This window comes from Lolium perenne, chromosome 3 (genome assembly GCF_019359855.2).
Source record: "Lolium perenne isolate Kyuss_39 chromosome 3, Kyuss_2.0, whole genome shotgun sequence".
Classification (NCBI taxonomy): domain Eukaryota; kingdom Viridiplantae; phylum Streptophyta; class Magnoliopsida; order Poales; family Poaceae; genus Lolium; species Lolium perenne.
The window spans coordinates 296596713-296740891 of NC_067246.2; the positions used below are offsets into that span (position 1 = coordinate 296596713).

A 144179-nucleotide genomic window follows, 5' to 3' on the forward strand; every position below is an offset into this window, starting at 1 on the left:
ATCATACTATTGTAAACACATGTAATGAATGCAGCGATCAAAACAATGGTAATGACATGAGTAAACAACTGAATCATAAAGCAAAGACTTTTCATGAATAGTACTTTCAAGACAAGCATCAATAAGTCTTGCATAAGAGTTAACTCATAAAGCAATAAATTCAAAGTAAAGGCATTGAAGCAACACAAAGGAAGATTAAGTTTCAGCGGTTGCTTTCAACTTATAACATGTATATCTCATGGATATTGTCAATGTAAAGTAATATAACAAGTGCAATATGCAAGTATGTAGGAATCAATGCACAGTTCACACAATTGTTTGCTTCTTGAGGTGGAGAGAGATAGGTGAACTGACTCAACATAAAAGTAAAAAGATAGGCCCTTCGCAGAGGGAAGCATTGATTACTATATTTGTGCTAGAGCTTTTCATTTTTAAAACAAGAAACAATTTTGTCAACGGTAGTAATAAAGCATATGAGTTATGTATAAGACATCTTATAAGTTGCAAGCCTCATGCATAGTATACTAATAGTGCTCGCACCTTGTCCTAATTAGCTTGGGTTAACACTGATTATCATTGCATAGCATATGTTTCAACCAAGTGTCACAAAGGGGTACCTCTATGCCGCCTGTACAAAGGTCTAAGGAGAAAGCTCGCATTGGATTTCTCGCTTTTGATTATTCTCAACTTAGACATCCATACCGGGACAACATAGACAACAGATAATGGACTCCTCTTTAATGCATAAGCATTTAACAACAGTTATTATTCTCATAAGAGATTGAGGATTAGCTGTCCAACCTGAAACTTCCACCATGAATCATGGCTTTAGTTAGCGGCCCAATGTTCTTCTCTAACAGTATGCATACTCAAACCATTTGATTGTGAAAACCGCCCTTACTTCAGACAAGACGAACATGCATAGCAACTCACATGATATTCAACAAAGGTAAAAGAGTTGATGGCGTCCCCAGAAAACATGGTTACCGCTCAACAAGCAACTTACTAAGAAATTAGACACATAAGTACATATTCTTCACCACGATAGTTTTTAAGCTATTTTGTCCCATGAGCTATATATTGCAAAGGAAAAGAATGGAAATTTTAAAGGTAGCACTCAAGTAATTTACTTTGGAATGGCGGAGAAATACCATGTAGTAGGTAGGTATGGTGGACACAAATGGCATAGTGGTTGGCTCAAGGATTTGGATGCACGAGAAGAATTCCACTCAATACAAGGCTAGGCTAGCAAGGTTATTTGAAACAAACACAAGGATGAACCGGTGCAGCAAAACTCACATAAAAGACATATTGTAAACATTATAAGACTTTACATCGTCTTCCTTGTTGTTCAAACACCTTAACCAGAAAATATCTAGACTCTAGGGAAACTAATCATGCAAACCAAATTTTAACAAGCTCTACTTAGTTCTTCATTAATAGGTACAAAGTACATGATGCAAGAGCTTAAACATGATCTATATGAGCACAACAATTGCCAAGTATCACATTATTCAAGACATTATACCAATTACCACATGCAGCATTTTCTGTTTCCAACCATATAACAATTAACGAAGCAGTTTCAACCTTCGCCATGAACATTAAAAATAAAGCTAAGAACGCATGTGTTCATATGAACCAGCGGAGCGTGTCTCTCTCCCACACAAGCATTTATTCAGAGAATGAAAATAACAAAACAAAAATAAAAGCACACAGACGCTCCAAGTAAAGTACATAAGATGTGACCGAATAAAAATATAGTTTCAAGAGAAGAAACCTGATAATTTGTCGATGAAGAAGGGGATGCCTTGGGCATCCCCAAGCTTAGATGCTTGAGTCTTCTTGAAATATGCAGGGATGAACCACGGGGGCATCCCCAAGCTTAGACTCTTCACTCTTCTTGATCATAGTATATCATCCTCCTCTCTTGACCCTTGAAAACTTCCTCCACACCAAACTCGAAACAAACTCATTAGAGGGTTAGTGCATAATAGAAAATTCACATGTTCAGAGGTGACACAATCATTCTTAACACTTCTGGACATTGCTCAAAGCTACTGGAAGGTAATGGAACAAAGAAATCCACCCAACACAGCGAAAGAGGCAATGCGAAATAAAAGGCAGAATCTGTCAAAACAGAACAGTCCGTAAAGACGAATTTTATTGAGGCACCAGACTTGCTCAAATGAAAATTCTCAAATTTAATGAAAGTTGCGTACATATCTGAGGATCACTCACGTAAATTGGCATAATTTTCTTAGTTACCTACAGAGAATTAGGCCCAGATTCGTGACAGCAAGAAATCTGTTTCTGCGCAGTAATCCAAATCTAGTATGAACCTTACTATCAACGACTTTACTTGGCACAACAAATGCAATAAAATAAGATAAGGAGAGGTTGCTACAGTAGTAACAACTTCCAAGACACAAATATAAAACAAAATAACTGTAGTAAAATAAACACATGGGTTATCTCCCAAGAAGTGCTTTCTTTATAGCCATTAAGATGGGCTCAGCAGTTTTAATGATGCTCACAAGAAATAAGAGTTGAAACAAAAGAGAGCATCAAGAAGCAAATTCAAAACAAATTTAAGCCTAACATGCTTCCTATGCATAGGAATCTTGTAAATAAACAAATTCATGAAGCATAATGCAACAAGCATAGAAAGATAAAACAAGTGCAGCTTCAAGATTTTCAGCAAAAAGAGAGGTGTTTTAGTAACATGAAAATTTCTACAACCATATTTTCCTCTCTCATAATAACTTTCAGTAGCATCATGAGCAAACTCAACAATATAACTATCACATAAAGCATTCTTATCATGAGTCTCATGCATAAAATTATTACTACTCCCAACATAAGCATAATCAATTTTATTAGTAATAGTGGGGGCAAATTCAACAAAGTAGCTATCATTATTATTTTCATCATCAAATATAGGAGGCATATTGTAATCATAATCAAATTTATCCTCCATAACAGGCGGTACTAAAAGACTACTATCATTATAATCATCATAAATAGGAGGCAAAGTATCATCAAAGTAAATTTTCTCCTCAATGCTTGGGGGACTAAAAAGATCATGCTCATCAAAACCAGCTTCCCCAAGCTTAGAACTTTCTATATCATTAGTAACAATGGTATTCAAAGTGTTCATACTAATATGTTCCATGGGTTTTTTAATTTTCGCATCAAACCATCCATGTCTTAAATCAGGAAATAGAATAAGAAGCTCATTGTTGTCCATTATGCCAAACTAGTGTAAACAAGAAACAAAAAGATGCAATTGCAGGATCTAAAGGAAATAGCTTCGAGCACTCACACAATGGCGCCAGAAAAGTACTCTTACCTGGGACCGGAGTATGAGTGCCTTTTACCTTTCCTCCCCGGCAACGGCGCCAGAAAAGTGCTTGATGTCTACGGGTGCTTCTATTCTTGTAGACAGTGTTGGGCCTCCAAGAGCAGAGGTTTGTAGAACAGCAGCAAGTTTCCCTTAAGTGGATCACCCAAGGTTTATCGAACTCAGGGAGGAAGAGGTCAAAGATATCCCTCTCATGCAACCCTGCAACCACAAAGCAAGAAGTCTCTTGTGTCCCCAACACACCTAATAGGTGCACTAGTTTGGCGAAGTGATAGTGAAATACAAGTGGTATGAATGAATATGAGCAGTAGTAACGGCGCCAGAAAAGTGCTTACTGGCGTGCAGTTGATGGTAGTAATATTGCAGGAAGTAAAGATGCAGTAAAACAGTAAACAAGCAGCGATAGCAGTATTTAGGAACAAGGCCTAGGGATCATACTTTCACTAGTGGACACTCTCAACATTGATCACATAACAGAATAAATAGATAGATGCTAGACTCTACACCCTCTTGTTGGATGATGAACACCACTAACTGTGTAGGATTACACGAACCCTCAATGCCGGAGTTAACAAGCTCCACAATATTCGATGTTCATGTTTAAATAACCTTAGAGTGCATGACAGATCAACATAACCAAACCAAGTACTAACATAGCATGCACACTGTCACCTTCACGCTACGAAAGGAGGAATAGATCACATCAACACTATCATAGCAATAGTTAACTTCATAATCTACAAGAGATCACAACCATAGCCCACGCCAAGTACTACACGATGCACACACTGTCACCATTACACCGTGCAGGAGGAATAAACTACTTTAATAACATCACTAGAGTAGCACACAGATATATTGTGATACAAAACACATTGCAATCATAAAGAGATATAAATAAGCACTTCACTATGCCATTCATAACAGTGAATAAGTATTCTGTGAAATATAGCCTAAGAGACCCACACGGTGCACACACTGTCACCTTTACACACGTGGGACAAGGAGTCTCCGGAGATCACATAAGTAAAATCCACTTGACTAGCTAGCATAATGACATCTAGATTACAAGCATCATCATATGAATCTCAATCATGTAAGGCAGCTCATGAGATTATTGTATTGAAGCACATAGGAGAGAGATTAACCACATAGCTACTGGTACAGCCCCGAGCCTCGATGGAGAACTACTCCCTCCTCATGGGAGACAGCAGCGTTGATGGAGATGGCGGTGGTGTCGATGGAGGAGCCTTCCGGGGGCACTTCCCCGTCCCGGCGGTGTGCCGGAACAGAGACTCCTGTCCCCCAGATCTTGGCTTCGCGATGGCGGCGGCTCTGGAAGGTTTCTCGTACCGTGGCTTTTTTCGTATCGATGTTTTAGGTCAGGGACCTTTATAGAGGCGAAGAGGCGGCGTCAGAAGGTCAACGAGGCAACGACACAACAGGGGGGCGCGGGCCCCCCTTGGCCGCGCCGGCCTACTGTTTGGTGGGCCTGTGGCCCCCCTCTGGCGGCTCTCGGGTGTTCTGGAAGCTTCATGCAATCCTAAGATGTTGGGCGTTGATTTCGTCCGATTCTGAGAATATTTCCTTACTAGGATTTCTGAAACCAAAAACAGCGGAAAACAGCAACTGGCCCTTCGGCATCTCGTCAATAGGTTAGTTCCGGAAAACGCATAAATATGACATCAACTATGCATAAAACATGTAGATATCATCAATAATGTGGCATGGAACATAAGAAATTATCGATACGTCGGAGACGTATCATGACTCAAGGCAATGATCTATAGTTGCTAACAAATAGATAACATATAGCAAAACTTTTCATGAAGAGTACTTTCAAGACAAGCATCAGAAGCCTTGCACAAGAGTTAACTCATAAAGCAATAGATTCAAAGTAAAAGCATCGAAGCAACACAGAGGAAGATTAAGTTTCAGCAATTGCTTTCAACTTTCAACATGCATATCTCATGGATAATGGTCAACACAAAGTAATATGATGAATGCAAATAAGCAAGTATGTAAGAATCAATGCACAGTTGACACAAGTGTTTTCTTCTAAGATGGAAGGAAATAGGTAAATTGACTCAACATAAAGTAAAAGAAAGGCCCTTCGCAGAGGGAAGCAGGGATTAAATCATGTGCTAGAGCTTTTTAAGTTTTGAAATCATATAGAGAGCATAAAAGTAAAGTTTTGAGAGGTGTTTGTTGTTGTCAACGAATGGTAGTGGGCACTCTAACTACCTCATCAACCAGACTTTCAAGAGCGGCTCCCATGAAGGACGTTATCTCTACCAGCAAGGTAGATCATCCCTCTTCTCTTTTGTTTACACATGTACTTTAGTTTTATTATTTATGGATGACACTCCTCCCAACCTTTTGCTTACACAAGCCATGGCTAACCGAATCCTCGGGTGCCTTCCAACATTCACATACCATGAAGGAGTGTCTATTTGCAAAATTAAGTTGCTTACTGATGAATCAGAGCAAAACATGTGAAGAGAATTATTAATGAAGGTTAATTAATTGGGGCTGGGAACCCCATTGCCAGCTCTTTTTGCAAAATTATTGGATAAGCGGATGAAGCCACTAGTCCATTGGTGAGAGTCTGTCAAGAGTAAATGACAAGGTTGAAAGATAAACACCACATACTTCCTCATGAGCTATAAAACATTAACACAAATTGAGAAGCATTTTGAAGGTTTAAAGGTAGCACATGAAGTATTTACTTGGAATGGCAGGAAATACCACATAGTAGGTAGATATGGTGGACACAAATGGCATAGGTTTTGGCTCAAGGTTTTGGATGCACGAGAAGCATTTCCTCTCAGTACAAGGCTTTGGGCTAGCAAAGTTATTTGAAGCAAACACAAGTATGAACCGGTACAGCAAAACTTACATAAGAACATATTGCAAGCATTATAATACTCTACACTGTCTTCCTTGTTGCTCAAACACTTTTACCAGAAAATATCTAAACCTTAAGAGAGACCAATCATGTAAACCAATTTTAACAAGCTCTACGGTAGTTCTCCACTAATAGGTTTAAACTACATGAAAAAACTTAATCATGATCTACTTGAGAGCTCAAAACAATTGCCAAGTGTCAAATTATTCAAGACAATATGAGGCATTTTCTGTTTCCAACCAAATAACCATAAGTGATGTAGCTTCCAACTTTTATCATTGAACATTAAAAGTAAAACGAAGAACAAGTGTTCATATGAAAAAGCGGAGCGTGTCTCTCTCCCAAACAAGGATTGCTAGGATCCGAATTTATTCAAACATGAATAAAAATAAAAACACACAGACGCTCCAAGTAAAGCACATAAGATGTGACCGAATAAAAATATAGTTTCAAGAGAAGAAACCTGATAAGTTGTCGATGAAGAAGGGGATGCCTTGGGCATCCTCAAGCTTAGACGCTTGAGTCTTCTTGAAATATGCAGGGTTGAACCATCGGGGCATCCCCAAGCTTAGAGCTTTCACTCTTCTTGATCATAGTATATCATCCTCCTCTCTTGACCCTTGAAAACTTCCTCCACACCAAACTCAAAACAAACTCATTAGAGGGTTAGTGCATAATCAAAAATTCACATGTTCAGAGGTGACACAATCATTCTTAACACTTCTGGATATTGCCCAAAGCTACTGGAAGGTAATGGAACAAAGAAATCCACCCAACACAGCGAAAGAAGCAATGCGAAATAAAAGGCAGAATCTGTCAAAACAGAACAGTCCGTAAAGGCGAATTTTATTGAGGCACCAGACTTGCTCTGATGAAAATGCCCAAATTGAATGAAAGTTGCGTACATATCTGTGGATCACTCACGTAAATTTGCATAATTTTCTGAGTTACCTACAGAGAATTAGGTCCAGATTCGTGACAGCAAGAAATCTGTTTCTGCGCAGTAATCCAAATATAGTATGAACCTTACTATTGTTGACTGTCAAAACCCACCGGCGGGCAGCGACGATCAACACGGTAGAGCCGGGAACAACCTAGAGCTGCGGCTGGCTGAGGTCCCTCCGAGCGACGGCCCGCAAAGCCTTTCTGGTCACACGTCCGATGCTGATTGCAAGGGCGTGCCACCTGACCTATACCTGGTCAGGAAGGTGATGGAGATGCCTCGCTTAGTTTCCTGCATGGCATACACGTAAACATTAAATACGAGCCTCGATCGGCTCTCAGGTTATCCTGTGAATCGGCTCAAGGAGCCGATCCACCCATGATTCGTACGGGGTGCACGAATATATGGTGGTCCTGCTTGATCAAGATAAAGCTAATTAGATCTACGACGATTTAGGGTTTTCACCGCAAAATCGGATCATCCTACTCCAGGTTGGGCCTCGCGGCCACGCACGGTGATCGTAAGCCGATCCTAAACAAGGCCTAAAAACCAACACGAAGTTGATCCCCGGAACATCCTGTTTAGGACTAGCAAACGACACCCTACGTGCCGCTGGATCCTCCCCCCCTTTGTAAGGCCTAACTATTGCAGATATTAAACTAATCCTTGTAGAACAAGGAGCAATCGTAACGGACCAGATCTACTAAATAATGATCAAGCGGGGTGCCGCCCCCACACCTAAGATAGGTGTGAGGGCGGCTAGACATGCAAGGGTTGCACTACGATAGCATGTTACGCGAAGAACTATGCTAACCCTAACACATCTATGATAACTACGTTGCTCGCCATCAACAAGGCTTCAGTACGAGCAACGCATGAACAACGTGGAGCTTGTGCTGCCTAGATCGCAAGATGCGATCTAGGCAGCATGTCGCTTACCGGTAGAAACCCTCGAGTTGAAGGAGTTGGCGATGCGCCGAGATTGATTTGTTGGTTGAACGTGTGTTGTTGTTTATTCCATAAACCCTAGATACATATTTATAGTCCAAGGGACTTTCTAACGTGGGAATAATCCCCACCGTGCACGATACAAACTCTAACTTTTAATCTAAAATACAATCTACCATAATTAAAGATACACGGGCAATCCAGCCCAAACTCCTCGTGCAAGGCCGCTTCAGAGATCTTTCACGTGTAATCTTTCAAGCCCATCTCCCTTACGGCCCACCTCCTGATTTGGCCAAAATCTGGTGATAACACATGCCCCCCTGGTTTTGGCAATGATAATTCCAAAACCACTCTGTTTTTCCTTCGAAGGGTCATGTCGTAGCAGAGCAGAGCCGTTGCAGTATTCCTCATCATGATGACCTGTCTTTCAGCTTCTCTGCCAAATTCGATAACTTTGGCATCACTTCCTCGGAAACTGCAATGGCATTAAATTCCCACCAGGCTTCTCATTATTTAACTATGCCGATTGATTAGCTCTCTTTATCCCCTTCCTCTGTTCCAGCCATCGGCACCAAAAAACCCCCTCCTCCTGTAGCAATGTCTTCCTCTTCCTCTTCCCTCTCAGGCCTCCCCCTCCAATCCTCGCCGAAGAGGAAGAACGAGGACAACCTTCACTCCGAGGTGAACCCCCTCTCCTCCGACAATGAGAAGAAAGAAGGAGAAGTAGCGAAGGCCAAGGCCTCCCCCTCCGCCAAGCTCCCGCCGAAGAAGCGCTCCCGTGTGCAGGCGGACAGCGAGGACGAAGATGATGACGAGGAGGAAGAGGAGGAGGATGAATCCTCCTCCTCCATCGGGTATCCGCCGACCAAGCGCTTCCGCTCCTGGGCGGACAGCGAGGATGATGATGATGACGAGGAGGACGAGGCTCCAGCCAAGGGCTGGGGCAGCAGCGACGAGGAGCTTCCTGGGAGCAGCGCCGACGACATCGACGGCGGCGATGACGAGGACAGCGACGACTAGTAGAATAGGACTAGTAGTAGCAGTGCACTAGGCACCAGATCCCTCTTTTGAGAGCCATCGGCTCTTTCTTGTAAAGCCGCTCCTTTGAATCAATGAAATTGTTCTTTCAATTCATCCTTCAATCACTCCAATTTCATTCCTTCCGCCTGTCATGCCAAGACCGATTGCAACGTATCGGATTTCTTTTCTTTTGGACGCCCGTGAAGCCGGACTCACATGCCGATTAGCCCGTCGGTCAGGCACTTCTCAATTTCAGACTGCGATTTGATACCTGACCATAATTTTTCGCAATCCCTTAGCCGATGACTACTCATCGGCTATTTTGAGAATCCAGTCCCTTTCCTTCTCTTGCAGCGACAGGACGGTCCAAAACCTGTAGAAAGCCGACGGCCTCCTTTTCCGATTCCTCTCCATAGCTTCAGCAGTCTTCTTTTGCAACACCTTACTGCTTCAGAGAAGATCACAATGTAGGGTCAGTCGATGCGACTCCAATCGGCTCCCAAATCAGAGCCTCTACCAAGTTAACTGCCCCCCGAGCCTTAATCAAGGCGAGGATACCGGCGAGGATGCACAGGTCATTGATCAGCTTTCTTCCGCTGAACGACGATGTTGTAAATGAAATCCCAAGCCGAAAACCATCTTGGCGGCAATGTGATCCCTGAGCATATAAACGGTAGGCCTTGATCTTTGTGTAACTGTACTAGAGTCGATGTCTACGCATCGGCTGCTCCTCAATTCTAAAGTCGATGCCCCTTGCATCGGCTGTCTATTATGTAAATTTTTTTTTTACTGGCCGATTTTTTCTAATCGGCCCCTAATGCTTCACTGCACATGTGTTTACACATGTTCATCTTACACATGTTCATCTGCACATGTTTATCCGACTATATGCCCCCCGAGCCGAATCTGCCAGGTGACTGTAGATATCGGCTCTGTGGTTAGCCAAAGCACTGTACTTGCACGTCGGCTCCGCGAGGATTCGTGCTAATTTTCATCCGCCGACGTGGCCGTTGCCCAGTAGATCAATGTTGAACACAGGCAGAACATGTGGTGAAGATAATTTTTGGCCGATTGCTGGGATCGGCCTTCACATTGATTGAAGCGCTGACTGAAAGTTCTGTAATGTTCCTTCGTAATTTTTGGGGCCGATCACAAGGATCAGCCTCGCCCCTTTTGCTCGTCGGTTCGTCCTTGCTACTCGGTCAGGCTGGTGGATAAAACCAGCCCAACCTCTGACTTGATGCGCCTGCTGTCATCCACCTTGAGTGCATCGTAGAATCGTGGGGCACTAAGTTCCGTCGGAAGGACGAGCACCATGTTTGTACCAGCCGATGTTTCATCATCGGTTTTCCTTTGTTTGGGGCGCCACTCCATTTTCCGTGGACGACCCCCTTCGTCCAGGGTTCGCTGAACTTTCGCGGCTAGATCAGGTCGTGCCTTCCTTAACGTATGCAGGTATAACCTTTCGGCTTCCTCCAGGCCGCGCAATCGCTGAACCCTGCGCTTTTGTGAACGGCTGAGTCCATCAGGGCACCACCTTGGACGGTGGTACCTGTCTTCTTCTTCTTCTTCCTCGTCTTCTGAATCCTCGAGATCTGCCCAACGAGGTGACTCAGCGCGTTTGCTTTGTGGCGGGAGAGGCCCTAGGCGCTTGAACACAGACACGTTGGCTGCCTCCTTCTTCTTCTGGTTGCATTCTGGGCAATTGCCGATTGTGGGCAATCGGCTCATTCCTGAATCCCAGCAGTGTCTGAAGAAGGGGCAGTTCCAATGCCTGTCGTTGTCGTCTTGCTCCCTTGATTTTTCTGTGGCGCGGCGCTCGTGCTCCTCCTCATCGCGATTATGCCGACGATGTCTTCTGGCTTCTCTAGCCAGACGATCTCTTTCCTCATCATCGCTGGATCGTCGGCGTTGGTCATACTGACTCACATACTTGTTGAGGAGGTGATCAGAGAGGGGTCGCTGATATCTGATGTTCTTCACTTCTCCCTCTGTGACGTAGCGCTTGCCATCGTGATAGAGCCGATCGCGTGGAGCGGCTTCCTCTGTATCCTTGCTACGAGAGCAGCTGCCCTCGTCTCCATCTTTGCCAGCGTGTTTCCCGGGTCCTACCATGTTGATGCTGAACGAGGATCCTGGCTGGCAACCTTCAGGGTAAGTGCACTCCACCATGTTAACGGCGGGAAAGGGCTGGGTGTCGACCTTCATGGCGTACTGGTTGAAAATTAGACGCCCTTTTTCTATCGCCGCTTGGATGTGCTGACGCCATACCCTGCAGTCGTTGGTGGCATGGGAGAGCGAGTTGTGCCATTTGCAGTATGGCTTTCCGTTCAGCTCTTGCACCGTGGGGAATTTGAGACCTTCAGGAATCGTCAACTGTTTCTCCTTGAGCAGGAGGTCGAAGATTTGTTCAGTCTTGGTCACGTCAAAATCAAATCCCCTGGGCGGGCCTGGTGGCTTTACCCATTTGCAGGACACGGGGGTTCCTCCCCGAGTCCATTCAGCCACTGCTACCTCTTGGTCTCCCGCAGGAACTTTGTCTTCCTCTGCATCGACCAGGACTATCGCACGCTTGAACTTGTCTTGGTACAGGTCCGGTGGCGCTGTTCATATGCCAATAGTTTCTGAACCATGTGCGCCAAGTGAGGGATAATCTGCTTGGGAGGCCATGTCCTTGAGCTGTGTTGCAAGGCCTCGCTATCGCCAACTCGATCGCTTCTTTTTCAGTTATACGAACCGAATAACATCGGTTCCTAAGATTCCTGAAGCGCTGGATGTATTCTGTGACAGTTTCTCCACGCTTCTGACGTAGTTGTGCTAGATCGGCAATGCCGGACTCGGAAGCCTCTGAATGGTACTGCATATGGAACTGTTCTTCCAACTGCTTCCACGTCCGGATGGAGTCCGGTGGCAATGAGGTGTACCATCCGAAAGCCGATCCCGTGAGGGACTGTGAAAAGAGCCTCACGCGTAGTTGATCCGACACTGAAGCCGGTCCTAGTTGCGCCAAATATCGGCCTATGTGCTCGATGGAGCTGGAGCCATCTGATCCACTGAATTTGGAGAAATCAGGGAGCCGATATTTGGGTGGTAGCGGGATCAATTCGTACTCGTCGGGGTACGGCTTGGAATAGCCGATTGCCCTTCTTTTCGGCACCATGCCGAACTGGTCTCTCAGTATGGTACTGATTTGGTCCGCTGTGCTGGCTGCAGGAGTTGAACTCTGAATATTCGCCGGGGTGGCGTACTTAGCCAGCCATGTTTGCTTTTCCAGCTCTGAGCCAACTGCAGGAGCTGAGCTCTGGAGGTTCGTCGGGGTGGCGTACTTAGTTAGCCACGTCTGCTTCTCAAGATCTGTTGCTGACGTTCCTCCTATTTTCCCAGGAGTCCCTGATGTTGTGGCCTGGTTCGTGAGTGCCCAGTTACCGCAATCCGGCACATACGTGCATGTGTACCCGTGAGGGATCTCCTTAGGCGCCTCGGGCAAGAACTGGTAGTCACTAGGGTCACCACCGATCTTGTAGACGACGAATGCCGGTGTAGCCGGCACTTCTGGTGCTGCCAACGCAAATGGTAGCGGCGGACGGGACTGGAGTGGCAACTCTCCTTGATGCGTCCCAAGAGCTGGTCCTGACGGCGAGTACTGGTGCCTCATGATCTCCTGGATCACGCGAAGAGCGACACGCTCCAACGTGTTGACCAGGTTCTCAGAGTGGCGGTGTAGCGAGTGAGCCACCAGGTAGTTGATCTCCTGCCGCAGGGACCTGGTGCGTTCTTCTGACGGGGCAGAGAGGTCTATCCCATCGAGTGCACCTTCAGGTGAGAACCCTTTCCATCTGACGCCATGGGAACGGGTTCTGTGAAAAGAGCCGATGAGGTCGGCTTCGAGGATGACTTTGATCTCGTCATACTTTTTCTTGAGCTCGTCCGTCAGATCCTCGTACGTGACTGGCGTGCCGTCCGCCATCTCAGATGTAGATGGCGATGTGGTTGATGTAGAAGCTCGTCCCACCGGGCGTGCCAGAATGTGTTGACTGTCAAAACCCACCGGCGGGCAGCGACGATCAACACGGTAGAGCCGGGAACAACCTAGAGCTACGGCTGGCTGAGGTCCCTCCGAGCGACGGCCCGCAAAGCCTTTCTGGTCACACGTCCGATGCTGATTGCAAGGGCGTGCCACCTGACCTATACCTGGTCAGGAAGGTGATGGAGATGCCTCGCTTAGTTTCCTGCATGGCATACACGTAAACATTAAATACGAGCCTCGATCGGCTCTCAGCTTATCCTGTGAATCGGCTCAAGGAGCCGATCCACCCATGATTCGTACGGGGTGCACGAATATATGGTGGTCCTGCTTGATCAAGATAAAGCTAATTAGATCTACGACGATTTAGGGTTTTCACCGCATAATCGGATCATCCTACTCCAGGTTGGGCCTCGCGGCCACGCACGGTGATCGTAAGCCAATCCTAAACAAGGCCTAAAAACCAACACGAAGTTGATCCCCGGAACATCCTGTTTAGGACTAGCAAACGACACCCTACATGCCGCTGGATCCTCCCCCCCTTTGTAAGGCCTAACTATTGCAGATATTAAACTAATCCTTGTAGAACAAGGAGCAATCGTAACGGACCAGATCTACTAAATAATGATCAAGCGGGGTGCCGCCCCCACACCTAAGATAGGTGTGAGGGCGGCTAGACATGCAAGGGTTGCACTACGATAGCATGTTACGCGAAGAACTATGCTAACCCTAACACATCTATGATAACTACGTTGCTCGCCATCAACAAGGCTTCAGTACGAGCAACGCATGAACAACGTGGAGCTTGTGCTGCCTAGATCGCAAGATGCGATCTAGGCAGCATGTCGCTTACCGGTAGAAACCCTCGAGTTGAAGGAGTTGGCGATGCGCCGAGATTGATTTGTTGGTTGAACGTGTGTTGTTGTTTATTCCATAAACCCTAGATACATATTTATAGTCCAAGGGACTTTCTAACGTGGGAATAATCCCCACCGTGCACGATACAAACTCTAACTTTTAATCTAAAATACAATCTACCATAATTAAAGATACACGGGCAATCCAGCCCAAACTCCTCGTGCAAGGCCGCTTCAGAGATCTTTCACGTGTAATCTTTCAAGCCCATCTCCCTTACGGCCCACCTCCTGATTTGGCCAAAATCTGGTGATAACAACTATCAAAGACTTTACTTGGCACAACAATGCAACAAAATTAAGATAAGGAGAGGTTGCTACAGTAGTAACAACTTCCAAGACACAAATACAAGATAAAAGTACTGTAGCAAAATAAACACATGGGTTATCTTCCAAGAAGTTCTTTCTTTATAGCCATTAAGATGGGCTCAGCAGTTTTAATGATGCACTCGCAAGAAATAAGAGTTGAAGCAAAAGAGAGCATCAAGAGGCAAATTCAAAACACATTTAAATCTAACATGTTTCCTATGCATAGGAATCTTGTACACAAATATATTAATGAAGAACAAAGTGACAAGCATAAGAAGATAAAACAAGAGTAACTTCAAAATTTTAAGCATATAGAGAGGTGTTTTAGTACCATGCAAATTTCTACAACCATATTTTCCTCTCTCATAATAATTTTCAGTAGCTTCATTAACAAACTCAACAACATAACTATCACATACAACATGCTTTTCATGATTCACAAACACATAATTTTTATCAAGCTCAGAAATAATAGGATTAAAACTTTCAAACCCACTTTTATCAATAATATAACAAGATGATTGATCAATCTCAAAGGGTATGGGACTCATAGATAAAGTCAAGAACTCTCCAATCCCATTTTCATTAGTAGTACAATTAATAGTATCAAGTAACATAGGACCATCATCTAGAGATTTATCATAAACATTTGCCAAGCAAAACTCTTTAGTACCATGCATATCGACATCAGGCACAAACAAAGCATTATCATAAAATTTATCAAAATAGCATGGATTATCATAAATAACAGTAGCATAATTATTCTCATAAGTTTTACTCATAGGTACTATTTCAAGAGAATCCACAGGAACATAACATTCAACCTCTTTCGGTAAGCATGGAGGACAACCAAATAGTGTAAGAGATAAAGAGTTACTCTCATTAGAAGGTTGGCATGGGTAGCTAATCCATTCTTCCTCCTTTTGTTCATCACTCTCCTCTTCTTTTTCATCCAATGAGCTTTCAGGTTCATCAATTTCCTCCTCTTTTTCATCCAATGAGCTTTCAGGTTCATCAATTTCTTCTTCCACAGGTCTCTGCAAATTGTGAGTGCATTCTTGTGCATTAATGAGTCTCTCTTTATAATCAATGATATAAGGATTATCAGTGTAACTTTCATTGCAAAAATTAAGGATAGAAGAGACATAATCTTTAAGGTCCTTACAAACAACACAAGTTTCATAATTTTTAACCATGAAGGATTCTATCTCAGAGGCTCCCATAAATATGACAAATTGTTCTACCTCTTCAAACCCAAAATGAATATAGCTATTCCGATTATAGTTCTTAATTAAATTCCTCACTAAAGCCACATTGAAATTTAAGATGTTTAGTGTCCTGTTGAGAGCAACAGTTTATATCATGGCATTTAAGCAAGATTTTAGCAATTGTATTCAATTTTTCTATCACAACACTCATCACTTTTCCCGCTCTTGATTCTCTATAATTATTATAATATTCTATAAGCTCCAAGTAGGTTATGGGTTCTCCCATAACAGCAGTTTTTAATTTTTAGGTTTTTCAAATTTTTATGGATTTTTGGGTATATGAGAAAAGTAAAACAAGACAAAAAGAAACTAGACAAAAGTAAACTAAGAAAAATAATACTAGACAGAAATAAACTAATCACAAATAAACTAGGCAAAAGTAAACTAAGCAAAAAAAAATAGAGAGAGAGGTGGAGTGTACTCCCCAGGTGAACTTATGAGTAGAGCTATGCCTCCCTGGCAACGGCGCCAGAAAACAGTCTTGATAACCCACAAGTATAGGAGATCGCAGCAGTCTTCGAGGGAAGTAAAATCCAAATTTATTGATTCGACACAAGGGGAGGTAAAGAATACTTATAAGCCTTAACAACTGAGTTGTCAATTCAGCTGCACCTGGAAAAGCACTAGTAACAGGGGTGATGTGAAAGTAGCAGTGATATGAGAGCAGTAGTAATAGTAACACAGCAGCAGTAATAGTAATGTGAGAGCAATGGCACCAGAAAATAGTTGATACTACTTCTAATGACATGTAGAACGAGTATATGATGATGAAAGATGGACTGGGGTTCCCAGCTATCTACACTAGTGGCAACTCTCCAATAACAAGTGTTGGGTGAACAAATTATAGTCGGGCAATTGATAGGATTGAAATAGCATTAAGACAGAACATCAAGATCATTAATCATGTAAGCATGTTTTCCATATATAGTCATACGTGCTCGCAATGAGAAACTTGTACAACATCTTTTGTCCTACCAGCCGGTGGCAGCCGGGCCTCTAGGGAATCTACTGGAAATTAAGGTACTCCTTTTAATAGAGCACCGGAGCAAAGCATTAACACTCGGTGAAAACATGTGATCCTCATATCTAAGCCTTTCCCTCCAGTTGTCCCAATTTCTGTCACTTTGGGGCCTTTGGTTCCGGACATAGACATGTGCATACAACTTGTAGATACAATCTAAGCAATAAGTATAGAGCTCAAATCTAAGATCATGCCACTCGGGCCCTAGTGACAAGCATTAAACACAACAAGATTGTAGCAACAATAACTTCACAAACTTTATAGATAGACAATCATAACGTAACAATCCATCGGATCCCGACAAACACAACACCGATTACATCAGATGAATCTCAATCATGTAAGGCAGCTCATGAGATCATTGTATTGAAGTGCATGGGGGAGAGAATACCAACTAGCTACAGCTAGAACCCGTAGTCCATGGGGGAACTACTCACGGAGCATGATGGAGGCGATGGCGTTGATGGAGATGGCTTCCGGGGGCACTTCCCCGTCCCGGCAGGGTGCCGGAACAGAGACTTCTGTCCCCCGAATTGGAGTTTCGCGATGGTGGCGGCGCCCCTGGAGTCTTTCTGGAGTTTCGTCAATTGGTACTGCGTTTTTAGGTCGAAAGGGCTTAAATAGGCGAAGAGGCGGCGCAGGAGGGGCGACAGGGTGGCCCCACACCAGGCTGGCGCGGCCAGGGTGTAGGCCGCGCGGCCCACCTGTGTGGTGGCCCCCTGGCTCTCCTCCGACTCTCCTTTCGGTGTTCTAGATGCTTCTGGGAAAAATAGGATGTTTGGCGTTGATTTCGTCCAATTCCGAGAATATTGCCCGAACAGCCTTTCTGGAACCAAAAACAGCAGAATACAGGAACTGGCACCGTGGCATCTTGTTAATAGGTTAGTTCCGGAAAACGCATAAAATCATCATAAAGTGCAAGCAAAACATGTAAGTATTGTCATAAAACAAGCATGGAACATCAGAAATTATGGATACGTTGGAGACGTATCAGGCGGCTCACCTGAGCTCCGGCGAGGCTGGGCGTTGACGCTGCTGGACGTTGTCGACGACGGCGAGGCGAACGATGGTCGAGGGGAAGTGGTAGACGAAATCGTCGCCTCAATCTGGCCACGGGAGCGGCGGTCTCCAGCTAAATTCTGGCGGCTGAGTGGGCAATAGGAGAGGGGAAGTGGTCGAGGAGGGTCAGAGAAGAAAGGGAGCGAGCTGGTGTGAGGAATTGCAGTGGGGACGCCCTCCTTTTATAGCGGCGAGGGGTGCTGCGGGCGTACGGCCATGGCGTTGGCGTCGACGATGCTACAGAGGATCAGGGGTCAGCGGGGTGGTTGCGTACTGTTGGCGACGTCGAGGCGGTCCTAACGCACGTCACAGTGCAGCAGGGGGTGGTCAGGGTTGGTGGCATCGTGTGCGTATACCGTGGTACAGTGGCGGCGGTCGGAAACGAAGTCGTCGGCTACTGGGCTGGCGCGGGCCAGAGAGCTTGTCTATGAGGTAGCTGACGTCGAGGGGAGTGAGTGGGTGAGAGGAGAGGGCAGGGGGTCATCAGCAGCGAGGGGACGAGGCGGTGCTCTGGCGCGCTCTGGGACGTCATCGTGCGCGTCCTGGCACGTTCTGGGCGTCCTGGGCGCGTCACATTCTGGCCAATTCCAGCTTCTCCTGGGGTCAGAGCATGCACGATCATGATCAGCAAGGTCAGGGCAAGCTCAAGGACATGGGGTGGTCATCCAGAAGTGAGAGGAGAGGAGGTGAGCATGTGTGTGTCATGTGGCCGGCATGGTGTTGATTTCTGTCAACATTGCACTGGGTACAGTGGTGCAAAGTGCTAGGTTTTGTCCAGGGGACTAAGGAGAGTAGGAAAGATGACCTGAGCAAGATGGTTGAGGCTAAAACCCGGCAGTTTATAGCATGTCTCACATTTGGCAATTTCAGCTCACAAGGTGTTTGATGAAATGCCCGCAAGAAACTTGTTTTCGAATTTTGCCAAAACCTTGTATGGGAGTGGTTCAAATAATGTTTGGGATCTAATGGTGGTGTTGGTTTGCAAAGGAGAGTTGATTTGTGAAAAACCAAAAAGTGTATGATCTAGAATCTCATTCAACATTGCCACTTTGCATCCTTGTAATAAGCAATAAAAAAGGAACTAGTCAAAGGGGTCAACATCAAAAGTGTTTAGCTTCATGAGGTATTGGATGAGGTGCAAAGAGTTGGGAGAGTTTGGTTTAGAAAATTCTTAATACAGGGGCTCAAAATGGGTATCATGATATAAATGGCAGTTTTGACCATTATCATATGTGAGTAGGTTTTGCATTTTATTTTGATTTGATTTGAGTTTCCTTGATTCAAAAGTGTTTCTGAAGTGTTTAGTAACCTTTCCCAACCATTGGCACAAGTCAAATTGGCCTAGGTTAAGATTTGGCAAAAATGGCCATAAGTACATATGTGCATTTCATGTTTTTATTTTATTTTCTTTTTCTTTGACCAAAGGTCACCAATTTGGGTTCCTTGTGTGTTAGTTTAAGTTTATTAATGGTTTCAAACCATTTGGGCAAAGTAAATAGGGCATAGGCCATAATTTGTGAAATGGCCATAAGCCCACATATGCCTCACCCTTATTTTGTTTTCTTTTTATTTGTTCCTCTTTGGTTTTGAGAAGGGTAGGGTTTAGGGTTTAGAAACATTGTCAAGGATTGCAAGGACACATCATGGCAATAACACAAGGATCAAGCATGAGCACTATGCACACACATCAATTTTATAAAAGTTTTTGTTGGTTCCAAATTTTGGAAATATGGAAATTCATTTTCTCTTTGTTTTAAAATTTGGGATGTTACAACGAGTAAGTAATTGGACGAGATATAAGGGTAGTTAGAGACTAAACTTGTGAAATAACTAAAATATTGGAAATTCTGAAGAAGAAAAAGGAAAAAAGAGGGAGTCGAAAATAATTCGAAAAAATAATTACGGTAGTGTGGTTCTACTGCGGCAGCGCTCCTCTCGCTCGGGCGCCCGATAGTCGCCACGTGGTGCCCCCTTTAGCACCGGTTCACAACTAAACCGGTGCAAAAGGGGGAGGGGGCTTTTGCACCAGATGCGTTGCACCGGTTGGTGCTAGTGCGGGACGGAAAGGAACTTGGAAGTTAAGTGTGCTAGTGCTAGAGTAGTGGGAGGATGTGTGACCGAGCGTGAAGTTTGAGCACGAGTAAGTAATTGGACTATAGATAAGGGTAGTTAGAGACTAAACTTGTGAAATAACTAAAATATTGGAAATTCTGAAAAAAAGAAAAAAAGAGGGAGTGGAAAATAATTCGATTTTTTTACAGGGCTCTACCCCGGCAGCGTTTTGGGGCGTTTTACTAATGCGGCAGACCCTTTAGCACCGGTTCGTATTACGAACCGGTGCTAAAGATCCTCTCGCTCGGGCGTCCGACAGTCGCCATGTGGTGCCCCCTTTAGCCCCGGTTCGCAACTGAACCGGTGCGAAAGGAGGGGGGCCTTTTGCACCGGATGCGTTGCACCGGTTGGGCATTCGGTGCATATGGCCCTTACCAACCGGTGCAAAAGCCCCATTTTCTACTAGTGTGTGTTCAGTTTTGTATCGAGAGAGTTGGAGAAAAATAGAAAACAATAAAGAGAGGAAATATTTAGAGGGTGCGACACGCACCCTTGGCGATATATTTTATCTCCACGTGTGTTCGTCTAGTTTGATGTGATTGATCCGTGGGAGAATTCCAATAAGAGCTTCGTCCACTAGTGGAAAACAGGCCTAATGTCGCGGGTCGTATGACCCTTTTGTCGCGGGCGGCAAGCCGCGACAAGGGAGGCGCGACAAAAGGTCCCCCTTTTGTTGCGGGTCGCTTACGACCCGCGACATAAGGTCCACCACGTGGCAGCCGCGGGGCGCGCAGGGGACAGGCCCTACGTGGCGGGCGCACAACGCTGCTGCTTTAGGGTTTGAGAGGTGCAGCACCCCCCCCCCCCCCGCCACCGACCGCCTGTTATTTCATTTTTTTCATTCGAAAATAAAAGTTGGATATATTTGTACGCTACTAGAAGTGGTACACGTTCATTCATTATATATATAGATCGATCAAACAAATATTGGAAGCAAAAGTCGATTCCCCTTACATGTATATTCCCCTTACATATATATATACATTTAGCTCACGATCGACAAGCGGTACTAACGACCGTCTATTTGGAGGTAGAGCATCTATTTGGACTAAACAAGCCTTTGTTGTTTAGTACTTCTCTAACCAAAAGTCCCGCCAGTTCCTCCGCAATTCCTAGTAGGTGTTCCTTTGGTTGGAGTCTGTCCCGCATGTAGTCGACCTAGATACGAAAATGAGATGAGTATGACTATATCAATCTTGATAACGAAATATTGACGATAATAAATAAAGTTGTGAGTGTTATTGCTTACGTTGAATTTATTGTTGTTCTACCTCTCAGTGGTTAACATGCGAATGGACTCGCAAACGTAGTATCCACATAGATTCGTCCCTTGTGGCTGCTGAGGGCACGGTATGGGAGTAAATGTTAGCTTCTCTGCCCAGGTACTCTGCTTATGATGGTTCTTGAAAGCTGTCCAAGCCCTGCCAGGCAAAAGAATGATTGAATGAGTGGATAATTACTTGATATCTCACGAAAGATATAACGCGGCGATGAAGGAAATTACACTTGGAGCAACTTCTGCAAGTCGCTGAACCCGTCCACGCCTCTACTCAGTGGGTCTCTTACTTCAACTATTCCCTTATCAGGTTGAATGTCTAGTAGAATCCACTGGAAGCTGCACATGTTATATACGTTAGGAATTACACTTAACATCGAGTAAGAAAAATTGGATGTGCATAAAAGATCATTAAGACTCTCACTCGTAGTTGTAAGGAAACAATATTGAATCACAGAAATATTGCTCCCCCAAAAACCTTAGTAGGTTTCCCCCCGTATCTTCGCGGTTATGCTTTACCGTTTCAACATGTATTTTATCTGGGTCCATAAACCCAATATTGATAATATTATTACTTTTGCATTCACTGATCTTCAGTCTGCATAATAGAGAACACATAAGATATAATGAGTATATGCAATGAGAACGAACATGAACTGAATGAAAATGAACTTATATGTAGTTAAAAACTTACAAGCAATAGCAACTCATGAGAGATTTGTCGAGGGCTTCTAAATTGAATAACTGCCAGAGTTCATTCATCTCAATATGGATCTCCTCCTTTCGGTAGTAATATTCCCATGGTATAGTCGCCACGATGTACATTATGTTCTCCTTGCATGCATCAAGGTACCACTGATGCAAATTCCGCATATGTGTTGGCAGTTTATGCAGCTGCTCTGTGCTGACCAAGTCGGCCCCGTAGACAAATTTAGGAGCTATATCAGCAGTGGGTAGTGCAACATCTGCTGCATACATCAATTCCTCCACGGTAACGTCACAGGCAGCCGCTAGCTTTGCAGCTTCTTCCATATAAAAACCACCCTGTTCCTGGTACAGCTTGGGAGCATTAAACACTTTGAGTGCTGGGATCGATTGTTTGGGCTGATCTCCGAGGAGGGGACTTCCTTTCTCTTTTTTCCTTTTGTCGTTTGCTTGGCCTTGAGGGGTGCAGTTGTTGAACTTGACTTCTTCTCGGCTGCACTTCTAGCTGATGATTTGCTCGTGGTAGCAATATCCTTCTTCTTACCCTTGTCATCCTTGTTCTTCTTAGCCTTTTCATTCTCGCTCTTGTCATCAATTACCCTCGCAAGGTGGCTTGTATAGTCATCCTTCTTCTCGTGTAAGTCATATTGCGATGGTGTGTTCAGAAAAGAAGTAGCATATGCTATTTGCTTCTCGGTGTATGGCTCTGGCGCTGGAGGTTTTGGCTTATGGAAATGATCATAGTTGTGTTTCGCAACAGCGGCCGCATTTTCCTCGACAGTAAGATCCCAAGGACGGGGGGGAGGAACCTTTGGTACTTTTGGGAGGGGCGACATCTTGCGGATAGGACTCTTGAAACGCTTTCGGGGTGCATTTCGAGTCTTAGTGGGCGGAGGCGGCGGCGCTGGAGATGGAGATGGACTACAGATGTCGTGGTCGACGTCGTACCCATGGGGTGATGGTGGCGACATGTGATCAGTAGGAGGAGGTGATGGTGGCCTGCGATCATCTGGAGGAGGTGATGGTGACCTGCTCGGACGACTGGTACTAGGGGCTACCCAGCCTGGCAGCCTGATGTTCTTCTTTTCCCAGAGAATGATTTCTCCCAGCACCTCTCTGAGTGTAAGCCCCCCATCACCTCCAGGGATTTCGAGCTCCAATGTCTCCCACGACGGTACAACTGAATCCACCCCGACACGAGCATAGCCAGCTGGAATCTCATTGCCATGCCATGTTGCCGGCTCACCTTCAGGTCCAAATGCAGGTAAGACATAGCCAACCGCCACCTTAACAGACATGTTCCTGAACACCACATGGAGATCACAAGGTGTTTGCTCCTTGATTCCATCCACGGGGTCGCCAGGACCACCATCTATCATCCGTGTAGTAGGGGCCTCCGAGTCGGCCACGCTGCTGTCTCATTGCTGAGATATGCCAGCGGTATTATCTGGCTGGCGCTGTCCTTTTAGTTCATTTATCTCCCGCTGCTGCTGGTCAAGTTGGCGTTGGAACTCGGCCATCCGGTCATTCTGCACCTCCAGCTCGCGTTTTTTAGCTCTCGCTCGGCTTCTATAAGTCTCCGCGTCGGCCGGAAACCCAAGCGACCACGGAACACTAGGGCCGAAGCCTCTTGTTCGTCCTCCCTTCTCAGGATTACCGAGGACAAGCGTCAGTAAGTCTTTCTCTCTATCGGGAGCAAACTTTAGTTTTCCCGCCTTTATTTCTGTCGTCACTTTAATCCATTCTTCCCTGGGTACCCTAACCCTGCTGTCACTTTCAACAATGTTCCCTGTCTTCATATCATACTCACAGCCATGCGCGAGGAACCAATTTCGAGCCCTAATGTCCCATCCTTCTCGCGTGGGTTCTGGAGTGATCCCCTTCCGCTCCATCTCAGCCTCTTGTGCATCCCACTTAGGCATGGCTACTTCGTAGCCCCCTCGCCCCGTATGATGGTGATATTTCTTCTCGCTTGCATTCTTCTTGTTTTTCTTGGACAGGTTCACAGCCTCCTCTGATTCTTTGTACTTCACAAAATCTTCCCAATTATGCTCCTGCTTCGCTAGGTAGTTTTCGAATACTGGAGGCTTCTTCTCGGCCTTATAAGCTTTCCATAACCGGTTCTTATACGCTCGGAAAAGTTCCCCCATCTTCTTAAGAGCCCATTTCTTCACTAGTGCCCTCTGCTTGGCATTCTCAGAGTCCGATCCCAAATTTGGCAAAGTGAAATGTGACATGAGGTCGTCAAAAAGTGTGTTCTTGTACCTATCGGCAACCTGATCTTCGGACACATTCTTGGTCTTGTTCCATTCTCTAACAGTGATCGGGATATGATCTCTAACCACAACTCCGCACTGATTCTTAAATGTCACTCTGACACTCGCGGGTGCCACAGGTTGGCCTTCCGGTGATATAGCTTCAATGTTGAAGTGGTCTTTTTTGCCCAGTCTCTTTGCCGGGCCTCGTTTGTCCAACTTATCTTCGGAGGCCTAAGAGAATAAAAATCAGTTAATTTATATACATATGTACATATAGAATTCCATTAATGCCTCAACTGATCGTATACCTCGTCATTACCGGAGCCGTCGGCTTCTCCATCACCGGAGCCGTCGGCTTCTCCATCACCGGAGCCGCCGACTTCTCCATGATCACCGGAGCCGTCGGCTTCTCCATCACCGGAGCCGCCGGCTTCTCCATCACCATCGCGGATTATGTTCTCGAAAATGTCTTCCTGTTCCAAGTCCCGTTCGAATCGATCCATTGTTTCTGCAAAAAATTAAATCGATTAGTACATGTTCTAACCCTAACCCTAATCAAACACTAAGCAAACCCTAACCCTAACCAGAGATGGGGTAGGCTCAAGGAGGGGAAGTCTCAGCGTGGAGCAGGGAGAAGAGGGCGCGTCAGGTAGAGGATCTCGACAATGCTCACGTGTTTGCGAGAGGGAGAGGGTGTCGGCGACGCGTGTTTGCGAGAGGGAGAGGGTCTCGGCGGTGCGTGTTTGCGAGAGGGAGAGGGGTGTCGGCGCGTGTTTGCGAGAGGGAGAGTGCGCGTGTTTGCGAGAGGGAGAGGGGTGTCGGCGCGTGTTTGCGAGAGGGAGAGTGTGCGTGTTTGCGAGAGGGAGAGGGGTGTCGGCGCGTGTTTGCGAGAGGGAAAGGGCGCGTGTTTGCGAGAGGGGGAGGGTGTCGGCGACGGGTTTTTTCCAGGGGGGAGGGAGTTGACGTCGGTTGTTTGCGAGAGGGGTCTCGCGGGTGTTTGCGAGAGGGATGTCGGCGGTTACAACAAAATTTAAACTACAAATTTTTTACAAAAAAATTAAACTAACTAATTACAACAAAATTTGAACTAACTAATTATCTAACTACAAAATTTGTACAACAAAATTTAAACTAACATACTAAAATGTCTATATACTAAAATACTTACAAAAAAATTAAACTACTAATTATCTAACTACAAAATTTATACAACAAAATTTATACAACAAAATTTATACTAACTAACTAACACTAAATTTAAACTAGCAATTTACTAATACAAATTTTGACTAATACATAGAAAACTTACAAAAAACTAATACAAAATTTAAAATAACTAACTATACATATACTAAATTTAAACTAGCTAACTTAATTAACTAATTAACTAACAATATTACAAAAAAGTAAAAAAAAAAATGGCAAGGGGAGCCCGACGGCGGCTACCTCGCAGATGGCCGGGCAGCGGCGCGGCCGAGGGCGGCACGCGCGGCAGAGGGAGGTGGCGCGGCCGAGGGAGGCGGCGCGGCGGCGCGGCGGATCGAGGACGGCGCGGCCGAGGAGGCGGCGCGCGCGGCAGAGGGAGGTGGCGCGGCCGAGGGCTACCGCGAAGGCGCGCGGCAGAGGGAGGCGCGCGCGACGGCGGCGCGCGCAGAGGACTACCGCGGAGGCGCGCGGCGCAGAGGGAGGCGAAGAGGCGGCGGCCGGAGGCGAGGAAGATGGCCGGCGGCGGCGGTGAAATTGGGCAGCCTGGCGGCGCAATTTCGCTAAGGGAAATGGCCTCCGGGTGTCGCGGGTGGGGGCTCCGCCCGCGGGGTTAGGTATTTATACCTAACCCCTTTTGTCGCGGGTGGTGGCACGACCCGTGATAAAAGGCCCCCCTTTTATCGCGGGTCGTGCCACCACCCGCGATAAAAGGGGGGGCCTTTTATCGCGGGCCGTGGCTCGACCCGCGACAAAAGGGGGTAGGAGCTGATCCGTGGCACAGCCCATCCAACGGCTCTGGCCGTTTGAATCCAACGGCCTAGAGCCGTTGGATGGTCTGTGCCACGGATCAGCTCATCTCACCCTCTTCACCCCTTTTCTTTTTTCTATTTTAAATTAATAAAACTATTATTTCAATAACTTTTGAATGGTAACTCAAATACAAATGTTTTATATATGAATATTGATCAGAAAAAGCTAATGAACATGAATATGACATCCATATACCTATTCCACGTGCCGCCGTGCCACACATGTCGCGTCCCCGTGCCACGTGTCGCGTCCCGTCGACGCCGTCGTGCGACGTGTCGCCACCGCTTCCACGTGCCTCGCCCCGCCGATGCCGGCGTGCGACGTGTAGCCACCGCTAACACGTGCCATGCCACGCATGCGCTATATAGAGCGACGAGTGCGGGCGCAACCACACGTCGCCATCGCCTCCGCTCATTCATCTCCGGGATGCCTCCACGTCGTCGAGGGGCGTCCGGTTTCCGTGGCGTTCGAGTGCGTCCGAGCGGTAGGTTCACCACCGAGATACGCGCCGGTGGCTTCCGCCTCACCCTCGGCACGTACAACACGCCGGAGCTGGCGGCGCGCGCTTACGACGCGGCGGCGTGGCGCTTTCGGCGGCCAGGGCACGACATGAACTTCCCGGATGTTGAATCGCTAGAGGAGGCGGAGTTCCTCGCGCCACCGCCAGCCGGTCGGGACGCGGTAGCCGGGCGGGCAGGGGTAGTTCGAGGCGCAAAGCGCCTCCGCCTCCCGGGGTGTTAGACATACGATGGAAGCCATGGGAGAGAGTGCTGAGGTTTGCAGATATGAGTCCAAGCCTACATATATATATAGTGGAAAAATGGCGGGAATGCGGGAAGAAAATAGGCGGGAACGAAGTGGCGCGCGAAACTTTCATCCCGGGTGGAGGCTCAAACCGGGACAAAAGACTGGGGGAGGCTTATCTAGGATGGCCTTATCCGGGGGGATGATGTGCGGGTAACCTTTTGTCACGGTTGGTGGCTGCAACCGGGACTAAAGCTGTCGGTAGGATAAGGACGCGTGGGTGGACGCACTGCTCGATGAGATAAAGCATGTAGCGCACAACGTCCTGTCGAAGGAACAAGACAAAGTAGAAGCGGTGCCGTGCCTATAAAAGGAGCATCGATACGCCTTGCCAAGCAGATCAACAAGCCAAGCACAGTTTCATTCCCATGGATGAAGGAAAGGGTTGGGAAATCTCCCGTGGCGCAGCTTCTCGAAGATGTCGTTGGTGCACACGCCCTACGGCATCTTCGGAAGCTGCTCCTCGGAAAAATTTCCCTGCAAGCCCGTGAAAGACTCCCATGAACCTCTCGAAGGGGAAAGGGTTCTCATTATTACATAAATGTAGAGATTGTGTCTTGCGAACTATATATGAAGAATACATTATTACATCGCCATCTAGTGTTGTGATCTTCTATGCCGTAGCCATGGAGAATCTTCATCATTTAGTAAGATGCTTGGGTCAATTTTCACCGTGAAGGGCGGAATTTCTTTAAACTTATTATAATCTTCTGACATGTCTGTCTTGTCATCCACTCCCACGATGTTTCTTTTCCCCGAAAGAACTATGTGGCGCTTTGGCTCCTCGGTTGATGTATTCTTTTGTTGATTTCTTTTTCTTGATTTGCTAGACATGTCCTTCACGTAGAAAACTTGAGCCACCTCGCTGGCTAGGACAAATGGCTCGTCCAGGTAAGCAAGATTGTTGGGATCCACTGTTATCATACCGTACTTATCGTCAATATGTATACCGCTGAGCTTCACCCATTTGCACCGAAACAAAGGGACCTTAAAAGTGGGACCATAGTCAAGTTCCCATATCTCCTCTATGTATCCATAATATGTGGTGGTCTGCCCATTCTCGTCTTTTGCATCGAAGCAGACACCGCTGTTTCGGTTGGTGCTCTTTTTATCTTGGTCGATCGTGTAAAATGTATTCCCATTTATCTCGTACCCTTGGAATGTACATATGTTTGAAGATGGTAACCTGGCCAACAAGAACAGCTGCTCCACAACAGATGGGTCATTAATGAGATGTCTTTGCAACCAACTGCCGAAGGTATTCATGTGTTGACGTGTAATCAAGGACTCGGGCTGGCCCGGGTTTATTTCTCGTAAAGCATTCTTATGTTTCTCGATGTACGGAGCCACCAAGATGGAATTGTATAGAGCTGTGTAGTGTGCTTGATTGAAAGAAATCTTGTCCCTGCACACCGTTGCTTTCCTTCCTAGTGTGCCTTTTCCAGTCAGCCTCCCCTCATACCGAGATTCAGGAACACCAATCGGCTTAAGGTCAGGAAGAAAGTCAACACAAAACTCAATGACCTCCTCAGTTCCGTAGCCCTTTGAGATACTTCCTTCCGGCCTAGCTCGGTTATGAACATATTTCTTTAAGACTCCCATGAACCTCTCGAAGGGGAACATATTGTGTAGAAATACAGGACCGAGAATTCTAATCTGTTCAACTAGGTGAACGAGGAGGTGCGTCATAATATTGAAGAATGATGGTGGGAACAACAACTCGAAGCTGACAAGACATTTGACCACATCTTCCTGTAATCCTGACAAAGTTTCTGGATCCATTACCTTCTGAGAAATTGCGTTGAGGAATGCACATATCTTCACAATGGCTAGTCGAACATTTTCTGGTAGAAGTCCCCTCAATGCAACCGGAAGCAATTGTGTCATAAGCACGTGACAGTCATGGGACTTCAGGTTCTGGAATTTTTTCTCCTTCATATTTACTATCCCCTTTATATTCGACGAGAAACCAGACGGAACCTTGATACTAAATAGGGCTTCAAAAAAGATCTCCTTCTCTTGTTTGGTAAGAGCGTAGCTGGCAGGCCCTATAAACTGCCCTGGATGATTGCCGTTTCGTCCTTTATGACGTTCCTGGTCCTCCTGTGCTTCTGGTGTATCTTTTGTCTTTCCATACACGCCCAGAAAACCTAGAATATTCACACAAAGATTCTTGGTCAGGTGCATCACGTCAATTGCAGAGCGGACTTCCAGGACTTTCCAATATTCTAGCTCCCAAAAAATTGATTTTTTCTTCCACATGGGCGCGTGTCCGTCAGCGTCTTTCGGAACAGGTCGACTGCCTGGACCCTTTCCAAAGATAACATTTAAATCCTTGACCATGTCAAATATATCAGCACTACTACGGGGGATAGGCTTCGGACGGCGGTCTGCCTCGCCATCGAAATGCTTGCCTTTTTTCCTTAAGGGATGCTTGCGCGGAAGGAAACGACGATTGAACGGGTACACAACTTTTCTGCTTTTTTCCAAATATTTACTTTCAGTCTCATCTAAACAGTGTGTGCATGCATTGTATCCTTTGTTCGTCTGTCCTGAAATGTTACTAAGAGCGGGCCAATCATTGATGGTTACGAATAGCAATGCTCGTAGGTCAAATTCTTGCTCGGTGTGCTCATCCCACACACGTACACCTGGTTTGGCCCACAACTCCAAAAGTTAATCGACTAATGGCCTTAGGTACACATCAATGTCGTTGCCCGGTTGCTTTGGACCTTGGATAAGCACTGGCATCATAATGAACTTCCGCTTCATGCACAACCAAGGAGGAAGGTTGTAGATACATAGAGTCACGGGCCAGGTGCTGTGACTGCAGCTCTGCTCCCCAAAGGGATTCATGCCATCTGTACTTAGACCAAAGTATAAGTTCCTTGCCTCACCTACAAAATCCGGGAACTCTCTCCCGATGTTTCTCCACTTCCGACCATCAGCGGGGTGCCTCAACATCGCGTCTTTCTTACGTTCTTCCATGTGCCATCGCAACAACTTGGCATGCTCTTTGTTTCTGAACAAACATTTTAACAGTGGTATTATGGGAGCATACCACATCACCTTCGCAGGAACCCTCTTCCTGGGTGGCTCGCCCTCAACATCACCAGGGTCATCTTTTCTGATCTTATACCGCAATGCACCGCATATCGGACATTTATTCAAATTCTCGTACTTCTCACCGCGGTAGAGGATACAGTCATTAATGCATGCATGTATCTTCTGCACATCTAATCCTAGAGGGCAGACAAGCTTCTTTGCTTCATATGTACTGACGGGCAATTCGTTATTTCTTGGAAACAGCTTCTTTAATATTATCATCAATTTCTCAAATCCCGAGTCAGTCACACCGACCTCTGCCTTCCATTTCAGCAATTCCAATATGCTACCCAGCTTTCTATGTCCATCTTCACAACCTGGGTACAACAATTTGTGGTGGTCCTCTAACATCTTGTCGAACTGCAACCTCTCCTTATCCGTGGCACAGTCTCTTCTTGCATCAGAAATGGCCCAACGAAGATCATCATCAACAGGATCATCTGATGCCTGTTCTTCACCTCCTTCTTCTTCATTGTCGTCCATTGCGGTATCATCGCATTCAGAGAACATAGATCGGTACTGGTCATCGTTATCTTCTTCTTCATCGCCGTCTTCCATCATAACCCCTTCTTCTTCGTGCTTGGTCCAAACATTATAGCTGGACATGAATCCAAACCGAAGCAGGTGGCTCTTAATGTCTCTTGAGCAAGAGTAATCCTTCTCATTCTTACATTTCAGACATGGACAACACATAAAACCTTGCTTCGACTTGTTGGCCTCGGCCACAAGCAGGAAAGAATTCACGCCCTCTCTGAAAGCGGGAGCACATCGGTTACCGTACATCCATGGATGACTCATCTGCATCATAAGTGTATCAGATGCAATCACCTTGCTAAAATTAGTATTGTACGGACTATGTATATACGAGAAAATAGTTGCTAACCTTTTAGGATCAAAAAGAGGAGAAATATTATCAAATAAAATCAAGTGGCATCCCTCACAAGCATTCCATCAAACACCTCTTGTGCACATCAAGAAAAAATGAGCTAGCGTACACCTCCACCTTTCACCACCAAGGAAAAAAATGTAGGGGGAGGTGGGGGGGGCTGGCTGCGTGTATATATAGAAATGGACCTTTTGTCGCGGGCCGTATTACGACCCGCGACAAAAGGGGTGCTGGCGGGAGGCGCCAGAGCACAGACCCCTTTTGTCGCGGGTTGTGATACGGCCCACGACAAAAGGGCACGATAAAAGGCCCGGCTCGCTCCAAATGGTTTCGGGGCGACGTGGCCAGGCCATTTGTCGCGGGTGCAGGCACGCCCGCGACAAAAGGCTCCCACGAAAGCCCTGTTTTCCACTAGTGGTCGCTCGACTACATCAAGGCTCGATCCCTCAAGAAGAAGAGCACTGCTTTGATCTGGGTCTAGCTAAGTGGGCCGAGAATCCCAGCGCCACCTCCAAGATTAAGAGGGTCACCCTGCCTGCCCACAATGTCATGGTCGAAGGTGGTCGCGGGCAGGTTCCGTGGACTGCGCTACCACATCATCATCCATCTCTCTCAGGCTAAGGACTTCTTCTCCGTCGACATCAATGACAATCCTCCGCTCTGTACACGCTCCCCTACGAGCGTGGCGTAGTAGATGGCTCGGAGCAGCAAGCTAGGAGGCGTGAGTGCGTGACTCGCTGCGGCGCAAGCGCAAAGACGACGATTGTGCGATGACAATGACCGTGACGAGCGCGGAGGTAGAGACATGTCCCTGGGTTGACGCGAGACGTTGCGCCATAGCATCTCACGGAACTCGCGGCGTGCGCCGCACGATGACAATTGTGGTGGGCGCGGCGATCGCGAGCGCTACAACAGCTGTGATGGTGGTCGGCACCGTGATGGAATCACCGAGGCGCCGCAGGAAGATGCATAATATGGTGTGATGGCTCCCACACAAAACATGGAAGTCGCTTCCGGGGCGAGCTCGTATGTTGCCGCCTCCAAAGCTGCACTGGAGGCCGTCGCCTTCAAAATTCATAGTGATTGCGTCCAAGTGTCAATTCAAAAGAGAAGAGGATTCATCCAACTTTAAAGCATCTCTAGCAGATCCCCTATCCGACCCCCATCCGCATAATAACCGCCGATTTTCGGTTCGGAGGGCAAAAAAGGTACCATTATCGGACCCCATTTCCACAAAAAAAAAAACCCGAGCCGCCCCGATTCGCGCCACGCGACACCCAAGTTCCCGGATCGAAGGGGATGTGTGAGGTCGGCCTCCATCCGTCTCCCCCTTGGCGCGAAGGAAGTTTCAGCTCCTCCCTTTCCCGCTTCCGCTCCACCCGCCGCTCCCGATTCCGCCGCCCCACCCATCTCGGGCCACCGGAGCCCTCGCGTCCGCCCCGACAAGGACGCAGTCGTCCCTCCCCCGCTCCGGGCCAGCTGCAGCGACCGTATCTGGATCCAGCGCCGCCGCGGAAGCCACCACCGAAGGCGCCTTGGTCGCCGCACCTCTTGCTGCTGCAGCTGCCGAAAAGCGGAAGCGAATGGGGTAGCACGTCGTCCCCGCGCCTCCCGCTGGCCCGGCGCTCCCCGCTGCAGTTGCCTCTGCCGTCCCGGCCAAGCGGGTGAAGCGGCCGAGCAGCAAGGTGGCGGTCGCGGCGCCGGCACCGAAGAAGGCGGCTCCAAAGAAGGCTACGAAAAGCCTCTGTCGGCAAAGATGGCGTCGCTGACTGCCTTGACAGCGGCGTTGGTGCCTACACCGACGGAGCCGACCGATGTGCGCAAGGTGGTCGATGAAAGTCCCGCGGTTGATGACGCGCCGGAGTCGTTTGTTGACATGCTCAACGATGCTGCCGTGGACATCGACATGCCACCGCTTGCGGACTACGGTGACTACAACGACGGATTGTAGGAGGGGCTCGACGGGGAGGAGTTTGAGGAAGAAGACGCCGGCGGCGAGGAAGAAGATGACTTGGAAGAGATCGAGGAGGGGGCGTTCGATGGGGCGGTGGCCAAGGCTAAGGGGAGAGCGATCTGAACCGGCAACTACTCCGAATTCGAAGACCTAACCTTGATGTGATGTTCGATCTTCTTCTGGTGTCGTGTTTCATGTACGATTCAGTACTTTGAACAATCTATTTTGCATTATTATGTTGCTGCATTTGAGAATTATCGAATAATTTGGATAAATCCCACGTTTGCGGTTTTGGTTGTGGGCCGAAAAAAGGGATGCGCAGTCCAGATGCCGCAAACGCGGCTCGCATAATAGCAACTGCGCGGCCGTTTTTCACCTCCAAAACGTGTTTGGGGTGATCTAGATAAGCGGATTTAAGGTTTACGGTTTGAAGAATCTGTTAGAGATGCTCTTGGACCAACAAATTTTGCGGTGCGATTGAACATGTCCTTCAACGCGAGCATTTCTCCTATAAATGTTCAAAGACCACTCGGTCAACCAGGCCATCTGAGAGGGGCACATTGATCCTGGTCGCACGTTTGTGAAGCCCACCTCCCACTTTCTTCCTCAGCCGTCCGATGTGGTGAATTTTTTCTCACCAGTTGCTTCTTTGGATGAGTCTATGACGGTTGGGCCCTCTTGTGAATGGGGTCCCGTGGCTAAGAGAAGAGGGCAAATGATTCGCGTTGCTCGTTTTTTCCGATACAGTGAAAACCTAGACTACCACGATTGGTTCCAGACCACCTCTCGTCCCCCAATCCGCCTACTCCCCCAATCAGCCGCCGCCTCCTCTCCTCCTCCCCCCGCCGCCTCCTCTCGTTTCTCTCCCACTTTGCTGGTCGCGGAGGGTGAGCGGCGGGCGCGGGCGGCTTCCCGGAGGAGGCTAGCGGCGCGGGCGGCGAGGAGACCGGCTCAGAGGTCGAGCTCGCGCCGTCTCACTCTCCCGGCCGCGTATGCGGGCACAACGGCAGCGGCTGCCTCAGGAGAGGAGGATGCGTCGGCGGTCCTTGGTGCGGGACATCCGCTCGAACTGGCGCGGGGGAGACCGGATGAAGCAACGGCGGCGAGGCTCGCGATCTCCGGTCGCCACCACCTCCACGCCTGGCGGGGATCGAGATCCCCACCTCATCCTTCCATGCCTCTGCACCCGACGATGACGGCCCAGCCATGTTGTTTGGGCGAGGAGGCAACAGATCGGGAGGCAGCGAGATGAAGCCTTCAATCCTTCTTCCATGGCGCCACCTCGACCTCACGGATCTTGCTCGTCGTCAGTCAGGATCCGGTCGGCCGAAGCAGTCGAAGAGGAGCGGAAGCTGCGGGTCGTCGGCCAGGGCGAGTATTCTGGCACCTCCTCAGCGTGGTACGATTTGTTGACATGTGCCTTCCTATACTGCTATACTGCGAAGTTTCTTATGTTTCTTGCTTGGAGGTTCAGCAGCACAGAGGTCATGGCGAGCAGCACCACGAGGGAGAAGAGAGTGGAAAAGTGCAAACGCCTGGGGGAGGAAGAGCAGTGCGGCCGGCCGGAAACGATTCAATTGATTGCAATTCTGGTGCTCCACATCGCCTAGGTATATAGTCTGTCAAAAACTGCCCCTTCTTTCTCTTCTGATCTCGTGTTTACACTCGTCTTGCTTGGTATTCTTTTCCTTTATCCTCATCTATATTTCTGATTTCATAATAAATCATGCAGATGGATGCTACTAATCAGGGAGTAGGTTTATATACGTTTGAAGGTGGTAACCTTCTGTAATTTTATTCAGAGAAGAACAATAATAGTTATACCATCATATTGGCTTATCAACTTGGAGACAACTTTGTTGGCTGAAATTCTGCAAATGTACCAATTTTCTTGGTCGTGCAAACTTTATTCTTGATTCTTGTGTACTGATGTTTCAAGTTCATTTATACAATTATAGGAAAAAGGAATACAATATTGCATTTCTAAAGAAATGATAATGTAAATATCAATAGCGGTGAATTAAGGGTAATCTATAATTACCTTGATAATGTATCTCAACTCCTATGTTCCTAACAATTCATTTTATAGGAATCTGAGAAGATTTGCGCAGAGGGCCTCTTCATGGTTTCATGGTCGAGCTCTCAACAGCTGCTGCTCCTAATCCTTAATGACCACATTGCCACCCCGTGTCGTCGTTGTCGCTGCGTTATGCAGCACTGCCATCACCTCTCTACTCCGCCATGCCCTGTACGGAGTCGTCGGCTGCCTCTCATTCCCTCCAGTTTACCCGCTTCCACATTGCCTTCAATCTCAGGGAACTTCAAGAACAATATGTGTTTGGTTTCTTTGTAATCTCTGCAGGTAATTAAAGACTTTGACTTTAGCTAATAGTTTTGGCAATCATCTGGAACCAATTTTTATGTGGTGGCTTGTTGGTGCTAATTAATTCATTTGATCTTACCAGTAGGAACCATGTTTTGCTACATCATATCTTGCTTGATGGGACTCTGCATGCACACTGACCATGGAACTCACTCATGGTAAGTGGGAACTGGATACCTAGCATTCAAAAGGTTATTGTGTGGTTATATATATATATATATATATATATATATATATAGTTTATAAATTTCATGTTGGCTTGTGCTAATATGTATTATATTGTGTTATTGCCATATATATATATATATATATATATATATATATAGTTTATAAATTTCCTGTTGGCTTGTGCTAATATGTATTATATTGTGTTATTGCCATTCTAATACGATTTTCAGATATTTTGAGTCATGCTAATATGCTAATTGGATCTTTGGTTGTATTCAGTATGGTCGTTGACTTGTTACAATATTTCAGAGATCTAGCAGTGTAAAATAAAGTATATGGAAATCTGAACTCGCAGATTTTTGGTAGTTGCACTGCGGATATTTGGAGACCTCCTGATTTGTGTTGTGAACCCACAATTATGTGGTGTACAATATCTCGAAAAAAATTATGAAATATGGTGCTTAAAATTAAATAGTTTTCAGTTATCTATTTTTATGTTCTATGATAAAAAAAAATCTGTGGTTCTGCTGCTGCAGGACGATGATGGCCTCCTTCACCGTCTCAGGTCCTTGCATTCCCGTCTTCTTCCTGTCCCCTGGTGAGCTTTTGCTTGCTCTTGGCAAACATGATAATTTAGTCTGGTTATTGCTTATTCAGCTATTGTTAGGTTGTTGAATGCCTCATCGTACAATCAAAAGTGCAATTAGTTCCAGAGGTTACTTTGTTTTTTAATATACTCCAATAATCAAGGTGATGCCTGATTGTGTATAGACCAGATATTGGAGAACGTATGGGCAAGCCCATAATCCAGCAGCTGGAAGCAGAGACGAGTCAATTGCGCCGCGAGCAGACGCCAATGCAGTCATTACAAGAAATAGGAGATCCTAAACAAGGTGTTGATTCCAACTCTGTATTTGCATCATTTGTTATATAAATTTTTGGCATAGACAGAAGATGTCAATTTTTCCATTCTCCTTTTATGTTATGCAGCTGAAGAAGGTGACTGCAGACCAGAGACCACGAGCTTGTACGGATAATTGGTTAGAAATTCTTCATCTTTGAGGTCCTACTGGTTGTTGCCAAGACCACATCGCGAAATCATCGCCTCGTGTCAAGGTCCATTTTGTTGGTGAGGTTTGTGAACTACAATCATACTTAACTCTGTATTCCGACTTTCCGAACTCATCTATTCGCATGTTCTGCTAGGTACAAACTTTGTATTTTTCGAGCATGTTCCAGACCAGATAAGATACATCTTCTAATTTATAGTGGCATGATACTTTTTATACTCATGGAAGTTTTTTTTCAATTTTAGAGAATGGATGATACCTGCTTAATGTTTATACAAAACCCAGAATGCATACTTTTGCATAGGCTGGTACTTTATCATTCTTTTAATTCTTTGCCAGCTTTGATTTGTTCTCTCCATGGAAAAACTAATTGTTCCTCCATCAAAATGTGTTTGATTCTAACTATATGTTAACCTAAACTTGTTTTAATGGGGACTCCATGCAATTAAACAGAAGATTGTTTAATAACTAAATAGTTTGCATGATTCGTAACCCTTAGTGGAAGTTAAATGTGTGCATATGATGTCTTTATACATCGAAAGCTCCAGGGTCCAACTTCAGTCATTTTCTCTTCCCTGAATTTCAGCTTCTGGACATCTTCAAAAAGTAAGCATATAATACAGAGGTTCTTGACTCTTGTCCTTCATAGTTTTACTCAAGCGTGAACATATAATACAACTAATTAATGTGAATATGTGCAGTTTTAAATATACAGTATATATAGTACAGATGGTCATCTTTCCATTTTTAAATATCTTGATTTTTTGTTCGTCAAGAGCTGCAGATTCATACTCGCACTTTGTGATTTTGTTCTTTTTTCTTAGGATGTCATTTCCTTTGCTAATTCTGGGTGTAGTAGTACAGGTTTACTCACTTATCCCCATCTCACCTCTCTTTATGTCTATTGATAAATTAATCTTGGTCTGCAATATGTATTGCCTTGCTCAGACTAAGATTCATTTTCTACTTTGAGTGAATTTGTCATTCTATTTTTTGCATTTAGTTTATGTCAGCATTGGAAACTGCTAGCCTATTTTGTCGCTATCTATATTTTATATTTTAGTTTATCTCTCCATTGAAAAATGGTAGCATAAACTTTCTCTGGTGAATTTGTTAGATATCTATTCTAGCTAGGCATAATTATTGTTATTTTATATGACCATGTACAGGAGGAATTTTTTGATCATAGAAATTCGTTCTTCTGAAAACTGGCTTGAACTTTTACGTGGAGGCATGCGTATATATAAATTCTGGAAGATTATTTTCAGATTATCACCTTCGATCTCCCGCACTTGAAGCTTTTGCTTCTGTGGTAAAACAATCCATCACTTAATTGCAGACATTCTCAATCCCAATATAGTACCATTATTTAGTGCAGACATTCATGGATAAACTTGGATTCTCAACTTCTCATTGACTGAATTATAATGGTTGTGGTGACTGTGACAGTCAAGGTAAAGTGACTCATTTCCATCATGTCGGGTGTTTAAATTTGCTGATTATTATGGTCTTAGGCCGTTGTTAATGAATTTTTTTAGGTTTTCTCAAGTTCAGTCAAATATGATATTATTTATTTAGAACATTTCTCCCCAAAATGAAGATAATGATGTGGGCGGTAATCTCTGATGAAAATAACAGATAGTTTGTGTGTCGGTGACATCGGCTGGTGTTGGTTGGGGGGACACACCGGCATGTTCTGTACCTCGGGGAGTCGGCTGTGGTGGCAGATGGGTCCTGCGCCTTCAAGGTGTTGTGCTGCCTCTCTGCAGGACTCCTTGTCTGCACCTTCCCGTAAGAGTCGAGGCGATGTTCGTGTTTGGCAGCCACTCTGGCTGCCTTAGCGACACGAAGAACCAAGCCTTACCAGGTTCTTGATGTCTCCCATGTACTTGTTTTCAAACTTGGTGATAAGCCACTCCTGTAATGCATCCTTCTTGGACCTTGATTATAGTATGATACCTGCTTTCAGAATTTAATCAGTACATGTCATGCACAAGCTAATAAATTATGTTTGTTGTGCAGTTGGCCACTTTTGGGGGTATGCGATGATATGCATATTTGTCAATGTTCATGGTACTACCTCCCTATCACTCACACAGCTAGATATTTTGTTGCCAGCTAGAATTCAGATTGAGGTTTGCTACTTTTTGTCAACTACAGGTCTTAAATGGTCGCCTGGGAAAGAATAGGTTGTTCATAGGTTTAAAATTAGCTGTAGTGTGTACAAATTAGTCATGTGTGTACATAGGATAGTTATAAACAGCTACATGGCTGATGTCTTGTTTTTTTTTTGCATCTGGTCATGTTTACCTCAACTATACGGTTATAATTAGAAGACTACTACTCTTCTGGACATACATATATTTTCTAATTCACTGCACAATGTTATTTCAATTCTAGATTTGTTGCGCATTCAAGGATGTGAATCTCCAGCTATATCTTTGGATGTTGATTATGTATTAGGTTATAGATGATTGGGGCACCTGCACCAAAAAGTGACGGAGACATTGTATGTATCTTTACTTTAATCGACTGATTAGTGTAATTTATGCCTCCTTATTAAGCACTGCTGCAGGATGTTTCAGTGTTACGAGATTAATAACAGTTAACTTTTGCACTACTGCAGGATGCTCTTAAGCATGTATTCGTGGGTAGAGTGATGGATATCAAGGACTGTTTTGTATGGATTCGGCTTTTGTATTTCTGTGCTTCTAATGGTCTGGTACTCATGGATGAGTCGTTGTGACTGTTACCTGCTGTTGAAATCATTAATCTTAGTCGGAACCAGTTTGCAAATATGGATAATCTATGGAAATGTACAAAGATGCAAAATCTGGACCTTGGATTAATCATTTGCGTTATGTTTCATCCCTGAGTGAGGTAAACTTCCTTTCTAATTCAAGTTTAATTGAAAATAGTACAAGGTTGATTATTACTTGGTTCTGTCCATGCTTAATTTGCTTACTGGTTCTGGATGGTCTTGCACTGCTACACATCTCTTCTGGTAGAAGTGGAAAAGAATAAGAAGATTGAATTGCAGGTTGATCTTGAGACAGCAGCCACCTCTGCCGGTACCACCGAGGGCATGCAGGTTGCATCTGAACCATATTTTCCTATTAATAGTTTCTACTCTCTGCTGCAATTTAGTAAATTAACGTCTTGTTGTACCGTTTGGTTGTTAAGCACACACACTGTCTGTGAATTTTGTCTAAAAGTAGTGTAAGGGAATTTGAATACGCTGTTTTGTATATCCTTGGACTATTGAAGTCAAAGCCGAGTGTCGGGGAATATTGAATAGGCTACTTTTTATGCCCCTGGAAGCTTTTTTTTTTTGGGGGATCATTTCTCCAGTTGTTGAATAAAGCAACGAGCCAAAATAGTGAAAGCAAATCAAGTGTGATGGGCTTTTAGCTCACGGTTCTGGGGCCAACCCATCTATTAATGTACCTCTTGACCATAGCGATAATTTCTAAAATATATTACCCTGCCATGGCCAGTACTCTCTCTTTGCAGATTTTCCAGTCCTTTGATTCCTTGCTTCCTGTCAAGATCCATTTGGTTTTGTAGTGCAGTACTTTTTATTAGGACTATGGGCAGGAACACAAGGAGGATCAGTGGATCACTCCTCCATCGTACATATTTTCTTTAATGTATGAACTCCAAAATATATTAGCATTCCATATCTAGCATGAGGTTTTCAAGGTTTTAGTTTTTTTTTTACATTGTATCCTTGCTTTATGTGAGTATTGTTTTCTTAGCTTTTAGTTGGAAATATGTAATTTTAGGTGTGGATTCCTAATTTGATGCAAATAACTGAAATGAATGGATATTATTATATTGTGGTGCTCCAACTGATAAATTTTCTTCCACTTAGCAGGGGACGATGACTGATATTTATGACTTACCAGTGCTCTTATCTGCAAAGATGCAAAAAGCTTCCGTATATATCCGTTAATCAAGTGCTCTCCTTTTTTTTAGACAACATGCCTTGCATATCTCTCAGAAGCATAGCTTTGAGATGGACCATGTATCACCCGAGGTAACAAATTGATTTGCTAAATATACATGCTCGCTTGTTCTTCCATTATTGTTTCATTACAGGATTTTTTTGATAAGTTTTAGCTTCGTTAACGAATTTATAATTTGATGGATTCTTATGAATTATGTTCAACACATAAAGGTGTCATCTAGGGTTTTGATGCATGATCAAAACTAATCTACACTGACATGATATCAACTTTTTTGTTTTTACAGTAGTCATGAACTCATGATATAATTTGCATCTCCTTTGTATTTTAGGTTTAGGTCAGTGCATACATGATTCTTGAAATCCAGTAGGTTTTGCTGGTTGTGTGAAGCACATAAAATACTACTAATAATAATACATTATATGAGATGAATTTATTTGAGGGAGAGAACATTGTACAATCAGAAGTAACAGGACATGATCATCATTGCAAAACCATGTGGTATTTACTATCATCGATCAATAAAACTTACTGGAAGATCCCTAATGCTCCACTTGGTTCTCGTTGGTATACTGATGAATGGCGAACACATCCCTAATATCGGGTATGTTTAATGAACCAAATCCCCTTCTTCATATTTGAAACCCCGCTCTTGGTTTGCCGTGTAGTTGTGTACTATCCATATTTTTCCTTGTGGTGCAGTCTTTAACTCCTCTTGATGTCTATGTTCCCCAGGGAAGGATGCTCTGTCAGCACGTGTTCATGAAGAACCGGTCAAGAAAGCCATTAAGGAGCTTGCTAATTTGATCCTCTATGTTATGTCAATTGTTCTTTCAGAATGTGAAAATTTTACTAAGAGAATGTTTTTCTTTTCTCAATACTCAGACTGTCGTGACTGATCTTAATAACTACTCCCTCCGGTCTTATTTAATTGACTCGGATTTAGTACAACCTTTTACTAAATCCGAGTCAATTAAATAGGACCAAAGGGAGTATTGTTTATTTGGAACAGGGCGCTGAAGATTAGCAGTTGGGAATGATCATTGTGACTGTCATGCTTGATGTTAGGTGCACTACATGGTGTTGCTGCATTATACATGTATTATTTTTTAAGGCAGATAGGTTATAACAGTTGCTTGAAATATAGACGAAGTACATAATTGTTCTTTTATAATCTGGTTGATTATAATTGTTCTTTTATAATTGTTCTTTGTATTTACCTATTTGACTTTCTCTCCTCTCCCTGGGGTGCCCCAGTGATAAGCGTAATATGTAGCTCTCGGGACTACCTACGTTTGGTCTCTATTGGCCTTTCGAGTGATCTTCTCCTTTTGTTTTCACTTCTCCCATATGTTGCTTGCACTGGTGTATTTGATGCAATACATCGAATGTTTTAAATGTACTTGCTCCATTTTGAAAATGAGGGAACGTTGACCAGCCTACTAAATTCTTGTCCGACTAAAAAAAACTGTAAAAATTCTTGTCCAAGTAAACCATATTTGCTAAAAATAATATAAATACAGCTATGGCTACAAAATGTTTGAAATTGAATTTTCAAATAAATTCAATCTTGCTCTTGGCATTTGCGCCAGTGGTTTCACTACTTGACATTTATTTGGCATTCGCAAAAAGTAGATACAGGTAACGAAGCCCTGCTTGTGCCTTTGCGGTTTAAAGCTGATAAGTTTCAAACATATATAACAACATGGATATAACTTATGGTTCAAATACTATCTCGCTTTGCCTTGCGCCGGGTTATTATTTTGCAGGCTAGGTAGGCAAACTCCCGTGTTCTTTTGCTCTGCATCTGAGTAAGATGCATCATGTCCTGGTAACAAGATAAAGTTTCTTTTACTGCGGATGATACTAGCGTATTTGGGGCATCAAGCATGTTAAACCCAAGCTGGTCATCTGACCGATCATTGAAGTACTGTTAGTTGTAAGACTGAATCGCTGAGAATGTCGGTTTCCTATCACCCATGTTCTGCAATATAGTGGTACAAAATACTCCTATTTACGTATGTCGAGATCCGTACTATCGCGCTTGACTTATGTACAGTGTGTCAGCTACGCGAGATTGTATTCTCTTTTGTTTTGTTTTTTCAGCTACATGTATGCTTCATATCGTATTGTGTTTGTCGCGGATCTTAATGATCGTAGAGCTCTATTGTATACGCCAATCACGCTTATAATATTCAAAAACTTTAGGTGATTTATAGAGTTCAAGCTTGCATCGGACAACAGAAGATTTTATTTCGTAAAGTACCCTCAATACATGTTCTTAATACAATTGTCAGAACTAAGGTCTAAATCAATATTATAACAACACATGAGTTGAATAGTGTCTCCATTCCACCTTGAAAAAATATAGAATAATACTAAAGAAAAGGATTGCCCATCCATGTAGATGAAATACCCCCACCAATTCATAATATTCAAAGCCAATTATTGTTTACGGCCAAAATAAAATATTATGTAGTATTCCATATATCTCTTAAATTTTGTGTCGCTTTCGCCTGTGCGCCGGGGCGCACCGGGTCATCTAGTGTCCTTAAACGCCGAGTGAGCATCCTCGGCATCGTGGACATCGTAAAACCTCATCGATTATTAATATGGCAATGTACATTGATTTACGTGAGTACATCTTACATTTTGCATATGTGTAGGTGCTCCTAATCCTTACTTTTGATTACTTGAAAACGCCCATCAAAACAAGTCCATTGTTGGAGGGAGCTCAAGAAATGTCCCAAGTGGATACTAGCTTTGCGGCATACCAAAAGAGTCTCAAAAATGGCGGGACCAATGTATCGTCAATCATTGATCTCGAAGAGAAAGACCCAACCAATGGTACCCTTACATCTCAGCCAAAGGACCACACGTAGAGCACCAAGAGCCACCTTCTCACGCACAAAATATATATCAAGTTCGATGTGCTTGGTACGCCGATGATGTACGGGGTTGGCAGAGAGGTAAACAGCGCTCACGACGTTATCACAGTAGACTATCGTGGCACTGTCAAGGGGCCGCCGGAGCTCCTGCAGAAGATTACGAAGCCAACAAGTCTCGGCGACAACAGTATCAACAACACGGTATTCAGCCTCAGCACTAGAGCGTGACACGGTGGGCTGCCGGCGAGATGACCAAGAGACCAAGTTGTCACTCCAAGAACACATAGTACCCTGACGTAGACCGGCGTGTATCTGGACATCCTGCCCAATCGGCATCCGAGTAGGCAATGAGAGAGTGAGAAGTGGAGGAGTGAAGAGTAAGACCGTGATCGAGGGTCCCTTTGAGGTAGCGAAGAATTCTTTTGACAATGAGGAGGTGGGGTTCACGGGGATCGTGCATGTGAAGACAAACTTGTTGGATAGCGTAGGAGATTTCAGGCCGAGTTAGAGTCATGAATTGAAGAGCGCCGGCGAGACTGCGGTAGAGAAAGAGATCGGCCACAGGACGACCGGTGGAGGCAGGAAGATTTGCTTTGGTATCGACAGGTGTGGAGGACGGATGGCAGTCACGCATGCCTGCACGGTTGAGGATGTCAAGGATAAATTGTCATTGAGAGAGTTGAAGAGAATGGGGGTGACGAGTGACCGAGATGCCGAGAAAATGATGAAGAGGACCGAGATCTTTCATGGCAAATTCGCGGCTGAAAGTGGCAATGATGGAATGCCGAAAAGAAGTGGTGGATGTTGTTAAAACGATGTAATCGACATAGAGAAGTAGGTAAGCTGTTCCGGACCCGCGATGGAGAGTGAAGAGAGAGTTGCCAGATTTGGATTCAAGGAAACCAATGTAGCGAGCAAAGGTAGCAAAACGTTGAAACCAATCCCGAGGGGTCTGTTTGAGACCGTAGAGTGATTTAAGAAGACGACAAACGTGAGTGGGACGAGAGGGATCGATGAACCTTGAGGGTTGCTGGCTATAGACTTCTTCGGAAAGATTGCCGTGAAGAAAGGCGTTTTTGATGCCGAGCTAATGAATAGGCCAATTTTGAGACACAGCGAGAGAGAGAACGACGCGGATGGTGGCTGGTTTGACGACGGGACTGAAAGTCTCGTTGAAGTCAATGCCAGGTTGCTATGTGAAACCACGAACGACCCAGCGTGCCTTGTGACGAGCAAGGGATCCATCGGAATGGAATTTGTGACGGAAGATCCATTTGCCGCTTACGATGTTAGCACCGGGAGGGGGAGGAACGAGAGTCCAGGTTTGGTTTTGGAGAAGAGCGTCATATTCTTCCTGCATGGCTTGGCGCCAGGAGGGATCGCGAAGGGCAACTAAATAATTATGATCACCTGCGTAAGGAAACGTATGTTCATCGCACGTAACATGGCGTGATTTTAGGATGCGTCGGGAGGACAAGTCGAGACACCGATAGCCTTTGTGGCGGGATGGATAGCCAAGAAAAACACATTTGGTGGCGCGTGGGGCGAGTATTTTTGGACTAGTGGAGGATACATTTACGTAGCAGAGACAGCCGAACACGTGCAGGTGATCATAGGATGGATGTGTACCGTAAAGGGTGAAGTGTGGGGTTTGTCTACGGAGGGCTGCTGTGGGACGAAGATTGAGGAGATGAGTGGCGGTGTGGAGGGCCTCAGACGAAAGATTGGGAGGCATGGAGGCTTGGAAGAGAAGGGTGCGGATAACATCATTGATGGTGCGAATGGCTCGTTCGTCTTTACCGTTTTGTTGAGAAGTGTAGGGGCAGGAAAAACGAAAAAGGGTTCCATGGGATTGAAAGAATGAATTTAGTTTAATGTTGTCAAATTCTTTTCCATTGTCGCATTGGATAGTTAGAATAGGGTGATTGAAGTGAGTGGAAACAAAGGCATGAAAGGTAACGAATGTAGCATAGACATCGGATTTCTTACGAATAGGAAAGCTCCAAAAGTAATGAGAAAAATCATCGATAATGACTAGATAATAAGAAAGCCAGACATGCTGAGAACTGGGGATGTCCATAGATCACAATGTAAAAGTTCAAATGGCCGAGTGGTAGACGATTGCGACAAAGAAAATGGTAACCTAACATGTTTGCCTAATTGACATGCATGACACAGGGAAGGTCCTGTTTTATTCGTGGTGCTGGTGGGTAGTGATGGCGTGGAGATGTGGCCGGGGTGTCCAAGGAGGCGATGCCAGAGGTCGGACGAGATGGTGGCGAGGTAGCCGACAGCGTAGGCGGGTGGGTTGACGGTGTAGAGAGGACCCGGGCTGTTACATCGGAGAATCACGATCCCGCTGGGAAGAGCCTTCACAGAAAAACCAAAACGGTCAAATTCGATGGTGTAATGATTATCGATATAGAATTGACGAACATATATGAGATTTTTGATGATTCGGGGGACTAGGAGTATGTTGCGAAGATAAAGAGGTTTAGTGAGAGTATTAAGAGTTTGGGAACCGACGTGAGTGACAGGAAGAGTTGCACCGTTGTCGACGGTGACAAATTGTGAGTAAGATGGAAGGAGGGATTGGAAATTACCGGGATCGGATGCCATGTGAGAGGATGCACCAGTGTCCATGTGCCAGTCGCCGCCGGGGAGCTGCAGGTTGTTGAGGGCAGCGAGGAGAGCCGGGTCGATCTACGGTTGCTGGTTGGCGGTGGGGACGTAGGATCCCTGGGCAGTGTACGCCTGTGGTGTCATGCTGGGGCGCGGACCTAGGAGGCCTGGAGACGGCGCCTGCCACGGTGTCGATGGAGGTGGCTGCCACGGGGCCTGCTGAAGCTGAGCACGAGTAGGGGCCCACGTCCAGGGGTTGAACTGCTAGGGGTTGTCGCGGCCGCGCCCACGTCCATGTCCGCTGGGCGATGAGCGATCGCCAGAAGGGGGGCGCGGGCGCCCCCGTTGTTGGGCAGTACGCTCTAGCCCATGGCCCAGAGTGCATTTGGAGGCGGCGTTGCGGGCGTCGGTGCGCCGCTGAGTTTCTTCCAGGATGAGGACGAAGCGCGTTTGAAGAAACGAGGGGAACGGCACCTGAAAGGGGAGAAATGAACGTAGATGGGCGTAAGTATCGTTAAGGCCTCGGAGGAGCATCAGAACCAGCGTCTCGTCGGTGATGGGCTGGCCGACGTCGGTGAGGGAGTCGGCGAGGTTCTTGAGTTGGCGCAGTAGTCGATGATGGAGAGATTGCCCTGTGGCGTGTTGCGGAAGTCGGCCTCGAGCTGGATGGCACGATGCTTCTTGTTGTCGCGGAAGAGGTTCTCGATGGCGTCCCAGATGGTGTGCGCGGTAGAGCCGGGACGCATGACGATGCCGAGGAGGTCGGTGTCGATGGAGCCGTAGATCCAGGAGAGCATGGTGTAGTCATCACGGCCCCAAGCGGAGGTGGGGGACGTGTCGGAGGGAGTGGCGTCGCCGATAACGTGGGCGGTGAGACCGTAGCGGCCGAGAGCGATGAGGAAGAGCTCCGTCCAGTTTATGTAGTTGCCGTCGGTGAGGATGAGGGTGCTCGGCACATGGAGCTTGATTGAGGTGGCGTAGGTGGAGAGGCTAGTGGTGGTGGGTTCGGTAGGGTTAGGGTTTGGGGAAGTGGTTTGGCCATCCGGAGAGGAGATGGCGGCGGAGTTGGTGGTGGCGGCGATTTGCAGGTTGAGGAAGGCTTCGCGGTCATCTAGTTCTTTGACGCGGGCCTCGAGCTCGCGCTCCTTGGCTGCGATCTCGTCGGGAGTCATGGTGGGAGAGGGGAGGGAGGCTGGCGGCTAGGGTTTTAGGGGGGAGGGGTTTTGGGCGGGGGCGGGGGCGGGGGGGGGGGGGGGGGGGGAGGGTGGATGACCCGCTCTGATACCATGAAATAAAGGGCTGCTCGATGGCATGCCTCTTCTTCCTCTACCTTTATTTATATGTACAAGGACTTGGAGTCCAAGTCAAGATTTACAAGGATTGTTACACAAAAAATAGCTCTAACTAATTTTGGTTAGCCGCGCGGGAGGATGTCTCCCTAACAACGTGAACCATGTGATTTCCTAATTAATAGTAATTGATTAGCACTATATTCAACGTTTGTGACCTCTTTCGTTCAATCTGCCCAACACAAAAAAAAAAAAAAGAAGACATGTCTATTTCGATGTTCGCGGTGCGGTCTGACAAACCTAAAAAGATATTTTTAGTGTCCAAAAGTTATAGGGCCGCTGTATATGCTCGCTCCTCTCATAGTCTCATGAGTCGATGCCCAAGGTTCTCAAGTTCCTCCAGAAAAAACAAACTATCCGCGTGCGTGTGTCCGCTATTTACACAAAAATAACCTTTTGTGAAAAAAAACGTACAAAAATGATCTTTCGGTCAAACTATTTCACGTCTCTAACCCTTTTATGTAGCGTTCTTGCGAAGGATGCCACACCTGTCTATGTGACGGCCGTAGGAGCGGCGCCACACATTATCGGCAGGCAAACTCGAGTCGCCACGTATAACAGAATGTGTGGCGCCCCTGCGAAAGGAGCCACACAGAAGGGTGTGCCGCCCTTGCGAAGGATGCCACACAGAAAGGTGTGACGTTCTTGCGAAAGAAGCCACACAAAAGGGTTAGAAGCATGAAATAATGTGACCGCCCAATGGTCTGCCACCAGGTGCGTCGCCGATCATCGCTTACGATCTTTCCATCTTGCAGATTGAGTAAAATTTCTAAAATCGAGTTCTGAAACCCCAAGTTGAAAGCTACTACTATTCAAGCCCTTTCTCCCCGCTCGATCTTCCTCTTTCGAAGTGGGGTGCTTTTTTTCAAGGATTTGGCTCCCGACAGGAAAAAAATCCCGGGGGTGCTCGGGATTCCCGGTTACCGCGGTAACCGGGAAATCCCGCCCGGTTACCGGACGAAATCAAAATCGAAAATTTAAATTCAAAGAGAATATTCGCTAAAATTATATAGAATATTCGCTAAAATTTAAATTTTTCGCGAAAAAACAAAAAAATCGGGATTTCTTTCCCAGTTAGACCAATTCCCGGGGGTGGTCGGGATATGCGGTTCCCGGCCGGGAACCAGATTTCCCGGGCGGTAACCAAATCCCTGCTTTTTTTCCGCCAGAAAAACCGGACGCTTTCTACTACTACAATGCTCCTTGCTCCTCAGAAGAGGCGTTGTAGGGATCGAGATAGTTGGTAAAATTAAACTATTCATGCATGTTGGGTAGGTGAGGGCGTGAGGCGGCCCCCCCCTCCCCACCCAAACACCAGACACCCAACACCCCACTGTGTACTTCCCATTGACTTTGAGATGCTTCTGAATCTACTCCTGAAGTTGAACAAATGAGTGAGGGTTGCTGCTGAAGAACCTCTCAGATCAGCAAGTTAGCTCCACCGCAGGCGTCAAGAATCACTCCTACTACCGAGGAACAGGTACACATTGCTTGACTCATCATCATGACCTATTAAGTTATGGGATTGTGTTTCTTTGTTCTCCATCACTATTTTTCACCATGGTGCTGCCCGGATTTTTTCGGGGATATTTAGAATTGGTCTTGCCTTAGACTAGAATAATAAGCATGCTCCGAGGAATTTTGCTTCTGTATCATTCAAGGATATGTTTGGGGATGAGAAGTAAAAGACACCCAAATGCCTAGCTTCCCCTAGGAGGCACTTCAGGACAGGGGCAGCTCCCTCACATTTTGCGGGTTGAAACTTGAAACAATCATGATTCCCTGCCTCCTAGTTCGTGTCGCGTTGGCCCCATCTCAGCAAGTGGCGAAATTTGTCTCGCTGCCATAAGAATTGCTATATTTTCTGATAATTCTAACGTCTTGTGTTTTTGCATCAAGGTCTACGATATCCTAATTGTAAGGACATGCATCCAAAAGCATAGGTCGTCTTTGATGTCAACATTTTCTGTATGAACACCAATTCACCTTCTATTTTCCAAAATAAAATACTCTGCAATCAAAGTTGTCTTTAGTTGGAGAGATAACACCCCCCCCCCCTCACAAAACATAACTGTTGGTTTATACTTTCTAGTAACCATGCTGATATTAGTTACATTCTGACGCAGGCAAGGCACACCTCTCCTTGTTATACGAATTTGATCTTGATTTATAGTTTGTATATGGATTACCAAGGGAACAAAGTAAGGGATTTCCTGCATGCTAATGGAAATGTGGTGCTCGAAAGAGTGGATAACAACTCTGATCTAAGATCTTTCACTCAAAAAGAGATAGAAGACATCACCGATGGGTATTGCACCGTCCTGGGAGAAGGGGGTTTTGGCAAGGTTTACAAAGGAAAACTAGATTACCATCGTCCAGTCGCAGTGAAGAGATACAAAAATGGAACCAAGAAAGAAGAGTTCGCCAAGGAAGTGATAGTGCATTCCCAGATAAATCACAAGAATGTTGTCAGACTGTTAGGTTGCTGCACGGAGGAAAATGCGCTTATGATTGTTATGGAGTTTGTATGCAATGGAAACCTCGAGAGCATTCTTCACTGCAATAATGCAAATGGTCCTGCTGCATTCCCTTTGGACAAACGTTTGGACATCGCTATTGAGTCCGCTGAAGTATTATCATGCATGCATTCAATGTATAGTCCTGTCCTTCATGGTGACATCAAACCTGCTAATATACTTCTGGACGAGAATCTTCGGCCAAAGATATCGGATTTTGGGATAGCAAGATTGCTTGCTGCTGAAGAGAATCAATATACCAGATCTGTCATTGGCTGCATAGGTTACGTTGACCCTTTATTCTGTCAGAGTGGGATCCTAACTCCAAAGAGTGATGTATACAGTTTTGGAGTTGTTTTACTGGAAATTATCACGCGAAAGAAAGCTGTGGATGGGAATATTATCCTAGCTCAAAGTTTCACCGAAGCCCTGAGGAAAGGGAAAAAGGTGAGACAAATGTTTGATGTGGAAATCGCAAATGATAGAAAGAACATGAAATTGCTTGACGATATCGCAAAACTAGCAGCTGAATGCTTGAAACTGGAGGAAAAAATGCGCCCAGAAATGGTTGAAGTAGCTGACAGACTTAGAACAGTTAGAAAAGCTTTCCATCAGCGCAAGGGCAAAAATTCTACAGGTAATAAAGCATTTGTGTTGTCCTTTTCGATTGGCATGGAAGTTATATGATTCATCTCTTCTTCAGTTAATGTTAAGTCTATCTCACTAGTTGTCACAAAATTATAATAGTTCCTCAGTTTTGTTCCTGAGCGCACCATAAGTTATTCTCTGCTCCAACCATCTATCCCACAGAACCTGGCTCACTCTCGTGCAGCCCAACCAACCAGCATAAAAATTGCTACCCTAGGCGGAACATAAAATTGCTCATTCTTCACTCTTCTTTAAAATATCGCTAATAAAAGTAAAAATTGCACACGCTTGAATCAAATTGCACAATTATTATTTCAGAATATTAAGAAATAAATACTAAAATAATCTTGCATGCCATAAACATGTTTTGTATTCTCATTGCTCTTGTGCTACAATGTATCTTACTGGTGGAGTGGTGGTTCACCCCCACAGGGTCAACCACATAGAGCACAATTTCATTCAGATTTGTCACTACAGGAACTCATCGATAAATATTCATTGTGCTACATAGCACAACTAGTAATCTAAATTTTCTTGGCAGCTTCTCGTATTTGATTTTTATTTCGTTTTCCGCTAATGCAGGTACCAACTCCGAACTTACGAGAAGTGTAAAGGCAGACAAAATTCTACCACTTGTGGTGTCGACCATTTCCATGGATGAACTGAAGGAAATAACCAATAACTTTAGCAATCGTGCTCTAATAGGAGAGGGCTCATCGAGTAAAGTGTTCTTCGGAGTGCTGAAAGATGGACATACATCCGCAATCAAGATGCTTGATCCTGATGAAGAAATTATTTTGGAGGTCTCCGCGTACCATTCCTTTTTCACCATTCCAATTAAGTTTCTTAATTTATAAAATTTATCGGTACAACAAGGCTTTGCCTTCTAACTAGCAGCCCTTCAGCTGCAGGTTCCGGAGGTCTCAAGATTCAAACATACGAACGTTACTCAGCTTCTCAGATACCGTGATGAACGAGGCAACCGTGTTCTTGTTTACGAGTACACATCCAGGGGGTCTTTGCACGATATTCTCCACGGTGAGTTTTTTTAGCTCGTTCTTTGCAGTGAGTTGTTACGTCAGGTGGGCGTTTTTGACCCGTTGATGCTTTGAAAGAGTTTTATTCGAAACCGAGGCAATATGTGTCACGTCTCATTAACTAACAAGAAGAGAATCACCTCGAGGGCAAACACCCGTCACAAACACCCTCGCCAACAGTCATAGAACATGAGAGCCTCGAGGGCAGACACACCAACAATATTAGGGTCGTCGACGAGATAGCTCACCGGTGTCACATCGGCCCATGCCAAATAGTCGACCCTTTGCTTTCAACAATTGTGGTTCTAAGAAGTCAAAAAACCTAGATTTTGCTTTCAACAATTTTTTTAGTTTTTGTGTAGATCACACCTGAAATGATATTTCAATGAAAATTTGCCATACAAACTAACATAATCTATATGTACTTTGGCACTTTATTTTCTTCAGATTTTATGATTTAAAAGTTAGGTTTTTAATTTAAAAAAGCTACTAACAAGTTTTTTTGGAAGTCCAAGCCAGTAGTAGTAATCTAGTACTACCTCCGTCTCAAGGAATAAGGCACACATGTATTCCAAGACAAAGTTTGACCGTAAAAAATGAGCAACAAAAACTTGATTATATTATATGTAATTATTATCGTTGGATTCGTATTGAAAAACACTTTCTAATGATGCTAATTTTATAGAAACGATCTTTATATATTTAAAGTAATTTTTGATTAAACAGAAAAGCACGTAAAACGAGAATGCTTTATTTTTTGAATCGGAGGGAGTAGTACCTTTGGCTTAACAACTTGGGTCATGATGCGCATGTGCATACAAACACTTTCAGTTCGTAACTTTCGAGGGCGTGTGCGTTCTGAGCAATAAAGAAACTATAGGCACTAGACGGTACCTTCGGCGAACTGTGTCGCGAGGTGTTGATGTGATTTACATATCCTTGGTTAAACCTTGTCTTAATGTGTCCACGGTTTTGCCATATCTTAAAAATTGATCAACTGCAATTTGTAGGATAAAAAGGTATGATATGCTTGTGTTTTATGATCACAGGTAAAAAGAATGTTATTGGAGCCAAACCAGGACCGGTTCTATCATGGGCGCAACGAGCGAAGATTGCCCTAAGTGCTGCAATTGGGCTTGAGTTCCTCCACGAGAAGGCACGGCCGTGCATTGTCCACACTTGCATCAAGTCCAGCAACATACTTCTCTTTGACAATGACCTCGCAAAGATTGGCGGTGTTGGTATTCACAGACAGCCCCCTGAATACGTAGATAATATCCTTTTGGATCGTATGGGTCCTCCTCCAGAATCCGGTTACGATGCGCCTGATTATGCAACCAAACGTTAATGCTGGCAAATTCTTCCACGAGAGCTTGGCAAATCATATGTATTCTCCTACTTATCTGGATCTTGTTTCCGCTAGGTGTACAATGGTGGGGTACTTCAACACAAAAAGCGATGTCTACAGCTTCGGTGTCGTACTGCTAGAACTTTTAACAGGTCGGAAGGCATTTGATCGTACATCATTAACCGGGGGCCAGCAAACACTCGTGATATGGGTATGTATGCACATGCAAGGATGTCGATGTAACTTCTTCAGAGGATGCAACAGCAAAACTCTAATCACATCGACATGCAGGCTAGACCAAAACTTATTAGCGAATCCAAAGTACATCTATGGGTCGATGGGAGGCTTGGAGGAGATTACCCTCCCATGGCTGTCGCCAAGGTATGTTCTTGAAATTTGAGTCGTATTCTTCATGCTCTACCGTGTACCTTGAAATAGGCTTGATCTACCGTACCTAGCAAGAATCATATATATATATGTGAATGCCCGAGCAGATATCTATCATGGGACTACAGTTACTCTAGCACGCAAGCTAATCAAGCTAAACAAGGCTACAACTGAACTAAACACACATAGTAGAAGATGCTAGAAATAACCACCAACGATATATGGGACCAACACCTATGCCTACAGTGCTATATACCCCATCCGTCGCATGATGCTTAAGATCTCGAGGGCTGACTTTTACACTCCACCGACCTGACCAACCGTGCAACACCCGGAGTACGTTTAAACCAGGATCTACCGAATTTAAAACGTGGAAGAAAATATCTCTAGCTAGCCTTGGACTACACGACAAGAAGATCTTCATGAACTGGGCGAGGACTCTCAAGACCTACCCCTACAAATGGGGAAAACGACATATCGATATAAGGGACATGCCATTCATTTATGCAATACACCAATTCATTGCGCCATACACCACATAGCTGTAAACCCTAGAGCGATCCAAGTCAATATAATCTGAAGGAGGTAGTAGATTTCTCATCATATCAAGAGGCTTGAACATAGGTATATAAATGGTTATCAACCGGATATCACTTTTGGCTCATAGATGTAGATGTACCCATTGTTTCAAAACATATTTCGAAATGTCAAAAAAATGTGAAAACAAAATCTAGGTATACGTCCGGACATTATATGTACGCACACAACATTTCGCGACAAAATGACATTTTTTGTGACTTGTGTAAAAAAGACAATTTTCGGTCCTACAAAATAACCTTTTACGAGATGTTGTTTGTCTTTTTTGCACAACCCATAAACTTGTCCTTTTCTCACAAATTTTTGTGTGTAAACATAGCATATCAAGATGGAATTTTCTTCCAGAATTTTTTGACATTTCAAAAGAAATTTAAATGCATTATTCATAATAGGTGCATTTGCACCTATGAGCCAAAACACCATGTCCGTTATCAACTCCCTTCTGACCTTAGCCCCGATACGTAATAAATACATGCATATCCGATTCTTCACAAGTACAGTTGTTGAATGTCAAAACAGTATCCTTCGACAGGTTGCACGCCAGGCAGGGGGCTCGTGTCAATAGATTGAACCTACATCAACCCCTCTAACCACACGAGCTCCCGCCAAGGCTCACGTCAGACCTGAACTAATGCAATCGACCTCTCCACATGAAAATAGAAAAATGTAGAGCTTGTGGGTTCCGATATATATCCCCAATTAGTTCTGGCTAAACCAAGATCCAGTGAGCCCTGAATTGGAAACACTTTCAAGCATATCACCTCGCTTGTTATGTGGGTGGGGACTGGGAAGCCAATCACAGAGCAACTACACATGACACAATCTTTATAATTGACCACTCTGCCTTCCACGTGAACCGCAATGGATAAGCTCGTACGGACGATGAAGGAGATGACATATTTAAATTCGTTCTTGATTTCTAAAATGGCCACGGGCCGGTCAAAGCTCCACATCACACCCGTCAGTTGTCAAACTTTTGGCGTGACTTCGTTAAGGTTGCCCTGACAGGGGCAAAGCGACCTCCCTCTCATACGGACCTAAGCGTAAACGGCGCCTTGATAGCGAAAAGTTGCACAAGTCAATCGAACGGTTCAGGGAGACTGACATTGTTTTCGTACCACATCCCTCGTGGTGCGCCCTTACATAGCACCTCAACATCGACCTATTCCCCGAGTCTGATCCGGCCTTTGATGAAGAGAGCCTACTCTGCTCCCTGCTCTTTCGCTGAGAAAACTTGCATCTCACATAACGATAGAAGACCACCTGCAGCGCCAACGTTTGCCAAACCAAAGTAACAACAACCACTGTATAATGGCCCAATCCTCCCAAAATATCGAAGAAGCATAAGCTTAAAATATATATATATATATGCTTAAATGATCACACTAGGGATACATGGTGCGAACAATATTGCACGGCGATCCACAACCACAACTTTTGTTGCACCGGATGGGACAATAGGAAGGCAATTCGGAACGTTTATGCAGCAGACCCAAAATGGACAGTTGAACCAAGATGCATCGAGCGACCTCATCCGCCAACTGTGGCACAAATTAGATTTCCTTCACAAATGCCAAATATGAAGCTCCCACATATCGATGCATTGCACGTGATTTTCATTGCAGAGACCTAACATCTTACTCTAGCTAGAAGATCTTTTTTCTTCCTATGCTTTCCATTTGCAATTGATTGGAAATATTTTATATTATTTCCACCTTCTTGCACATGCTTAACTTTAGCAATTTGATCTCACTTGGTCTTTTCATCGCGCCTTAGTTTAACAAGACAATCATCAACCTCCCTCTTTGTGCCCTTTCGGCTACAATTAGAGCACCGATTCCACTTTTATATCGAGTTCATCAATCTGAAAAAGGAGCCTGTCCTTTTTCTTTTTATAATCTTCTTTTGAATTTGTAGCCAACCCTGAAGGAACAACCTTAGATGCCTAATCTTATTTTTTCCTTCTCTCACTAGGAGTATCTCTCCTAAGAACCCAGTTCCATCTATCTTTTAACATCTCATAAAACCGTTCTCGGCGCATCCAAGATAGTTCAAACAAAAGTGACATTTGTTTCCTAAGTAGGCAGGACCACCAGAATCAATTAGTAATGGCGTGTGATCCCACCCCGTACAGGTCATGGTACACACTCCTACAAGCGAATTTTTTTTGTTACCACTCAACAGTAGATGAAACACGATCTACTCATTGCTAGGAATCTCTCTTCGACTAGCCCAACTGAATTGATGTCCTTGGATAACTATTTCTCTCGAGTTAAGCCTTTCAGTTATTGCATTCAAAATAAAGAGGCATCTGGCATTAAAGTTTGTGTTATTTTTTCTATTGTCGCTGAGTTATGTTGAAATTTCCACCTATGAACATAGGTAGAGTATCATATTCATCAATCCAAACTAGCTCACAAGAAAATCTGACTTATGTGCATCTTTGTGCAGTTCCATAAAATGTCTCACAAGAATCCAATCAAAACCATCCTTCTTTAATCTAATATGGAGTCTAACACTAAAGTCTCCCGCTTCTACCTTTTGATAGAGAGAGTAGCGTTTTTTTAAATCCTAACAAGGATTCCCCTGAATGGCCCTGAGGCAATACCATATGTATTTCTGCCCCCCAGTCAGACCACTTTTCTTCAATAATGAACGCTTTATTACTTAAAAGGTTAAGTATTACATCCGAACGATACACACATGCACAGAGCCACATAAATCCCAAAGTGTGATTGACTGAAAAGTAGGGCAAAAAACATTACAAGATGCAACAAAGATAACTACAACGCCACTAGTGATGGGGGCCCAATATTTAGATTACACTGCCATCTATGTTGGGAAAATTGCTTCGGCGTGTCCTCCAGCCGTGTACACACCTTCGTAAACAAATTCACACGCTATAAAGACGACCATGAATGGAGTCTAGCTATGCACCGGTAGATAACCTGCATAAGAAAAAAAAATTATTATTTAAAACTTTGTCATTTCTACAAAGCCTTAGCGACCAAATAACGGTAATCGCTCCTACCCTAAATTTTGCTTAAATCATACCCCTCATGATGAGCCATTATTATTATTATTATTATTATTATTATTATTATTATTTTAAATCCTAGCAGATATGTGGACAGCTGTAGTAGTTTTCTTACGACTACAAGTGAGTTTGATCCCTCGTGATGGAAAATCGAGTTAATTACAAAAACCCACCATAACTGTGGTTAGGTTTTAAAAAACCACCATCTTTCAACTTTTTAACAAAAAACCACTAGTCTGGTGACAAACAACCACCACTTCTTCGTGCTCCTGATGGCCGGATTGGTTGGCCATTGTTCGTTGCAATGAAAGAGAGACGTATTCCCGAGATTTTGTTTCTAGCTCTGCTTAGGCTTTGTTTGGTACTAATATTTTAGTGGTGATTAGTGGGGATAATGCTCTAGAGTATTGGGTGAATCTCTGCTGTCACCCAATCCCCACAAAATCCCGGCGATTTTTTTTAAATAATACGAATTAATTATTTAATTCCAAGACTATCACGCGTTTTCAAAATTTTCCAAAAATGTGACTTAGTCGGCCTGCAGCAGGCCGATCGGACAGGAGCAAACCGATCGGACAGGAGCAAACCGACTGGGTGTCGGCTGCGTTGTCCACACAAATTGTCAGACTCGTTGGTCAGCTAGAGACCAATTGGCCTGCTACAAACCAACTGGCCCTGCTAATATCGGATTATTTGCATTGATGTATTTTGCGCGAATTTTGCTTCGTTTGCATGACGCTTAGGGTTAGCAGGGGTATAGCTGAAGGCACTTATGGCGCCATTTTTAAACGCTAGAACATACTGATACATAGTTCATACATAATGTCTGATACATAGGTGATGCATACATAAATGTCTGATACATAGATACATAAATGTCTGAGACTATGGACATCGTCTGGGGTTTCGTGGAGGCGGCGTAACATGGGGTGTCCAACCGAACCTGTCCGGGGCCCTGGTGATAGGAGCAGGGATCCAGGACCCGGACTCGGGGTCGTACTGTGTCTCCTGTGTGGGCTCTGGTGGAGGAGTGTGCATACCAACATAGTTCTGCTGCTTGCTGTAATACTCCATGTGCTCAGGATCCTGATCACTAGCTCCCCATGAAGGATTGGACGCACTGTGTTGCGTGTATCCTGTGCCACGAAACATAAGTGATGTCAAACTAAGTGGAGTATATTCTATATGGAACACAATAGCTAGAATAGTACATACCCTGGGTGTATCCTGGTCCTCCCATGAAAGGGGCCTGCTGCTGCTGCCACTCGTCGAAAGCAGCTTGCTGCTGATAGTCACCGAACATACCGCGCTGCTGGTACTGAAAGTCATCGACGGAAGGAGTGTGTTGCTGCTGCTGTCACGGCGAACCTCCTGCCTGGTCAGGAGGTGGTGGTCTGGGTGTCACAGTCGGTGTGAGACGTGGCCGTTATCCGTGGTGCTGGTACTGAAAGTCATCAACGGAAGGAGTGTGCTGCTGCTGCCACGACGAACCTCCTGCCCGGTCAGGAGGTGGTGGTCTGGGTGTCTCCGTCGGTGTGAGACGTGGCTGTCGCTGCTGTTGTGTCGAGGTCCGCGGTGGAAGGAGGTGGCGGTGAATGACATCGGAACTACGGTTGCACGTGATAGCCGAGTAGATCCCGCGTTGCTTGTCCTCGAGACGCCTCAACCAGGACACATGTTGGTCGCGTTGTAGAAGACGCGCAATAGACACTTGACGTGTGTACCGAGCGACTTCATCCTATAAGTCTGCAGTCAGCTGACCCTGACATCACTTATGTTTCGTGGCACAGGATACACGCAGCACACTGCGTCCAATCCTTCATGGGGAGCTAGTGATCAGGATCCTGAGCACATGGAGTATTACATCGCACAATAGAACTATGTCGGTATGCACACTCCTCCACCAGAGCCCACACAGGAGACGCAGTACGGGTCCTGGATCCCTGCTCGCATCACCAGGGCCCCGGACAGGTTCGGTTGGACATCCCATGTTACGCCGCCTCCACGAAACCCTAGACGTCGTCCGTAGTCTCAGACATTTATGTATCTATGTATCAGACATTTATGTATGCATCACCTATGTATCATACATTATGTATGAACTATGTATCAGTATGTTCTAGCGCGTAAAAATGGCGCCATAAGTGCCTTTATATCCCTGCTAACCCTAAGTGTGTGCTGCAAACAAACCTAAGCGTGTGCTGCAAACATGCATGCAAATAATCGGATGAACCTAGGCCGGTCGGACTGTAGGAGGCCAATTGGTCTCTAGCTGTCCAGTTGGTCAGCTATCGACCAGTTGGTCAGCTATCCACCAACGAGTTTGCCATTTGGGTCAGCCATCCAGCCGACACCCTATCGGTCTGCCCCTGTCCGATCGGACTACTATAGTCCGACCGAGTCACACTTTTGTAAATATTTCAAAACGCGTGATAGTCCTGGAATTAAATAATTAATTCATATTATTTAAAAAAAATCGCATCCACTAGGTAGGGGTAGAGTATTGGGGATTGAAAAAATTACACTAAAATTTGGGAAAAAGTGGGGATAAGTGAGGGTTAAACTCGCTCATACTCTAGCACCAAACATGTTTTTTTCGAAATGGAGGACAGCGCCCCAGCCTCTGCATCGATAGATGCATACGGCATTTATTTAATTATTTAAAGTATTGTCTTACAAAAGATTACATCATGGGTCGCTCAGGGTCGATACATGAATCAACCATCTAAAAACAAAAGACAACATGAAGCAGATCTGCACTAACATGTTAATCTATGATCAAAACGCCAACTGAACTGGCTGTATAAATCCCGTGCAACCCTCTCTAGGCGGCTGCACCCAATATTCATATCCTTGCGTTTCTCCATTGGTTGTAGGTAGGACCACATACGGATCCAATGAGTAGCCATTGGAACAACCTGCATAAAAGAAGTAGATTTTGCCTTGTTAAAAATATAATCATTTCTCGTGTTCCAGATCGCCCATAATAAAGCGCACACACCAACTCTTATATGCGCTTTATTCACCTTTGCTACCCCGGATAACCAATTCCCAAACATATTTGTGATATTAGTAGGCGGAGTAATATTAAAGGCCATATAAACTATTTGCCACACAATTTTAGCTAATGGGCAGGATAAGAAAAGATGTTGTATTGACTCATCTTTATCACAAAAACAACATTTTTTACTTCCTTGCCAATTCCTTCTCGCTAGATTATCCTTAGTAAGCAACACTCTTTTAAGAAGGAACCACATAAAAATTCTAATTTTAAGTGGTACCTTAATCTTCCAAATATATTTACGAAGGAATTTAGTATGGTCATCCATATAGTCTAGATACATGGATTTGACTGAAAAAATGCCCGATTTAGTTAACTTCCAAACCAAAGTGTCGGGCTGTGTGGTTAAGTGAATATTAATAAGCCTGCTGCAAAGGTGAGTCCAACTAACCTCCCTATTGCCCGTAATCGCTTGCCTAAAACCTATGTTCAAAGGCAATTGACCCATAACAGTAGCCACTGAAACTTGTTTAGTGTGGACTATGTTATAAAGGGAGGGATACTGCTGGGAAAGAGGCGTGTCTCCTAACCACGTGTCTTCCCAAAAGCGGGTCTGTTCACCACTTCCCACTTTGAAAGAGCCTCTACTAAAAAAATCCTCCTTATTTTTAATGAGACCTTTCCAAAAGGGAGAATCATTTACCCTAGCCTTTACTTGGGATAATGACTTGGAGTGAAGATACTTATTAGTAACTAGTTCATGCCAAACACCACGTTCAGTTAACAATTTATAAAGCCATTTACTTAATAGGCATTTGTTTTTTAAGTCAAGCACTTCTATACCCAAACCTCCCTGGTCCTTGGGTCGGCAAATAATATTCCACTTAGTAAGTCTATACTTCTTTTTGTGGCCATCACTCTGCCAGAAAAATCTTGATCTAAAAAAGTCCAGTCTTTTTCTCACCCCTTTAGGTATTTCAAAGAAGGATTACATGAACATTGGTAAACTAGTTAACACTGCGTTAATTAGTACTAGACGATCACCATAAGAGAGAAGCTTCCCAGACCAACTAGCGAGCTTTTTCTCAAACCGATCCTCAATTGCCTTCCATTCACTATTCGTAAGCCTGCGATGGTGAATAGGAATACCTAAATATCTAAAGGGCAATGAACCTGCCCCGCAACCAAAGAGAGTGGTATACTCATGTTCAACCTCTTTAGCCGCCCCAAAGCAGAACACTTCGCTTTTATGGAAGTTAATTTTCAGTCCTGATAACTCCTCAAAAATGCAAAGAATTAACTTCATATTGAGGGCTTTTTGCAAATCATGCTGCAGAAAAATAATCGTGTCGTCAGCGTATTGCAGAATGGAAATACCCCCATCAACTAAATGTGGTATCAAACCTTCCACTTGGCCGTCCTCCTTGGCCCTCTCAATTAAAATCGCTAACATATCGGCAATAATATTGAACAACATAGGAGACAGGGGATCCCCCTGGCGCAAACCTTTTTTAGTCTGAAAATAATGACCTATGTCATCATTAACTTTAATACCCACAGTCCCTTTAGTAACGAAATTATTTATCCATTGGCACCATTTAGGATGGAACCCTTTCATGCGCAACACTTGTTGTAAAAAAGGCCACCTTACTTTATCATAAGCCTTTTCAAAATCTAGTTTTAAAAGAACCCCATCCATTTTCTTCCTATGAAGTTCATGGATAGTCTCTTGAAGAACTAACACTCCTTCCAGAATATTTCTACCCGGCAAAAATGCCGTTTGCGTTGGTCGGATCACAATATGTGCCACCTTGGTGACCCTATTCGTGCCAACCTTGGTGAAAATTTTGAAGCTCACATTCAATAAGCAAATCGGTCTATATTGTTGAATTTGGATTGCATTTTCTTTCTTCGGAAGAAGGATAATAGTACCATAATTGAGATGAAACAGCGGTAACTCACCCCGCTGAAAACTCACAAACAAAGCCATAAGGTTTTTTTTTAATGACTTCCCAGAAAGTTTGATAGAACTCCGCGGGAAAGCCATCTGGTCCCGGGGCCTTATTCTTTTTCATTTGCATCACCGCCTCAAACACCTCCTTCTCCTCAAAGTCGGCAACCTGGATGTTATTTTCCTCAGCGGAAATCTGGGGGATATCATTCACTTGCGACTCATCTAGAGAGAAGTGATTGTCATCCGGAGGCCCAAACAATCTTTTATAAAATTCAGAAATATAATGTTTGATGTTATCATGACCAATGATCGTTCCCTCGTCTTGTTCAAGTTGAAAGATCTGTTTACGCCGATGTTTTCCATTAGCAACTAAATGGAAATACTTGGTGTTATTACCCCCTTCTTGGATATGCTTCACTTTAGCCCTTTGTGCCCATTTAGACTCTTCGTCACGGCGCAACCTAGCTATCTTTTCATTTGCCTCTTTTAAAGTTTCCCTCTCTGAACTATTAAGAGGAATGTTTTCAGCTTTCAGATCAAGGTCATCAATGATCTTGAGCAACCGTTCCTTTTCTTTTTTGTAAACGCTGCTTTCATTTCTAGCCCAACCTCTAAGAAAATTACGGAGGTGACGGACCTTATTCTGCCACACTTCCATAGGGGTCTTTCCGCAATGAATGGCATTCCACTGATGGGCCACCATATCATAGAAGCCATCTCGCTTTAGCCAAGATAGTTCAAAAGAAAAACCCGCCTTATTTCCATGGTGAGCTTGTTCACCTGAATCCAATAAAAGCGGTGTGTGGTCCGACCCAGATCTTGTTAGGGCTCTCACACTGACAAGAGGGAATTTATGTTCCCAAGACACACTAGCAAGCACTCTGTCAAGCTTTTCGTATGTAGGAATATCCCTCCTACTGGCCCATGTGAATTGCCTACCCGAGAGGACTAACTCTCTTAAATCAAGACTCTCAATAATGGCATTAAAAATAAAAGGCCAGCGGGCATCAAAATTGATATTGTTCTTCTCTTCCTGTCTACGAATGATATTAAAATCGCCCCCCACTAATTTAGGCCGAACATCATCATCACAAAACCGCACTAACTCAGCCACGAATTCCCCTTTTTGAGCATCTTGAGCTGCACCATAAACCACAACTAGATCCCACTCAAAATTGTCCGCCCTTGAAGAAAGATGAAACTTAACACATCTTTCCCCGGCTTCAAACGAATTAACCTTAATAGACTGAGAATTAAACCCCACTAGAATACCCCCAGAACGACCCAAAGGTGGGAGACAGTACCAAACAAAGTCTAGACCACCAGATAAATGCTGCAAAAAAGGCACAGCAAAACTATCTCTCCCTGTTTCTATAACAGCGAAAAAATCGAGCTTATGCTCCCTTATAGTATCCCGAACAACAGAATGTTTTGCCGGATCTCTAAAACCGTCACTATTCCAAAAACTACCCTTCATTAATTAATTTTTAGATCTCAACCTAGCACTAGTACGTACTGCTACAGACACCTCAACTTTCTTTTTCTTATACACACGCTTAGGCTTGGATAAGGGGAGTGCATGATCCTTATGATCTGCCGAGCCTTGTTGTTCCTCATCCCTAAGATCTTCAGAAAGGTGAAAAGCTCTATCCAGAACTAAATTATTCACTGAAGAAACGTCAGCCTTAACCTTTTCTTCATTTCTATGTAACATTACTAGCGTTCTTTGCAAGTCAACATCTTTTAGTTTCTTAATAGAAGTCAAAACCTGAGATGGAGAAACACCTAGCGAAACCCCTAATATAGACGCCCTAGTCTTAACCACATCATCAGGTATAGATGCAATAGAAAATTTAGCACATAAATTTGTACCTGAATCCAATGCGTGATCGCGCTGCTGCTGTGCTCTCTCAAGCTGAGTCGAATCAGCATTGGGTTGAGCCCTTATACGCTCACTTGATCGTATGCCTCCAATGGGAACACCGCCAAAGGATACCACTTCCGCTTGCGAGAGCCTTCCACCCAGGAAAACCCCTGTCCCCGGAAGCGAACTTGGAGAGAGACTGCGACGAGCACCCCCACCTGAGGTACCCGGCAGTTGCGGTGAAACGCTGCGACCTGCACCCACCTGTGTGGTACAAGGCAACAGCGGCGAAGAGCTGCGACGTGTACCCGCCTGTGGAGTACACGGCAGCTGCGGCGAAACGCTGCGACGTGCACCCTCCTGTGGAGTACACGGCAGCTGCGGTGAAACGCTGCGACGTGCACCAGCCTGTGTGGTACACGGCAACGGCGAAGCGCTGCGACGTGCTCCCGCCTGTGGGGTACACGGCAGCTGTGGCGAAGCGCTGCGACGTGCACCCGCCTGTGGGTTACACGGCCTGATTGGCGAAACGCTGTGACATGCACCCGCCTGTGGGGTACACGACATCTGCGGCGAAGCCAGACGGGATGGAGAGACAGCAGCCTCCTGGCGTGCGCTCTCCCCTCCCAAAAACATATTCTGGACCTCTGGTACATCTATCTTGCATGGCGAAGAGGCCCCAGACTGAAGAACATATCCATCACCGTTCCCTCTTGGTGATCTAATCGGCGACAATGGAGTGAGACCCATGTTAAAATTATATGCCTGCACGCTCCCTGGCTTAGGAGGCGTTACCGCAACGGTGAGGAACTCTTGAGGCTTAACACAACAATCATGTATTTTAGCAGGTGCCGAAAAAGACAACGGTGATGGTAGACCCCATGGGCGTACGCACAGGGTGGGCCGGGTGGGCCGTGGCCCACCCCAAATTCTGCAGAAAAATTTGACTGCCACTAATCTAAGCCAGTGACTACATTCCTGGGAGCGACGAACGAGTTGGGCCAGCGAGGTGACGATGCGTAGCACGCTTCGCATACGTACGTACACGTGAAGCACGCAGCACTGCAGCAGACCACCTCGACTTTCCGTGCGCGCGCATGCTGCAGTTGTAGCATTGTCGCTAGCGCCCATCTATGCATCCATGCATCCATGATGCGAATCAATCGGCACAAACTAACTATAGATAGGTAGCTTGCTTTTATTAAAAAAAGGTAAAGCAAATTAGCATGTAATCAAACTACAGAAGTTATAAAAAATCCGTATACACTAAAACCTAAATTATAACTGAGTGAAAAACCACCATCACATGTAAAGCGCGGAGAAAGTGCTCGAACCTTCGCAAAGATCGTGGCCTCTCGTTCTGATTTTCTCTTAGGTTCTTCATCATTTCCAGTCATACACGTGGAGGAGGCGGCCGGCGGGGTGAGCGTTCGCTTCTCATCTCGACTCTCAACAGAATGAGGAAAAGCAAAATAAAGTTTGTGTCTAGAATGGATTGTTGATGATTTTTGTGTTAAAATACCACCTCTTGACTTTGGTGTCGGTGTCTAAAACTAATGATTTTTTTTTTTCCAGATAAACACATGCGGTCAAAGTTTATCTAAAAAAACACATGCTATTTGTTTGGTCTCTATTAAATCAATGTGTTATGCTTCCTTAGCAAAACCAATTCCATGACTTCTTATTGCCAAAAAAAATCCATCAATACTTTTCAATTTATTTGGTAGATTGTCATCTAGAAAGTATTTGTCACAAGATTAAAAAAAGATGAGTTGATTGAATTCTAAAAAGACGCGGTGGAATTTTATCAATACTATTGCAACTTCCTCCTTACAATTTTTTTATTTGTCAAGTTTCTGAAACGAAGGGAATATTTATTTGGCAATTTTTTTTCATAAGGCCTAGTGCAAAAAAATTTGGAGTGTGCCCACCCTTCAATCTTTTTCTGCGTCCGCCACTGGTAGACCCTCATCATCCAGCTCAGACCTCTCCCAAACATGTATTGGGGATAAGTAGGGATTTGAAGTTTGGAGTAGATTATTCCCGCTAATTCCCGCTAAAACTCTAGTACCAAACAAGCCTTTAAATGGTAGCATGTTATACTGTGTACTAATGTATACAATTCCAATCTCACGGTACTATTATCAAAGGAATAACAGTTTGTATATTGCCGCACTCCTGCAAAGCAGATGGCCGCAGTCGCGCGGCTCTGTGTTCAGTACAACCCGAAGATCCGGCCAGACATGAGCGTCGTCGTCGAGGCTCTGACGCCGCTGGTGAGGCCTCTCGCAAGCACCTCAAGCAATCTTTCCAGCGCTGCTGGAGCATCTGGAGTGTGAGACGTCGCCTTCTCTATCAGTGAAATAGCACGGGATGTGGTTTTGTGGCCGGGACACGAAATCTACAATTGAAACATCATGTAAGCTTATCGCGTCTACTTGGACTGTATATTTAACATGGTCTCAAACAGCCTAATCTCATAATTACTCCTCAGAAGAGTAGACCAGATCTACCTTTCACCATACAACCAAATATGGAGTAACTGTTCTCAAATGGAAAAACTGTAACGAAGCACGTGCGCTCCTCGCACGCGTATCTGCATCGTCGGTTTCAGCTGGAGATCGGTGCTCCTGTCCGACGCATGCAAGTGGATTAGCAGGCTCCCATCTACTTTCCCTCTTTCCCCTCAAGATTTTGGCTGCATATAGGCCGGTTAGGTGCATGTGAGTACCAAGTACATATGTCCAAAATATTTCTGTTGCCACTCTCCCTCAGATACAAAGTCAGAACACACATTCTCTCTCATACACGGTACACAGGACACTCTCCTTCACTCTCTCTGCACAAAAATTTCTTCGGTGTAGACAGAATCTTATCTCTCTCCTTCACTCTATATCTTCTCTGTCCACAAATCCCTTGAGAGAGAAACTCTCTCTACTCTCTCTCTCTTAACGTTCTCAAAAACTGTCGGAGTCTGACCAAAATCTTCTCTCTCTCCTTCATTCTCTCAAAAAAGAAGCAGGCCACTCTCTCCTCTCTCTCAAAAGATGCATGCAGATTCTTCTCTCTCATGGCATCTCCAGCGGCCCGACGCAAACGAACGCTGAGCGACCGTTTTCATCCGCCGTGACCGGAAATGCGTCTGGGCCCTGCTCCAGCGGGGCGACGCAAAGTGACCGGGCCGTCCGTGGAGACGCAATATGCGCCAGGTTTGCGTCTCCACGGACGCTCCGCGGTTGCGTCGAGCGTTCTCCATTTCTTACCCAGTCCCGCAAGTCAGGGACAGCGAAATCGACCGCTTCCATTTGCTTCTTTTTCCCCTTCTTTGCTGCCCTAGTGCGACGCCACCACCCCAACCCCACCGGCCGCCGTCCCGCGGCAGTGCCGCAGTACTCGCCATCGGCTCCGTTGTCGCCGCGCGGGAGAGCAGGATCGTACTCGGGGTTGGCTCCGGCGCGTACCTGCCAGCTGTTTTGGGGCCAAACGTTGCCGGTTGTGCCGACCTTCCGCGCCGCCCACGACCTATTCGGTCAATTGCGCCGGTAGGTTTCTTCTCCTGTTTTCAACAGGCTCATGCAAGGCAAAGCTCCCCGGGTGAGCTACGAGATCAATGAAAATGAATACGACAAGTCATATTATCTTGCTGATGGCATCTACCCTAACTGGGCCACACTGGTGAAGACTGTACGTAATCCAAACTCCGAGTAGACGACGAGGTTTGCCAAGATGCAAGAGGCTTGCAGGAAAGATGTGGAGCGCGGATTTGGTGTGCTCCAAGCTCAGTGGGCAATTGTCCGTCACCCGGCAAGAACATAGTCGCTGAAGACCATGCATGAGGTGATGACATGCTGCGTGATCAAGCACATCATGATCATTGATAACGAGCGTCCTGATGGCCGCAATGAGAACCACTGGGAATTTCAAGGTGAGCTGGTTGCGCCACTTCCTGGAGCTTTATCTTGGGAGGACTATCTACATATGAATGTAGAAATCACTGACGAGAACGTCTACAAACAGCTGTAGACGGATCTGATTAAGCATCAGTGGACATTGGCTGGGCATGAAGATCATGCCTAGAGGAATACTATCTTATTTTCATGTAGACTTTTCAAAATTTGAATGTAATAACTATGACTGTCAGTTTACTGTAGCTAATCTGCTAATGGAGGGGTGTACACTGTGAGTGCGCAACGCGCACCTGCTCCAAAAATCCGGCCTCATTCTATTGGGAAAAACTTGGATAGAGCAGGTGCGCTCTGCGCACATTCACATTTTTTGACTTTTTCTTTTTTATCTCTCGTAAATTGTATAATTTTTCGATTTGCAGAGGAACAATCAGTTCCATCCCATGAAAGATATAAAAATTCATACAAGCCAGTGAATTGCTCTGTAGTTTGGCAGTAAAGATGGTACTTCGGATACCTAATTAAGCATGCGAATCTTAATTAGTCTCTTTTAGCAGACTAAGGAGGGCTACACTAATTACCACTGTGACCAATTTTACTGATTATGTAACGGCTTCTAGTGAAGGAGATCAGAGCAGAAGGCACACAATAGTGTATCCAAGGTAATGATTCAAACGGGATGGACATGGGATGACCGTTTCCACCTGATTTTGCCCGTCGGGACTAGACAGGATAATCCGGAGATCACCTGGCTGGACGTGCGGGGTGAACGGTCACTATCGGGAGACTGCAGTCCATACGTACTATATGAGGATCAGGAGACTGACGAGAATATGTACTGCTGCAGTGCTGCTTCAGCTATAAAAGCGGGCGGGCCACCGGTAGTGATTGGCCTCACAGCCGGGATAAGTGGTTATTCTGTTTTAGCCCGGTACGGGACAAACGAGTTCAGCAAATGGGATATGCAGGATTAGGGAAGTGGGATGGGAGGACACCGGATAGGCGGCATGCCCATCCCACTTGAAATCCTAATCCAAGGTCATGATGGCAAGTTTTATGGTAAGAGGAGCTTTGCCATTTGGAGGTAGTTGCCGAGATCCTAACATACAGACATGGCGGTGAACTTGGCGCTCACAATCGGAAATTCTTGCTATATTTTTCTTTTTGAGGAGGAGCAGCAGTCGCTCTGCTTTTTTGCATTACACGAGGGGAAAAAGACAGTTAGTCACAGGGGGGGATGGACGCAAACAAATCCAGAAAAAAAAAACAGACGTAACGCGTGAAACACTGCAGGCTCACTCTTCTCTTGGCCAAGTCATGACATATTTAGAACTATATACTGTATGACCCTTGACCTAGCCGACCTGACTGTCTAATTTTGAGGCTTCACGGCACAAAATCAACAGGAGGATTCCACCACAAACTACAGGAAAGAAGGGCAAACATATGAGCACCAAGAGGGGATGCGGATGTCTCTGCAAAAACGTTCCCAGGACAAGGTCGGTGGCCAACACGAGCATTAGGGTGATCACAAAGCCCTGCGAGGATACAGAGTAGAGGCGTGAAAACTGAAAACCATGGACAATTTGATGCATGTGGCTGGATAAAATATTGCTGAGGTACGCAAGTATATTCTCGACGTACGTACCTGGGTGAACATCTTGCAGGACGCACAATTGTCATGGGGAGGTGGTCTTGTCGCCGACGTCGATGACGGTCGTGGTTCTTGTTTCTCCAGCGGCAGCGGGTAACCAACGACGGGCGGGCGCTTCCTGCCACCCCCGTCGTCGATCAGCGGGTAGCCGAGGGCTACGTCCCCATTGTCGCGCTCCTCCATGGCGCGAACGCGAACGATGATGTCCTCGGCCGCGCAGGTTCGTGTGGCGGTTGGAGGCAGGCGTATATATGGAGTACGCTGAGGTGATCATCAATCTACTAGGCAGGGAAACACATAGCCCTAAAAAATTACAGTTTTCCTAAGAAACAGCCAGCTGTTTTGCAATTGGTGCACAGCCACTTTTCTAACCGTCCGATGTCCTCGTGAATCTCAGCGCCAGCTCGATCTCTTTTCTCTTCTGTTCTCTGTTGACGCCTCATGGGTTAGTTCTAGTAGTGTCTCTTTTCCTTTTTCTTATTTCATTTCATTTACCACGGCTCTGTTTCGTGTTGTTCTTGCGGAGGTGGAACTTGGAAGCATGGCGGAGAAGCCTGAGGCGACACCACATCCCGCTCGCCCGGCGTCGGAGTGGGTGGTGGCTGTGGGGAGGCCGCATCCTGCTCGGCCGGCGTCAGAGGGGGACGGAACTTCTCGAGATGGGCACTGGGCAGAGCCCCGACGGACGCCGCCGGCGGCGCTAACAACGATGGGGGGAGCTGAGCTCGCGGCCTTCTCCGTCCAATGGGGAAGAGGTCGGCGATTCGGGAGCGCGGGCGGAATGTGCGCCGCCGGCGAGATGGGTAATCTTCTGCCCTCCTTCCTCTGTCTTCACTGTCTCTGATTTGGGTGATGTGTTAGGTGTGTAGCCCTTGAGTTTGTGCGAGATTTGTATTCTCTGTGCCTTTTCCAGCCTTTTTGCGATTGTTTGGAGCCACATCAGATGTTGTTGATGGCTTGTTTGTGGAGGTATCGCTGCGTATGTGTGTTGTAGTGCTCGATTTTTTGGGCGTTAGGTAATTCGTCATGCATCTGTTTAACTGTTTTGTGTTCTGAAGCATGCTCAGTTGGTGATGTTGATTTGTAGTTGGAGGTAGCTAGCCAGATTTGCGTGTTAGGTTAAACATCTAGGTTCAGATGCGGCTTAACTAGGACGATGTTGGAACACACATGTTCGGAGAATATTCTGGAACGTTTGTGAATCACTTTCTGATTACTACGCTGTACATGTTGTGTTTTGGAGCTATATGCTTCCTCTTGTACTGATAGGAGGAAATCGACAAGATAAACTAAGATCTCCACTTCCTGCTTGTATTTTACATTCTTGTTCTCTACTATTTTGTCTGCCCTTGTAATAACTTAGCAGAAAATCCTCTAAGCATCGCCAAAAGCATCATCCGTACAGATCGTACACACAAATCAGAACAGCACACACACCTAAATGTAGTGGATTGTGAAATATACATGGCACATGGGAAAGAGTCTAAGAAACCAGAGAACTGCATCAACTGATTTATCCAATACTAGCACTATGTTGGTATGGGGTTGAGATTGAGGAGCTACCATTGAACTCGGATGGTCATCGGATAGATACAGTTGCATCTCTGCATGACCAGCAGGAGCTGGGTGTAGAACGCTCTTTTCAGTAAGTGAATTGCTGCAATGATGTCAAGCATATTAACTACATGAACTGCTATCAAGTATACACCCTTGATTCACTCATCGTGGAGCATGTCACACGCTACGAAACTTGTCATATATCTGCTTTTGGTAAAATTTTCTTGAGTTACTTAATCACCTTGGAAATCTTCAGAGAATGGGATTTTAGAAGCCATGACTTAAGAGGTGTGTATTTTGTTATTACAGAAATATAAACAGCAGGCCATGCTTTATTATTACCACGGTGAAATGACTAGTAATGCCATAGTTGGAACATATCTATTTTCAAACCACAATGTTGTACAAATAAAAGGAGATCACCAATAATGCTAAAATTGTTTAACACGGTCATGTAAGAACAATCGTCAAACTGTTCAGCAAGGTTTCAAGTAGCTATTTGAATTAGTATGTCCATATATCAAACTATATGAGGACTGCGATGGTACCTTGGTATTTACACAAGTAACATTGAATCAAGTGTGGCTGCAACATTTGCCTCTCCCAGGTCATGTTGAAACCTTGTTCTGCTATCTATGGTTCAGTTTCCATGTCTTTAGTTTACAACTCGAGTTTCAGTTATCTCAGTGTCGTAAGTCATTATTTCTTTATTGTTATCCGCAGTCTCTTTCTTTTAGTATTCTCCTTTTCTGTATCTTATTTCTCAGTTTTTCTGAGTGTTATTATCTTATTTGTCCTGTCAACCTTCTGTGAGTGTTAAGTATTTTATAGTTAGTTTATTCAATCTGTCAGTATCTTAGTTTTTCATTATATTTCTTAAGTTGACGCCGTAGATAATATAAAGCCAATATGCGAAGTGGTCAAAGTAGGAGTCGCAGGTACTATTTAGTTTTTCATTATATTTCTTAAGTTAACATTTTTTCCTCTCACTTATTTATGTTTCTTTCTTCAGTCACTCGGAATCTTAGTGCCGCATTTTATCTCTTAAGTTCACAGTTATTTCTTAATGTATATCATTAGCTGCTCATTTCTTCAATTCTTCAATGTTTAAGTTTCTCAGTATACTTATGAGCTCAGTTTTTGGTATTTTGTTCAATGTTTCAGTTCACAGTTATTTCTTAAGCATCAGTTTACATTTCCTGAGATTTTCAACTTCCTGGTCCATCTTATTAGCTCATTTTTTCAATGTCTAAGTCTCTGTTCCTTCAGTATATGTCATCCCATGTTCTATCTCTTTTGTTGTTCGTTTTTCTCATGTTTTCAGTCATTCTTCAGTCTAAGCTCGTATTTAGTTCATGCATCTTCAGTTTCTCTTAATCTCGTTTCTCTTTTCTTCAGTCTTTCTTGTTCTTCGAGTATACCGTTGTTCTTTCAGTGACTTATTTTCATTCTCTCCAGTTTTTCAGTTTAGTTTAGCTATATATATATTCATTTTCACGATTTCAGTCTGCATTCTCAGTCATGTTCTTCCATTTTACAGTTTAGTTTAGCTATATTCTTTTTCACAATTCAGTTTGCATTCTCAGTCATGTTCTTCTTTTTTACAGTTTAGTTTGCATTTCTTCAGTTTTCACCACTTCTTTGTCCTGTCTAGTTTATATTTCATTTTCTCAATTATTTCGTATACCAGTCACTCATTTTAATATTTTTGTTCTCATATACTACAGTTTTTGTTCATTTTCTCAATTCTTTATTTATATCTCTTAGTCTTTCAGTTTGCATTTCTTCATTTTTACACTCATTAATATTTCTTTGTTTCTCTTTCTTTCTTAGTCTCTCAGTTGTACTCTAGTTTGTCAGTCTTACATGGCCTTTAATATTGGTCTTCATTTCTCACTTTCAGATTAATTACATTAGTCTGATATCCAAATGTTCGATTGTGAGATGTTTTCTATTGGAGCTTGACTACTTCTTCCTTAGCACACTTTTGCTCTGAATAGTAGATAGCCACCATAGTTTCCTGATGAAAACGAACTTCAGCTCAATATCTGCATTTTTCTTTTGCATGATTATCAACTTTACGATGCCACACTCGGTGAAGTGTGTGAGTGTCTTGACAAATAGCCTTATTGGAAGTGTGTTATCATACAATTTCTGTATGCATTAAAAGGAGGCTAATGTTTTTTTAGAATATTGTGTAACTACACAACTTTGACAAGGGAACTTATATGCAGGGTCTTTTTTGTTGTTTGACCAATTCAATGGTGGCCACCTTGGACATGTCACTCACAATTCCACCAAAGAATGGTTGCCCACATGGTCATCCACTACCGACATTGGTTTTCTCCAGGTAACAATTCCTCGCATCTCGCATTAGCTTATTGCGGGTTTGTGGAAAAATATAGTTCCGCCACTCTTAATGCACTAATTCAACTTGTCTTTCTTGCCTGCTCAATAAAGTGCATGTCTTGTTTCGATATCACTCGTAGTTCCTCTTTCTTGTTGTTTTCGGTGAGGTCAATGTTGTGTTACGATCATTTTCTTCACTCCTTACCATAGCTCATTTTCTCTGTCATTTTCTTCTTTGCTATTAATCTTGGGCTATATGTCATGTTCGATATTGATCTCGGTCTTCGGTCCTTATCGGCAGTCCCTCTTTCTTCGCAGTTCGTATACCAATTTTGCATTCTCATACTAGTTTATTTTCATCATTCTCATTTTCGTCAATCATTCTTCATATTTTTTGTTTTCCAGATTTTTCATTTCTGTACCACAACAAAGAATGTTCTACAAACGAACATGTCTTTGATTTTGTACTGTGAGATACGCCACATGCCTTTTGGAAGTCTAATAATATATTACTTAAATATTAGGTTGTGTCTTGTTAAAAGCCAAATACTTTAGCTCAAGTCCAAGTTTACCGAGGCCTGATTTCCTTATCTCTCGAATTTCACAGGCTATCGGTTAGGCACAATGAACTTCTTTGCGAGTCTTTTCACCACGCGGGGGTATGCCGACTGCTCCATGCCAAGTCTCCCGCTCTGTTGTGGACAGTGGTGCAGCTCACGACGAAGATGAGTGGCGGCGGCGACGGCGGACCACGGAGCGCTGCACCGCCCTTGAGGTTCGTACCACTTGTCGAGACGATGCGATCGCAGGCGCGATCCTGTTGCGGCCGGGTCCACCCGTGATGCTGCGGGTGTATCATGTTCTTCTAGCCACAAACAAACATTCAATTGACTCCGTATATACATGTATGCTAGTACCTAGCTATCTACCATTATACCTACCCTCATCGTATATACATACATACAGAGAGTAAGAAGGCTTCAAAAGCAGTTGTACAAATACAGCGAGTATCTCATTTGACAGTTGTGAAGAGAGTGGTTATTTGCGAGTTGGTGCAGGGAGCCTTTTTGCTACATCCTGTTGTAACTCAAGCTTAGACTCAAAACCGAGCCGTTGGACTCAATGTTGGGCTGAGGGAAAGGAAACGGAAAATGTGTGTGTCCGGTGTAAATGAAAACAGACAACTATTTCTCATTTCTTTTGGTTTTTGAGTCATATAGCTGTCAACTCCTTATTGGTTTAAAAATGTGTCTGTTTCTGAATTAAGAAACAGCTAGCTGTCCAATAGCTACTCCCAAAAATTATTTGACCGAGATTAACTCGTAAGGCCCCGTTTGGACTTTGGAACACCCGTACTATTATCCGCTAAAAGAGCTACTCCTACCACAATCCAGAAAAAAAACGTTTGGAAGCCCACTATTGGGTAGGTAAGGAAAAGAAAAGAAAAAACAGGCTATTGGACAAATATATGAAATACGTATGTGGAGTTCCATTTGTACCCCTGGCAAACTCGAACTTTCGTAAAAATGGTCTCTATTCATATGTATGAAATACATATATGAAATACGTATGTGGAGTTCCCTAGAATTTCATGTGATTCAGTAAACAGAATATAGATTCCATGATTGCTAGATCGATCCGTAGGGATTGATGAAGAATGAGCTGATAATTACATGCAGGATCATCATTAGAACCATCATACTTGCTGACCATCGATGAACTGATCGGATTAACCAACCAAAGTTGGCCTCAGTCATTATGTATTGAACCGAGGAAAAAGCCTCTGTAACGGTTGGTCGGTAGTAAAAAGTCATAGCAAAACCAGTAGCGACTTGTACTAGAAAACAAGTAAGTGTAATTCCCCCTAAACAATAAAATATGTTGACATGGGGAGGAACATATTTACTAGTTATATCATCTGCAATTGCCTGAATCTCAAGCCGTTCCTCAAACCAATCATATACTTTATTGAGATAGGTAACTAACCCAATCAGTCTAAGCTCGTATTTAGTTCATGCATCTTCAGTTTCTCTTAATCTCGTTTCTCTTTTCTTCAGTCTTTCTTGTTCTTCGAGTATACCGTTGTTCTTTCAGTGACTTATTTTCATTCTCTCCAGCTTTTTCGGTTTAGTTTAGCTATATATATATTCATTTTCACGATTTCACCTGCATTCTCGAGTCATGTTCTTCCATTTTACAGTTTAGTTTAGCTATATTCTTTTTCACAATTTCGGTTTGCATTCTCGGTCATGTTCTTCTTTTTTACAGTTTAGTTTGCATTTCTTCGATTTTCACCACTTCTTTGTCTGTCTAGTTTATATTTCATTTTCTCAATTATTTCGTATACCAGTCACTCATTTTAATATTTTTGTTCTCATATACTACAGTTTTTGTTCATTTTCTCAATTCTTTATTTATATCTCTTAGTCTTTCAGTTTGCATTTCTTCATTTTTACACTCATTAATATTTCTTTGTTTCTCTTTCTTTCTTAGTCTCTCGATTGTACTCTAGTTTGTCAGTCTTACATGGCCTTTAATATTGGTCTTCATTTCTCACTTTCGATTAATTACATTAGTCCGATATCCAAATGTTCGATTGTGAGATGTTTTCTATTGGAGCTTGACTACTTCTTCCTTAGCACACTTTTGCTCTGAATAGTAGACAGCCACCATAGTTTCTGATGAAAACGAACTTCAGCTCAATATCTGCATTTTTCTTTTGCATGATTATCAACTTTACGATGCCACACTCAGCTGAAGTGTGTGAGCTGGTCTTGACAAATAGCCTTATTGGAAGTGTGTTATCATACAATTTCAGGTATGCATTAAAAGGAGGCTAATGTTTTTTTAGAATATTGTGTAACTACACGCTTTGACAAGGGAACTTATATGCAGGGGTCTTTTACGTTGTTTGACCAATTCAATGGTGGCCACCTTGGACATGTCACTCACAATTCCACCAGCAATGGTTGCCCACATGGTCATCCACGGCTGACATTGGTTTTCTCCAGGTAACAATTCCTCGCATCTCGCATTAGCTTATTGCGGGTTTGTGGAAAAATATAGTTCCTAGGCCACTCTTAATGCACTAATTCAACTTGTCTTTCTTGCTCTGTTCAATAAAGTGCATGTCTTGTTTAGATATCAATCGTAGTTCATCTTTCTTGTTGTTTTCAGTGAGGTCAATGTTTGTGTTCGATCATTTTCTTCACTCCTTACCATAGCTCATTTTCTCCGTCATTTTCTTCTTTGCTATTAATCTTGGGCTATATGTCATGTTCGATATTGATCTCGGTCTTCGGTCCTTATCAGCGCAGTCCCTCTTTCTTCGGTAGTTCGTATACCAATTTTGCATTCTCATACTAGTTTATTTTCAGTCATTCTCATTTTCGTCAATCATTCTTCATATTTTTTGTTTTCCAGATTTTTCATTTCTGTACCACAACAAAGAATGTTCTACAAACGAACATGTCTTTGATTTTGTACTGTGAGATACGCCACATGCCTTTTGGAAGTCTAATAATATATTACTTAAATATTAGGTTGTGTCTTGTTAAAAGCCAAATACTTTAGCTCAAGTCCAAGTTTACCGAGGCCTGATTTCCTTATCTCTGAATTTCCACGAGGCTATCGGTTAGGCACAATGAACTTGCTGCGAGTCTTTTCACCACGCGGGGGTATGCCGACCTGCTCCATGCCAAGTCTCCCGCTCTGTTGTGGACAGAGTGGTGCAGCTCACGACGAAGATGAGTGGCGATCGGCGACGGCAGACCACGAGCGCTGCACCGCCCTTGAGGTTCGTACTCACTGTCGACAGCCGCAGCGCGATCCTGTTGCAGCCGGGTCCACCCGTGATGCTCGGGTGTATCATGTTCTTCTAGCCACAAACAAACATTCAATTGACTCCGTATATACATGTATGCTAGTACCTAGCTATCTACCATTATACCTACCCTACTGTATATACATACATACGAGAGAGTAAGAAGGCTTCAAAAGCAGTTGTACAAATACAAATGAGTATCTCATTTGACAGTTGTGAAGAGAGTGGTTATTTGCGAGTTGGTGCAGGGAGCCTTTTTGCTACATCTGTTGTAACTCAAGCTTAGACTCAAAACCGAGCCGTTGGACTCAATGTTGGGCTGAGGGAAAGGAAACGGAAAATGTGTGTGTCCGGTGTAAATGAAAACAGACAACTATTTCTCATTTCTTTTGGTTTTTGAGTCATATAGCTGTCAACTCCTTATTGGTTTAAAAATGTGTCTGTTTCTGAATTAAGAAACAGCTAGCTGTCCAATAGCTACTCCCAAAAATTATTTGACCGAGATTAACTCGTAAGGCCCCGTTTGGACTTTGGAACACCCGTACTATTATCCGCTAAAAGAGCTACTCCTACCACAATCCAGAAAAAAAACGTTTGGAAGCCCACTATTGGGTAGGTAAGGAAAAGAAAAGAAAAACAGGCTATTGGACAAATATATGAAATACGTATGTGGAGTTCCATTTGTACCCCTGGCAAACTCGAACTTTCGTAAAAATGGTCTCTATTCATATGTATGAAATACATATATGAAATACGTATGTGGAGTTCCCTAGAATTTCATGTGATTCAAGAAACGAATATAGATTCCATGATTGCTAGATCGATCCGTAGGGATTGATGAAGAATGAGCTGATAATTACATGCGGGATCATCATTAGAACCATCATACTTGCTGACCATCGATGAACTGATCGGATTAACCAACCAAAGTTGGCCTCAGTCATTATGTATTGAACCGAGGAAAAAGCCTCTGTAACGGTTGGTCGGTAGTAAAAAGTCATAGCAAAACCAGTAGCGACTTGTACTAGAAAACAAGTAAGTGTAATTCCCCCTAAACAATAAAATATGTTGACATGGGGAGGAACATATTTACTAGTTATATCATCTGCAATTGCCTGAATCTCAAGCCGTTCCTCAAACCAATCATATACTTTATTGAGATAGGTAACTAACCCAATCAGATCTAAGCTCGTATTTAGTTCATGCATCTTCGCTTTCTCTTAATCTCGTTTCTCTTTTCTTCAGTCTTTCTTGTTCTTCGAGTATACCGTTGTTCTTTCGGTGACTTATTTTCATTCTCTCCAGTTTTTCAGTTTAGTTTAGCTATATATATATTCATTTTCACGATTTCGATCTGCATTCTCGGTCATGTTCTTCCATTTTACAGCTTTAGTTTAGCTATATTCTTTTTCACAATTTCAGTTTGCATTCTCGGTCATGTTCTTCTTTTTTACAGCTTTAGTTTGCATTTCTTGAGTTTTCACCACTTCTTTGTCCTGTCTAGTTTATATTTCATTTTCTCAATTATTTCGTATACCAGTCACTCATTTTAATATTTTTGTTCTCATATACTACGCTTTTTGTTCATTTTCTCAATTCTTTATTTATATCTCTTAGTCTTTCAGTTTGCATTTCTTCATTTTTACACTCATTAATATTTCTTTGTTTCTCTTTCTTTCTTAGTCTCTCAGTTGTACTCTAGTTTGTCAGTCTTACATGGCCTTTAATATTGGTCTTCATTTCTCACTTTCGGATTAATTACATTAGTCCGATATCCAAATGTTCGATTGTGAGATGTTTTCTATTGGAGCTTGACTACTTCTTCCTTAGCACACTTTTGCTCTGAATAGTAGACAGCCACCATAGTTTCTGATGAAAACGAACTTCAGCTCAATATCTGCATTTTTCTTTTGCATGATTATCAACTTTACGATGCCACACTCAGCTGAAGTGTGTGAGCTGGTGCTGACAAATAGCCTTATTGGAAGTGTGTTATCATACAATTTCAGGTATGCATTAAAAGGAGGCTAATGTTTTTTTAGAATATTGTGTAACTACACAGCTTTGACAAGGGAACTTATATGCAGGGGGTCTTTTCTCGTTGTTTGACCAATTCAATGGTGGCCACCTTGGACATGTCACTCACAATTCCACCAGCAATGGTTGCCCACATGGTCATCCACGGCTGACATTGGTTTTCTCCAGGTAACAATTCCTCGCATCTCAGATTAGCTTATTGCGGGTTTGTGGAAAAATATAGTTCCGGCCACTCTTAATGCACTAATTCAACTTGTCTTTCTTGCTCTGTTCAATAAAGTGCATGTCTTGTTTAGATATCAATCGTAGTTCATCTTTCTTGTTGTTTTCAGTGAGGTCAATGTTGTGTTCGATCATTTTCTTCACTCCTTACCATAGCTCATTTTCTCCGTCATTTTCTTCTTTGCTATTAATCTTGGGCTATATGTCATGTTCTGATATTGATCTCGGTCTTCGGTCCTTATCAGCGCAGTCCCTCTTTCTTCAGTAGTTCGTATACCAATTTTGCATTCTCATACTAGTTTATTTTCAGTCATTCTCATTTTCGTCAATCATTCTTCATATTTTTTGTTTTCCAGATTTTTCATTTCCTGTACCACAACAAAGAATGTTCTACAAACGAACATGTCTTTGATTTTGTACCTGTGAGATACGCCACATGCCTTTTGGAAGTCTAATAATATATTACTTAAATATTAGGTTGTGTCTTGTTAAAAGCCAAATACTTTAGCTCAAGTCCAAGTTTACTGAGGCCTGATTTCCTTATCTCTGAATTTCACAGGCTATCGGTTAGGCACAATGAACTTGCTGCGAGTCTTTTCACCACGCGGGGGTATGCCGACCTGCTCCATGCCAAGTCTCCCGCTCTGTTGTGGGACAGAGTGGTGCAGCTCACGACGAAGATGAGTGGCGACTGGCGACGGCAGACCACAGAGCGCTGCACCGCCCTTGAGGTTCGTACCACTGCCGACGATCGCCGCAGCGCGATCCTGTTGCAGCCGGGTCCACCCGTGATGCTCTGGGTGTATCATGTTCTTCTAGCCACAAACAAACATTCAATTGACTCCGTATATACATGTATGCTAGTACCTAGCTATCTACCATTATACCTACCCTACTGTATATACATACATACAGAGAGTAAGAAGGCTTCAAAAGCAGTTGTACAAATACAGCGAGTATCTCATTTGACAGTTGTGAAGAGAGTGGTTATTTGCGAGTTGGTGCAGGGAGCCTTTTTGCTACATCCTGTTGTAACTCAAGCTTAGACTCAAAACCGAGCCGTTGGACTCAATGTTGGGCTGAGGGAAAGGAAACGGAAAATGTGTGTGTCCGGTGTAAATGAAAACAGACAACTATTTCTCATTTCTTTTGGTTTTTGAGTCATATAGCTGTCAACTCCTTATTGGTTTAAAAATGTGTCTGTTTCTGAATTAAGAAACAGCTAGCTGTCCAATAGCTACTCCCAAAAATTATTTGACCGAGATTAACTCGTAAGGCCCCGTTTGGACTTTGGAACACCCGTACTATTATCCGCTAAAAGAGCTACTCCTACCACAATCCAGAAAAAAAACGTTTGGAAGCCCACTATTGGGTAGGTAAGGAAAAGAAAAGAAAAAACAGGCTATTGGACAAATATATGAAATACGTATGTGGAGTTCCATTTGTACCCCTGGCAAACTCGAACTTTCGTAAAAATGGTCTCTATTCATATGTATGAAATACATATATGAAATACGTATGTGGAGTTCCCTAGAATTTCATGTGATTCAGTAAACAGAATATAGATTCCATGATTGCTAGATCGATCCGTAGGGATTGATGAAGAATGAGCTGATAATTACATGCAGGATCATCATTAGAACCATCATACTTGCTGACCATCGATGAACTGATCGGATTAACCAACCAAAGTTGGCCTCAGTCATTATGTATTGAACCGAGGAAAAAGCCTCTGTAACGGTTGGTCGGTAGTAAAAAGTCATAGCAAAACCAGTAGCGACTTGTACTAGAAAACAAGTAAGTGTAATTCCCCCTAAACAATAAAATATGTTGACATGGGGAGGAACATATTTACTAGTTATATCATCTGCAATTGCCTGAATCTCAAGCCGTTCCTCAAACCAATCATATACTTTATTGAGATAGGTAACTAACCCAATCAGTCTAAGCTCGTATTTAGTTCATGCATCTTCAGTTTCTCTTAATCTCGTTTCTCTTTTCTTCAGTCTTTCTTGTTCTTCGAGTATACCGTTGTTCTTTCAGTGACTTATTTTCATTCTCTCCAGTTTTTCAGTTTAGTTTAGCTATATATATATTCATTTTCACGATTTCAGTCTGCATTCTCAGTCATGTTCTTCCATTTTACAGTTTAGTTTAGCTATATTCTTTTTCACAATTTCAGTTTGCATTCTCAGTCATGTTCTTCTTTTTTACAGTTTAGTTTGCATTTCTTCAGTTTTCACCACTTCTTTGTCCTGTCTAGTTTATATTTCATTTTCTCAATTATTTCGTATACCAGTCACTCATTTTAATATTTTTGTTCTCATATACTACAGTTTTTGTTCATTTTCTCAATTCTTTATTTATATCTCTTAGTCTTTCAGTTTGCATTTCTTCATTTTTACACTCATTAATATTTCTTTGTTTCTCTTTCTTTCTTAGTCTCTCAGTTGTACTCTAGTTTGTCAGTCTTACATGGCCTTTAATATTGGTCTTCATTTCTCACTTTCAGATTAATTACATTAGTCTGATATCCAAATGTTCGATTGTGAGATGTTTTCTATTGGAGCTTGACTACTTCTTCCTTAGCACACTTTTGCTCTGAATAGTAGACAGCCACCATAGTTTCCTGATGAAAACGAACTTCAGCTCAATATCTGCATTTTTCTTTTGCATGATTATCAACTTTACGATGCCACACTCAGCTGAAGTGTGTGAGCTGGTGCTGACAAATAGCCTTATTGGAAGTGTGTTATCATACAATTTCAGGTATGCATTAAAAGGAGGCTAATGTTTTTTTAGAATATTGTGTAACTACACAGCTTTGACAAGGGAACTTATATGCAGGGGTCTTTTCTGTTGTTTGACCAATTCAATGGTGGCCACCTTGGACATGTCACTCACAATTCCACCAGCAATGGTTGCCCACATGGTCATCCACGGCTGACATTGGTTTTCTCCAGGTAACAATTCCTCGCATCTCAGATTAGCTTATTGCGGGTTTGTGGAAAAATATAGTTCCGGCCACTCTTAATGCACTAATTCAACTTGTCTTTCTTGCTCTGTTCAATAAAGTGCATGTCTTGTTTAGATATCAATCGTAGTTCATCTTTCTTGTTGTTTTCAGTGAGGTCAATGCTGTGTTCTGATCATTTTCTTCACTCCTTACCATAGCTCATTTTCTCCGTCATTTTCTTCTTTGCTATTAATCTTGGGCTATATGTCATGTTCTGATATTGATCTCGGTCTTCGGTCCTTATCAGCGCAGTCCCTCTTTCTTCAGTAGTTCGTATACCAATTTTGCATTCTCATACTAGTTTATTTTCAGTCATTCTCATTTTCGTCAATCATTCTTCATATTTTTTGTTTTCCAGATTTTTCATTTCCTGTACCACAACAAAGAATGTTCTACAAACGAACATGTCTTTGATTTTGTACCTGTGAGATACGCCACATGCCTTTTGGAAGTCTAATAATATATTACTTAAATATTAGGTTGTGTCTTGTTAAAAGCCAAATACTTTAGCTCAAGTCCAAGTTTACTGAGGCCTGATTTCCTTATCTCTGAATTTCACAGGCTATCGGTTAGGCACAATGAACTTGCTGCGAGTCTTTTCACCACGCGGGGGTATGCCGACCTGCTCCATGCCAAGTCTCCCGCTCTGTTGTGGACAGAGTGGTGCAGCTCACGACGAAGATGAGTGGCGACTGGCGACGGCAGACCACAGAGCGCTGCACCGCCCTTGAGGTTCGTACCAGCTGTCAGACAGTCGCAGGCGCGATCCTGTTGCAGCCGGGTCCACCCGTGATGCTCTGGGTGTATCATGTTCTTCTAGCCACAAACAAACATTCAATTGACTCCGTATATACATGTATGCTAGTACCTAGCTATCTACCATTATACCTACCCTACTGTATATACATACATACAGAGAGTAAGAAGGCTTCAAAAGCAGTTGTACAAATACAGCGAGTATCTCATTTGACAGTTGTGAAGAGAGTGGTTATTTGCGAGTTGGTGCAGGGAGCCTTTTTGCTACATCCTGTTGTAACTCAAGCTTAGACTCAAAACCGAGCCGTTGGACTCAATGTTGGGCTGAGGGAAAGGAAACGGAAAATGTGTGTGTCCGGTGTAAATGAAAACAGACAACTATTTCTCATTTCTTTTGGTTTTTGAGTCATATAGCTGTCAACTCCTTATTGGTTTAAAAATGTGTCTGTTTCTGAATTAAGAAACAGCTAGCTGTCCAATAGCTACTCCCAAAAATTATTTGACCGAGATTAACTCGTAAGGCCCCGTTTGGACTTTGGAACACCCGTACTATTATCCGCTAAAAGAGCTACTCCTACCACAATCCAGAAAAAAAACGTTTGGAAGCCCACTATTGGGTAGGTAAGGAAAAGAAAAGAAAAAACACCTCCCAGGTTAGAATTCCAATCCGAGGAGTATCAAGGGCTAGGGAGATTGACCGACCACACCACACAGCCAGCCAAGGTGCTGCTCCGGACCGAGTCCTGGCTCCCGCGAGCAAGGGGAACACCGCCGCCGCCCGCCCGCCCGCTCGCTCGTTCCACTTGATTCCCTATCGCCGCTGGCCATCGCATGAAAGGATGGACTCCGGTTGGCGTGCTTGAGGAAGGCACCGACATCCAATACCGATGATTCTTCTAGGTCCCAACTTCCGGTTTCGCTTCGCTGATGCTGCCCTCCCCCACTGCTTCCTCCGTAGATTGTACTCTCGATATTGCCTCGCATTTTCCTTCCAGTTTACACCTCTTCCAAACAATTCATTTGGTGTTAAAAACCCCCAATTAAACCATAGTTATCGTGATAAAATACAGCAGTTATCAACTCACATCTTGGCTCTTGGGAGTTGGAAACCATAATCGTCCACACAATGCTCCCAGTGGTGGCTACAACAAAACCCTAGCAACCTAATAGGTAAAGGTATCCGATCTTTCGATGAGAAAATGAGGATAATTCGATTTGTTGGTGGAGTCCGTGCTTGACGATTCGATTACACGTGCAAAGCTCGTGCGCCAATGCAATCACTAGAAAAATCTCCGAGAGTTATTGATCTTGCGGATGCACGATCAGTATGACCAACGAGGATCTTAATTTCTACCTGAAATCGAGAAAAAGTAAGAACTAATAATTACAATCAAGACATTGTGAATATAGATGAAACTTTTATTGAAAAAATGAGATTCCAAATAGTCGATTTTGTTTTGAACGTTGGCTTTAAAAGAAGTACACGAGAGTTGACTAACTTTTAATCTAATCAAATTCCGGTTCCTTCTCTATTCACTTTTTCTCTCTCTACTTTTTTCCGTTTTTTATTTTTTTTCCTATCAATATTTCATAATGAGATACAAACCAAGAACCGATCTAAGCTAGGTAAAGTTGTTCCAAATGACTTAAGCGATCTCATGATAATTTTCCTTTCCTCTGAAACAGACTAGTACACAACTGTTTTTTTTCCGGAACTTGAACCCACGAAGTAGTCTGATGAAATCTGGCCAAGCAAAGGTATTTGAGGGAACCTCGCCGAAACAACACGCCAGTCAATCTACACCTCTTTTGTATTTTTTTAACGAACTGAGAGCGTACTAGCTAGCAGACAAAGAGGATCACAACTATCTAGATTTTATTCTGGCCGGAGTTTAGCACAGCAAAAACAGATGGGAAAAATTATGGTAGCTAAAAAAAAAGGCGGATAAAAAGGCAGAAGTGGCGGCAACGAGCAAAAAGGTAATGCAATGGACGATAGCGAAACAGTTGATAACTGTGGAGACACTAATGTTGAGATTATGGAACGTGGCGATGCGGAAACAAAAGGTGGGTGAACTCAGTGATGTGATTAAACATGATTAGAACTCGGAACTTTAAAAGACTACTCTAAAAACAACAACTTAACACACGATGCAACGAAAATTCAAGAAAATAAAATAAAGTGGTGATAGCGAAAATGTTAAGACATGTTTTAGGGACGGATGAACTAATCTAATTTCTTTTTGTGAAGGTTTTTTGTGGTTAATAGGTATCAAGGCAAACAATTTACACTACAAAAACTGTAAAATCTTATTAAGCAACCTAAAATATCACTGATCAACCTAAAATCAGATACACTTGATTTGCTTCCATTGAGCACGCTCAGGTTCGTTGAACCTCTCGATAGCCTCTTCTCTTGTGTGTATATCCATGGAGATGCTCACTTTTAGTGCACACGCAACATCTTAGGGCAAGACTTGAATAATTCTTTCCTAATTCTGTATATAAGAAAACTAGGTGTTGCACCATTATCGTTATTAACATCATAATATGCTAGATTATTAGAGCTAGAAATCACCTAGAAAATATATCTATATTTCATCGTATCTAATGTATCATTGTCCACATCACTGCCGCCCTTAACCCTCCTCTCCCCCGACCTCCCACCGTCAAAGGAAGCAGTGGCCTTCATCTCCTCACCACTTCTCGGGGCAGGGGACCTCCGGCCAGAGGTATCAAGTCAAGCATGACCGGCGGTGAATATGCATGACATCTGGCGAGGATTCGTCCGGTCATGTCTGATCCCACCAGGTGCTATGGACGACGCCTCTTCTAGCGGCATCAAGTCATGCATGTTGCTGCCCAATCGAAGGTGGCACGATAGTGGTTGGCGTGGCGATATGCAAGGGACGGCATCGACTTCCATTTTCTCCTCTGACAACATAGAGTTAGCGAACAGTCGTTAGTCGGACCCGTGATTGTTGTAGAAATGGATTCAACGTCGACTTTGCACACTATGGTGAACACTTGATTATGAATAGGAAATGTCAATGTGCGCCTACATTGTGCCATTGTCGAAGGTGGTGGCTTGGCTTTGGGAATGAAAACCACAAGACCGAACTACGGTTAGACTCGTCATCATCGACACATGTGCGGCATTTTTTTGTATAGGCTTTTCCTAAGAGTTGTCTATTTCCTTTTTGGTTATGCCTCTCATCATAGGGTTAGTGATAGCTTTGGGTTGTTTTATTTCCTTTTCGTTTTGTTTACATTTTTCAGATTTCGGCGATAAGTGATAGCAGCACCGTTCAGACAATCGCCGTGAGCTCGGTTTCAGTTTCAGCATCATGATCCAGTCTTGTGGCACCGCCATGGCCAATCAGTGCATCCTCCACACCTTCGGTGTCGTCATTGATGAGATTGAACAACACCTTGAGTGTTGTGATGACCTAAGGCTGACCTGGCCCTGGAATCTGTGAGGGGCCTCATCCGTGACAACCTCACCGCTGCGGATGATCCCCATGCTCGGATAGACAAGCGCCTCCACCGCCTTGGCCATAGGCTTGTACTTGCGACAAGCCTTTATGCACGCATTGGCGCGCCTGCCTGATGGTCATGCCAGCAAGGGTCTTCCTCCTGTTTGTTGGCTGGATCGAAGGGGGCGACATGAGGTGTGGTTGAAGCGCTCATGGAGAGATGGTGCGCACGCACATGAGGCGTGGTTTTCCTCTTCGTCCTGCACGAACATGGACGCGCCCACCATGCACGCCGATGAACACGCCAATTATGGTTCGAGTTGCTCTTACTTTGCATATCTCCTCGTCCTGCCTTTTTCTTTTATTTAAACTAACAAAATTTTGATTTGAAGTGGACTAGAGCGTCATATGTCAATAGTCTTAGCTCACGTTGTCCCTTTCCATCGGCACAAACATGTATCACATGAAATAAATGGAAATGATACAACCCATGTATACACAAATTTTTTGAGAATCAACTCTAAACAACCCTTTAATGAAACTTCAAAATAAAAATATATTAGAACAAAATAAATACTATATTTTAACTAGATGATAAATAATGAAAGATATATTTAGGAGCTCTCATCAACTTAATAACCTAGCCAAAAAAATGCTGGGTCAGCCTAGTTGACCTGACTGTCAAATTTTGGCAGGCAAGCAGCAGGATGAATCCACCGACCGACAATTACAGGAAAGATGAGCAAAGGATGTGGGGATTTCTTCACCGCTAGGCCCACGAACAAGTCGGTGATTAACACGAGTACGAAGGTGATCAGAAAACCTGCAACGATAGGGAAGTACAAGTGTAAGTGCAATTGGATGCATATGGCTAGAGTCGTGGCTCTTTCAATTTTTCTGCAACACGAAGATCGATTGACGTACCGATCCGGTCCTACATACGTACCTGGGGGAACATCGTGCAAGAGGCGCGCTTCGTCTGGGCAGATTGTCTTGTCGCCGACGGCCGTGGTTGTTTCTTCTCCAGCGGCAGCGTGAACCCGACGGCCGCCGGCAACTTCCTCCAGCCACGAAGGTCCAACAGCTACGAAGGTTTCACCTTCTTCCTCGTGAAAACCCCACAAAGAAGTTTCCACTTCCCCACTATCAAGGCTAGTCGAGGCGGCTATTCCTTCACATAAGGTTCGGGTGAGCTCCACAACATCGGAGGCTCCCAACACCCTATGAGACTAACGCAACCCAAGCTAGTCTCCATAGGAGCCCATCTCCAAGGGATTTCACAAGAGGAACCTTGACTACAAGATCCACAAAGGACTAGGTGGAATTGGCGAAATCTTTTTGGTGAAACAATAGATCGGGGTCTCCTTCACCACTTCTCAAAATATAAGCTTGATTGAGTGGATGGGAAGGGAGATCCTCAAGGTTTGAGCTCTGTAGCAATGGAGGAGAGAGAGAGTGAAAAGATGCTTAAGCGAGTTGGGGAAGAAGACACCTAATATATAGATAGGTTCATTAAAAATGCAGTCGGTCCACAGATCCCGCACGACCGATACTACCGCTCTGGCGAGTGGTACTACCGTGTCCATGTGACCGTTGCCCCAACCAACTGGTTAAGTCCTGCACGACCGGTACTACCGGGTCTAGTACCGCTCGAGGTACCAGCATATGGAAAATGCATACCGGATCCCTTGTGGTACCGAAGCGGTAGTAGGTGCGGAACTACCGCATGTTGGGATTTAAATGCGGTACTTGAGCGGTACTACCGCGAGTAACTTAGGAGAGTGACTCAAGCGGTACTTCCGACATCGGTACCACACAAGTACCGCACACATGGTCGGTATCGCCAATGGTACCTCAAGCGGTAGTACTAATTCTGCGGGAGAAGTGGTACTACCGCTCTGAGCGGAGACCACATGATCTCCTTAGATTCTCAAAATCTCTCCAGTTGTTACAACATGACACACACACAAGTAATGGAAAACCTATCAGACTAAACTAGCTATGATCTTGGTCTTCCAAACTTGAGTAGGACATGAGTGCACCGTGTATCAACGACTATGCGTTATATTCTAGTGTTGTCATCAAACACACAAAACACTATGGAAGACTCTGCTCTTTCACGGTAGAACACAATATCCCTGCTAGGAAATATTGACGCACACCTACGTCTTTCCCTTGTTGAAGGTGGTGACTTGAAGCCCAGATTTGGGCATAAAATCCCACATTGTTGGAATGGTTTTGTTTTTTTTTTTCCGAAATGGATCTGGTAGTGATCCCTTCTTGAAGGCAAAGAAATTTTGGTTGATCAAAGATGTTCATTTACAATCTCTGCAACTTTTAGAACCAAATATTAAATACACATAAAGATAAGAAAAAGACAAATCCAACATGGATTGTGTCACAGAAGACAAAAAAAAACAAATGACACTATTCACATACTCCCTCCGTTCATAAATAGATGTCTTATATTTGTCTAAATTTGAATGAATCTATAGACTAAATAGTGTCTATATACATCCAAAATTTAATAAATCTAAGACATCTATTTATGGACAGAGGTAGTATTAATTTTAACTAGATCGTATTAATAAAATTATGGAAAATCAATTCGAAACTATCCTTCGATGAAACTTTAAATAAAAGTACATGAAGAAATACAATGTTTCAACTAGATAATAAAGAATTAAGAACTTTTTAGCAGCTCTCAACAACTTAACCTAGCCACATTTTCCCGCGGGTCAGCCTAGTCGTCCTGGCTGTCTAATTCTGGTGTGTGTCACGTTCACGTACACCAGGCAAGCAGCAGGACGAGTCCACCGACAAGTACAGGAAAGACGGGCAAGCATAACAATACCAAGAGAGGATGCGGATTCTTCACCGCCATGCCCACGAATAAGTAGGTGATTAACACCAGTGTGAAGGTGCTCAGAAAACCCTGCAACGATACAGAAGTACGGAGTACAAGTGTAAGTGCAATCGGATGCATATGGCTAGACATCGTGGCTCTTTCTATTTTTGTCATAATAACCCTGCAACACGAAGATCGATTGACGTATCGAATCCGGTCCTACGTACCTGGGTGAACATCGTGCAAGAGTCGCGCTTCTGCTGGGCAGGTTGTCTTGTCGCCGGCGGCCGTGGTTGTTTCTTCTCCGGCGGCAGCGGGAACCCGACGGCCGCCGCCGGCTTCCTCCAGCCACCGTCGTCGATCAGCGGGTAGCCGAGGGCCACATCGCCGTCGTTATTGCCTTCGTCCGTGCCGCGGACGCGCACGATGACGTCCTCGGCAGCCATCATATGTGGCGGTGCCCGGCGCGCGGTTGAGGGACAGTGTATACACGAGACGCAAGGGAGGAGGCCGTGGTTATCGATCTTGGCAGGGCACAATGTGAAGGGTTTGATCGAGATTAAACTCGTTTATCTATTGGGGCCACCGAACTTGGTTTGAATCGAGACCCGTGGAAAGGATGGCCTTGCACGGTATATATTGTTGGTTGGACTTGCATCCGATCGACGGCTGGGTAGCCCGGACGTAGATTGATTTTGATCAATAAAGTGCGGGCATTCTTAAAAAATTATGATCGCTTCTGTTTGCTTCGTTCGTGCGTGTGTGCGGGTATGTTTGAACTGCAACCAAAAGCTACCCAACTAATAATTTGGTCATGACCAACTATAATTGGTTCATGCTAATTTGGACGATAACCATTATTTTCGCATCGGAATGCTCTTTTGCTTACTTTGTTCATTTTCTTTTCCCAGTGTAGGTCAAATTATGCGCAAGCAAAACCTAGAACATATTTTAGCTAGCCAAATAAATATAGAAAATTCAAATTATAATAACCCGGTGCAGGGTATGGAAGTACCAAAACGACCACAAAACACACATAGTTCATACTAACACATGAAATGATCAATCTTGTCGAGACATGATCAATTGCTTCTTCTTGTCGTACCAAGCCCTTGTTAAGTCATCCATTGTGCTTAGGCCGGCCCTCGTCACTGAGGTATCCTCAGTAAAAACCTAGAGATCAGTTTCTTTTGTCCTTGAACTTGCATCAAACTTGGCGATGGTGGCAATCTCGGCTTCAATTTGGAGCTTCTCGGTGGTAGCGCAACAAGATCTTGTCAGTACAAATCTTGAATTGTGTCCATGAATCTCTTGAAGAGATCATCTCTCAAACTCTCTCATCTCCTCTCTCTTCCACTTCATACCTCTTTGGTAATCATTTCTTTCAATGATTCTTGCAATGCGATTGCCGACGCCTTACACTTCAACTCCTCCTTAAATAGCTTCTTTCCTCGGGCCGATCCAAATGTTTCCACAATCACACTTGGGACAGCTTCATCAAGATCGATTGTTGAGCCATTATTACTTTGTTTCTTAAATGATTGGTTTCATCGCGGCTTGGATCTTGAGTGGAGCAACAAGCTCAAGCCATTTGGGACATCTGTGAATCTTGAACCAAAAATACGTAAAGTTAAAAGACTTGCCATCATACATACTTAGGTGGGCTGACAAAGCTTGGATCACCATGTATTTCACGCCAAAGTTGCTCACGGTTTTCCTCTTGGTACTATCATAAGCACGGATACATATGGTGTATTCATCTTGGATATGTTTCCACCTATGGCTCAATGAATTTCATTGCGATCACTTGCAAATTCGGAGGGAGGATAGCTTTTGCTCCGCACCACAAATTTAGCCTTGTCCAGTTTCCATCCATGCATCACACAAAAGCTTGTACTCGCATTCATTGTATGTTCTGGTCCTCTTTTGAACCTTATGATCTGGTCTTCATGGTATGCCTTGTTGATTGTGAGTGCATCCATGAAAGCTCTCCTTTAAAAATGCCCTCTCTGGCAACATCAAACAATCCCTCTTGCCCACCTTCTTCCTCACCCTTTTGCTCAGTGGTGGAGCTAGCTTGAAATTGGAACATGGGCAGAGCATATGTGCTCAGCATTTCGCGCACTGATTTTTACTTTCATCATGAATGCATGATAGAAGTACTACAAAGAAGTGCAGCGGCTTAGCCTGAGCACCTGCCCGGGCATGTCGGGCCATGGCCCCGCCGCTGCTTTTGCCCACCCCATTGCTTTCCCTCTTGCGCACATGCTTGCACACCTTCGGTAATCATGTCATTCATGACTTGTTCATCGTCAAAGTCTGCCTAATTATGCAAAAAAAACTAATGTTCATCGACCAGACGACTCTTTCTTTAAAATGAACAAACAGAAGAAATAGGTCATGTGGCTTACCAGGTTTCAGGGTGTCATGGCCGACGGTATTTCGCTAACCAGGTTGCGGCCATCCATTCAAATGCCCATCGGGAAGCCATGTGGTGGCGGTTGGTGTTGCATCATTGGTGTGCCCCAAGGGGTGCGTGCGGAGGACCGCGGTCCATGTGCAAGCAGACGGTGGAATTGCCGACCTTCAGGGAGAAGCGGCACATGGAAGGCAATGCGTTACCCAAGAGGTACCCGTACATCGAAAACAATACATGCTCCAAGGTGGGAGGCTACCGGCGCATCCTGAGGCTTGGCTCCCGCGCTGGCCGCGGCATGGTGGGCACATTTCTATCGCTTGTTTATCAAAGATAGTGGAAGAAATTTTGAACAGTGTTCTTCATTAAAAAAAAGAGCCAACGCTAAGACAAAGAAAAATAAAGATGAAATTTCAACTAGATCAAAAATAATAATTAAGAACATGTTTAGAAGCTGCTGTGAGCTTCACCTAGCCTACTTCTTTTTGCAAGGTAAGCCTAGCTAGTCTAATTTTGATCACACCAGGCAAGCAGAAGAACGGATCCACAACATACTAGAGGATAGAAGGGCAAAAATATTAACACCAAGAGAGGATGCGGATCTTTGTGCAAAAGCATGCCTAGGGCCGGAAAATGTGGTGAAGAATAGGAACCCAAGGGTAATCAGAAAACCTGCAATAATAGATAGACAACTAGAGGTGTGAGTGTAACCATGGCTAATTTGACCTAGTGTGTAACCAGTACTAAGAACGATTGACGTAATCGATCTGGTACAACGTACGTACCTGGGTGAACATCGTGTAGGAGGCGCACTTGTGGAAGGTTGTCTCGAGAATGAAGTCTAGATAACCCCTATGATTAAGGTTTGGGATGGAGAACCCCTCAGATTTCAACTGGAGTACTAAACCCCTTCAAGTATCACTTACAGGTTAAATTACCCCCTCAGATCTGTGATGGTGCTTTTAGCTGACTTGGACAGTGGTTTTGGCCACGTACACTGTATGGTTAAGAATGGGGAACGAGAAAAGTCCAGTCATGTCGCTGCGTGCTCTCCCGCACCGCCCGCCCGCACTCTCCCCCACCGCATGTGCTATCCCACCGTTGCGCCGGAGAGAGGGGTTGAGCTCGACGACGACTTGCTCGATGGAGATACAAGTTTTATGCCGAGCAGGTGTAATGGCGCCGACCTGTGGCTGAGAGGGCGGCGTCCGCGGACACGGAGGCGACGCAGCTGGTGGTAGGAGCGGCGCTGGTGTTCGCCGGCTTCTGGGACAACACCTTCGCGTGGCTGGCCGACGAGGACGCCTCCTCCCCTTCCGTGACAGCTTTCCGTACCTCGCCTCCATCCAGAACCGCGTCCAGTTCGGTGGCACCACCTTGTCCCCGTTCGCCTGCGCCGTGGACGCCGAGCTGGGCGAGGTCGCGCGCCGTGTAGAGGACGGCCTGTCGGGTATCCCTCGGAGCTGACCGTACGAGTTCCAGCGTTTGTCCCAGGTTCCTGAGAGCTTTTTCCCTTTTGATGTACAGTATCATCGTTGCATTGCTTTGTTTTCTGTTGATGGCTAAGAAAGAGAGCCTGGGAGCAGCTAACGAACACAAACTTGTAGGAATTAGTTGCTTTCTGTCAACAAATCTCCAAATTCTAGGATACAGCACTACAGTATAAATCGAAAAAAAACTGTAAAATCGGAGCATAATAATCTGGAAGAGATATAGAGAGAGAATAAGCAGATCTCCCACAAACATGCACAGAAGAAATGAAATGGGCTTGTACCTGCATGCGCACCTTATTTGACAGGTCAAAGAAGGGTCAGAATCATCGGATAGACGAGCGGCGCGGCGCTGGAGAAGAGACGAGCGGAAGCCAATGGAAAGAAAGCAGCTCGACCAAGAAAGAAAGCGTCTCAACCAGACCAGTACGACGTGGACCACCAGTACCACCGGCTAAAACAGCCATCAGCCTCGAAAACAGCCTTGAGGGGGTTAATTAGACGGTAAGTTAAACCTGAGGGGGTTATCTGGTCATGTTGAAACCTGTGGGGGGGGGGGACCTAGGGGGTATTTAGACTTCCTTCGTGTCTCAGTGATCGCGGTCATTCTTCTTCGGCGGCAGCGGGTAACCGACGGCGGCCTTGTAGAGCAGAAGGTATAGCTGAGGCCCACCTCGCTGCCATTGCCTACCTCCCAGCCACAGACGCACAACTCAAGCCCCGCCCTGCTGCCATACCTGCAGTCACCAACGGCATTGCGGCAGCCCTCAAGAGTGCGAGCGAGTCGGTGGTCAAGCCCCGTCGTGATGTCGTGTTGTGACGGCGGACCACGGCATGCGCCCATCATCCTGCATCCGAACAGCATGACGTCCCACAAGCCGACTGTCTTCCACGCCACTCTCTTCGGCATCATCTTCTTGGCGGCCCTTATCTGCTTGAGCATCTTCCTTCTCTCCATTAAAGTACACTACAACGTCGAGGCGCCTGTCATAGAGGTAAAACACGCCGCTCTCCATTCCAGCCACCTTGTCCCCTGTACCGGCCGGTCCATAGATTTTGGGGGCCCTAGGGCGAAACGACACGAAGGGCCCCTTGTTCATAGTGGCTATGCTTTTAGGTCAGGGGGCAATGGCCCCCCTACTTAAGCATGATTTGTGTTCTAGGCTCCTTAACTATCGCAGTCAAGCTTCACCACTTGGTCACACACAAAAAAACTTTAAAAGATATTATTATTCAGCAAGATAAATATTAGGGTAGTGCAATAACAAACTAAATAATATTTACATTTGAAAGATCCGTGGTCTTCAGAATATTGGTGAAGATGTTTGAAACTATTTATTTCTACTTGTGTACATGTGTATTGTTTGCGAGAAATAGAAATAATCAGAGAATTTTTTTTATGATGGTCAGTGTTGTTCTGCACATTTGAGAAGAAGTCTGAATATATGCACGCTAAGCTACAGCTTCAACCTTCTATATTTTCTAAAATTATTCCAAACTCTACTGCCTAAAGAGTATGAATATAAGTGTAGTAAGTGTGCAAACACATCTTGAACTAGGGCCCTAACTGTTAAGGGCCTGGGGAGAGCGCCCCTCTGCCCCCGCCCTATGGACCTGCCCTGACGCGCACGATGACATCCTCGCGACTATCGTATGTGGTGCCCGACGCCTTGGTGGGAGCAGGTGTATATGTGAGATCCAAGGGAAGGGGCACATGAACTCGTGAAGGGTTTGATCGAGATTAAACTCGTTTATATGTTTGGGCCACCAAGCTTGTTTGCTGGAACCGGTCGACAACACATTGTTTTTTAAGATAATATATTTACAGAAAACCACAAATTCAGAAACACTAATTACACGAGACCACAACTTTTGGGACTATTGATTTTATTGATTTTTAGACAAGAAGATAGACTATAAGGCTCAACATAAGCGAAACCAGCTAAGACTGCTCACACCGCAAGTAACTTCAGGAGTAACTTCATGTTCAATTTAGCAAATTTGCGTATGTAGAAGTGAGTTAATGAGCAGAGAGGATGATAGAGTAACATAACTAGTTACTGTAACATCCCAAGATACAATGATTTTATAATCTAATTAATGGAACAATCTATATTACTTTCCACTATGACTAGTCTAATTAGAACCATGACTTTAGCGGTAATTATCAACACATAAACCAAATATCGTGTTTTCTGCCTTTCAATACTAAAATCGAGCGCTGGGACTCACATGTCTAGGATAAAATGGTTGAAACAGTCAACCCTAGAGAAATTAGGCTCACCCCTCACTGAAATCGAGCGAAACTATATGTGACACAAACCAGTTCACAGCTCTCCCGAAACATGTTGCTTGGAGGTGTAGCTATGGTGTCGATGGTGAGACTATAAGAGAGGTGACAATGCTAGAATGATGCAATGAGAGGCAACGACAATGACGCTAACACATACATATGAAGAACCAAAGTGGCGGTTACGCAATTGGAAGAGGAATACAAGAATTACCAGCAACAACTCATCGAAAAATTATGATGCTAGCTTCAGTTTTAGCCAAAGTTAAAAAAAAACTAGTCGTAAGCAAGATGGTTGACATTTACCTAGTGCCTAGGCGACACTTAAGCGCCCTAGACGGGGCCTAGGCAGGAATATAATTTTACCATTAATTATGTATATTATTTATTATGTGTAAATACACATTAATCTAGAGCATGTAAATGAGAAAATTACTTATAACTACGATTAGAATATGGCCCATGTGGCTCATTAATGAAATATGGCAAGATTTCTTAGCGATGAAGACAATTTCTTGATTGTCTGCCTAGATTTTCGATTATTTAGACGAGGCGTCTGTCCATCCTCTACTGTCTAAGAATCAAATGTTGCCTAAACGTCGTCTTTTTCAATGGTGGTCTTACGTTAAAAAGGACAAAAATAGGATATTTAGCTTTTGTGTTGATGCTTACTCTGCGAATATTGTATGTGAACAATTTCAGAAGTTGTGGTTTGGTGCAATAATTTCTTTTAAAGTTGTTGTGGTTTTCTGTAATTAATTACTTTTTTAGCGGAATTCGGCTGACAACATGTACATTTAGTTTTCTCTTGAAGGGAAAACGCGGACATTTAGTTGCCATAATCAGTCAGTAGTGGGTTAAATCCAAAGAAGAAAGTCCATTTGTAGTCCTTGAATTCTTGAGAAAGTTTACTTGTTTCGCTAAAAAAAAATAGAACGGGCCTTAAACTCCTAAAATGATTTACTTTTCATCCCTCATCTGTTGGGTTGAGAAAATCGCTGACATGAAAAAAAGAAACAATCAATCAACCAAATTGATTTTAAACCAGACCAATTCCAAGAAAGTTGAGATGTCGAACCCAATATCTTAGTGCAAAAAATTAAAACCCTCATATCTCTAAACCAATTTTTTGTTCGATTTTCTCTCTCCCAATTCACTTGATGCATCGTGCCACGGAGGCCTGCTTGCTTTTACATATCAGCATCATCTTGCATCTCTGCCCTTGCACCATCGCCTTAAACCAGATGGATGTTTTAAGATTAAAAATGAACTTTCACTAAATTCAAGGATCAAAAGTGAACTTTCCACGAGTGACAGATGAATTTGCCGCGGAAACGGCCCAATCCCAGCAACTAGAGTTTCATGTCACTACAAGAAAAGTTGCCATGGCCGACGAAGTTGAAGTCGCGCCGTGGTTGCTGGTGTACCATGGCCGACGATTTTGGGTCCCTCCGTGGTGCATGTCAAAACTTTTTTTTTCTCGTTTTTGAGGCCACCTAGCCCGACGAAAGCGGCCAAAACGTCGCGTATGGTGGCCCGGGACGTGGTGCATCTCGAAATCTCGGGTTCGCCGGCCGAGTCAACGCAAATCCGCACCGCCGAGGGATGTAGGGCCCAGATGGCAGCCTCTCTGGCATTGTTTTTTTTCTCGATCGCGCCATCTCGTTCAACGTTCTCCGATCGAGCCGTTTACGATGCAGGATCATGGGTCCCGCATGTCATCCTCTATGAACCAAAATTCTTTCTATTCTTGGATTTTTTTGACCCCCTGATTTCTGGCTACTTCCTTTTTCTTTTGATCCCTTGCCGCCTTGGAAACGTTGAGACCGCTGCTGCTAAATGGGACCCGCATGTCATCCTCTATGTGCAATCAACTTTCTTTTCTTGGATTTTTTTGGCACCTCATATTTGGTCACTTGCCTTTTTTTTCGATCCCCTGCCGCCTCTCAAACGGTGATACCGCTGCTGCTAAATGGGACCCGCATGTCATCCTCTATGTACTATAAAACTTTCTTTTCTTGGATTTTTTTTGGCACCTCATATTTGGTCACTTGCCTTTTTCTTTCGATCCCCTGCCGCCTCTCAAACGGTGATACCGCTGCTGCTAAATGGGACCCGCATGTCATCCTCTATGGACTATAAAACTTTCTTTTCTTGAATTATTTTTGGCTCCTGATATTTGGTCACTTGCCTTTTTCTTTCGATCCCCTGCCGCCTCTCAAACAGTGAGACCGCTGCAGCTAAATGGGACCCGCATGTCATCCTCTATGAGCAATCAACTTTCTTTTCTTGGAGTTTTTTTGGCACCTCATATTTGGGCACTTGCCTTTTTCTTTCGATCTCATGCCACGTTTGAAACGTTGAGGAACCTGCAGGCTCATGGGACCCGCATGTCATCCTCTATGTACTATAAAAGTTCATTTTCTTGTTTTTTTCACCCTCTGATTTTTGGCAATTTCTTTTTTCTTTTGAACCCCTGCCGCCTCTCAAACGGTGATACCGCTGCTGCTAAATGGGACCCGCATGTCATCCTCTATGTACTATAAAACTTTCTTTTCTTGAATTATTTTTGGCTCCTCATATTTGGTCACTTGCCTTTTTCTTTCGATCTCATGCCACGTTTGAAACGTTGAGAAACCTGCTGGCTCATGGGACCCGCATGTCATCCTCTATGTGCTATAAAAGTTTCCTTTGTTGGATTTTTTTTCACCCTCTGATTTTTGGCTTGCCTTTTTCTTTTGATCCCCTGCCCCCTTTGAAACGTTGAGTAAGCTGTTGGCTCGAGGGACCCGCATGTCATCCTCTATGTCCATCAACTTTCTTTTCTTGGATTTTTTTTCACCCCCTAATTACAATCAACTTTCTTTTTCTTTTGATCTCAAGCCGCATTACAAACATTGAGACCGCTGCTGCTAAATGGGACCCACATGTCATCCTCTATGTACAATAAAGTTTCTTTTCTTGGATTATCTTTTGCTCCTGATATTTTGTCACTTGTCTTTTTCTTTCGATCTCATGCCGCCTTTGAAACGTTGAGTAAGCTGCTGGCTCATGGGTCCCGCATGTCATCCTCTACGAACAATAAAAGTTTCCTTTCTTGGAGTTATTTTTTACCCCTAATTTCTGGCTATTTGCCTTTTTCTTTTGATCTCCTGCCCCTTTGAAACGATGAGGACGCTGTTGGCAGGTCGGTCCCACATGTCATCCTCTATGAACAATAAATGTTTCCTTTGATGGATTTATTTTGAACCCCTAATTAATTTCTGGATATTTCCCCTGCCGCCTTGGAATCGTTGAGGATGCTGCTGCCTCATGGGTCCCGCATGTCATCCTCTCAGAACGGTAAATGTTTATTTTCCTGGATTTTGTTGACCAAACGATTTTTGGCTTATTTTTTCTTTCGATCACCTGCAGCCTTTAAAACGTTGAGGACGCCGCTGGCTCACGGGTCCCACATGTCAACCTCTATGAACAATAAACGCTGAGGATGCAGCTGCCTCATGGGTCCCGCATGTCATCCTCTCAGAACGAAAATGTTTCTTTTCTTGGATTTTTTACCAACAGATTTTTGGTTTATTTTTTCTTTCCATCCCCTGCCGCCTTTAAAACATTGACGACGCTGTTGGCTCATGGGTCCCCGATGTCAGCCTCCCCGTACAAGAAACATATGATATCTTGATTATTTTGCAGACAATAAACAATGTATTACGCTCTGAGCTATTTCAAACGGATAATTAAATCTTTATTTTTACATAAATAAACTTATATGTTGAATCTCCTTGTTTTTTTTGTCTTTGCGAAGCATAGGACTTTCCTGTTTTTTTAGAAAATTCGGAACTTTCCTATTTTGGAGTGGGCTGAAATTGTACGAGTCAAAAGGCCAAGCAGGATAGTTCGAAGGCCCAGATGTCCAGATGCAGCCCAATTGAAATCTTTCTTCTTGGATTTTTTCACCCCCGATTTACGGCTACTTCATTTTTCTTTTGGTTCTGTGCCGCCTTGGAAACGTTGAGACCGCTGCTGCAAAATGGGACCCGCATGTCATCCTCTACGTACAATAAAATTTCTTTTCTTGGATTATTTTTGGCTCCTCATATTTGGTCACTTGCCTTTTTCTTTCGATCCCGTGCAGCCTCTCAAACGGTGATACCGCTGCTGCTAATTGGGACCCGCATGTCATCCTCTATGTACAATCAAGTTTCTTTTCTTGAATTATTTTTGGCTCCTGATATTTGGTCACTTGCCTTTTTCTTTCGATCTCATGCCACGTTTGAAACGTTGAGGAACCTGTTGGCTCATGGGACCCGCATGTCATCCTCTATGTACTATAAAAGTTCATTTTCTTTGTTTTTTTTCACCCTCTGATTTTTGGCTATTTCCTTTTTCTTTTGATCCCCTGCCGCCTTGGAAACGTTGAGTAAGCTGCTAGCTCATGGGACCCGCATGTCATCCTCTATGTCCATCAACTTTATTTTCTTGGATTTTTTTTGACCTCCTAATTTCTGGCTACTTTCTTTTTCTTTTGATCTCAAGCCGCATTTGAAACGTTGGGACCGCTGCTGCAAAATGGGACCCGCATGTCATCCTCTATGTAAATAAAGTTTCTTTTCTTGGATTATCTTGGGCTCCTGATATTTTGTCACTTGCCTTTTTCTTTCGATCTCATGCCGCCTTTGAAACGTTAAGTAAGCTGCTGGCTCATGGGTCCCGCATGTCATCCTCTACGAACAATAAAAGTTTCCTTTCTTGGAGTTATTTTTTACCCCTAATTTCTGGCTATTTGCCTTTTCTTTTGATCTCCTGCCCCCTTTGAAACGATGAGGACGCTGTTGGCAGGTCGGTCCCACATGTCATCCTCTATGAACAATAAAACTTTCCTTTGATGGATTTATTTTGAACCCCTAATTAATTTCTGGATATTTCCTTTTTTTCTTTTGATCCCCTGCCGCCTTGGAATCGTTGAGGATGCTGCCTCATGGGTCCCGCATGACATCCTCTCGGAACGGTAAATGTTTATTTTCTTGGATTTTGAATACCAAATGATTTTTGGCTTATTTTTTCTTTCGATCTCTGCCGCATTTAAAACGTTGAGGACGACTTTGGCTCACGGGTCCCACATGTCGAGCGTCTAACATTAAACGCTGAGGATCTGCTGCCTCATGGGTCCCGCATGTTATCCTCTCAGAACGAAAATGTTTCTTTTCTTGGATTTTGTACCAACAGATTTTTGGTTTATTTTTTCTTTCCATCCCTGCCGCCTTTAAAATGTTGACGACGCTGCTGGCGCATGGGTCCCCGATGTCAGCCTCCCCGTATAAGAAACATGTGATATCTTGATTATTTTGCAGACAATAAACAGTGTATTTTGCTCTGAGCTATTGCAAAGGGATAAATTAAATCTTTATTTTTACATAAACAAACTTATATGCTGAATCTCCTTGTTTTTTTGTCTTTGCGAGGCATAGGACTTTCCTGTTTTGGAATGGGCTGAAATTGTACGAATCAAAAGGCGTCCAGCGGGATAGTTTGAAGGCCCAGATGGCCAGAAGCAGCCCAATTAAAATATTCCTTTTCTTGGATTTTTTGACACACTTATTTCTGGCTACTTCCTTTTTCTTTTGGTCATGTGCCACCTTGGAAACATTGAGACCGCTGCTGCAAAATGGGACCCGCATGTCATCCTCTATGTACAATAGAAGTTTCTTTTCTTGGATTATTTTTGGCTCCTGATATTTGGCACTTGTCTTTTTCTTTCGATCTAATGCCGACTTTGAAACCTTCAGACCGGTGCTGCAAAATGGGACCCTCATGTCATTCTCTATGCACAATAAAGTTTCTTTTCTTAGATTATTTTTGGCTCCTGATATTTGGTCACTTTCCTTTTCCTTTCGATCTCATGCCGCCTTTGAAACGTTGAGGAAGCTGCTGGCTCATGGGTCCCGCATGTCATACTCTATGAACAATAAAGTGTCCTTCATTGGATTTATTTTTTACCCCTAATTTCTGGCTATTTACCGTTTTCTTTTGATACCCTGCCCCCTTTGAAACGATGAGTACGCTACTGGCAGGTCGGTCCCACATCCTCTATGAACAATAAAAGTTTCCTATGATGGATTTATTTTTGACCCCTTTTGATCCCCTGCCGCCTTGGAATCGTTGAGGATGCTGCTGCCTCATGGGTCCCGCATGTCGACCTCTCGAACGGTAAATGTTTCTTTTCTTGGATTTTTTACCAACTGATTTTTGGCCTTTGTCTTTCTATCTCCTGCCGCCTTTAACACGTTGGGGACGCCGCGGCTCGGGGGTCCCACATGTCAGCCTCTATGAACAATAAACCTTTTGTTTGATTTATTATTGACCCATAATTTCTTGGTATTTGCCTTTTTCTTTCGATCTCATGCCGCCTACGAAACGTTTAGACGCTGCTGGCTCATGGGTCCACTGTCGGCCTCTATGAACAGTAAAAGTTTCCTTTGTTTGATTTATTTTTGACCCTAATTATCGGCTATTTGCCTTTTTTTATCGCCTGCCGCCTTTGAAACTAAGAGGACGCTGCTGGCCCATGGGTCCCACATCTCACCTCTCGAACGATAAACCTTTCCTTTCTTTTTTTCGATCCCGTGCCGCCTTGGAAAATGTGAGACCGCTCTGCAAAACGGGACCCATATGTCATCCTCTATGTACAATAAAAGTTTCTTTCCTTGGATTATTTTTGGCACGATATATGGTCACTTGCCTTTTTTCGATCCCCCGCCGCCTTTGAAACTTTGATGTAGCTGCTGGCTCGTGGGTGCCACATGTTAGCCTCTATGAACAATAAACATTTCATTTCTTGGATTTATTTTTGACCGCTGATTTACGGGAACTTTGCTTTTTCTTTCGATCCCCTGCCGCCTTTGTTAAAGTTGAGGACGCTGCTGCAAAATGCGTCCCACATGTCAGCTTCTCGTACGATAATTGTTTCCTTTCTTGGATTTTTTCCACGGCTGGCCGATGGGTCCACGATGTCAGCCTCTATGTACAAGCAATATGTGATTTCTCGATATGTTTTAACCCGAGATATGTAGGATACTTGCTTTTTTCGATCCCTGTTGTTTGTCTTTACCTTCAAATGTTGAGGGACGCCATACGGCAAATGGGTCCTGCTCTAGCATTCTCAACTGAAGGAAAAACTGAAATATTGCCTATTCATTTGTTTTTCGTACTCCATGCACATAATCCATACTAACTGTTGATCCGGGTTTTAGTTCAACTTAATTAGTTCAAATTTGATCTACGAGGAAGTATGTAATATATTTTGGGTTCACAACACTACACTTGTTAACAACAATCTGATGAAGAGGTTTGTCATATTTTTTAAACTACAAATACACTCTAAGATCTTGCAAACGATAGAATAAATCTTGGAACTTTAAATAATTTATGAAAATTTTGAAATCAACTATATGAATATATCAAAATATAGAGCCCATGTAGATGCGCATACGGCTATGCGCATTTAAAAGAATCATAATCATAATTGATACGAAATAAAAATAACTTTATATTTAGAATCTCGGTTTCTTGAGGGCCAATCATAGGATCTCCGTGTTTAAATTAGGAAGGGCCCCAATGGCATGAGTCGGAGGCCCATTAAATGTTTTTGGATTGTTATCAGCGAAGCAAGCGGTGACAAAGAATCACCATGTACATGGCCGGCGGCAGCCCAAAAGTACAAACAATTGGCCCATGAAGGGAAGGTAGTACTTTTTTTTATTGGGAAGGTTGTCTGGGCTAACCCAAAAAAAAAAAGTGGTGCTACATGGGGTAGCACTTGAACCCGGAATGAGACCATGAACAGTACATATGCTACATGCTACAGTACTTAGTTCTTAGCTATCTATTTTCGATCCAACGTCCAAATCTACAAGTCAACCAACTGTTCATCTGTGCTTGCTGATGTCAAGGCACTGGATCCTGGACGCTTGAACCCATGATCGTTACTGAGGGTTGCCCATTTGCGCATAATATGTTTTGTCAGCGGGCACTTCACTAGTTTGTGCAAAACATATCCAGCTCAGGATTCGAAAAAACAACACGTTTTTTTCTTTACGGAAACAACAGAACATCTCATGTTCATCACAATCCAGCCAACATAAGCACATAATAATTAATAGTACAACTAGAGAGCTGTACATATAAATAAGGTTTGTCAAGCTTCATGCACTAGCCAACGCAAGCAAAAGTCCGAACTGATGGAAAGGGCTAGGCAATCCACTTATACATCTGAACACCCCTCCTCACGTGTGACCGGAAGAAGGGAAGAGGTCAACACAAGGAGACTCTCAAGAGGCATATACGTGGACTCCGAGGAGGGCAACGGAGGGCAGCACCAATTTTTAGGATAAATTACGAAAGCCAGGTCTCGAACTCGAGACCCTGGGCTCTGATACCATGCCAAGCTTCATACACAAGCCAACGCAACCAAAAGTCCGAACTAATGGAAAGGGCTAGGCAATCCACTTATACATATCAACATCCCCCCCCCCTCACATGTGACCACAATCCAGTAATGGTACCATCATGTTCACCACAATACATCATCATTATACTACAGAATATTTGTAAGACAACTTAATACAGTTGTGATTCATTTTGTTGCCCCAGCGATGGGTGATAACCTGAACACCATATAACCTTCTCACAGCAATTGTAACCAAATATGAGCACCTGCAATGATTTGGTGTCAATCTTCTTGAAGGTCAGGAGGTATCCTACCTTCAAGTCATGTGCTTTGACAAACTCGCCATCCTGCGTCCATTAAAACATTGCCATCTTGTTGCTTCAGGTCCACAATCCAGGTGCATGCAGTGGACATCTTCAGGTTGATGGACTCTGGACACCCACCGTAAAACCAGGGTAGAACACGACTGGGGATGGTAATCACCTCTAACTCCGATGTACATAGTACCTTGCGGAAAGTCATCGGCGGTATTCTCCTCATCGATGCGCCTAAACACCTTGCACACTGGGGCTGGCTCTACAGATGTCTCCTTCCATGATAAGCTCTCTCCAAGCTTGAGCTTCTTGTTTGAACACTGCAAAAAAGAGGCCTCAATTAGATAATGCCTCTAGCTTCTGACCGTAATTCCAAGCAAATGCATAATCAAAGGCACCTAGCAAAGTCAGCGGATCATTGTTCTTATCGAACACACGGTCACGAACAATAAGCTTCTGAATCTAGCTAGGCTGATATGTACAACCTTGTATCATCAAATTATTCAGCATAGTGTATCATTGTATCGCAGAAGCCAAATCGAGATAAATAGTAGCTATGAGAATAGAAATCAAGCTAGCATGAGCCATGCATGCTTAAGCTAGGTCTAGCATCGAGTAATGCATCTGCAGTTCATCATCCGCCGGTCTGAGATCGACCAAGCAAACAAAAAAAATCAGCGTCGGCCTAAAGAGTCCATAAGCCGGACATGCATGCTCGGTGTCCTCATATGTGATTATCGGCCGTGGATTGACCAATATCATATTTGAACGATTATTATTGCACACATTAGATCCAGTCCCAACCTAGCTAGCATGCGTGCATGTGTAGCCCGAGTCTTTACCAGAGGATTAATATATACACTGGATGAGAGAAATAGTCTATATCAAACAATGCTAAGCAACCGGCAATACAGCTTAGATATAATAAAGATGTGACCGGCAACCCTAGTGATTCGGGGGAAACATACCGCCATTGCAGCCATGGACCGAGAGAATCGGGGATGCCGCGCCGCCTTAGTGGAGTTTTTAGGTGCGACGTCGCCGCATCCGTAGAGGACGGAGTCCAAGCCGCGTAGTCCGAGCGGTGGTGGACGCCGGTGGTGTAGGGAGAGGACTCAGGGGAGATGGACGGCGAGGGATCTGGGGAGATCTGAACATGAGGGGGCTGTGAGAAAGCGAGAATGATACATCAGCAAGGGAATAAATGCGCGTGTCCCCGGTCAAAAAAAACGCGCGTTTCTTGGAGGAACGAAGCAGTGCGCAGGAATCCACACGAGAAAACTTCACCCGGCGGGTGACTGGGCCTTATCGCATCCTGGTGGGGCCCGGACCTACATACCAGTGAGACAGGTCGTGTGGGTTATGATCCGATCAGTGTGCACACAGAAATTGCATTCAGAGCTAAGCGCCTCAGACTACGTTGTACTATACAGTATATCCGTTTCTTTTGGTAAAATGAAAACGATACTCCATCTGATCCTCATTACTTGATGATAAAATGGATGTCTCTACAACTAATATGTGTCTAGATACATCTATATGAGAGCGTCTATGTTTGTACTGTGTATCTCAAAAAAAAATGGATTGGAGGGAGCATTAAGAGGTGTCAAAAAAAACTGCAAACAAACATGGATGTAAGCATAGCGATGTATTAAAATACCTTTATATCTCGACCATGTAACAATGAATATGAGAAGTTTTGGGGGTTTGACCATCTGCACTTGTGTTCGCTACAATCGTTCGCTACAATCAGATCAAAAAAATTGGTCACTTTTACACTTCCTAAAATAAAATGTATTTTTCCCTGAGATTTTACAAGCTCGTACAAGAAAGCATTGACTACATATGGGATATATCACATTTACACTTACAAATCTATGAATATTTCAAAATGTTGAGCTCCATGTAGCTAGGTATAATACAAATCATCAGACCGCACATTGAAACTACCGCAGCATATCACAATAAATTAAAGTAAAATAAAACATGTCTAACATATACTATATTAGCTAATTAACAAAGTCTCATCACAGTGTATCTGATCCCCAGTTCAGCTTAATACAAAAACCAAGTTCAGCATGAACATCAGTAGGGCACTACCCCAGGTCCAAAAGCAGCATCTAGTTAATTCAATAAAATATTGAGGTGTTTACAGTCCCCTCTTCCTAAAAGCACTTGCAGATCATGCATGCAACTAAGGGTGATCAGCACAAAATATTACCCTCTGGGTGGAGGTGTTACAGTCGTAGATCAACACATTCATCAAGGAAGTGTCTTTCACCTCGAAGACGAGAATGTCATCGAGCTGCAGTTCATGCGCCTCTGCAAACCCGAACCAACCATCCTTCAAGACCAGTTCACCCTGGTACTCATCGATGTGCACATACCAGGCGCAGCCTACGCTCGTCTTGAGCTTGATAGGCCTGGGAAGAATCCCTTTCAGACATTGCTTGAATTCTCTGGGGATGACCAACATATACATGTCATCGTTGCCATCCAGTTGCACATAGAAGCGCGAGGGCTGAGGAGGGTCCGCCGAGTGACCAACCCGTTTAGGGCGGCCTTTCCCTCGCCCTTTTAATATAAAACGTTGAATTGCTGCATCACGCCTGCCCGTCACCTTTGGCTTTTTGGCTAGTGAGTTTCTTTGAATTCTGAACTCGGGGGGGTGCAGAGGACATGTACAATCGACAGTCCTAAGACGTAGTTGCTCATTGACGTTGGAACGAGTTTGCTTCTGCATCTAGTTAAGCACGGTATATATCAATCAACAGCATATAAATCAGAACGTAACATACATGGAGAAAATGCATCTAGCTATCTCTTTAATTAGTTTGCACAAAATCTAGCAGCGACAAGACAATTTGATTTTACAGTGCTTGAGCAAGCTTTCGAGACTTTCCGAAACAGGTAACATGGAGCATATATTTGTATGTTCAGACTGCCAAACCCTGCTCTGTGATGGATACTATTACTTAACATCTTTTTTTGCCAGAACTAGTACTTAACATCTACTGTTTCCCGTCATTAAAAAAACATTTGCAGAAGAATACTAGTTTCCCATCATTAAAGAAAAAAGAACTTGTTTAAAACCCCAACTATCATTGACTACTTACACCTGCATCCTAGTGAGTTCAGGACAACTTACAGCCACTTTTGGTGGTGCCGCCACCGGAGAAGACCGTGCCGCGGGGGTTGGGGTCGGCGCAGCCGGAGAAGCTGGTGCCGCCGCCAGTGAAATCGGTGCCGAGCCGAGATGGTGCTTCCAGCGGAGAAGAAAGTACCGCGAGAGATGGAACCGACGCTGCCAAAGGGTAAGAAACGGATGTACTCGTAGATCCTTCTCTAGTCACGATCTGGATAGAAGAGACTGGACGTCCATCAAGCTGCTGGAGGATGCGGTGGATCAAATCGGCTGAGTTCAGGAAATATCGGCGATGTTCATCTGTGTCGGCGGCCGTTACCGCCAGGCAGCTGCCGGTGGAGGGAGGAGGTGAGCCGTTCATGGCAGTCATTAGTGTAAAAGAGGTGAAGTGGGTGGGAGAGATAGAGGGTTCGGGACTGAAGTAATTTTAGTCTGCTCTCTCATTTTTACAAGCATGCGTCCTCAGGCAGATTTTTTTTTAGATGCGTACTCAGGCTGCTTTGTCAAACCAGGGCCTCAATGAAGCCCAGTTAACTATTTCTCCGCTAAAAGCGCACTATAGCATATCTAGAGGGTCCACGCTTAGTAATTTTGCACGCTGTGGCGCTATTTGCGAAACAGCATGCTATATCGCCCTACTTCATAGTGTTAGCGCGCTATTTTTTTCAGGCAAGTTGCTTTCACTTTTTTGTGGTGATGAACTACAATCTGTTGGTTCCACTTCTAAGTCAGAAGATAATATCGCTCATGCTAATATGTTTTAATAAATAATTTATACTATGTTGTTGCCTTGTGAAATGTTGATGTTAGCCTTCTAAAATACTTGAGATCTATTTCTATATGTGGTTATGTATGTATGATTCAGTCACTTTTGGACTATATATATCTATTCGCTCTAGTAAAATTATTTATTTTTAGGCTATATTTAGTATTATTTTGAAAATGTTATTTAAAATATACCACACTATTACCACGATATAGCGTTCATATCGTTTGAAGGAGGCTGCCGCTAATTCATTTAACACGCTATTTTAAACATTGGTTAAGACGCATTTGGCGGCCTGCATCCAGGCTGGTGGGGAAATACCGTACCCAAGTGCTTAAAAGATTGCAACTTTTAGCAGAAAACATTAGGGCACGTCCAACACAAAGCGCTATCGCAAGGGGCGTGAAACTCTTTTCACCAGTCCTAGCTACGACACCGGAACCAACAGAAGTCGATCGCCATCGGCAATTAGCGCCGTAAGGAGAGTACACGGAGGATTTTACAATCTTTTCACATTCATTTGTTCTCTATTAGCGCCATATAGTATATAGCATTGTAATGCCCTTATACTCCTCTCAACATTAAAAAAAGGTGTGCATATACTAATAATAGTTGCTGAAATGAAACTAAAAATAAACAGACATGCACGGTTTACGAAGGATGGAAATACAGAGTTCATCACCATCCGTTTAAATAAGATTAGATTACTTCAATGTGGGCTACATACACACTAAAATGAGTAAACAGACACACTGAAATGGGTCAAGGTATATAAGATTCATAAAAAAGGAAGAGCATATTAAGATACGGAACAGGTTACTGAATTGTTCAAATATATCGTACAAAAAAGATTATTTTCTCCAGAAAGATTCATGGCTCAGTTTAGGGTTGCATCAACATGCGGATATTTTTCAGACTAGGCTTAAACCACATTGTCGCCTGTCGGGGAAATCCCCAACCTTCTTTTGGAAGGGTGATAACTCCCATGAGCTCATTTTCCCCTTGCTGCAGGTTACAACGACAAATACAACTAAATGCTGGTTCCCGAAATGCATAGTACGCGATGTAAACACAATTTGACCTCATGAATGGAGTCAATGTTCCATCAGGAGCATTGCCATCAATTATCTTCAGGTTCATTGGATAATTCAGTCCAATGAACAGAGAGTGTGTGCCAAGGCTGTCAACTCGACTCCAATTGGGTCCAATCCGGGATAGATCTTTCTCAAAAATATGTATGACAGGGGCAGGACACTCCCGCAGGATAAGGCCATTACCATCATGCAGAACTTCTGCAGGCTCAAGGTGATCATTGCTACGTATATACCGATCTTCATGGATGATCATCAAGCGCTTGCCATCGGCTGATCGAGCTAAAAACCATCTGCCAAATGGATCCTCCATCGGTGATGGGATCACGAATGGCAGGGCAAGGTGTGCATCTCGCATTGTAAACGGAGACCAAAAAAATTAGTGTTTGAATGGCTCAGGAAGACAATAATACCGATCTTGCAACTTCACATTTGTAGGATCAAATGGAAGATGCAGTCATTATACTTGTATAAAAACTCGAAGAAATAAAATTGTTCCCATTTGAGATGTATGTTAATTACACTCATATTCATTGATGGTAGATACATGTCTCAACCTTATCTGATCCATGATTGTAAAGCTTTGAGTACATCGAATATTCAAATAAATTGAAAGTTTGCATGCATCAATTGATGAAGAGGCCAGGGCTAAGCTCCTTATTCATATTCTGACAAGAGCATGCAGTAACTAATTCAGGAATGCATTCATATACTGCAATAATCTGGTTTGGGTTGATGATTAGTGCAATCGCATATAGTACTTGTAATTCGTTTGTAGCAATGGTTCGATCAGGTTTGGATAATTAAATGGTGCACAGTCATTTGAAAGGTGAAAAAAATCTTATTGAGCAATTAGTTAATTCAGTTACAATATATCATGAATTCGCTTGATATTAAAATTTATTGTGAAGTATATCATATGGATTGAAGAATTACCGGCCTGTGATTGATCCCAGCAATATGTGGTGCTGGTCCACCCATCCACCGCAACAATGAAGCCGTTGTGCTCGATGGCGTCACTGTAATCTACACCCCAACTAGCAAGAGAGAATAACCTCCACTCCTGGCTACCATTAGCCAGGTAAGCGAGTCCAGAATTGAATAGAGCGATGAGCTTGTAATCTGAGTAATGTCCAGCTTTTGTGGGCACTTCGCAAATTACAATCTTCAACAAAAACATGGCACGCCCATACGTCATGTACCTTTCAGGAGGCAAGTCGGGGAAGCCAATCCATTCCTCCCGAAAAATGTTGCAAGTTTCCGACGATGGTAGGGAGATTTCTTGGTGCGTGTAGATGTTCGCGAGGAACCAGTTCCCACCACTGTCCACGCCGGCGATCCAGTCGCCGTTCATGCCAACCCAGAATCTATTGTCCATGAACGGCAGGATGGCTGTGCGCCAAGGATGGTCGAGGGGCACAACGTGGTACACCATGTGGTGCGCACTACTATCATCATAGTGCCAATGGGCAGAATCGGGCATCAGCAAGCAGGGTCCATCCCAATGGTGTAGATTCATGTTGTCGGCGACATGGCGGCACAGCGTTTTGGAGCATGCGGCCAGCCGGACGTCGACTGTAACATCCAGACTCTGGGCAATGAGATTGAACAGCTCGGCGGGGAGCTTCCCCCAGTCGCCATACAGCTGGTCGTCGTTCGATGCCGCCATGGAGACGAGATGGATTTAAGAGGGCGGAAGCAAGTATGTGTGATTGGAGATGTGTAGGAGAGTCGAGCGGGAAGGAGGAGTGCTGCGGTTCTGCGGAGGGGTGAGGAGAGAAAGCTATGCAAATGGGAGATCTATAGGATGAAAAAATTTGCTAGCAGCGCTTGGCGAGTGGAGAACGATGATGGAAGTGGAGAGCCAAGGATGGAAACGATGGAGGTGAAGAGTAGGAGTGGATATGACTTTTTTTATTCTTCAGCAGCTGCATCGATGCGCCGAGTAAAACTTCGGCTAGGATAGCACGCCACTACGTCCTGGTGCAGTTACTGTCCCGTCAAAACAGTTTGACCACAGAAATGGTTTCTTTATTAGTACAGTATAACTTAATTTTTTCGAACAATATATACTAATCCATTTAATATACTCACTCCGATTCATATTACTTGTCAAATGATATGGATGAATCTTGAACTAAAATGTGTCTAAATATATCCATATTATAGTCTACTAATATGAATCGGAGTTTGTTTGGTTCAAAGGATTTCTAAAGGTATCTTGTACGGAGTAGGATTTTTACACATAGGGCTTTTTCCTATAAAGCTTGCTTGATTCAAAGGATTGAGAACCCTCCAAAATACCTATGGATTGCTTTCTCTACAATCCTATCTCTTGGTAATATTGCTATGTGTCTATAACAACTATGAAATGAACTCAACTCAATAGAAATGTCCTTTGTCTTTCCTAATCAAACAACTAGTTATTTTATGTCTTCGTTTACAAATTAAGATAATTTTTAGGTTATAGGTAATCATCGAGCTTATGTGATCATCTTTTATGATCAAACTTACTTGATCAGCCGCGGAGGCGCAAAGGACTAAAGGAGCAGTGGTGTGCATTAATACGGCCGCATGGGGAAGGCACAGCTAGCGACGATGAGACGTATCGCCAGCATTGGCCTAGGGAACCGTCGCCACCATTAATAAAAGCTATCCCTTTGGGCACCATGTCTCCCACTACTCGTGTCACGCGCGCATGTGGGTTACGGATGGATGGGCTGGGGAAGCCGGACAGAAAACATGACAACCAGGGGGGAAATGAATAAAAATAATACAAAGTCGAAAATATTTCGAAAAATAAACTTTGTAAGAAACTCCATGCGTTTAGAAAATGCGAAGGTAATATGTTGAAACACGTCTAGACCACGTCTAGAACCACCGTCCCAAAGCTTAAGGATTAAATTGATTTTTCGAAAGTCAAACTAAGTTAAGTTTGACTAAGTTTTTACCAAAAGCATTAATATGCAAGATACAAAATCAATATTATTAGATAGAAAATAAATTATATTTTCATATGGTGTCTACAAAATATTATATGTGCTGATAGATTCTTTTAAGAGTTTTGTCGAACTTTACTTGGTTTGACTTTTCAAGATAAATATACTAAGCTTTAAGCATTGGAACGGAGGTATTTTTCGAAGCACCTACATGTCTTTAGAAGACAAAAGAAAACATGGAGTAAGGTTGTTTTTTGTGCAAAAGTTTACGTCAAAATCTAGTTATTTGTGTAAAAAGAATCTCAAATTGTGTTATGTGCAAAAACTACACCAACAAGTGGTGGTATGTGCAATTTCCTCCGTCACACAAAAGGCAAGCCATTGATACATACTTAATTGTGAATAATTACAAAAGTAGTAGGCAACTAATAAGCGCACATGATTAAACTGCTATGCGAGATCTTCAGCCACCAGAAGTCGTTCCCGCGCCTCTCTAGCATTGAAAATCACGCGTTCTGCGACTTCCATCAAAGAGACAAGCTGAGCTTTGATCCGCTCTCCCAGATGAATGGCCTCGTCACAACTCCTACGAGCACAGGCCGTGATCTCATCCACTTCTAGGAAAGACACCGCCTGCCTGTACCGAAATATCTTGATCTCTAACTCTCTGTTCTCCTCCCGCATGCTGGCAAGATCCAACTTCATCCTTCGACAGGATACGCAAGGGGAGTGATCCTGCCAAAGGTAACAATAAACATATCGAGCGTTACCGGCAAACGAAGGGCACAAATTGGCTGATTAACGAATGTGGTCACAAACATGTAGGACAGACTTAAGTGGTGTCTACATGTCAGTGACTCGAAGTACCCAAAAACCAGCAACCCAAAGTCAGCTAATATTAACCTCCGTCTTCAGCTCCTTCATCCTCTTGAACGGCGGGGAAGCTGGCAACTTATCTTCTTCTACGACCTCTCGCTGGAACTCCGACGTCGAAGGATGAGAGATCCTGCGAACGGATGTGCTGCGCCGCGCGTGCGATTCACCAGGGCGCTTACGGCGTAACTCGGAGTTCTCGGCGCCGAGATGCGGAAGTTCCGCTCCCGGGGCCTTGTTGACCCTAAGCCGAGATAGCTCCTGTGTAAGCCGACGAAAAACGTTCAAAATGTTACAGATCAGGCATATCATTACCAGTGCAAACGAGGTAAGTGAATCTCCGGGATCTCGCCCAACGACCGCGGTTGGTCCAATGCCACCACATCTTCTCCGAGATTGACTAACTCCTTTACATCATCTTCTCCGACATTGACTATCTCCTTTACATCATCTTCTGCTCCGAGCTTGACCATCTCCTTTACATCATCTTCTACTGCGAGCTTGATCATCTGCCTCACATCATCTTCTCCGGCGATATCGACACTCTCCTGCGGAAGATAACAGATATAAGTCCGAGTATTAGCAGCAAAACGAAGGTAATTAAAAGAGGCGTAGTAACCCTTTTGTCCTGGCTCATCAACGGCGGGGACGCTGAGCCCGCATCTTCTCCTCCGAGATCTCCCTTCGGAGGCAGGATTGTTAGAGACAGTGTACTTCTGGTAGTAGTATTTATGCGTGGGGCGCCAGGGGGTCGAGAAGCTAGGACTGCATCTTCTCCTCCGAGTTCTTCCTTGGTAGACATGACAAATGAAACGAGGTGTGAGGGGCGTAAGGTATAAAAATGGCGGACGGCCGCCCCGCCTCGGCCCTCCAAGGCTTTTTTTTTGCCTTACTAAACTAAAAAACATATTTTGCGTCTCACACGTCTGCCCTAAGAGGGCTGCAGGGTCCCACACTTTAGTGAGCACAAGTCATGTGCGGTAGGTAGGCAAACTTCCAACAATCTTCTTTGTCAAGTACTCAAGTGAAAACACGTCGTCAAGACTCTCTCTCTCTCTCTCCCCCCTTTTGTCATTGAAAAAAAAAGAATATTAGATGGGCGCGTAGCCTGCACTGCAGGGGGCGATTTTGACAACCCTTTTGGTGAAGAAAAACACAGAATGAGCCACACAAAAAGGTTAGTCCAGTGAAATAGATTGCTCAGACGCTCAGTCCGTGTTTTTCTTTGCCAAAAGGGTTATTTCTGTCAAAATCGCCGCACTGCAGGTTTGCAGCACTGAAAAACCTTGCGTGCCAGTCAACATCACTTCCCGGAAAGGTTGAAGCATTTCGAGGCCGTGACTGCTCTCCCTTCCTCTTCTCCTTCCGTGTGACCCTCTTCCACCTTTTATCCTTTGCAACATTTGCAAAAAATTGTCCGTGACTTGTGCTCACTGAAGTGTGGGACCTCACGCATGGGAACCACACGTAAGTGACAGACCTGTTGGTGTAATAATTCGGGTGATCATTATACTGTATTAGAACTCCGTACAAAGTTTCGTATGGATTCAAGGGTAGGAAAGCCAAGTTAACTCATTTACATGACATTATTTTTTCCATGAACCCAAGTTAACTCATCTAACACTTGGTACATTTTGGTTATATATTCGAAATTTTACTTGAAACTTGTTGGTCATGCCATTTTACTACTCGCCTAACACTTTTCCGCGCGTGAAGGGATGGTGGGACCCCAAAAAACTTGCAAATACGAGCTAAATTTGTGGGACCCCAAAAAACTTGCAAATACGAGCGCTTCATCCAAAAGAAACACACTCGTGTCCCCTACCACCACCACCCCATGATTTTGACCTAAATTTGAAATCAAGCCAAAGGTGGTTCAAAACCGGCAATCGGAAAGCATGGATTGTGCGTCTTTTTTCTATATAGCTAGGGAAAATAGCAGGCATGCCATACCAATGTTTTAGAAAAGAGAGCTTTTACTTGTGCATTTTGGGTTGTCGCGCATAAATGTGCTTTTACTTGTCTGCCACCAATTAATCCAATTCTCATTTGTGGGGAAACATGACACTAGATGGCCATTTCCAAAGTTTCATGAATTATCTCAATGTGAATCCATATATGTACCATTTTTGGGGGCTAAATTGCTTAAATGCAAATTTGAACAGTGCATAGATGAAGTACTGATGCGTGTGGTTGGCACGTCCGTTGGGAACCCCAAGAGGAAGGTGTGATGCGCACAGCGGCAAGTTTCCCTCAGTAAGAAACCAAGGTTTAATCGGACCAGTAGGAGTCAAGAAGCACGTTGAAGGTTGATGGCGGCGGGATGTAGTGCGGCGCAACACCAGTGATTCCGGCGCCAACGTGGAACCTGCACAACACAACCAAAGTACTTTGCCCCAACGAAACAGTGAGGTTGTCAATCTCACCGGCTTGCTGTAACAAAGAGTTAACCGTATTGTGTGGAAGATGATTGTTTGCAGAAAACAGTAGAACAAGTATTGCAGTAGATTGTATTTCAGTAAAGAGAATTGGACCGGGGTCCACAGTTCACTAGAGGTGTCTCTCCCATAAGACGAACAGCATGTTGGGTGAACAAATTACAGTTGGGCAATTGACAAATAAAGAGAGCATGACCATGCACATACATATCATGATGAGTATAGTGAGATTTAATTGGGCATTACGACAAAGTACATAGACCATCATCCAACTGCATCTATGCCTAAAAAGTCCACCTTCAGGTTATCATCCGAACCCCCTCCAGTATTAAGTTGCTAACAACAGACAATTGCATTAAGTATGGTGCGTAATGTAACTAGTGACTACATCCTTGAACATAGCACTAATGTTTTATCCCTAGTGGCAACAAAGACAACACAACCTTAGAACTTTCTCACATCGTCCTGGTGTCAATGCAGGCATGAACCCACTATCGAGCATAAGTACTCCCTCTTGGAGTTACAAGCATCTACTTGGCCAGAGCATCTACTAGTAACGGAAAGCATGCAAGATCATAAACAACACATAGATATAACTTTGATAATCAACATAACAAGTATTCTCTATTCATCGGATCCCAACAAACGCAACATATAGACTTACGAGATAGATGATCTTGATCATGTTAGGCAGCTCACAAGATCCGACAATGATAGCATAATGGGGAGAAGACAACCATCTAGCTACTGCTATGGACCCATAGTCCAGGGGTAGACTACTCACACATCACACCGGAGGCGACCATGGCGGCGTAGAGTCCTCCGGGGAGATGATTCCCCTCTCCGGCAGGCGGTGCGGAGGCGATCTCTGGATCCCCCGAGATGGGATCGGCGGCGGCGGCGTCTCTCCGGAAGGTTTTCCGTATCGTGGCTCTCGGTGCTGGGGTTTCGTCACGGAGACTTTTTATAGGCGGAAGGGCAGGTCAAGAGGCGGCACGGGGGCCCCACACCACGTGGCCGCGCGGCCAAGGGGGCCGCGCCGCCCTATGGTGTGGCCCCTCCGTGGCCCCTCTTCGTCTCTCCTTCGGACTTACGGAAGCTTCGTGAGAAAATAGGCCCCTGGGCTTTGATTTCATCCAATTCCGAGAATATTTCCTTACTAGGATTTCTGAAACCAAAAACAGAAAAGAAAACAAGAATCGGCACTTCGGCATCTTGTTAATAGGTTAGTTCCAGAAAATGCACGAATATGACATAAAGTGTGCATAAAACATGTAGGTAACATCAATAATGTGGCATGGAACATAAGAAATTATCGATACGTCGGAGACGTATCAGCATCCCCAAGCTTAGTTCTGCTCGTCCCGAGCAGGTAGAACGATAACACAGATAATTTCTGGAGTGACATGCCATCATAATCTTGATCATACTATTTGTAAAGCATATGTAGTGAATGCAGCGATCAAAACAATGTATATGACATGAGTAAACAAGTGAATCATATAGCAAAGACTTTTCATGAATAGCACTTCAAGACAAGCATCAATAAGTCTTGCATAAGAGTTAACTCATAAAGCAATAATTCAAAGTAAAGGCATTGAAACAACACAAAAGAAGATTAAGTTTCAGCGGTTGCTTTCAACTTGTAACATGTATATCTCATGGATATTTTCAACATAGAGTAATATAATAGATGCAATAAGCAAGTATGTAGGAATCAATGCACAGTTCACACAAGTGTTTGCTTCTTGAGGTGGAGAGAAATAGGTGAACTGACTCAACATTGAAAGTAAAAGAATGGTCCTCCATAGAGGAAAAGCATCGATTGCTATATTTGTGCTAGAGCTTTGATTTTGAAAACATGAAACAATTTTGTCAACGGTAGTAATAAAGCATATGCATCATGTAAATTATATCTTATAAGTTGCAAGCCTCATGCATAGTGTACTAATAGTGCCCGCACCTTGTCCTAATTAGTTTGGACTACCGGATCATCACAATGCATTGTTTTTACCAAGTGTCACAAAGGGGTACCTCTATGCCGCCTGTACAAAGGTCTAAGGAGAAAGCTCGCATTGGATTTCTCGCTATTGATTATTCTTCAACTTAGACATCCATACCGGGACAACATAGACAATAGATAATGGACTCCTCTTTTATGCATAAGCATATACCAACAATTAATAATTTTCTCATTTGAGATTTGAGGATTGTTGTCCAAAACTGAAACTTCCACCATGGAGCATGGTTTTAGTTAGCGGCCCAATGTTCTTCTCTAACATATGCATGCTTAACCATATGGTGGTAGATCTCTCTTACTTCAGACAAGACGGACATGCATAGCAACTCACATGAAATTCAACAATGAAAAGTTGATGGCGTCCCCAAGTGAACATGGTTATCGCACAACAAGCAACTTAATAAGAGATAAAGTGCATAATTACATATTCAATACCACAATAGTTTTTAAGCTATTTGTCCCATGAGCTATATATTGCAAAGGTGAATGATGGAATTTTAAAGGTAGCACTCAAGCAATTTACTTTGGAATGGCGAAAAAATACCATGTAGTATAGGTAGGTATGGTGGACACAAATGGCATAGTGGTTGGCTCAAGTATTTTGGATGCATGAGAAGTATTCCCTCTCGATACAAGGTTTAGGCTAGCAAGGTTTATTTGAAACAAACACAAGGATGAACCGGTGCAGCAAAACTCACATAAAAGACATATTGAAAACATTATAAGACTCTACACCGTCTTCCTTGTTGTTCAAACTCAATACTAGAAATTATCTAGACCTTAGAGAAACCAAATATGCAAACCAAATTTTAGCATGCTCTATGTATTTCTTCATTAATGGGTGCAAAGTATATGATGCAAGAGCTTAAACATGAGCACAACAATTGCCAAGTATCACATTACCCAAGACATTTATAGCAATTACTACATGTATCATTTTCCAATTCCAACCATATAACAATTTAACGAAGGAGAAACTTCGCCATGAATACTATGAGTAGAAACCAAGGACATACTTGTCCATATGCTACAGCGGAGCGTGTCTCTCTCCCATAAAGTGAATGCTAGGATCCATTTTATTCAAACAAAACAAAAAACAAAAACAAACCGACGCTCCAAGCAAAGCACATAAGATGTGATGGAATAAAAATATAGTTTCAGGGGAGGAACCTGATAATGTTGTCGATGAAGAAGGGGATGCCTTGGGCATCCCCAAGCTTAGACGCTTGAGTCTTCTTGATATATGCAGGGGTGAACCACCGGGTGCATCCCCAAGCTTAGAGCTTTCACTCTCCTTGATCATGTTGCATCATACTCCTCTCTTGATCCTTGAAAACTTCCTCCACACCAAACTCGAAACAACTCATTAGAGGGTTAGTGCACAATATAAATTGACATATTCAGAGGTGACACAATCATTCTTAACACTTCTGGACATTGCATAATGCTACTGGACATTAATGGATCAAAGAAATTCATCCAACATAGCGAAAGAGGCAATGCAAAATAAAAGGCAGAATCTGTCAAAACAGAACAGTTCGTATTGACGAATTTTAAAATGGCACCAGACTTGCTCAAATGAAAATTCTCAAATTGAATGAAAGTTGCGTACATATCTGAGGATCATGCACGTAAATTGGCTTAATTTTCTGAGCTACCTACAGGGAGGTGGACTCAGATTCGTGACAGCAAAGAAATCTGGAACTGTGCAGTAATCCAAATCTAGTACTTACTTTTCTATCAACGGCTTAACTTGGCACAACAAAACACAAAACTAAGATAAGGAGAGGTTGCTACAGTAGTAAACAACTTCCAAGACACAAAATAAAAACAAAGTACTGTAGGTAAAAACATGGGTTGTCTCCCATAAGCGCTTTTCTTTAACGCCTTTCAGCTAGGCGCAGAAAGTGTGTATCAAGTATTATCAAGAGACAAAGTGTCAACATCATAATTTGTTCTCATAATGGAATCAAAAGGTACCTTCATTCTCTTTCTAGGGAAGTGTTCCATACCTTTCTTGAGAGGAAATTGATATTTTATATTACCTTCCTTCATATCAATAACAGCACCAACAGTTCGAAGAAAAGGTCTTCCCAATATAATGGGACAAGATGCATTGCATTCAATATCCAAGACAACAAAATCAACGGGAACAAGGTTATTGTTAACGGTAATGCGAACATTATCAACTTTACCCAAAGGTTTCTTTGTAGAGTGATCAGCAAGATTAACATCAAAATAACAATTTTTCAGCGGTGGCAAGTCAAGCATATTATAAATTTTCTTAGGCATAACAGAAATACTTGCACCAAGATCACATAAAGCATTACAATCAAAATCTTTAACCTTCATCTTAATGATGGGCTCCCAACCATCCTCTAGCTTTTTAGGAATAGAGGCTTCGCGCTCTAGTTTCTCTTCTCTAGCTTTTATAAGAGCATTTGTAATATGATGTGTAAAAGCCAAATTTATAGCACTAGCATTAGGACTTTTAGCAAGTTTTTGCAAGAACTTTATAACTTCAGAGATGTGGCAATCATCAAAATTCAAACCATTATAATCTAAAGCAATGGGATCATCATCCCCAATGTTGGAAAAAATTTCAGCAGCTTTATCAAAGGCAGTTTCAGCAGTTTTAGCAGTTTCGGGCAGTTTTTCGCGCTTTGCATTAGAAGTGGAAACATTGCTAACACCAATTCTTTTATTAGTATGAGTAGGAGGTGCAGCAACATGTGTAGCATTAGCATTACTAGTGGTGGTAATAGTCCAAACTTTAGCTATATTCTTTTCTTTAGCTAGTTTTTCATTTTCTTCTCTATCCCACCTAGCACGCAGTTCAGCCATTAATCTTATATTCTCATTAATTCTAACTTGAATGGCATTTGCTGTAGTAACAATTTTATTATGATGATTCTCATTAGGCAAAACTTTTGATTTTAAAAGATCAACATCAGCAGCAAGACTATCGACTTTAGAAGCAACTATGTCAATTTTCCCAAGCTTTTCTTCAACAGATTTGTTAAAAGCAGTTTGTGTACTAATAAATTCTTTAAGCATGGCTTCAAGTCCAGGGGGTGAACTCCTATTATTGTTGTAAGAATTCCCATAAGAATTACCATAGCCGTTGCCATTATTATAAGGATATGGTCTATAGTTGTTACTAGAATTGTTCCGGTAAGCATTGTTGTTGAAATTATTATTTTTAATGAAGTTTACATCAACATGTTCTTCTTGTGCAACCAATGAAGCTAACGGAACATTATTAGGATCAATATTAGTCCTATCATTCACAAGCAAAGACATAATAGCATCAATCTTATCACTCAAGGAAGAGGTTTCTTTGACAGAATTTACCTTCTTACCTTGTGGAGCTCTTTCCGTGTGCCATTCAGAGTAGTTGATCATCATATTATCAAGAAGCTTTGTTGCTTCACCAAGAGTGATGGACATAAAGGTACCTCCAGCAGCTGAATCCAATAAATTCCGTGAAGAAAAATTTAGTCCTGCATAGAAGGTTTGGATGATCATCCAAGTAGTCAGTCCATGGGTTGGGCAATTTTTAACCAAAGATTTCATTCTTTCCCAAGCTTGAGCAACATGTTCAGTATCTAATTGTTTAAAATTCATTATGCTACTCCTCAAAGATATAATTTTAGCAGGGGGATAATATCTACCAATAAAAGCATCCTTGCATTTAGTCCATGAATCAATACTATTCTTAGGCAGAGATAGCAACCAATCTTTAGCTCTTCCTCTTAATGAGAAAGGGAACAATTTTAGTTTAATAATATCACCATCTACATCTTTATATTTTTGCATTTCACATAATTCAACAAAATTATTAAGATGGGCAGCAAAGCATCATCGTAACTAACACTGAAAATTGCTCTCGCATAACAAGATTCAGTAAAGCAGGTTTAATTTCAAAGAATTCTGCTGTAGTAGCAGGTGGAGCAATAGGTGTGCATAAGAAATCATTATTATTTGTGGTTGTGAAGTCACACAACTTAGTGTTCTCAGCGTTGGCCATTCTAGCAACAGTAAATAAAACAAACTAGATAAAGTAAATGCAAGTAAACTAATTTTTTTGTGTTTTTGATATAGCAAACAAGATAGCAAGTAAAGTAAAACTAGCAACTAATTTTTTTGTATTTTGATTTAGTGCAGCAAACAAAGTAGTAAATAAAACTAAGCAAGACAAAAACAAAGTAAAGAGATTGAGAAGTGGAGACTCCCCTTGCAGCGTGTCTTGATCTCCCGACAACGGCGCAGAAATTTGCTTGATGCGTGTGGTTGGCACGTCCGTTGGGAACCCCAAGAGGAAGGTGTGATGCGCACAGCGGCAAGTTTCCCTCAGTAAGAAACCAAGGTTTAATCGGACCAGTAGGAGTCAAGAAGCACGTTGAAGGTTGATGGCGGCGGGATGTAGTGCGGCGCAACACCAGTGATTCCGGCGCCAACGTGGAACCTGCACAACACAACCAAAGTACTTTGCCCCAACGAAACAGTGAGGTTGTCAATCTCACCGGCTTGCTGTAACAAAGAGTTAACCGTATTGTGTGGAAGATGATTGTTTGCAGAAAACAGTAGAACAAGTATTGCAGGAGATTGTATTTCAGTAAAGAGAATTGGACCGGGGTCCACAGTTCACTAGAGGTGTCTCTCCCATAAGACGAACAGCATGTTGGGTGAACAAATTACAGTTGGGCAATTGACAAATAAAGAGAGCATGACCATGCACATACATATCATGATGAGTATAGTGAGATTTAATTGGGCATTACGACAAAGTACATAGACCGTCATCCAACCGCATCTATGCCTAAAAGTCCACCTTCAGGTTATCATCCGAACCCCCTCCAGTATTAAGTTGCTAACAACAGACAATTGCATTAAGTATGGTGCGTAATGTAACTAGTGACTACATCCTTGAACATAGCACTAATGTTTTATCCCTAGTGGCAACAGCACAACACAACCTTAGAACTTTCTCACATCGTCCTGGTGTCAATGCAGGCATGAACCCACTATCGAGCATAAGTACTCCCTCTTGGAGTTACAAGCATCTACTTGGCCAGAGCATCTACTAGTAACGGAAAGCATGCAAGATCATAAACAACACATAGATATAACTTTGATAATCAACATAACAAGTATTCTCTATTCATCGGATCCCAACAAACGCAACATATAGAATTACAGATAGATGATCTTGATCATGTTAGGCAGCTCACAAGATCCGACAATGATAGCATAATGGGGAGAAGACAACCATCTAGCTACTGCTATGGACCCATAGTCCAGGGGTAGACTACTCACACATCACACCGGAGGCGACCATGGCGGCGTAGAGTCCTCCGGGAGATGATTCCCCTCTCCGGCAGGGTGCCGGAGGCGATCTCCTGGATCCCCCGAGATGGGATCGGCGGCGGCGGCGTCTCTGGAAGGTTTTCCGTATCGTGGCTCTCGGTACTGGGGGTTTCCTCACGGAGACTTTTTATAGGCGGAAGGGCAGGTCAAGAGGCGGCACGGGGGCCCCACACCACAGGGCCGCGCGGCCAAGGGGGGGGCCGCGCCGCCCTATGGTGTGGCCCCTCCGTGGCCCCTCTTCGTCTCTCCTTCGGACTTCTGGAAGCTTCGTGAGAAAATAGGCCCCTGGGCTTTGATTTCGTCCAATTCCGAGAATATTTCCTTACTAGGATTTCTGAAACCAAAAACAGCAGAACAAAGAATCGGCACTTCGGCATCTTGTTAATAGGTTAGTTCCAGAAAATGCACGAATATGACATAAAGTGTGCATAAAACATGTAGATAACATCAATAATGTGGCATGGAACATAAGAAATTATCGATACGTCGGAGACGTATCAAGTACATATCAAACAAATAACTGAAAAAAATACAGAGGTGTGTGACCCGAATGTCTGGAGCCATGGTACAAGAGATATAATGGCTAACCACACGAGCCCCTTCGTCCAACTAGCTAGCACAAAACAAGGGTGAGCGTCATGAGATTGATCGACATCAATTTCAGAACATGCCAAAGTTATTGTGGGGCTCGATATAAAAAAGCTCGAAACAAAGCATGCATATTGAGTCATATCATTTGTGGTTTACATACTACCTCTATATATATATGACAATACCAAATGAACGTGTGGCATATATACACACACTTGTATATCCTCTTTTAGAGCAACCCTGCACAGTTTTCGGCACCACATGTGTGTTTGAGTACAAGTTCCACTCACTTCCCAAAAGTGTGTGAGCATTGTATTAAGTACTACAAGAAAACAATGGCAAACCTTTGAATCCCATGACTGATTTTTTGTTGTAGTGATATATAGATTTATAAGTGTTTAGGGTTAGGGGGTTAGGGTTTATAGAGATGATGCACATATTTTCATTTCACGCTTGTGATGTACAATACTACATAAGTAAGAAATTAATTAAACAAGCATGACCTTTGTTAGAATAACATTTAACATGTTCTCTCACCATTCATATATGTTGGAGTTTGCCTTGCTTCTTCAATTTCCCACGTGCACATGTTACTACGAGAACCAAGGCAAACTTTTAAATCATTGTTGGGACTGGCTAGATGCACCACCATGCCCAATTTGGGCACATTATAATAAAATATGTCACAAATATGGCCATATATAACTATATATATTATTCGGCTTGAAACCCATGAATCTTCATACACGATAGTCCATTTTGTGAAGAAAATATGTTTTTTATTACCCTATCACGGGTTTCTTATTTTCCCTGTCCACTAGTACACCTATCTATGAGCACTCAATGCGGAAGGGTTTCATTTTTTATTTCAAAACCAGATCAAAATGGTCAACATGATTATCCATTCAAAGGGGTTGAATATTTCAGTACTATCACTGGTTTATGTATATAGTGTAAGTAATATGAATCTAAAAATGATTTTGGGGGATTTCTATGACCAAATTATAACACACCTACATTTCAAATTTGAATTACTTCCAATAAATCAGCATATAGTCATTTAAATGTGTGAAACTGGCTAAAAACACTAAAAATCGTAAAGAGTTGGGAATTGGCACTAAAATATGGCCTAGTTTATCTTAAAAATGTAGAGGCGCCATTTTGACCCGTATCTTATGTACCCCACTCGAAAATGATAAACTATCACGAATTACCATTTATTGTAGGCATTACTTTTCACGGTAAAATGATAAACTATATCACGAAGTTCCATTTCCGTCAAGATAGTCCGCATTACTTTTTTGTTGAGATATAAACCCCCACAACGGCGGACACAGATCATGTGACATGCACCTTTTGCATGTCAGTCTAAATTCAAATTTAAACATTGCGAAAAAATCTGGAAAAATCATGCATGTTCACAGCACATATTAAGATAACCCCTAAAAAATTCATATCAAAATTCGAAACATACATCGAGAAACAAAAAAGAGAAACTCAGATGTGAATAGTGTACAGAGAAACTTAGATTTCTCTTTTCTGTTTCTCGATGTATGTTTCGAATTTTGATCTGAAATTTTTAGGGGTTGTCTTAATATGTGTTTTGAACATGCATGATTTTTTTCAGATTTTTTCGCAATGTTTAAATTTGGATTTAGGCCGCATGTCCCACGGGACATGCAAAAGGTGCATGTCACCTGATCTCTCCCACAACGGCCATCTCCTCCTTAATTTATTGTGTAAAACCCCCACAACGGTAACCTCCTCCTTAATTTATTGTGTAAACCCCTACAACGGTCATCTCTTCCTTATAAACAACCACAACGGCCATCCCTTGTGTCAATAGGTTCTGCCTCTCTCTTCTTCGTTCACATACATCCATTGCCATGGCGTCCACGTCTCGGACACCGACCAGAAGGGGAAGGGAAAGGGGAAAGGGAAGGGGAAGGAGCGGCCGGGGTGATGGATCATCATCATTGCCACCACCACCGTCAACACTGCCTTTGATCATAGAGGAGTTCTTCATCGTCGTCTATGAAGACCCTTTGGTCAAGAAGGTACGTACGCGTTCCCACATATATGATGCATGTGATTAATTATGGGCATGTTCTAAAAAGCATTTAATTTCAAACGATCGGCGCTCGATCTCTTTGCAGGCTCTCCCAAAAAAGTTTGCGGACTATCTTGACGGCCAGGAGCCAGCTAAGGTGTATCTCATGAGCGGTGATCGCGGTCCTCGTCTCTGGACCGTGGAGGTCCTATTTGACGGACAAGGCCGGATGTACCTCGACAAGGGCTGGGAGAATTTCGCCATCGCGCACGGTGTGGATTTCGGCTGCTTCGTACACTTCAAATATGAAGGCGATGATGTGCTCACAGTGAAGGTGTTCGACGGAACAATGTGCAGGAAGTACTACTACTCGGACGACGATGATACTGACGATGAAAGCGACGACGACGTGAAGCCATGCATCCATCCTCTTTAGATAAGGGGATTATGACCAAGAATATATATGTAGCTTCATATGCATCGATTTTAGAGAGAGAGAGAGAGAGAGAGAGAGAGAGAGAGAGAGATAGAGAGAGAGAGAGAGTCTTGATGCGTCTTCTTTTGACAAAGAAGATGGGAGTTTGCCTACCTACCGCACATGACTTGTGCTCACTGAAGTGTGGGACCTCACGCATGGGAACCACACGTAAGTGACAGACCTGTTGGTGTAATAACTCAGGTGATCATTATACTGTATTAGTACAAAGTTTCCTTTGGATTCAAGGGTAGGAAAGCCAAGTTAACTCATTTACATGACATTATTTTTTCCATGAAGCCAAGTTAACTCATCTATCAATTGGTAAATTCTGGTTATATTCGAAATTTTACTTGAAACTTGTTGGTCATATATGCCATTTTACTACTCGCCTAACACTTTTGCCGCGCGTGGAGGGAGGGGTGGGCATGATGCTACCCTGAATTTTTGTGACCCCGAAAAACTAGCAAATACGAGAGAGGCATCCAAAGAAACACACTCGTCCCCTACCCCCCCCCCCCAATTTGAAATCCAGCCAAAGGTGGATCAAAAAAGGCAATCGAAAAGCGTGGATTGTTCATCTTTTTCTATATAGTTAGGGTTAGGGTTTATGGTTTATAGAGATGCACATATTTTCATTTCACATTTGTGATGTACAATAATACATAGGTAAGATTCCAAGCATGACCTTTGTTAGAATAACCTTTAACGTGTTCTCTCACCTTTAGATTCAAATGGGCATAAACATTCAGAAAAAATCAAAAAATGAAAAACCAAAGCACATAGTCTTCTTATGTCATATAGTAAGAATTGAAGTTGATAAACAAGGTCTAGACATATTCAAACCAGTCAAATCATGTATCTACACCTAACCCTAAACTTTATCTTATGAAGTCAAGCATGAAGAGAAATGGTTTTGGGTTTCAAACATGGAAATTTCAAAAACCTCCCAAAAGCTTCATTTTAGAGTGACTAAGAAGGATACAGGCTTACCTTTTCATTTTCATGTTTTAAACTTGTTTAAATCCTGGTCAAAACTAGGATTTGAACGAGATTCAAATGGGTATAAAAAATAAAAAACGCACATAGCCTTTTTATGTCATATAATGCATGAGCACTCAAGTTGATAAACATGGTCTAGACATATTCAAACTAGAAAAATCATGTATCTACCCTGGCCCTAACCTTAAACTTTGTATTATGGAGTCAAGCATGAAGAGAAGTGGGGTTTTGGGTTTCAAACATGGAAATTTCAAATTGATGAACAAGTTCTAGGCATATTCAAAATAGAAAAAGCATGTATCTACCCCCTAATTAAGCATAAAGTCGGTCGATCTTACGAAGTCTATTGGTTTCAAACATGGAAATTTCAAGAACCTCCCAAAAGCTTCATTTTAGAGTGACTAAAAAAGATCCATGCTTGCCTTTTCATTTTCATGTTTTAAAATTGTTTAAATCTTGGTCGATCAAACCTAGCTAGTATTCAACCAAGATTCAAATGGGCATAAAATAAAAAAAAAATCAGAAAATGAAAACCAAAGCACATAGCCTTCTTATGTCATATATATATAGTAAGAATTCAAGTTGATCAACAAGGTCTAGACATATTCAAAACAGAAAAAAGCATGTATCGATCTACCCCTAACCCTTAACTTTGTCTTATATATGAAGTCAAGCATGAAGAGAAGTGGTTTTGGGTTACAAACATTATATTGAGATTTCAAGATCGACCCCCCCAAAAGCTTCATTTTAGAATGACTAAGAAGGATCCAGGCTTGCCTTTTTCATTTTCATGTGTTTTAAACTTGCTAAATTCTTGGTGAAACCTAGGACTTGACCAAGATTCAAATGGGCATAAACATTCAGAAAAAATCAAAAAATGAAAACCAAAGCACATAGCCTTCTTATGTCATATATATATAGTAAGCATTCAAGTTGATCGATATGAACAAGGTCTAGACATATTCAAAACAGAAAAAGCATGTATCTACCCCTGGCCCTTAACTATATATGTATTATGAAGTCAAGCATGAAGAGAAGTGGTTTTGGGTTTCAAACATGGAAATTTCAAAAACTTCCCGCCAAAAGCTTAATTTTAGAGTGAATAAGAAGGATCCAAGCTTAATTACCTTTTCATTTTCAGGATTTACATGCTTGTTTAAATCTTGGTCAAACATAGGATTTGACCAACACACATATAGTCTTCTTATGTCATATAGTAAGCATTCAAGTTGATAAATAAGCATGCATGTCTAGACATATTCAAATTAACCCGACAAATCATGTATCTACCCCTAACACCCTAAACTCTGTCTTATGAAGTCAACCATGAAGAGAAGTGGTTTTGGGTTTCAAACATTGAGATTTCAAGAACCCCCAAAAGCTTCATTCTAGAATGACTAAGAAGGATCCAGGCTTACCTTTTCATTTTATGTTTTAAACTTGTTTAAATCTTGGTCAAACCTAGGATTTGACAAGATTCAAATGGGCATAAACATTAATTCAGAAAAAACCAAAAAAATGAAAATACAACGCACATATAGTCTTCTTATGTCATATAGTAAGCATTCAAGTTGATAAACAAGCATGTCTAGACATATTCAAACCCGACAAATCATGTATCGATCTACCCCCTAACCCTAAACACTTTGTCTTATGAAGTCAACCATGAATAGAAGTGGTTTTGGGTTTCAAACATTGAGATTTCAAGAACCCCCCAAAAGCTTCACTTTTGAATGACTAAGAAGGATCCAGACTTACCTTTTCATTTTCATGTTTTAAACTTGTTTAATTAAATCTTGGTCAAACCTAGGATTTAACCAAGATTCAATGGGCATAAAAATTCAAAAAACCAGAAAATGTAAAACCAAAGCACATAGCCTTTTATGTCATATAATGAGCATTCAAGTTGATAAACATGGTCTAGACATATTAAAACAAGAAAAATCATGTATCTACCATATGTCCCTAACCCTAAACTCGATCTGTCTTATGAAGTCAAACATGAAGAGAAGTGGTTTTGGGTTTCAAACATGGAAATTTCAATAACCTCCCAAAAACTTCATCTTAGAGTGACTAAGAAGGTTCAATGCTTACCTTTTCATTTTCATGTTTTAAATTAACTTGTTTAAATCTTGGTCAAACATAGGATTGACCAAGATTCAAATGGGCATAAACATTCAGAAAAAATTTAAAAATAAGAAACGAACGCACATATAGTCTTCTTATGTCATATAGTAAGCATTCGAGTTGATAAACAAGCATGTGTAGACATATTCAAACCCGACAAATCATGTATCTACCCCCTAACCCTAAACTAGATTTGTCTTATGAAGTGAAGCATGAAGAGAAATGGTTTTGGGTTTCAAACATGGAAATTTCTAGACCCCCTCCCCCAAAGCTTCATTTTAGAGTGACTAATTAAGAAGGATTCAGGCTTACCTTTTCATTTTCATGTTTTAATCTTGTTTAAATCTTGGTCAAACCTAGGATTTGACCAAGATTCAAATGGGCATAAAAATTCAAAAAACATAAAAAATGAAAAACTAAAGCACATAGCCTTCTTATGTCATATATATAGTAAGCCTTCAAGTTGATGAACAAGGTGTAGACATATTCAAAATAGAAAAAGCATGTATCTACCCCCTAACCCTTAACTCTGTCTTATGAAGTCAGGCATGAAGATAAGTGGTTTTGGGTTTCAAACATGGAAATTTCAAAAACATCCCAAAAGCTTAATTTTAGAGTGACTAAAAAGGATCGAAGCTTACCTTTTCATTTTCATGTTTATGCGTGTTTAAATCTTGGTCAAACATATGATTTTACCAAGATTCAAATGGGCATAAACATTCAGAAAAAAAATAAAAAATAAAAAACCAACGCACATTAGTAGCCCAAAATCGAACCAGTAGTTGGATATTTTTGAACTTGATCTGTAGTAGTGGGCAAAACCCTAGATTAACCTATTTAATCATAGATTCGTAGGTCGATTTTTCTACTTTTTTATTATTACTATGCAGCACATGTGTGTTTGCCAGTCGAGTGAAACTCGAAGGAAAAAGAGGGATCACTCGGAAGGAGTGAAGAAGGGAGTGCATTATGGTGTCTCCCCTTTTTCGGGTGATGATGTTGACTGTTGTGCAGGTTTTGTCAGTGAGCAGGAGGTGCGAGCGAGCGAGCGAGTCGAGCGAGGCCGAGAATGAGAGAGAGGTTTTTTTTTGTGAGAGGGACAACCGAAGGATCCTGAAGGACCCAGAGACTTCCAATACGCATCCTGATGCGTCTTCTCTTGACAAAGAAGATGGCTGGGAGTTTGCGTACCTACTGCACGTGACTTGTGCTCACTGAAGTGTGGGACCTCACGCATGGGCACCACACGTAAGTGACAGACCTGTTGTGTAAAAACTCAGTTGATTATTATAGTGCATTAGAACAAAGTTACCTATGGACTAAAGGGTAGGAAATCCAAGTTAACTCATTTACATGACATTAATTTTTCCATGAAGCAAAGTTAACACATCTATCAATTGGTACATTTTGGAGTGACTAAGAAGGATCCATGCTTACTTATTCGTTTACACGTGTTGAACTTGTTTAAATCTTGCTCAACAAGGTCTAGACATATTCAAAACAGAAAAAAGCATGTATCGATCTACCCCTAACCCTTAACTTTGTCTTATGAAGTCAAGCATGAAGAGAAGTGGTTTTGGGTTACAAACATTATATTGAGATTTCAAGATCGAACCCCCCAAAAGCTTCATTTTAGAATGACTAACAAGGATCCAGGCTTGCCTTTTCATTTTCATGTGTTTTAAACTTGCTAAAATCTTGGTCAAACCTAGGACTTGACCAAGATTCAAATGGGCATAAACATTCAGAAAAAATCAAAAAATGAAAACCAAAGCACATAGCCTTCTTATGTCATATATATATATAGTAAGCATTCAAGTTGATCGATATGAACAAGGTCTAGACATATTCAAAACAGAAAAAGCATGTATCTACCCCTGGCCCTTAACTATATATGTCTTATGAAGTCAAGCATGAAGAGAAGTGGTTTTGGGTTACAAACATTATATTGAGATTTCAAGATCGAACCCCCCAAAAGCTGCTTCATTTTAGAGTGACTAAGAAGGATCCAGGCTTACCTTTTCGTTTTCATATTTTAAACTTGTTTAAATCCTGGTCAAACCTAGGATTTGACCAAGATTCAAATGGGCATAAAATTCAAAAAAATAGAAGAATGAAAAACAAAAGCACATAGTCTAGCTTCTTATGTCATATAGATAGTAAGCATTCAAGTTGATAAACAAGGTTTAGACATGTGTTCAAACCAGACAAATCATGTATCTAACCCCTAACCATAAACTCTCGGTCGATCTTATGAAGTCTAGCATGAAGAGAAGTCGTATTGGTTTCAAACATGGAAATTTCAAGAACCTCCCACGAGCTTCATTTTAGAGTGACTACAAAAGATCCAGGCTTGCCTTTTCATTTTCATGTTTTTAAATTGTTTAAATCTTGGTCAAACCTAGCTAGTATTTGACCAAGATTCAAATGGGCATAAAATTAAAAAAAACCAGAAAAATGAAAAACCAAAGCACATAGCCTTCTTATGTCATATAAAATAAGCATTCAACAAGTTGATAAACAAGGTCTAGACATATTCAAAATAGAAAAAGCATGTATCTACCCCTAACCCTTAACTCTGTCTTATGAAGTCAAGCATGAAGAGAAGTGGTTTTGGGTTTCAAACATGGAAATTTCAAAAACTTCCCAAAAGCTTAATTTTAGAGTGACTAGGAAAGGATCCAGGCTTAACTTTTAATTTTCATGTTTCAAGTTTGTTTAAATCTTGGTCAAACCTAGGATTTGACCAACAAGATTCAAATGAGCATAATAATTCAGAAAAAAACAAAAAAAAACCAAAGCACATAGTCTTCTTACGTCATATATATAGTAAGCATTCAAGATGATAAACAAGGTCTAGACATATATATTCAAACCCGACAAATCATGTATCTACTCCTAACCCTAAACTCTGTCTTATGAAGTCAACCGTGAAGAGAAGTGGTTTTGGGTTTAAACATTGAGATTTCAAGAACACCCCAAAAGCTTCATTTTTAGAATGACTAAGAAGGATCCAGGCTTACCTTTTCATTTTCATGTCTTAAACTTGTTTAAATCCTGATCAAAACTATAGGATTTGAACGAGATTCAAATGGGTATAAAAAATAAAAAAACGCACATAGCCTTTTTATGTCATATAATGCATGAGCACTCAAGTTGATAAACATGGTCTAGACATATTCAAACTAGAAAAATCATGTATCTACCCTGCTGGCCCTAACCCTAAGAAGGATCCAGGCTTACCCTTTTCATTTTCATGTGTTTTAAACTTGCTTAAGTCTTGGTCAAACCTAGGATTTGACCAAGACTCAAATGGGCATAAAAACTCAAACCCGATAAACATTCACCTTTTTCTATATAGTTAGGGTTAGGGTTTATGGTTTATAGAGATCGATGCACATATTTTCATTTCACATTTGTGATGTACAATAATACATAGGTAAGATTCCAAGCATGACCTTTGTTAGATTCAAATGGGCATAAACATTCAGAAAAAAATAAAAAAAATGAAAAACCAAAGCACATAGTCTTCTTATGTCATATAGTAAGAATTGAAGTTGATAAACAAGGTCTAGACATATTCAAACCAGTCAAATCATGTATCAACCCCTGGCCCTTAACTATATATGTCTTATGAAGTCAAGCATGAAGAGAAGTGGTTTTGGGTTTCAAACATGGAAATTTCAAAAACTTCCCGCCAAAAGCTTAATTTTAGAGTGAATAAGAAGGATCCAAGCTTAATTACCTTTTCATTTTCAGGATTTATGCTTGTTTAAATCTTGGTCAAACATAGGATTTGACCAACACACATATAGTCTTCTTATGTCATATAGTAAGCATTCAAGTTGATCAATAAGCATGCATGTCTAGACATATTCAAATTAACCCGACAAATCATGTATCTAGCCCTAACACCCTAAACTCTGTCTTATGAAGTCAACCATGAAGAGAAGTGGTTTTGGGTTTCAAACATTGAGATTTCAAGAACCCCCCAAAAGTTTCATTCTAGAATGACTAAGAAGGATCCAGGCTTACCTTTTCATTTTATGTTTTAAACTTGTTTAAATTTTGGTCAAACCTAGGATTTGACAAGATTCAAATGGGCATAAACATTAATTCAGAAAAAAAAATGAAAATACAACACACATATAGTCTTCTTATGTCATATAGTAAGCATTCAAGTTGATAAATAAGCATGCATGTCTAGACATATTCAAATTAACCCGACAAATCATGTATCTACCCCTAACACCCTAAACTCAGTCTTATGAAGTCAACCATGAAGAGAAGTGGTTTTGGGTTTCAAACATGGAAATTTCAAAAACATCCCAAAAGCTTAATTTTAGAGTGACTAAAAAGGATCGAAGCTTACCTTTTCATTTTCATGTTTGTGCGTGTTTAAATCTTGGTCAAACCTAGGATTTGACCAACAAGATTCAAATGAGCATAAAAATTCAGAAAAAATCAAAAAAAGAAAAGAAAAACCAAAGCACATAGTATTCTTAAGTCATATATATAGTAAGCATTCAAATTGATAAACAAGTACTAGACATATTCAAACCCGACAAATCATGTATCTACCCCTAACCCTAAACTCTTTCTTATGAAGCCAACCATATGAAGAGAAGTGGTTTTGGGTTTCAAACATTGAGATTTCAAAAAAACCCCAAAAGCTTCATTTTAGAATGACTAAGAAGGATCCAGGCTTACCTTTTCATTTTCATGTGTTTTAAACTTGCTTAAATCTTGGTCAAACCTAGGATTTGACCAAGATTCAAATGGGCATAAACATTCAGAAAAAAATAAAAAATTGAAAACCAAAGCACATGAATCTTCATACACACTATAGTCCGTCTTGTGAAGACATTTTGTTTTTTAGTACCCTATCACAGGTTTCTTATTTTCCCTGTCAACTAGTACACCTATAAGCACTCAATGCGGAAGGGTTTCATTTTTGAGGTTTTCTTCATTTTCATTTATTTATTTCTAAACCAGGTAAAAATGGTCGACATGATTATCCATGCAAAGGGGTCGAATATTTCTAGGCAGCACATGTGTTTGCCCGTCCAGTGAAACTCGGAGGAAGAGGGATCACACGGAAGGAGACGAAGGGAGAGAAGTGAGTGGGGCCCTGTTATTTATGGTGTCTGACCTTTTACAGGGTTTGTCAGTGCGCAGGAGGTGCGAGCGAGCGAGCGAGGCCGATAATGAGAGAGATGTTTTTTCTTTTTTTGAGAGAGAGGGACAACCGAAGGATCCTGAAGGACTCAGACTTCCAATACGCACCAGAGCACAGTTTACAACAAGACACAGAATAAACAGGAAATTTCATCTAAATCCCTAACTTTTACATGGAAGACCCCACGCTGAAAGCAAGAAATGCGATCGGGTCCTTAACAGCCACCGCCCAGATTGATCCTCGTCGCAGCCGGGGACGAACCACTTAGCGCGACCAAATCGCCATGGCCTACTGTGCGTGCACACCATGGCCTCCGAGCTGAGGTAGAAACGCAATGCCAAAACCAGCAGCCAGCGGAGGTGGATAACTGGAGAGAGAGAGAGGGGGGGAGGTTTGATGCGTCTTCTCTTGACAAAGAAGATGGGAGTTTGCCTACCGACCGCACATGACTTGTGCCCACTGAAGTGTGGGACCTCACGCATGGGAACCACACGTAAGTGACAGACCTGTTGGTGTAATAACTCGGGTGATCATTATACTGTATTAGTACAAAGTTTCCTATGGATTCAAGGGTAGGAAAGCCAAGTTAACTCATTTACATGACATTATTTTTTCCATGAAGCCAATTAACGCATCTATCAATTGGTACATTCTGGTTATATTCGAAATTTTACTTGAAACTTGTTTAAATCCTGATCCAAACTAGGATTTGAACGTGATTCAAATGGGTATAAAAAATAAAAAAAACGCACATAGCCTTTTTATGTCATATAATGCATGAGCACTCAAGTTGATAAACATGGTCTAGACATATTCAAACTAGAAAAATCATGTATCTACCCTGCTGGCCCTAACCCTAAGAAGGATCCAGGTTTTACCCTTTTCATTTTCATGTGTTTTAAACTTGCTTAAGTCTTGGTCAAACCTAGGATTTGACCAAGACTCAAATGGGCATAAAAACTCAAACCCGATAAACATTCACCTTTTTATATATAGTTAGGGTTAGGGTTTATGGTTTATAGAGATCGATGCACATATTTTCATTTCACATTTGTGATGTACAATAATACATAGGTAAGATTCCAAGCATGACCTTTGTTAGATTCAAATGGGCATAAACATTCAGAAAAAAATAAAAAAATGAAAAACCAAAGCACATAGTCTTCTTATGTCATATAGTAAGAATTGAAGTTGATAAACAAGGTCTAGACATATTCAAACCAGTCAAATCATGTATCAACACCTAACCCTAAACTTTATCTTATGAAGTCAAGCATGAAGAGAAATGGTTTTGTTTTTCAAACATGGAAATTTCAAAAACCTCCCAAAAGCTTCATTTTAGAGTGACTAAGAAGGATACAGGCTTACCTTTTCATTTTCATGTTTTAAACTTGTTTAAATCCTGGTCAAAACTAGGATTTGAACAAGATTCAAATGGGTATAAAAAAATAAAAAAACGCACATAGCCTTTTTATGTCATATAATGCATGAGCACTCAAGTTGATAAACATGGTCTAGACATATTCAAACTAGAAAAATCATGTATCTACCCTGGCCCTAACCTTAAACTCTGTATTATGGAGTCAAGCATGAAGAGAAGTGGGGTTTTGGGTTTCAAACATGGAAATTTCAAATTGGTGAACAAGTTCTAGGCATATTCAAAACAGAAAAAGCATGTATCTACCCCCTAATTAAGCATAAAGTCGGTCGATCTTACGAAGTCTATTGGTTTCAAACATGGAAATTTCAAGAACCTCCCAGAAGCTTCATTTTAGAGTAACTAAAAAAGATCCATGCTTGCCTTTTCATTTTCATGTTTTAAAATTGTTTAAATCTTGGTCGATCAAACCTACTAGCTAGTATTCAACCAAGATTCAAATGGGCATAAAACAAAAAAAACAGAAAATGAAAACCAAAGCACATAGCCTTCTTATGTCATATATAGTAAGAATTCAAGTTGATCAACAAGGTCTAGACATATTCAAAACAGAAAAAAGCATGTATCGATCTACCCCTAACCCTTAACTTTGTCTTATGAAGTCAAGCATGAAGAGAAGTGGTTTTGGGTTACAAACATTATATTGAGATTTCAAGATCGAACCCCCCAAAAGCTTCATTTTAGAATGACTAAGAATGATGCAGGCTTGCTTTTCATTTTCATGTGTTTTAAACTTGCTAAAATCTTGGTCAAACCTAGGACTTGACCAAGATTCAAATGGGCATAAACATTAATTCAGAAAAAACAAAAAATGAAAACCAAAGCACATAGCCTTCTTATGTCATATATATATAGTACGCATTCAAGTTGATCGATATGAACAAGGTCTAGACATATTCAAAACGGAAAAAGCATGTATCTACCCCCTGGCCCTTAACTATATATGTCTTATGAAGTCAAGCATGAAGAGAAGTGGTTTTGGGTTTCAAACATGGAAATTTCAAAAACTTCCCGCCAAAAGCTTAATTTTAGAGTGAATAAGAAGGATCCAGGCTTACCTTTTCATTTTATGTTTTAAACTTGTTTAAATCTTGGTCAAACCTAGGATTTGACAAGATTCAAATGGGCATAAACATTAATTCAGAAAAAACCAAAAAAATGAAAATACAACGCACATATAGTCTTCTTATGTCATATAGTAAGCATTCAAGTTGATAAACAAGCATGTCTAGACATATTCAAACCCGACAAATCATGTACGTATCGATCTACCCCCTAACCCTAAACACTCTGTCTTATGAAGTCAACCATGAATAGAAGTGGTTTTGGGTTTCAAACATTGAGATTTCAACAACCCCCCAAAAGCTTCACTTTTGAATGACTAAGAAGGATCCAGACTTACCTTTTCATTTTCATGTTTTAAACTTGTTTAAATCTTGGTCAAACCTAGCTAGTATTTGACCAAGATTCAAATGGGCATAAAATTCAAAAAAATCAGAAAAATGAAAAACTAAAGCACATAGCCTTCTTATGTCATAAAGTAAGAATTCAAGTTGATCAACAAGGTCTAGACATATTCAAAACAGAAAAAAGCATGTATCGATCTACCCCTAACCCTTAACTCCGTCTTATGGAGTCAAGCATGAAGAGAAGTGGTTTTGGGTTACAAACATTATATTGAGATTTCAAGATCGAACCCCCCAAAAGCTGCTTCATTTTAGAGTGACTAAGAAGGATACAGGCTTACCTTTTCATTTTCATGTTTTAAACTTGCTAAAATCTTGGTCAAACCTAGGACTTGACCAAGATTCAAATGGGCATAAACATTCAGAAAAAATCAAAAAATGAAAACCAAAGCACATAGCCTTCTTATGTCATATATATATAGTAAGCATTCAAGTTGATCGATATGAACAAGGTCTAGACATATTCAAAACAGAAAAAGCATGTATCTACCCCTGGCCCATAACTATATATGTCTTATGAAGTCAAGCATGAAGAGAAGTGGTTTTGGGTTTCAAACATGGAAATTTCAAAAACTTCTCGCCAAAAGCTTAATTTTAGAGTGAATAAGAAGGATCCAGGCTTACCTTTTCATTTTATGTTTTAAACTTGTTTAAATCTTGGTCAAACCTAGGATTTGACAAGATTCAAATGGGCATAAACATTAATTCAGAAAAAACCAAAAAAATGAAAATACAACGCACATATAGTCTTCTTATGTCATATAGTAAGCATTCAAGTTGATAAACAAGCATGTCTAGACATATTCAAACCCGACAAATCATGTACGTATCGATCTACCCCCTAACCCTAAACACTCTGTCTTATGAAGTCAACCATGAATAGAAGTGGTTTTGGGTTTCAAACATTGAGATTTCAAGAACCCCCCAAAAGCTTCACTTTTGAATGACTAAGAAGGATCCAGACTTACCTTTTCATTTTCATGTTTTAAACTTGTTTAAATCTTTGTCAAACCTAGCTAGTATTTGACCAAGATTCAAATGGGCATAAAATTCAAAAAAATCAGAAAAATGAAAAACCAAAGCACATAGCCTTCTTATGTCATAAAGTAAGAATTCAAGTTGATCAACAAGGTCTAGACATATTCAAAACAGAAAAAAGCATGTATCGATCTACCCCTAACCCTTAACTCCGTCTTATGGAGTCAAGCATGAAGAGAAGTGGTTTTGGGTTACAAACATTATATTGAGATTTCAAGATCGAACCCCCAAAAGTCGCTTCATTTTAGAGTGACCAAGAAGGATACAAAGCTTACCTTTTCATTTTCATGTTTTAAACTTGCTAAAATCTTGGTCAAACCTAGGACTTGACCAAGATTCAAATGGGCATAAACATTCAGAAAAAATCAAAAAATGAAAACCAAAGCACATAGCCTTCTTATGTCATATATATATAGTAAGCATTCAAGTTGATCGATATGAACAAGGTCTAGACATATTCAAAACAGAAAAAGCATGTATCTACCCCTGGCCCTTAACTATATATGTCTTATGAAGTCAAGCATGAAGAGAAGTGGTTTTGGGTTTCAAACATGGAAATTTCAAAAACATCCCAAAAGCTTAATTTTAGAGTGACTAAAAAGGATCGAAGCTTACCTTTTCATTTTCATGTTTATGCGTGTTTAAATCTTGGTCAAACATATGATTTGACCAAGATTCAAATGGGCATAAACATTCAGAAAAAAATAAAAAATAAAAAACCAACGCACATTAGTAGCCCAAAATCGAACCAGTAGTTGGATATTTTTGAACTTGATCTGTAGTAGTGGGCAAAACCCTAGATTAACCTATTTAATCATAGATTCGTAGGTCGATTTTTCTACTTTTTTATTATTACTATGCAGCACATGTGTGTTTGCCCGTCGAGTGAAACTCGAAGGAAAAAGAGGGATCACTCGAAAGGAGTGAAGAAGGGAGTGCATTATGGTGTCTCCCCTTTTTCGGGTGATGATGTTGACTGTTGTGCAGGTTTTGTCAGTGAGCAGGAGGTGCGAGCGAGCGAGTCGAGCGAGGCCGAGAATGAGAGAGAGGATTTTTTTTGTGAGAGGGACAACCGAAGGATCCTGAAGGACCCAGAGACTTCCAATACGCATCCTGATGCGTCTTCTCTTGACAAAGAAGATGGCTGGGAGTTTGCGTACCTACTGCACGTGACTTGTGCTCACTGAAGTGTGGGACCTCACGCATGGGCACCACACGTAAGTGACAGACCTGTTGTGTAAAAACTCAGTTGATTATTATAGTGCATTAGAACAAAGTTACCTATGGACTAAAGGGTAGGAAATCCAAGTTAACTCATTTACATGACATTAATTTTTCCATGAAGCAAAGTTAACACATCTATCAATTGGTACATTTTGGAGTGACTAAGAAGGATCCATGCTTACTTATTCGTTTACACGTGTTAAACTTGTTTAAATCTTGCTCAACAAGGTCTAGACATATTCAAAACAGAAAAAAGCATGTATCGATCTACCCCTAACCCTTAACTTTGTCTTATGAAGTCAAGCATGAAGAGAAGTGGTTTTGGGTTACAAACATTATATTGAGATTTCAAGATCGAACCCCCCAAAAGCTTCATTTTAGAATGACTAACAAGGATCCAGGCTTGCCTTTTCATTTTCATGTGTTTTAAACTTGCTAAAATCTTGGTCAAACCTAGGACTTGACCAAGATTCAAATGGGCATAAACATTCAGAAAAAATCAAAAAATGAAAACCAAAGCACATAGCCTTCTTATGTCATATATATATAGTAAGCATTCAAGTTGATCGATATGAACAAGGTCTAGACATATTCAAAACAGAAAAAGCATGTATCTACCCCTGGCCCTTAACTATATATGTCTTATGAAGTCAAGCATGAAGAGAAGTGGTTTTGGGTTACAAACATTATATTGAGATTTCAAGATCGAACCCCCCAAAAGCTGCTTCATTTTAGAGTGACTAAGAAGGATCCAGGCTTACCTTTTCGTTTTCATATTTTAAACTTGTTTAAATCCTGGTCAAACCTAGGATTTGACCAAGATTCAAATGGGCATAAAATTCAAAAAAATAGAAGAATGAAAAACAAAAGCACATAGTCTAGCTTCTTATGTCATATAGATAGTAAGCATTCAAGTTGATAAACAAGGTTTAGACATGTGTTCAAACCAGACAAATCATGTATCTACCCCCTAACCATAAACTCTCGGTCGATCTTATGAAGTCTAGCATGAAGAGAAGTCGTATTGGTTTCAAACATGGAAATTTCAAGAACCTCCCACGAGCTTCATTTTAGAGTGACTACAAAAGATCCAGGCTTGCCTTTTCATTTTCATGTTTTTAAATTGTTTAAATCTTGGTCAAACCTAGCTAGTATTTGACCAAGATTCAAATGGGCATAAAATTAAAAAAACCAGAAAAATGAAAAACCAAAGCACATAGCCTTCTTATGTCATATAAAATAAGCATTCAACAAGTTGATAAACAAGGTCTAGACATATTCAAAATAGAAAAAGCATGTATCTACCCCTAACCCTTAACTCTGTCTTATGAAGTCAAGCATGAAGAGAAGTGGTTTTGGGTTTCAAACATGGAAATTTCAAAAACTTCCCAAAAGCTTAATTTTAGAGTGACTAGGAAAGGATCCAGGCTTAACTTTTAATTTTCATGTTTCAAGTTTGTTTAAATCTTGGTCAAACCTAGGATTTGACCAACAAGATTCAAATGAGCATAATAATTCAGAAAAAAACAATAAAACCAAAGCACATAGTCTTCTTACGTCATATATATAGTAAGCATTCAAGATGATAAACAAGGTCTAGACATATATATTCAAACCCGACAAATCATGTATCTACTCCTAACCCTAAACTCTGTCTTATGAAGTCAACCGTGAAGAGAAGTGGTTTTGGGTTTAAACATTGAGATTTCAAGAACACCCCAAAAGCTTCATTTTTAGAATGACTAAGAAGGATCCAGGCTTACCTTTTCATTTTCATGTCTTAAACTTGTTTAAATCCTGATCAAAACTATAGGATTTGAACGAGATTCAAATGGGTATAAAAAATAAAAAAACGCACATAGCCTTTTTATGTCATATAATGCATGAGCACTCAAGTTGATAAACATGGTCTAGACATATTCAAACTAGAAAAATCATGTATCTACCCTGCTGGCCCTAACCCTAAGAAGGATCCAGGCTTACCCTTTTCATTTTCATGTGTTTTAAACTTGCTTAAGTCTTGGTCAAACCTAGGATTTGACCAAGACTCAAATGGGCATAAAAACTCAAACCCGATAAACATTCACCTTTTTCTATATAGTTAGGGTTAGGGTTTATGGTTTATAGAGATCGATGCACATATTTTCATTTCACATTTGTGATGTACAATAATACATAGGTAAGATTCCAAGCATGACCTTTGTTAGATTCAAATGGGCATAAACATTCAGAAAAAAATAAAAAAAATGAAAAACCAAAGCACATAGTCTTCTTATGTCATATAGTAAGAATTGAAGTTGATAAACAAGGTCTAGACATATTCAAACCAGTCAAATCATGTATCAACCCCTGGCCCTTAACTATATATGTCTTATGAAGTCAAGCATGAAGAGAAGTGGTTTTGGGTTTCAAACATGGAAATTTCAAAAACTTCCCGCCAAAAGCTTAATTTTAGAGTGAATAAGAAGGATCCAAGCTTAATTACCTTTTCATTTTCAGGATTTATGCTTGTTTAAATCTTGGTCAAACATAGGATTTGACCAACACACATATAGTCTTCTTATGTCATATAGTAAGCATTCAAGTTGATCAATAAGCATGCATGTCTAGACATATTCAAATTAACCCGACAAATCATGTATCTAGCCCTAACACCCTAAACTCTGTCTTATGAAGTCAACCATGAAGAGAAGTGGTTTTGGGTTTCAAACATTGAGATTTCAAGAACCCCCCAAAAGCTTCATTCTAGAATGACTAAGAAGGATCCAGGCTTACCATTTCATTTTATGTTTTAAACTTGTTTAAATTTTGGTCAAACCTAGGATTTGACAAGATTCAAATGGGCATAAACATTAATTCAGAAAAAAACAAAAAAATGAAAATACAACACACATATAGTCTTCTTATGTCATATAGTAAGCATTCAAGTTGATAAATAAGCATGCATGTCTAGACATATTCAAATTAACCCGACAAATCATGTATCTACCCCTAACACCCTAAACTCAGTCTTATGAAGTCAACCATGAAGAGAAGTGGTTTTGGGTTTCAAACATGGAAATTTCAAAAACATCCCAAAAGCTTAATTTTAGAGTGACTAAAAAGGATCGAAGCTTACCTTTTCATTTTCATGTTTGTGCGTGTTTAAATCTTGGTCAAACCTAGGATTTGACCAACAAGATTCAAATGAGCATAAAAATTCAGAAAAAATCAAAAAAAAAGAAAAGAAAAACCAAAGCACATAGTATTCTTAAGTCATATATATAGTAAGCATTCAAATTGATAAACAAGTACTAGACATATTCAAACCCGACAAATCATGTATCTACCCCTAACCCTAAACTCTTTCTTATGAAGCCAACCATATGAAGAGAAGTGGTTTTGGGTTTCAAACATTGAGATTTCAAAAACCCCCCAAAAGCTTCATTTTAGAATGACTAAGAAGGATCCAGGCTTACCTTTTCATTTTCATGTGTTTTAAACTTGCTTAAATCTTGGTCAAACCTAGGATTTGACCAAGATTCAAATGGGCATAAACATTCAGAAAAAAATAAAAAATTGAAAACCAAAGCACATGAATCTTCATACACACTATAGTCCGTCTTGTGAAGACATTTTGTTTTTTACTACCCTATCACAGGTTTCTTATTTTCCCTGTCAACTAGTACACCTATAAGCACTCAATGCGGAAGGGTTTCATTTTTGAGGTTTTCTTCATTTTCATTTATTTATTTCTAAACCAGGTAAAAATGGTCGACATGATTATCCATGCAAAGGGGTCGAATATTTCTAGGCAGCACATGTGTTTGCCCGTCCAGTGAAACTCGGAGGAAGAGGGATCACACGGAAGGAGACGAAGGGAGAGAAGTGAGTGGGGCCCTGTTATTTATGGTGTCTGACCTTTTTCAGGGTTTGTCAGTGCGCAGGAGGTGCGAGCGAGCGAGCGAGGCCGATAATGAGAGAGATGTTTTTTCTTTTTTTGAGAGAGAGGGACAACCGAAGGATCCTGAAGGACTCAGACTTCCAATACGCACCAGAGCACAGTTTACAACAAGACACAGAATAAACAGGAAATTTCATCTAAATCCCTAACTTTTACATTGAATACACCACTCAGAAAGAAAGAAATGCGATCGGGTCCTTAACAGCCACCGCCCAGATTGATCCTCGTCGCAGCCGGGGACGAACCACTTAGCGCGACCAAATCGCCATGGCCTACTGTGCGTGCACACCATGGCCTCCGAGCTGAGGTAGAAACGCAATGCCAAAACCAGCAGCCAGCGGAGGTGGATAACTGGAGAGAGAGAGAGGGGGGGAGTTTTGATGCGTCTTCTCTTGACAAAGAAGATGGGAGTTTGCCTACCGACCGCACATGACTTGTGCTCACTGAAGTGTGGGACCTCACGCATGGGAACCACACGTAAGTGACAGACCTGTTGGAGTAATAACTCGGGTGATCATTATACTGTATTAGTACAAAGTTTCCTATGGATTCAAGGGTAGGAAAGCCAAGTTAACTCATTTACATGACATTATTTTTTCCATGAAGCCAATTAACGCATCTATCAATTGGTACATTCTGGTTATATTCGAAATTTTACTTGAAACTTGTTTAAATCC

The 144179-nt window shown here is 42.7% G+C and overlaps 3 protein-coding genes and 1 long non-coding RNA gene across 8 annotated transcripts; 3 read left to right on the forward strand and 1 right to left on the reverse strand.

Annotated features, from left to right (window-relative positions):
* Nucleotides 1-33700: 33700 nt before the first annotated feature.
* On the forward strand, nucleotides 33701-35237 carry LOC127338788 (uncharacterized). Its single transcript, XR_007874501.2, has 3 exons — nucleotides 33701-34293; nucleotides 34369-34504; nucleotides 34984-35237. It is a non-coding gene; the product is annotated as an uncharacterized lncRNA (long non-coding RNA).
* A 10191-nt stretch (nucleotides 35238-45428) lies between these two features.
* On the reverse strand, nucleotides 45429-47206 carry LOC127338787 (uncharacterized). The gene is made up of 2 exons (XM_051364771.1): nucleotides 45975-47206; nucleotides 45429-45741 (listed from the first exon to the last, which is right to left on the reverse strand). The coding sequence occupies exon 1, from the start codon at nucleotides 47163-47165 to the stop codon at nucleotides 46527-46529; it is 639 nt and encodes a 212-aa protein (XP_051220731.1). The 5' UTR covers nucleotides 47166-47206; the 3' UTR covers nucleotides 45429-45741; nucleotides 45975-46526.
* A 1450-nt stretch (nucleotides 47207-48656) lies between these two features.
* LOC127345081 (putative wall-associated receptor kinase-like 16) lies at nucleotides 48657-66257 on the forward strand. 3 transcript variants are annotated; one of them, XM_071828566.1, is made up of 8 exons: nucleotides 48657-48822; nucleotides 49469-50495; nucleotides 51089-51309; nucleotides 51412-51544; nucleotides 52593-52784; nucleotides 52967-53102; nucleotides 53183-53272; nucleotides 65921-66257. In XM_071828566.1, the coding sequence occupies exons 2-6, from the start codon at nucleotides 49523-49525 to the stop codon at nucleotides 53029-53031; spliced, it is 1584 nt and encodes a 527-aa protein (XP_071684667.1). In that variant the 5' UTR covers nucleotides 48657-48822; nucleotides 49469-49522; the 3' UTR covers nucleotides 53032-53102; nucleotides 53183-53272; nucleotides 65921-66257. The 3 variants fall into 3 exon arrangements, with proteins under 3 accessions (XP_071684667.1, XP_071684665.1, XP_071684666.1); XM_071828564.1 differs by having other exon boundaries at nucleotides 52593-53102; XM_071828565.1 differs by having other exon boundaries at nucleotides 51418-51544; nucleotides 52593-53102.
* Nucleotides 66258-69594: 3337 nt separating this feature from the next.
* Nucleotides 69595-83438, forward strand: LOC127345079 (uncharacterized). 3 transcript variants are annotated; one of them, XM_071828567.1, is made up of 4 exons: nucleotides 69595-70093; nucleotides 75951-76014; nucleotides 76092-76207; nucleotides 76823-76965. In XM_071828567.1, the coding sequence occupies exons 1-3, from the start codon at nucleotides 69832-69834 to the stop codon at nucleotides 76189-76191; spliced, it is 426 nt and encodes a 141-aa protein (XP_071684668.1). In that variant the 5' UTR covers nucleotides 69595-69831; the 3' UTR covers nucleotides 76192-76207; nucleotides 76823-76965. The 3 variants fall into 3 exon arrangements, 2 of the variants coding, with proteins under 2 accessions (XP_071684668.1, XP_051227454.1); XM_051371494.2 differs by lacking the exons at nucleotides 75951-76014; nucleotides 76092-76207; nucleotides 76823-76965 and adding exons at nucleotides 78965-79028; nucleotides 82126-82241; nucleotides 82856-83438 and having other exon boundaries at nucleotides 69620-70093; XR_011756153.1 differs by lacking the exons at nucleotides 69595-70093; nucleotides 75951-76014; nucleotides 76092-76207; nucleotides 76823-76965 and adding exons at nucleotides 81209-82047; nucleotides 82126-82241; nucleotides 82856-83438.
* The last annotated feature ends 60741 nt before the right edge of the window (nucleotides 83439-144179 follow it).

What these genes read in the sequence shown, in the direction of transcription:
- LOC127338787 (XM_051364771.1), bottom strand. Translation starts at nt 47,165, where the DNA reads ATGACTCCCGACGAGATCGCAGCCAAGGAGCGCGAGCTCGAGGCCCGC.
- LOC127345081 (XM_071828564.1), top strand. Translation starts at nt 49,523, where the DNA reads ATGGATTACCAAGGGAACAAAGTAAGGGATTTCCTGCATGCTAATGGA. An exon ending in CAAGGGCAAAAATTCTACAG is followed by an intron (nt 50,496 to 51,088) that starts GTAATAAAGCAT and finishes CCGCTAATGCAG; the next exon opens with GTACCAACTCCGAACTTACG. An exon ending in ATGAAGAAATTATTTTGGAG is followed by an intron (nt 51,310 to 51,411) that starts GTCTCCGCGTAC and finishes GCAGCCCTTCAG; the next exon opens with CTGCAGGTTCCGGAGGTCTC.
- LOC127345079 (XM_071828567.1), top strand. Translation starts at nt 69,832, where the DNA reads ATGGCGGAGAAGCCTGAGGCGACACCACATCCCGCTCGCCCGGCGTCG. An exon ending in GTGCGCCGCCGGCGAGATGG is followed by an intron (nt 70,094 to 75,950) that starts GTAATCTTCTGC and finishes TGCCACACTCAG; the next exon opens with CTGAAGTGTGTGAGCTGGTC. An exon ending in GTGTTATCATACAATTTCAG is followed by an intron (nt 76,015 to 76,091) that starts GTATGCATTAAA and finishes ACTTATATGCAG; the next exon opens with GGGTCTTTTACGTTGTTTGA.